Here is a 119,842-nt window from a genome sequence, read left to right on the forward strand (position 1 = left end):
TCGGGTTAATTAATTTTCACTAATTATTTTACATCAAAAGAAACTAAATTACGGAACAACCATTATAAACAGAATAAAAAAGATAAACTGTTTATCATGGGCGACGACGCGACGGTGAGCTGCAATCTGTCAAAAATAATTTTACTCCATTGTATTTTTATTTTGCAATAGGGTTAGGGTATAGCAAAAGTGCAAGACCATTGTAAAATTTCAATCCATATATTTTGTTGTTATAGTGTTGTAAGATTTTACACTTTTGCACTTTTGCAATGAAGCCTGGTACGCTGCTCGCGCTAAATTTTAGCCGAGATAAAATTCCCATACAAGTTATCGATAATTTGTATGGGATAGATTTTAGCTCGGCTAAAATTTTTCGATAATTTGTATGGGAGCTAAAATTTATCTCGAACAGCGTACCAGGCTTGATAAACTAGACCAGTTGCATCGGATCGTGAATACCCCTATTATTTTGTCGTCCGCTACTACGTAGACAACCTTCTTCATGAGAGGACAAAAAATAATGAAAAAACTGCACTTCCAAAAGAAAAAAAAAACACATCTGTCAAATTCGATGTTAGACAATCGTGTTCAGACAAAATCGAAGACACGGTTGTCTAACATTGAATCATAACAGGCCGCCTCCACAGGAGATAATTTTCGTCATGTTGACGTGTCTTAACAAGAAATGTCTTGTGGAGGCTCGCCATTTCTTGTTATGATTCAATGTTAGACAACCGTGTCTTCGATTTTGTCTGAACACGATTGTCTAACATCGAATTTGACAGATGTGTTTTTTTTCTTTTGGAACTGCAGTTTTTTCATTATTTTTTGTCCTCTCATGAAGAAGGTTGTCTCCGTAGCAGCGGACTACAAAATATATTTGTTTGTTTTGCGAATTTTTGCATGTTTTATGTTGAAATGAATTAGATTTCATGAAATGGTATTATACTTTTTGAATTTATTTAATAATTTTGAATTTATTTAACAGGTATTATAATTGATTTTTATAAAAATAAATTGTTTATTTTTTGGAAGGCAAATAAAAAACAGACCAAGCAATGGGTACATGTACAAATTGAAAAAAATTTAAAAAAAAGAAGTATTCATACAAAATGACCATAGGGGTATTCACGATTCGATGCAAATGGTCTTGTATCGTTGTAAAAGTGCAAAAGTGTAACATTTTCTTAAAATAAAACAACCAAATATACAGACTAAAATTTTTTTACACTTTTACACTTTTGCTATACCCCAACACTATTGCAAAAATAAAATACAATGGTGCAAAATTTGTCTATTGTAGTTGTAGTAGTAGAAAACAAAATTTTGCATTTTTACACCTTTTTGTTACACCGGATCGTGAATACCCCTCATATAAAATAAATTTTGTCCGCAAAAAATCATACATCATCCTCTGGAGAACGAAGCATATGAAATGAATTGTCCGAAAAAAATTTGCCCAGCCAAGAAAAAAAAAAATTGTTGTGTTGTAGATGTTAGACATTGAGTTAGAGAAAAATAGGAAAATCCTCAGCCCTCTTGTCTACAAACTGACTGGTTAGGCGATTGAAAAATTACCGTGTAGCTCGGCACAAATGAATAGTTTTGGTGTTTTTGTGAAAATTTTTTTTTTAATCCATCATGGTTCATGGATGTAATAGCCACACCACTACGGAGTTAAAAAAAAAAACATGAGCACGGCACATTTTTGACAGACACCTGCCAAAGTGTATGTACAGTGGTGCCAAACATTTGGACGGATTTCAAAAATCGATGTCGTTTTTTTGCACAAAATCTATATAGATAAACAAAAAAACACACCTTTTATGTCATAGTTTTCAAGAAAAAAATGGAGATTCTGTCTTTCCACATTTTGATGATAAAAGATTTAAGTTCTGTTTGCTTTGTTTATAGCAGATTGGATTTTCTTTTTCGAAGTTTCGTAACAGACTTTTATAAATGATCAAACTCCTAAATTATAAAAGATATTTTATTTTTATATCTTTTATGATTCATAACAGAAAATTCATAACAGAATAACAGAAATAGTTCCAATTGTATTAAGCCAAAAATAATTTACCCTCAAAAATAGGTCAAAAGTCCTAGTTCATATTTCGGAAAAAATTCACCTAATTATTTTTTTTATTCTATCTGAATAATTAAGGGCCAGTTGTACAAATATTTAATCCGTGGTTCAGCAACTTTTATCTTCTGAACTCAGTGGTAAAATTGATTTTTAGCACTGGTTCTAGGTCCATATAGGTTGAAATAGCTAAATCCATCCTTGAACCAGAGTTGATCCACTGCTAATCCGCCGAAATCGGCGAGTTAAATTCCTGATCCGAGGCTGAACCACGTTTGTACAACTGGTCCTAAGCTAACATAAACTGCTTTCAAAAATTACCTAAATCCAAACAACGCGAAGGGAGGGCAGTCTAAAGTTAGACTTTATTTGATAGTATGTTTATTTTATCATTGTTTTTTTTTTAGTTCCGGGCAAGGTCGGACTGATAATTTTATGTGCTAGTCAACTATAGGATTTTTACATATTGGGAAGTTTAAAACATTTTCCACACCTTTTTTCAATTATAAAAAAACTTACTTTAAAGTTTTCACTTATTTTCTTTAATTTAGCTAATTTATTTAAACCAACTTTTTTTTTGGAAGCTAAAATTGACTCGTGAAAAGTGGGCGATCGCTTCAAATTCATTTTTTTTAAAGGAATTCGACATAAATTTTATTAGTGAATTTATTTTTACTCATCTCTAACTTTCTCTGAACACAACCATTTTCCCATTCGATATTATTTTTCCTTCCTCCTGGAACGCACTCTGAAAAATTCATGTGCGCACTGGATGAATCCTGCGTTGAGTTATTTTGACGTTCCAAAAAAAAATTCAATCAATAATTTCAATAAACTCTCTGAATTCACTAAGGAATAACAAATTTTCATTAGAAATGGCGGCGTTGTGCGTAAACTTATTTTAAATTATTTTAAAAGAAAAAAACATTAAAAAATAACATTCAATCGCCCCCAACTAAAATATAAATCAACAACAACTGTGCATGAAAATTGTGTGTGATAATGAATTGAAATTGATTTTGCAAAACGAAAAGAAGAAAAAAAAAAATACTGAGCTGCGAAATGGAAGCGCGTTCTAATAGTATCTATCTCTACTCTTCTCTGCAAATTATTATGTTAATATTCAACAAAAACAAATATATATAAATACAAGTAGAGTTGATTAATATTATTGTTGAATTAAAAGAAAAAAAAAAGAAAAGAAGAAAAATAAATAATAATTGGTTTATCATGTTTTCCCATCAATTAAATTCCGACTCCGAGGAGTTTAATTTCTCAAAGAATGAGAATGTTGCTCGTTGGAAGGGACTATTTAGTCCTGCGTTGAAAAAAGTACGTTTTTGTTTATTTAGCGGGTTTATACTAAAGAAGTTTTTAATATATTGTTTTTTTTTTTTTTTAATGATTTGTCGATTAGGTATTGGAACAAGTACATCCACGATTGCCGGCCAAGGAGGAGGCTTTGTTATTTGTTGAAAAACTTTGTTTGCGTATTTTAATAATGCTGTGTGGAAAGCCATCGCCTCACACCATCCAGGTTCGTTCTCTCATTTGATGTTTAATAATTATTCAGATGTGTATTGCTTTACTTTAGGTTTTTTTTGGCAATGCCGTAATAATACTTAAAAAAAAACCTTATGTTATTTTTTTGATTTTTAAACAAAATTTTGATGTAAATTTAATTTTGTCTCATAATTGTAAAAGATTTATAATATTTCAACTATATTTGTCATCTTTGGCTCCTAACCAAAATCCATAGGCTTTGTTTTAAGTTTTTTTTTTTATGAAATATAAAGTATCCTTTGGGCTTATTTTTTTATTATTTGTTCATGTCTTCTAGTTCGATATAAGATACAAATAGTAGTTGTAGATCTATATATATTATAATGTTTTGTTTTGAAAATTGAAATAATTTTGGTGATTATTTTTAAGGTTGACTTAGAGGTCAACCTTAGTCATAACTCATAACATTTCCACAGAAATACTAACTTGTTATTTCGAGGTAGAAGTAATCTTCATTTTAAGAAAATAAGTCAAAAAAAGAAATACCTTCCTAATAAGTTGAATCTAAAATTTCCCAAAATTGACTTTTTTGGAAATTGCATCTATGGATTAGGGATGTTGCGGATGTGTATTTTTTCACATCCGCGGATGTAGATGCGGATACGGATTTTTGAAAGTTAACATCTGCAGATGCGGATGCGGATGTTTTAGATCTTATATAAAAAAAATTAATATATAATGAATTAAAATAATGATACAGTTGTAAATAATATTTTCATTTTTTGTATTAAATGAGAGAAATTAAAAATAGGTGCATTAGACTTAATAAAAAGTAATACCACAACCTTCTCTGAATCAAGTCGGTTAAACAGAGGCTGGTTAATTAAGTGCGCGCTACTAAATAATTGTTCCCTACTAGGAACACTGCCTTGTGGACTGGGTAGAAATTGTAGTTAAAGTATTCACTGTTCCGAATATTCGCAACATCCCTACTAGGGATGTTGCGGATATGGATTTTTTCACATGCGCGGATGCGGATGCGGATTTTTTAAAGTTAACATCTGCAGATGCGGATGCCGATGATTAAGGTCTTGTATACAAAATTAATATTCATGAATTTTTATTCAGTTATAAATAACAATTATATTATTTGTGTTTAGTGAGAGGTATTAAAAAGAGGTTTATTAGACTTAACCCTTAACCACCTACCCCCTATTTCAGTCACTTAACCACCCACGTGCGGTCCAGGAGACCGCTACAGAATTTTACCTCTATCTCGCAAATTCTGGTATTATATTTTTTTTTTAAATCAATAATATTGTTTATAATACATTTAACCATTATTTTAAAGACTAAAATAACATAAATTAAATTAATGTTATTTTATCAAAAACTTCATATATTGGCGCTTTTAGAGCAAAAAATGACTCTGCTCATACGTTGAGCACTGTTACTGTAGGAGCTTTAAATTTGGAATTCTTCGTATTTATTCTTATAAACTAACATATCAAAGAATTAAATAAAAATAAAAAATGGATAGTAAAAAAAAAAAATTTTCAACAAAATTGCAAGGCACCAACATTCACAATTTTTCGCTGCAATTAGTGCAAATTTTGCTCGGCCACCCCAAGAAATTTTTTTTTTTACATGAAATATTAGTAAACTGTCTTCCGTTTCATTTTGGGATAACAACTGGAACTTGTTTTTGGCATTTTAAGAATTTCTACACTTGATAGGCTCGATAAATCTTCAATTATTTGTAGAAAACGGCGAAAAAAAAGTCACATAACTACCTACCTGCGGTCTCGGAGACCGCTGGAGAAATAATTTTACTAACCTAGGCCAAACGCGTGCACGTGGATCAGAAGGCTCAAGTCCCCAAAAGCCTTCAAGATCATGATATTTAGCTGATTTCATCATAATTTCCATGATTCCAGGCAGCTCAGATGCTAGAGCCCCCTCCAAATTCTGGAACGGCTGTTTGTGTTTGTTTGAGTAATAATAATATTTTGATGTCGAATTACATCACCTTTAAAATTTGCAAAACTTATGAAATCTCAAAAGGCCGTATTTTTTCGTCTTAAGTATCTTTTTACTTACGTAAAAGTGTGTTCAAAGAGGTTGTTCTTGACTGTTCCGATCAGAAAAGTACAGCTGTTTCAGGTTTTTCTGTTCTGAACAGTTAAGAACATGATTTTCTTTTCTTGATTTTGAGTCTAAACATGTTAGAACAGATTCGTGAGAACTGTCAAATGTGTTTGTTGTTGTTTTCTGTTCTGACATTTTTCAAGAAACTGTTCTATCTTGTCTTATTTTGATCTAATTATTTCCTCGTTGAACAAGACTATGTACAGTAAAACCCGCTTAAGAGAAACTTGCAAAGTATCACAGTCCCTTTTTCATTGTTTATCATTGAAATTCATCATTGAAACAAATCATTGGAGTGGTTTTTGACAATCCAGTTATAGCTATCATTGAAAAATTTCTACCAGTGGAGAGTCCTGTCAGTGAAATTAATTACTGCAGGTAGACATTTTAGGTTAGAGTTAATCATTGAAACAAAAACTGACAGATGAGAACAGAAAGGGATTCGAACATCTTCAGTGAAACGATTTGTGTTCCAAATTTGGAAACGAAAATCAGCTGTTCATTGAAGTCAATTTCAATTAGTGCAATGAAAAAAAAAAAGGATTTTAAAAAAAGTTTAAATCAAAATCAATTTATTAATAATATTCTACAACTTATTATGGTCATGTTGATACCCCTCATAACCATTATTGTTTGCTTCACTGTCTCAGGGGCCAGATATAGCTATCATTGAAATTCATCATTGAAACAAGTCGGTGGAGTAGTTTTTGACAAGTCAGTTATAGCTTTCATTAAAAATTTGCATCATTGGAAATCCCTGTCAGTGATATTTACTACTGCAGGTAGGCATTTCAGGTTACAATTCATCACTGGAATAAAAACTGATAGATGAGAACACAAAGAGATTAGAACATCTTCAGTGAAACGATTTTTATTCCAAATATGGAAACGAAAATCAGCTTTTCATTGAAATCAATTTAATGTGTGAAATGATAAAATTGTATTTTATAAAAAGGTTTTAATCAAAATCAATTATTTTTTTAAGTAAAAATATTCTACTACATGTACATATATCTCAATATCCTCATGCTGATACCCCTTATAACGCTTTTTGTTTGGTTCTCTAACTTAAAATTGCAAATGAAAAATTTCGATTATGCATTTAAATGATAGCTATAACTGGCCCCTCAAAATCGGAAATAAAAAAGTTCAATGATGCAATTCAATAATTGCTATAAAAGCTATAACTGCCCCCTAAACGAACCCCGTTTAATGACAAATATTTGGGGATGAGAAAAGTGTTGCAAATAAGTGGGTTTTTCTCTTAAGCGGGTTACTCTTAAGCAGGTTTACTGTACAACAAACTAGATCCACCTATTTCCATGCCTTGAATCCGAGGTCCGTTTGGCTTAATCAGGTGGTGGTTTTGAATAAAAGCATTCAAAAAGTTAAAAAAATCACATATTGACATTTGAAAAAAAAATCTAACAAATGATTTTAATCAAGCATGATATTCCGTATTAGGTGGATCGACCGTCTGTCCTTTACATTTAAATTGGCTAGGAAAATTCCTTTTGTACCTTTTTCAAATAATTTGTATATTTACAATAAGTAGTTTGATTAAAATTGAGCAAGTTATCCAAAAATATTCTTTTACAAAAATTAACAATAAACAATTTAGTTTTAGAGTCAGCAGAATAATTTAAACTTGGAGTTATAACCAAAATACATGCGAGCATAAATTTAAAGATTCACTTAAATTAAAATTAAAAATGTACGAAATTCTCAGTAATTTTAAAAAGCATCTGCAAAATTAAAAATTCGTAATACCAAAAGTCTCTAAAAAAAAGTTCACTCAAAAAGTTCATACCCTAAGTTCGATTGATTAATTCTTGAATATCGATTTCTTTATGTTTAAAATGACTTGCAGCATTACTTCATTTATGTATATATGTACATTATGTAACTTTAATAAAAAAGAGTTTTGTGTTCATTTTTATAATTTTTTTTTCTAAAAAAATAATGTTTTATTTAAAGTTCACTTTTATATAAGAATCTCAAAAGATCCAAGTAATTAAAATTATAAATTTACAGGGGAATTTTACTATAACTTAAAATAATATTTGTATTGCAGGACGTAGAGGAAAAGGTAAAGAAGTCATTTCCCACGCCAATTGATTGCTGGGCATTACACGAAGCTAAGGAAAGTTTGAAGAAAAAAAGGAAATGCGTTCTACCTGTCGACCGCGTGCACGCATTGCTACAAAAGGTAAATTTTATAAGGTTTGATTTCAAAGGCATAGCGCTGTTACATTCAAAATGACATACAAATGTCCTATCAAATCAATTACTTAGGAAACACTTAAAATAAAGCTCAAAGAACAATATTTTAAATAATTACAATATTTATTAATTAATTACATTTACTATTTAATTTTTGAAGGATATTCTGCAATACAAAGTAGATAGTTCGGTAACTCTATTTTTGGTCGCTGTTCTCGAATATATCTCAGCTGATATTTTGAAACTGGCCGGTAACTATGTGCAAAAAATCGAACATCTTGAAATATCTCGTGAAGATATTGAAGTGGCTATGTGTGCCGACAAGGTAAATCTAAAGATAAAAAGCGAAAAAAATGTATATTGATATAAATAACCCGATTTAACAGGTATTAATGGATATGTTCTATCAATCTGATATGAACAACAAAATAATTCCTAGTCCATTGCCACCTGCCCCACGTGCAAGTCTTACATACGAAGAAGTAGTAAAAGAACTTATACATGACGAAAAGCAATATCAGCGTGATCTTCATATGATAATACGTGTGTTTCGAGAAGAATTGATTAAAGTAGTACCAGATACGAGGGAAATAGAGCCAATATTTTCCAATATTCTAGATATATACGAAGTAACAGTGACATTGTTGAGCTCATTGGAAGATGTAATCGAAATGTCTCAAGAGCAAAGTCCTCCATGTGTAGGAAGTTGCTTTGAAGAATTAGCCGAAGCGGAAGAATTCGATGTGTATACAAAGTACGCACAAGAAGTGACTTCAAAGACGTCTAGAGACGCTCTCTCAACTTTACTTTCCAAGCCAGATGTAGTAACATTATTTTTTTATTTTTGCATTTAAACCAAAATAATAATTTCATATGTTTTCCTTGTAGGCAATATCTTTGATGTCTGCTGGTCATGGATTTCGCGAAGCCGTAAAGTATTATTTGCCAAAGTTGCTGTTGGTTCCAATTTGGCATGCTTTCTTATATATGGACTACATAAAATCTTTGATGCAGCTGAGTCCTTCACAAGAGGATAGAGAAAGCTTTGAACAAGTTCAGGGTCTACTGAGGCCCTTGCGCTGTGATCTTGAAAATATTGTTGCTAATTTACCCAAGTAAATTATAATTTGAAAAATAGTAAAAATTTGTAAATTTAATTTTGTTTAATGTCTTTTTAGGGAATCAGTGGTACCGATGCATAGTCGTGCGCGTCGACTACTGGCAATAGAAAAGACCAGAGATTTACAAAATTCTGTTGAACATTGGGATAAAGATGTTGGTCAATGCTGCAACGAGTTTATAAGAGGTTTGTACACAATTATTCTGCTTTCAAAATATATTTATGGGTAGGTGGTTCTCTAAATTGAAATTTGATTCTAAAAAAATGTGGTCGATGTTCACGTTCATAGTCTCCATGTATGTATCTTTTTTACTGATGAAACATTGCAGATGAGAAAAAATTAGAATTTCTTAAACATCTCTAATTTTATGTTTTAGTGAAAATTTGTTTAAAAATGGTTTAAAATTGTGTTTATTGGTCGTCCGCCTAAATGTCGTGTCAAGAGAGAATCCAAAAATCCACCACAGTTTCTATTTGATGTGCATTTTTGGGATCGCAGTGTGATTCGAGTGTTCCCACAAAGGACTGCTCCCATCAAGACAATTCCAACAAATGACTGTAGCGGAAGAATTAATTTCTTAAATTAACGCTAGCGCTCTCAGTTCACTCCTTAGTGAACACCTTATATGAGCTACTCAGATATATTCAGAGCACAGGTCTATAAAGAGACAAATACCTAGCGACACACAATAACATTCAAGAGCTTTCTATAAAGCGTGCATGCTTTGGTTAGACGACTGGAGATCACTGGTATAGTAAAAGACGATCAAATAACAACAACAAGAGTATACCAGTAACTACAAAATTTTTCGGAAAATTTCGAACATTAAAGAAAGACTTGCTAATACGAGCGGCACTACACTCCCAGGCTTTCGGGGCAAAATTAAGTAACGAGGTTAACAAAAATTTAGAATCATGCTTTGGAACGGTAAAGGCATGAACGTTTTGGCTGTTTGGAAATCCGGTGAACTTTTTATGAAAGGAGAAGCCATTAGAAAGGAGAAGCCATTTTTGAAGAGGATAATACCATCTGAGTTCTGGAAAAAGGTGGGAGACATCTTAGCTCACGATTCTTATCTCCAAGCTCATAAGCGGTAAGGATATGCCTCATCAGTGGAGAGAAAGTTATCTTCTCCCAATCTACAAGGAGAAGGGGAATACTCGAAACTACTGATGTACAGTATCGGACAAAACATTTGCAACTCAAAGTGAAATTAAACACATTGTTCAGGTTCGTTGAAATTGTAATCAATGCTATAACAAATGTTCATACATTTCGAAAGCTCATTATTTTAAGAAAATAAAATTAAATAATTTTCAAAATAATAATAAATAAACTTTGCGGAATAGGAAATGTCATTTTGTTAAGTCTATCAGCACGACAATGACCCAAAACATTCAGACAGGCATGTAAAACAGTGACTGCCGATGCAGTGCGGTTTGCCAAAGACAATTTTCAAATTTTGCTTTGTTGAAATACCCTTTCATCCATAAATATTGGTTAATAAGTATGTATAAGTATGTAAGTATGTAAGTATGCGTAGCACGGAATTCACTCCATTGGCTTCTCTTTGTGCTCAGAGACTCTTAATGATGGTGGCAATTTTTTTTTGCCCAGCCTTGTCCGATTGTATAATCGAATAGAGATGATAACCATGTTAACCATTAAATTTCAAGCTTTTATATTTGTGATGGGCCTAGTACGTTAATGAACTAAGGGTCATTTGCTGAAACGAAACTTAAATAACTTAAGTTGAACTCTTATTCTCTACTTTTTCCTCTGCGCATGCTGTCACATAAGGAATTATGTTGAACATAAATCCTTAACTTTATAGGCGATTGTTATAAATCGCAAGATTGGAGTTGACTTCACGATATTATAAAAATAACGCTGATATAATGTATTTATTAATATTTTTATTATTTTCAGAGGACACTCTTAGTAAACTGGGTTCTGGAAAGAGAATAACCGAAAGAAAGGTCTATTTATTCGACGGGCTTATAGTTTTATGTAAATCTATTGCCAAAAAACAGACTGTCTCCACTGGAGCCTCAAACTACGATTTTAGACTTAAAGAAAAATTCTTTATGCGACGGGTTGAAATAATCGATCGAACCGATACTGAAGATTTAAAGTATGCATTCGAAATTTCTCCTAGAGTAGAACCTGCTGTTATTTTAATAGGTAATATTAATCATTAGCTGCGTTTTGGAAATATTTATCTACTGCTTAGTACTTAAAGCTGCTTTGAACTACTTTTTCAATATAGCAAAAGTAGTTCAAAGTAGTTTTAAGTATTAAGCAGTAGATAAATATTTCCAAAGGAACGCAGCTATTATAAACGTTGCAACAAATTATTATAATTACTTATTTATTTTTCTAGCGAAAAATTCTCAACACAAAAGTGATTGGATGGCCGACCTTATAATGGTGAACACAAAATCTATGTTAGATCGTATTTTGGATAGCATATTATTAGACATGGAGAAAAAGCATCCGCTGCGCCTACCCAGTCCTGACATATACAAATTTGCCATTCCTGACAATGTAGATAATATTGTTTTAGAAGAACGTGAAAGTGCTGGAGTTCCGCTTATAAAGGTTAAAAATAAATATTAAAATAATTTTACTTTTTAACTCTACTTCATCTTTCTCTTTGATAACAGGGAGCTACGTTGTGTAAATTAATTGAACGTTTGACGTATCACATTTATGCAGATCCTATGTTTGTTAGGACATTTTTAACAACTTATCGATATTTCTGTTCACCTCAAAGTCTACTTCAACTTTTGATTGAACGTTTTAATATACCAGATCCAAGTTTAGTGTATCATGAGGTACCCGCTAGCGAAAGAGAAAATAATCCTGATTCTGAAAAATTGCACAAAAATTCTCAACGTGAAGATTGGAAACGTTACCGCAAGGAATATGTCCAACCTGTACAGTTTCGGGTGCTGAACGTTCTGCGACATTGGGTGGATCATCATTTTTATGATTTTGAAAAAGATCCAATATTATTGGAGACATTGCTTCATTTCTTGGAAAATGTCAATGGAAAATCTATGAAGAAATGGGTTGATTCAGTGATGAAAATTGTTCAAAGAAAGGTAAGTCGTTGTTTTTATTATTTAAATTAGTGAATTTAATTATTTAAATTGGTAAAAACTTTTTTCCTCTTGCTTTACACATTAATTTTAAATAAACCTTATCTCTAGACGGCTTCTTATTGTTTATTATGGGTTGGTTAACTTAATTGACAAAACAAATAACAACTGACAATGAAAATGCTTTCATGCCATTATGTAGCAGATCATTCGAATGACCGCCTTCACCTGAAAAAAACCTAATCTTTGTTGATGTTTGGTCGGCAACTGGAAGATTTTTTTGATCCAATAATGTAAATTTAGCTTGTTCACTTTGACCAAGATTTCCAAGTGAAAGAGACATGTTTGTTTTTTTTCTATTCCACAGAAGGGGTTTCGAAACTGAAACAAAAGTGTTATAAGCGAATTCTCATTACATTATAGGTATTTGTAGGGTTTTATAAGTTGCAGTTTATGTTCGCCATTCCCAAGCCAGCTCTATCCTGAGCCTAGCTTTCTCATAATGCGCCGTCCATCTGCGTTGTAGTCGAAAACTTTCAGGCCGGGGTATTGTTGTTAAAGCGCTCAACATGACCATACATAATACTTAAAATCTAAGTTAATTATTCTAAGCTAAAATAGATAAAAAGACAAAATTCTTATACTCACACAAATTATTATTTAACAATAAACGTTTTCGGGAATAACAATTACCATCTTCAGATTATATAGCAAAAATTAAAAGTTATTTAAATAATTTTGTCATTAAAATCTAAAAATAGGTTTCTTACGGCCATATTATTCACTAGTTTAAAAATACATCCTGGATGTAAAGAAATTTAAATGTCAAAAATAAATACAAATCCATAATATTCACTACTTAAATCCAATCTTAAATCCACTCTCATCAAATCCAAATACATTTAAACTGCTCTTTGGTGGTCCGTTTAATTTTATAAATCCAGATGTTAAATTCATTTTCACAATGTTCAGTTGTTTTGTCAAGTATTTTGGAAAATAAAAATAAAGATAAATGCAAATTATACAATATTTATTGAATAATCCCCTTTTTTTTGAGTGAATAATATGAACAAAAAATTATATCCTTGGATGTATGAAATTCAGATTTAATTGATTGGATTTAAAATTCAGTTTAATCAAAACTAAATAGAGAGTGAATAATATGGCCGTTAATAATAGTTTTTTAAAGGTTATAAACGAAAAAAATGATAAAGTAAAAGTTTAGTTCATCTTATTTTTAGCCTGGCTTGGTATTTATTGCAATGGTACATCTATTTTACATACGTAACGAGAGAACATCTTTATGCGCTTAGCTTAGCAGAAAAAAAATTGTCTTGGGACCTACCATTCTTCTCACACGGTAGCTAGACAAAATCTATTCATAAAAACAAGTATATTTTTTGACTCATCTGAATAGACTCAAAAGCAAAAATGTTAATAAATGATGAGTTGCATTGGTCAGTTGGACTCAAAATTGTGTCTGTCAATAAATCTGATTGTCTATAACCTATAAGTACGAAAACGGCTCGAAAAAAATCATTAGGCGCGGGAAAAATGGCAAAATAAAAGAAGTCTTTGAATTAGGCCGAAATCAAAGATGCATTGGGAGAAAAATTAACACAAGTTAAAATTTAGTATGCAGTTATTCGCGCAATATCCAAGGGTATAGAAACAACATTTACAATCGAAGTTGCTTAGCCACAACATTGGCCGATAGATGTGCAATGATTTGAACAGCATGACTTGAGTGGACTTGAATTCTAGTGTTCTGACCATCTTGTCTTTACAGATCTTCTTGTCTGGCCACAATGTATACATCATCAATGGTTTTGAATGGTTTCTATTTTATTTTTTACTGTTCCTAAAAGATTTTTTACTTTATTCCTTGTTGTATTTGGAGATAATTTAATAAAATACTTTTTGAATATTTTTCCTAAAAAACAAGTTAATTCGTCAACGAATGAACTACTAATGTATATAAATGGGTTATCTATAGATGGAGTTAATGATGTTAAATTGTTTAAATCTTTTTTAATTTTATGGTCTTTATTAAAGAATTTATCACATTTTTATTATATACATTAACTTCAGCTATCCGATAAATATTTCTAACTTCTTTATTATAATATAATTTTGTTCACTTAATTTATTCTAAGCTACTGAAAAAAATAGTTTTGAATTAAATACATTTAAAATTATCATTTACAGACTCGATACAAAAATAAAATGTATTGAATATTTTTATCGATTGATTGAGGGGGCTATTTGCACCATAGTTCGATCTACTAAAAATAAGGCACAATGGTTGGCGTAGTCTTATATTTCTGCCAATAGACTTAACCGACTTGGAACCGATAGGGATGATATTGACCCATTTATAATTCCAACAATGATTAGAGTTTTTAAGGCTTTCGCGGTTGTTTATACATGACATTATTAGGGTTTTCGGATTAACCGCGTTTTATATACATAAATATAAAGTGAGTTCAATTCAGTACTCACCCCGAACGTTTCGCTTCAAATTACAATGAGCGTGGTCACCGGGAAACTGCCAGCGAGATGTTATATGCGATTTTGGCTACGCAAGTTGTAACGGGGCGTAGGGGGTTCCGTGTTTTGTTGTAGTTGGGAGCAAACCGTACTCACTATATCACTGTTGGTGTGAAGCGGCAATTGGATAGATCGTGACGAGTTTATTAAGGGGTCCCACGTACGAGATAGCTTAAAACTGTCGTCACGGTTGAAATTTTGGTGTCGTTTTATTTCGATCGCTTCACGAACCAGGCGCGGTATATAATGAGCCTCTTTTGCTAGAACCTTAGCTTGATCGAAATGGATCCAGTGGTGTTCATCTGGATGATCCAGTATATGCTCACATATGGCAGACTTTTCCCTTTGTTTTTTGCTAACAGCGCTAATGTGCTCTTTTAGGCGTGTAGCAATACTTCTCTGCGTCTGTCCTACATATGAAGCACCACAGCTGCATGGTACTGCATATACTCCTGGTGTTTCAAGGGGAAATTGATCCTTTGGTGATTTTAGGTAGTTTATCACCTTTTTTGGTGGTAAAAATATGGATTTTACACCATATCTCTTTAAGATTTTTCCCACTCTATCAGTTACACCTTTAACATAAGGCAGGAAAGCTTTTTTGTCGAGTTGGTTCTCTTTCATTTCCTGTGAAGAAATTGGCTTCCACGATCTTTGTTTTTTACTATAGCCATTCGCTTCTAGGACTTTGTCCAACAACAAAAGTTCTGTGCTGAGATGGTCGCTGTCACAAATTCTATGAGCACGTTGAAAAAGTGTGGAAACGACGGAACTCAAATTTGCTGGGTGGTGGTGGGAGTCAGCATGAAGATATCGGTTAGTGTGGGTGCTTTTTCGGTAAACCGTGTGTCCTAAGGAGCCATTTTGGTTGCGCATCACTTTTACGTCCAAAAATGCAATGGAACCTTCTTTTTCTTTTTCCATTGTAAATTTTATCTTTGGATGTAGTGCGTTGAGATGTTCTAAAAAATTCAAAATGGCGGAATTTTTGAGAATGCAGAAAGTATCATCTACATATCTAAGCCAGACTCTTGGTTTTTCTTTCGAACTGTCCAGAGCTTTTTTCTCGAAATTCTCCATCCAAATATCTGCAATCAATGGAGCTAAGGGCAAGCCCATAGCGACGCCATCTTTTTGCAAATAAAATTGTCCGTTGAAGCAGAAATAGCCCGAAGAGAGACAGAAATCCAAAAGAGGCAAATAGTTCTCATTGATGCCGGCGGTTGAGATAAGCTCACGGATGATGACAAGAACTTCCTGCACTGGCACATTCGTAAAAAGTGACTCAACGTCAAAACTAACCATCATTTCATCATTTTCTAATCGCAAACCACTTAAAATTGACACAAAATGTGCGGAATCCTTTATGTGATGTTCAGACCCGCCAACCAAAGGTTTAAAAACGTCAACTAAATGCTTTGATATCAGATAACAAGGTGAATTTATTTGACTCACAATTGGCCGCATTGGATTCCCATTTTTATGTATTTTTGGTAACCCATACAACTTTGGTGGCTGCGTACATGATGGAATTAAGCGTTTAGGTGGTAAAATCGCTTTGTTTTCATTAATTAATTTTGTCACTTTTCTTAAAACACGCGCTGTTGGGTCGTAATTAACAGGTAAATAAATATTTACATCTTCTACCAAAACATTCATTTTTGATAAATAATCGCAACGATTTAATACGACCGTTGCGTTACCTTTATCAGCAGATAGAATGAGTATGTTCTCTTCTCTGCGCAATTCATTCAAAGCTAACATTTCATCTCTACTTACATTGCTTGCCGATGGTATTTTTGTTCGCCTTACCATGACCGCTATGTATGGGTTCTAAGTGAACAAGATTTCATAGTGTGTGATAGAATAACTTCTCTGCAAGTAACTAAAACCCAACAACTATGCACTGAAAAACAACAACAAAAGTTTGACAAACTCTCCAACGCGCAAACCACACAACCAGCAGTCAACACGATCGACCTAACTAAAGCCGTTGTAAATTTATCAAACACTACACTGAGTGCAGCAGCGACAAGCATTCTTAGCAAAGGGTTGAACTTTGCACCCACTCCGCGACGTGTGCCCATCGAAAGTCTGATTGGAAGTGTGGAAGAATGCATTGCTCGCAACAAATTCAACAGCATCGACACTGAAACAATACGACAAGACATAGCGGTCATGGTAAGGCGAACAAAAATACCATCGGCAAGCAATGTAAGTAGAGATGAAATGTTAGCTTTGAATGAATTGCGCAGAGAAGAGAACATACTCATTCTATCTGCTGATAAAGGTAACGCAACGGTCGTATTAAATCGTTGCGATTATTTATCAAAAATGAATGTTTTGGTAGAAGATGTAAATATTTATTTACCTGTTAATTACGACCCAACAGCGCGTGTTTTAAGAAAAGTGACAAAATTAATTAATGAAAACAAAGCGATTTTACCACCTAAACGCTTAATTCCATCATGTACGCAGCCACCAAAGTTGTATGGGTTACCAAAAATACATAAAAATGGGAATCCAATGCGGCCAATTGTGAGTCAAATAAATTCACCTTGTTATCTGATATCAAAGCATTTAGTTGACGTTTTTAAACCTTTGGTTGGCGGGTCTGAACATCACATAAAGGATTCCGCACATTTTGTGTCAATTTTAAGTGGTTTGCGATTAGAAAATGATGAAATGATGGTTAGTTTTGACGTTGAGTCACTTTTTACGAATGTGCCAGTGCAGGAAGTTCTTGTCATCATCCGTGAGCTTATCTCAACCGCCGGCATCAATGAGAACTATTTGCCTCTTTTGGATTTCTGTCTCTCTTCGGGCTATTTCTGCTTCAACGGACAATTTTATTTGCAAAAAGATGGCGTCGCTATGGGCTTGCCCTTAGCTCCATTGATTGCAGATATTTGGATGGAGAATTTCGAGAAAAAAGCTCTGGACAGTTCGAAAGAAAAACCAAGAGTCTGGCTTAGATATGTAGATGATACTTTCTGCATTCTCAAAAATTCCGCCATTTTGAATTTTTTAGAACATCTCAACGCACTACATCCAAAGATAAAATTTACAATGGAAAAAGAAAAAGAAGGTTCCATTGCATTTTTGGACGTAAAAGTGATGCGCAACCAAAATGGCTCCTTAGGACACACGGTTTACCGAAAAAGCACCCACACTAACCGATATCTTCATGCTGACTCCCACCACCACCCAGCAAATTTGAGTTCCGTCGTTTCCACACTTTTTCAACGTGCTCATAGAATTTGTGACAGCGACCATCTCAGCACAGAACTTTTGTTGTTGGACAAAGTCCTAGAAGCGAATGGCTATAGTAAAAAACAAAGATCGTGGAAGCCAATTTCTTCACAGGAAATGAAAGAGAACCAACTCGACAAAAAAGCTTTCCTGCCTTATGTTAAAGGTGTAACTGATAGAGTGGGAAAAATCTTAAAGAGATATGGTGTAAAATCCATATTTTTACCACCAAAAAAGGTGATAAACTACCTAAAATCACCAAAGGATCAATTTCCCCTTGAAACACCAGGAGTATATGCAGTACCATGCAGCTGTGGTGCTTCATATGTAGGACAGACGCAGAGAAGTATTGCTACACGCCTAAAAGAGCACATTAGCGCTGTTAGCAAAAAACAAAGGGAAAAGTCTGCCATATGTGAGCATATACTGGATCATCCAGATGAACACCACTGGATCCATTTCGATCAAGCTAAGGTTCTAGCAAAAGAGGCTCATTATATACCGCGCCTGGTTCGTGAAGCGATCGAAATAAAACGACACCAAAATTTCAACCGTGACGACAGTTTTAAGCTATCTCGTACGTGGGACCCCTTAATAAACTCGTCACGATCTATCCAATTGCCGCTTCACACCAACAGTGATATAGTGAGTACGGTTTGCTCCCAACTACAACAAAACACGGAACCCCCTACGCCCCGTTACAACTTGCGTAGCCAAAATCGCATATAACATCTCGCTGGCAGTTTCCCGGTGACCACGCTCATTGTAATTTGAAGCGAAACGTTCGGGGTGAGTACTGAATTGAACTCACTTTATATTTATGTATATAAAACGCGGTTAATCCGAAAACCCTAATAATGTCAATGATTAGAGTCTTGTATAGAGACATCTTAGTCATTGGACTTCTCAAACCTAATCATTTGAAAAACTATTTTTGTTAAAAACTAATGAAATTTATTATTAAATTTCACAGATATAGATTTAAAATTGTTGTAAATTTGCAAGAACGTAAAAACGCTAACAGAAAAATTGTTAAAAATTTGTAAATTGTATTTGTTAAAAAGTTTAACGAACTAATAAACTTTATAATTATTATTATAACAGCGATTGGCAAGAGTGATCCTCCATTTATTTAGTATTACTGTCTGCATTTAGGGAGGATCCTAGTTAGATGAAAATACAACCTCAATGTTTTTACTGTCCATGGTGACGTTTTGTTTAATACGTCGGTGTTGAATGTCTTTTTTTGAGGACAGCTCAATTACGAGAAACTTGTAAAAAATTCCCTTGTCTAGTGCATGAATTAAAGCACAGAGAAAGGAAACAACTTTTATAGAGCAAAAAGATTTCATTTTTATACATTGTATTGTTTGCGTTACCTTAAATATAAACAACATATAAAACATTTTATTTCTTTTCAGAAGAATGAACAAGAAAAGAGTCAAAAACAAATAACTTTTGCTTATGGCAACAGTCCTCCACCTATTGAACATCATCTTCAAGTACCAGATTCTGAAATAAATTTACTTACACTACATCCATTGGAACTTGCACGCCAACTAACTCTGCTTGAATTTGAATTATATAAAAATGTCAAACCATCAGAGTTAGTCGGATCACCGTGGACTAAGAAAGACAAAGAAGTTAAAAGCCCAAATCTTTTGAAAATAATGAAATACACCACAAATGTAACTCGATGGTTTGAAAAATCAATAATAATGGCTGAAAACTATGAAGAACGAGTAGCAATGGTGGCTCGAGCAATCGAAGTTATGATGGTTATGTTGGAATTAAATAATTTCAATGGAATCTTATCGATTATTGCCGCAATGGGTAGCGCTTCGGTTTACAGACTTAAACTCACATTTCAGGGTCTACCTGCAAGATATGAAAAATTTCTTGAAGAATGTCGTGAGCTTAATGATGATGGACATTTGAAGAAATATCAAGAGAAATTGCGCTCAATAAACCCTCCATGTGTACCATTCTTTGGTAGATACCTCACAAATATATTGCATCTTGAAGAAGGAAATCCAGATTTTTTGCCAAATTCAGAATTAATTAATTTTTCAAAAAGAAGAAAAGTCGCTGAAATAATTGGTGAAATTCAACAATACCAAAATCAACCATATTGCTTGATGGTTGATCCAAAAATAAGGGTAAGAATTTAAAAAAAAAATTGAATTTTTAATTACAAGTTTTCGTTTTTGTTTAAAGAATTTTCTGGAGAATTTAAATCCTTTTAAAGGCATGTCAGACACTGACATATCAAATTACTTGTACCACGAAAGCTTACGGATTGAACCCCGGGGTTGCAAGCAGCCACCCAAGTTTGTAAGTTTTGTCATCTTTTTAAACTTTTTAATATAAAAATTAATTATGCTTACTATTAAATTTAAATAGGCACGAAAGTGGGCGTCAATTACACTGAAGTCTCCAGGAATTAAACCTCGACGACAAACAACCAGCAATATTAATCATAGTAGTAATAGCAATAATAGTCTACCAATTTTATCAAATTTAACCTTCGGGTCTAAGATGCAGAACAATGTGCAATACGATGGAGAGCAGAGTCCACCTAGTGGAATGAAGCCAACCTCATATGCGGCGATGAATGTTCAATCATTTTCAGTTTTTGCGAATGTAAATATACCTGAAAAAAGTAGTGGTTTTTGGAATCAACACTTGAGCAGTCACCACAGTCAATGTAGTGGCAGTGAGTCATTACAATATAATTCAAACTTGGATGCAATGTACAATACAGAATCGGAAACAAATCATAGTCTTGGCGAAGATTTGCTTTCAGCAACAAATACTTCATGTGCAGTCGCCCCGATTTTGCCTAAAAAAGCTACAAATATAAATAATTGTATGATGAGCACAAATGCATGGAGTTCGGATTTGGCAAATCCTACAAAAAGTCCTCTGGCAACCTCGATCGGAGACTTTTTTCAATCACAATTTATGCCAAAGGAAGTTAAAATGGATAGCTATAATCATAGTAGGGACATTTCAATTGGTAGTATATGTGAAAGTCTAGCTTCACCAGCACCTTTGGTTGCTATAAGCCCAAAAACTGATCATCATTCAAAGCAAAAAATTCGATCTCCATTCCAAAATGCACCTATGCATACTCAAAGTTTTATTCCTACAAAGAATTCGAGGTAAGTTTTATTAAACTAAATTAAAATCTAGAAGTGTTATAAAGGTTTGAGAGTTAAGGGAGTTTTACAAAAAAGTAGATATTTGAATGATGGTGCCCAGAAAATTTTAAAGATTTAATCGCCTAAAGCATGTTGTGTAGACAAGTGCCGAAGCCTTCAAAAACATTAAAAAGTAAGAAAAAATCATAGTAGGATGAAACCCATTGGAAAAGGAGGTGAATATGATAAAAATTAAAGGAAAAATAAATTACGGGCGAGCCGAGTTCGGGAAGTGGGTGGGTTGAGTTTTTAATCGTAAAAAAAAAGAGTAATTCGAAATTTTTTTCGCTAACCAATTGATCGAACCAATTGGTTGTTCGAAACTTTATCAAATCGTTGGATAGAAAAAAGTGATATCCATCAGATTCTCACAATGATATGGACAAATATCCCGGTTTAATTTTTTCACAAGGTTAACGAATCCACACTTCCACACTTCACATTAAATTTTAAAACCCTTAAACAGTTTTTGTTTTTGGGACGCACAGTCTCAAGTTCTTTTTATATTGTTGAAGTTGTGATTATGTATATACAGGGTGTCCCAAAAGTAATGGATCAAACGAAATATGCAGATAGGCCAACTTTAGGGCTCTCAGAATTTGGTAACTTGTTCATCCCAAATCCTTACGGTTTTCAATTTAATGCAGTTTTTGTGAATTATCGAAAAATCTCGACTTTGCAACAGTATTTTGCTTCCTCCGGTCATAATTGATTTTTTTTTTTTACAATTCTTTCACTAAAACATTGCCTAATAATAAGAAATAATTATTTAATCAAAATATTTTTTATTTCATACGCCATTTTGCTGCAAATTATGTAACAGTTCCATGTTTTATAAAAACTCAATTTCTTACTTTTATTTGAGAGGAACATCCCGAAAAAAAATTGTATGGTGTGATACTGGTTTATTATTTTAAAAACTTGCCGTGTTATTGCACTTTTCAAAAATGTACAAAAATTTCCAAAGTTCAAATTAGAACGAAAGATATTACAATTTTAATGCAAAAAAACAGGGGATTTCAGAGCAAAATAACAAACAAAAATCGAGGCTTTTATTCAAAAAGAAATAAACAAACAACAGTCGAGGAAATGTGTTCATTTTTCTTTGTTATTTTTCTCTGAAAAGGCCTGTTTTGTTGCATTAAAATTGTAATATCTTTTGTTCTAACTTCAAGTTTGGAAACTTTTATACATTTTTGAAAAGTGCAATAACACGGCAAGTTTTTAAAATAATTAACCTGTGTCACACCATACAAATTTTTTGCAGTGTGTTGCTCTGAAAAAAAATTAAGTAATTGAGTTTTTATGGCGTATGAAATAAAAAAATATTTTGATTAAATAATTATTTATTCTTATTAGCCAATGTTTTAGTGAAAGAATTGTAAAAAACAAAAATCAATTATGACCGGAGGAAGCAAAATACTGTTGCAAAGTCGAGATTTTTCGATAATTCACAAAAACTGCATTAAATTAAAAACCGTAAGGATTTGGGATGAACAAGTTACTAAATTCTGAGAGCCCTAAAGTTGGCCTATCAGCATATTTCGTTTGATCCATTAGTTTTGGGACACCCTGTATAAGCTTACACACAATTCAACTTTAGCATATTAATTCTTTGAATATTGAATCACATGACTGCATTCTAGAAACGAGGACACTTCTATTTGTTTACAAATTTCTTGCTCATTGACGCCAATATTCATCAAAAGATTTAAACCGCCAAGGAAGAAAACACCTAGATATTGTTGTTTTTTATAAGGCATTCTTTAAATTGTCGATAATTTTCCTATTTATAATGTTATTGATCACAGCAATAGTGAAGGTAAATATATATATTCATTATTGAAGCGAGTAGAAAAAGCTGAATTCGCAAGGTGTTCCCAAGATGATCCCAATTTATGTCAATCACACAACTTGGCTTAATACAAAACTCTCAACTTGTGCTGAGAAAAGAACATTAATAATAGAGTTTGACAGACAAGTTATCAGAAAGGATCATCTATGAGAAATTAACCGAAAAAAAATCCCAACAATAGGCATTTTTTAAATATATGTATGTCATATATCAGCAAACGGGCTTTCGTAAAACAAATAGTTATATATAAAATATTAACAAAGCATTTATTTATTTTAATTTATTTTTAACTAGCAGTCCTAAGGAGCCATTACATTTTTCTGAGGCAACTTCATCTCCGTACTCTCTGCAGAGTATGGAGCTTTCCATTCCCATATCTCCTCACGTTAATGTTCCTACAACTCATCTTGGATTTGAATCAGCTGCTCCACCACCTCTTCCACCACGACGGAGGGACAGAGTAGAAAGTTTCAATGAAATGGCTCAAAAACAGCAGGCTCCAGATGCGCCTACAGTAATTTATTCATAACATCTCAAATAGTTTTAAATCTAACAAACTTAATCAAATATTATCAGCTTCCTCCAAGAGATGGTGAACTTAGTCCACCACCTTTACCCCCTAGAGTTATGAGCACATCAGGCACCCTAACAAAACAACAAAACTCAAACGTAGAAATAAGTCAACACAATTTACAGCTTCCAAACACCAGTATTATAATGATGCGAAGAAACTCGGCGATGCAAAATAGAGGTTCCACTTATTCAACCTCAAACTCAGGTGCGGGCAGGAATGAAGACCAAATTTCATCACCCTCAATAAATTTTTCATCTTCGCCAAAAACACCGAAAACATTTGATGGTTATGATTTTTCAGTGATACCTTGCAATAATGAGTCAACAAAAGCTATGCATGGAAAAGCTGCGTCCTCATCCAAGGCAATGTTTTGCTCCGCTGACGCAACGCCCAAACTTCCACCAAAACCTGTGGTCAGCGGGAGTATGTTCCACGCCGGCAAGTGATTTATTGTATATAATGTAGAAAATTATCAACTAAACAAAACAAAATTGGATTCTTACAGATAAAATTACGATGTTTCCCTATCCAAGTATAAACAATGATTAATTGATTGTAAGGCTATGTGATACTAAGCTGCTTTTGTTATAAGAATTTATTTGCCACCTAAAATTAAACCTTTGTAAATAAAATAATATTGTAGATCATAAAATGTAGCATTATTTTTGTTGTTGAATTGTGTTGCAATATGAATTTAAATGTAGTTTCTTTGTAAATATGAGGAATTTATTTCTAAAAGAAGCTGAATGGAATGATAAGAGTGAAGACAAACCTATTCCAGACTTTTCTCTTACGATACTCTTTTAAACATGCATTTATAAATGTCATGCTAATAAAGTACTACGGTAAGTAATATTTTTACTGCGTAAGTGCCTTAAAAAATCTGCATTTTCTCGTTTTCATGAAAGTTAATAAAATATAGTGAGTACATCGGATATTATTTCGGTGAGTGACTTCTGGAAAATTAACAGTAAATAATAATAAAAACATTTTTAAATCAAGAAACAATTGATATGGGGAAAGTATAATTTTAGATGTCAGAAATGCATAAAATGTCAAAAATACTCGAATTTTCCGTCTTTCGCTAAGGACAAGTTGTAAACAAAAACAATTGAACTTCTGTAAGATTAATGGTAGGGCCCCTATCAGAAACTGTAAAAAAAATCGAAAATGGGTAAAAATTTGACGAAGCTAGATTTTTTTCAATGGGTGAAGGTAAAAAAACCCGTTTTTTGCCCCTAACTCCAGATTTTGGGGGTATTAGGGACTTTTTAAATACCGTTAATATACAAAAAAAAACTTTGTTTGCATTTTATAACGGTTATATTTCAAGAACGAAGGCCAATAGAATATTTCTGACTGCGGATTCGAGTTCAGCAACCCAAAAACCTTTAAAAAAGTATATTTTGGTTATTGTGGAAAAAAAGTTTAATTTGGTTGGCTAGTGCTGTTTCTGGGTCAAAGACCACTCCTTAAATTTTAAATATCTCGGGCAGTAAAAGAGATATGGGAAAGATTAAACATTTTTTGGATGAATAAAACCAGTTCTTATATACATAGTTACAATTTTTTCTATAAAGGCAGAACCATAATTGGCGGATGGAGTCGGAAGCTACTGTCAATTGTTGTTGTTTTCTTTGTATTTTCGACAAGTTTTCTTCCGTCGAGTGCGGTTGCGAGCGCTGTTCCCCTCCGTTTTCATCCGACGATCCGACAGTTATAGTTCTGGCTTAAGGAATACAATTTTATACCCCACATAAAAACATAACCTCGAAAACAGCCAAAATGACGTTTTTTAGGCATTTTGTAACGGTAATATCTCAAAAACAGAGGCCAATAAAAATTTTATGACTTCAGATTCGAGTTCAGCACATCAAAAACATATAGAAAAGTATATTTTGGTTCTTGTGGCAAAAAGCTTGTTGACCAGTGTTATTATTACTATTATATCAATAATTATTAAAAGTTCCTTTTTTTTAAATGTTAAAAAAAAACAAAAGTATTTATGTCTATTAATATACCAACGCTAGCCAACTAAAACTCAAATTTGGACATTATTAAACCATCTTAAATGAGACGAATGGCAAACGTGCAATGAATAAAATTTAAACTTATTATTATAACGGCACATCACGCGCGTTACTTACTGAGCAATCTTCATATACCCACCATTAATTAACATAATAGTTCGTGGTTATGAATTTCAGATTCTTCCATGATTAAATGAGTGGCAACTTGTCCTTGCCCATTGGAAGCTCTTAAGTTAGGCATTGCGTTTGATACACAAAATGATTCATTGATTTTATATTTGTGAATGCAAAAGTGCGCTCCCCTTCCAATTAGTACACAAAATGCAAACATAGGCCATGGAATCTCCGTCTCCGATGGTTTCTTCACTCTTTATCATGATAAACCATTGAATATAAAAGCTGTGGAAGCAGACAATATTGTTATCAGTTCATATTCAATAACCGAATCTAGAGCAACCACAAACATAGCAAAAATGGCATTCAAAGTAAGGCATACAACCAAAGAAGATTTAACGGATTAGGATTCTAATAAAAAATAATTTAATTTGATAATTTGCAGTTCGTAGTTTTGTTTGGATTTATCGCTGCCGCTAGTGCTGGAATTCTTGCTCCAGCTGCGCCATTCGCTGCTGTTGCTCAAGTAGATCAATACGATCCACACCCACAATACACCTACGGATATGACGTACAGGATGCCATCACTGGTGATTCCAAGAACCAAGTGGAGAACCGTGATGGAGGTGTTGTCAGTGGACAGTACTCTTTGAATGATGCTGACGGTTACAGACGTATTGTGGATTATACTGCTGACCCAATCAACGGATTCAACGCAGTTGTCCGTCGTGAACCTTTAGCTATTGCTGCTGCACCAGCTTTGCTTAAGGCTGCCCCAGTTGCAGTTGCCGCCCCAGCACCACTTGCATATACTGCTGGCGCCTCATTTGTAAAGACAAGTTATGCATCGCCACTTATTTCCTACGCTTACTAAATGGATAATAAATTTAAATAGTTTGTTGAATGTTGATAAAAAATGTAAATAAATAATTTTGTTAAAATTTGAAAAAAAAAAACAGTAATTATTTACAAAAAAGAAACAGTAACATGACATTATGGGGTCTAAATAACATGCAATAAGATAAATTGGTTCAATATTTGGGGTTATTATCGTTACTGTTGAACATAATCTCAAGTTTTGATTGTTAGACGAACACGTAGCACTCCAAAAAAATTAACAAAAAGTTTCTCATACGCCATACGTTTTTTTTTTTTTATTTTCTACTTTTTCCTCAAATTAATTATGAATCGATAAGTCTTGAACCAAATTTGGTTTGAATTCAGATATGTTTTGAAAGAGATATAAGCTTATTAGGGTGGGTCAACAAAATCGAAATTAGTTTTTTCGATTTTGTACTCCGAAAAACAGAACATTATAAAAATCAAATCAGCGCTTAACAACAGTAACGTATATTTTTTTTTTTACAATTGAGTCGTTATAATTGAAAGTGGTATAGGTAACATTTTCCTTGATTTTCAAAAATATGTCAATTTTTTCAATCAAACGTACATAATTTTAAAAAAGAGGAACCAAAATATCAAAAAGAGGGATTTTTTGACAATTTTTAAAAAGTGGAGGGAAAGTGGATTGGGTGAAAAAAAGAGGAAAAAAAGGCGCAAAGGTAGCCCTGCGCATGACATATTCTTATAAGAAACAGATTGCTCCACAAAAAAGGTCTTGTTAAATTTTTTTCATTAATCTAACCATTCTAAAGTTATTCGAGACCAAAGTTTAAAAAAAATTATAAAAACAATTTTTACTTTTAAAAATTTTCCAATTGACTGAAACTTCATTATTTTCAAATTAACAAGATGTATTCTTGTAGGGGCTTAAACGTTCTACAAAAAATTCCTTGGCATCATATTGATTGCTTTAACCGTTTAGAAGATATTCGTATCCAAATCGCAATGCATTCGGGTCATAAGAAAACTATTGAAATTAGTGGGCATTGGTTTGATGGTGGGCAATCAATTTGATGCCAAGTAATTTTTTGTAGAACGTTTAAGCCCCTACAAGAATACATCTTGTTAATTTGAAAATAATGAAGTTTCATTGAATTGGAAAATTTTTAAAAGTAAAAATTGTTTTTATAATTTTTTTAACTTTGGCCTCGAATATCTTTAGAATGGTTAGATTAATGAAAAAAGCTATCAAGACCTTTTTTGTGGAGCAATCTATTTCTTACAAGAATATATCATGCGCGTTTGATTATCATAATTTTTCAATTTGTTACAAAATTAAGAACAAAAATCGAATTTTTAAAGATTTTCTCGATTTTTGGACCTCAAATATCTACTAATAGTCCAAGATCCCAGGGCCGCCAGACATTACTTATTTTCTCAAGAAAAAAATGTATGGAATTACGTAGTGCTAGGACATACTATTAGTGTATGGATACTGGCTATCTTGTGCCGACGGCCATTTTACCACTAACAGGTGCTAAAGGTACGAAAAAAACGTAGTTACTTTTCTTATTTTCTCAAGGCTGATTTTTATATATGATACTCAGGGAACTAATACATTAATTTTTGTAAGCTGCCAGACCCGTCCGATGGGCCTAACACCTTGCCAGACACGCATTTTAGTATACGGGAAAGTTAGATTTTGTTATATGGAGGTCTGGGAAAAAATTTATAACACATTTTGACTTAAGGACTCGAAAGAGTATCAAGACACGAGTCTAAAAACCACATTTTGAACAATCGCATCTAGAGTCATTTGGCGGCCATTTTGTTTTTTTAATAAAAATTTCAATTTTTCACATAACTCATGTATTTTTGAATCTACAGAAAAAAAATGTATTGCAAACTTGAAGATAATTTAATTTACTACAATATATGTTAAATTACTTTTTTCGATTATACCTTCGGTTTAAGAGTTAGGGTGGTTTTTTTTTGAAACCATATTTTCGTCATATCTCTTTTATTTGAGCTTTTTTGAAAATTAACTTGAAGTAAAAGTTGTAGATCTTTTTATTACCTTCAATTATTACATTAACGGTTTTTCGATTTGACAGTCCGTTTTTGATCTGTAGGAAAAAAACTTCAAAAAGGTTGCAATTTTTTTATATAGGAAAAATATTCTAGTACAGGGTAATTTGCATTAGATGTAACGTGGCGCTGATACACATAGCTAGCATTTGTGCGTGTCTGGCAAGGTGTCAGGCCCATCCGACGGGTCTGGCAGCTTACAAATATTTATTGAATTAGTTCCCTGAGTATCATATATAAAAATGAAGCTTGAGAAAATAAGTAAAGTTAAACTATTTTTTTCAAAGCTTTAAGGTGTCTGGCAAAAAAAATGGCTGTCGGAATGGGTCTGGCAGTGTTAGTTATACGATTTTGTTCTTGTCTGAGTGCAACCTACACGCCTAGGTTGTTGTTACATCTAATGCAAATTACCCTGTACTAGAATATTTTTCCTATATAAAAAAATTGCAACCTTTTTGAAGTTTTTTTCCTACAGATCAAAAACGGACTGTCAAATCGAAAAACCGTTAATGTAATAATTGAAGGTAATAAAAAGATCTACAACTTTTACTTCAAGTTAATTTTCAAAAAAGCTCAAATAAAAGAGATATGACGAAATTATGGTTTCAAAAAAAAACCACCCTAACTCTTAAACCGAAGGTATAATCGAAAAAAGTAATTTAACATATATTGTAGTAAATTAAATTATCTTCAAGTTTGCAATACATTTTTTTTCTGTAGATTCAAAAATACATGAGTTATGTGAAAAATTGAAATTTTTATTAAAAAAACAAAATGGCCGCCAAATGACTCTAGATGCGATTGTTCAAAATGTGGTTTTTAGACTCGTGTCTTGATACTCTTTCGAGTCCTTAAGTCAAAATGTGTTATAAATTTTTTCCCAGACCTCCATATAACAAAATCTAACTTTCCCGTATACTAAAATGCGTGTCTGGCAAGGTGTTAGGCCCATCGGACGGGTCTGGCAGCTTACAAAAATTAATGTATTAGTTCCCTGAGTATCATATATAAAAATCAGCCTTGAGAAAATAAGAAAAGTAACTACGTTTTTTTCGTACCTTTAGCACCTGTTAGTGGTAAAATGGCCGTCGGCACAAGATAGCCAGTATCCATACACTAATAGTATGTCCTAGCACTACGTAATTAAATACATTTTTTTCTTGAGAAAATAAGTAATGTCTGGCGGCCCTGGGATCTTGCTCTATAAAGGTTAGATAATTGAAAAAAGTGTATGAGGCCTTTTTTGTTGAGCGTTCAATTTTCTACAAGAATATGTAAAAAAATTTGCTAAAAAGTCAATTAATAAAAAAATGATTTTTCTTTCGTAGAAGCTTGGTGTAAAAATCTAAAATTGCGAAGCGGGGGACTTTCCCATTAATATAAAGAGCTCATATTTGGTTTATAATTATATTCTAGAGGTGTCTAGCAATCGATTTTTCGGAGTACAAAATCGAAAAAACGAATTTCGATTTTTTTGACCCACCCTAAAGCTTATATCCATTTTGTATAAGATAGTTAAAATTTATTATAAAAATTTTCTCTGATTTACGAAGTGTACGCAAAAAATTGAAGTAATTTTGTCAAAGTTTGAAAAAAAAAACAGTAATTATGTACATATTTACAAAAAAAAATAAAATGCACGACTGGGTCGCACGAATTTGCTCTTAGGGTTGAAGTTGCTAAAATTTTTAGGACTTTTTATTTAGAAATTTAGTAAATGTAATTATTGTAGGTAATTTATCCTATTTTCGTATAAGAAAAAATTAAAAAAAAAAAACATAAAAATCGTTTTCAAAATAATATAACAGCATCTGAAATTGAATTGCCCTTCAAAAAAAGTATGCAACTTCATTTGTTTTATTAAGCACGTTCAAAGAGCTAACATAAAGCTATCGGATAGCTTTTTGTTGTTGTAAACAATGTTAAAAATTAGTAAAGAAACGAACCATTTTCTGTCAAAAAATAATCTGAAGGTATCCGAGAATTTTTGGTATACCTCAGGTATTCGAGTGATCAGCTGATAAATATTTGGCTATTTTTTTATTTTGATTTCTATTCGCGCGACTATACAGCTTGAAAATAAAATAAATTTGCAATAATTAAAGTTAAATCGATTGTGCAATACTCTGCAACAATAAAAAAAGGAATTTGCTCGAAAGAAACAAATTTCTACCTGGATAGCTTTTCGTTCAAAGAGATAATCCAGATACGGGTATCCCAGATAGCCTATCCGATAGGTGTTTGAACGTGCCCATTAAGATGTATTTTTAGAAAAAATTTCGAAATGAAGTTAGAATTAAGTCCTATTTTCTGGAAGATCGTAATCATTATTTTGTCCACTTGCTTCTGACATCATGTTGTACAATGATTCATCGTGGTAGACTGTCATAAAGTGACCTGATGGATTCCTTCAATTCTTCTTTGTTGTTGTATTGTCGAAGTTCCTTGCAGAATTCTCAAAACTGACCAGAGGTTTTCAATTATGTTCATAAACAGTGATCTGGCCAATTGGCGAAAATATTGACTTTAAGCTGTTCAAAACCAGCCACAGTCTTTTTCGGGTAACCAATAGCTCCCCTCCCCAAACCATAAATGAATCTCCTCCAGATTGGCATTCTCTTAAAATCTTTTCTTCTGTTCATAGATCGTGCCTATAACAGGCAAATCCTTCGGAACTTTTTTTGTTGGAAAAAATTGTTTTGCGCCATTGATTTGTCCAATGATTGTGATCCAAATCGAATTTTTGCAGCCAAACCTTGGAGTGGTTCTAACCTTATTTCGTACTTGCATAGCGCAAAATTCAAAAAGCTTGTAAGAAACTGATATAAAAATAATAAGATTTTTGTGTCATTCCAACAATTTTCACGATGGTCATTAATTATAACTGAAAATGCTTCTGGTTCTAACATTTTTTTCGTTCACTATAAATATCTTGTTTGTGCATACATCTTTTCTTTTGCATATTATTCAAGAGTTCGCGTTCTGCCACATTATGTCGCATAAGTACTAAATTGTCTTCATAATATACGATCCAGTCGTGTATTTATTCTTATAACTCGTAGTTTGAACAATAAATGACAATACACAATAATATTATGAGATGACAATTTATTTGGATAACTTTAAATACAATTTATACACATTTTCTTGTCAGTTGAAGCTCGGAGAATAACAAAATATAAAAAAAAAAATTATACCAGTTGAGACTTAGCAGCTACAACTCATGTAAAATTGCATTTGTTGATCTAAAAAATTGAAATAAATATTTTAATTGACTTTCGTTTAAATATTAGAAAGTAAATCCTAGAAGGTATCGCACTGATACCGCACACTTAAGTAAATAAAAGTTAAATTGTCAAATACAAATAATTAATCAGGATTCAATACATTATCAACTAGTCTTTGTGATTCTTCGAAATTGGAGATCGTGATTTTGTGCGAGCACCGTGGCTGCGGCGAGAGTTGGAACTACTTCTTTTTGAATCAATGCTATCGGCCCTGTTTCGGCTATGGCCACGTTTTGGGGAGCACGACGAATCGTAGCGACGTCTTGGCGATCTAGCGATTCCATTGCGACTATCATCGTTATGCCTAACACCATTTTCATGATCGTTTTCTGTAGATCGTCTGCTGCTTCGTGGTTTGCGTTCATCACGGTAATCCTTTTTAGGCGAACGAGATTTGGATTTGCTTCGAGAATGAGAGCGTGAACCTGTATGCGATCTGGTTCGCTGATCCCGCGAATAGCTTCGTGAACGACTCTTGGATCGGCTTCTATAAAAATAAAAAAAAAAACAAAAAAATTTAAAGATTTTTATTTAATGAGCAGCTTTTTAAGTTTAAAAATATTTTAACTTTAGTCAATTTTGATCAGGTTGGATGATCATGCCATCTCATGTTAAAACCACAACTAAAATTAGACACTAGGAGAACATGCGAATTAGACGAAATTTTACAGCACGGGGTCGAACTAGACTTAGCACTTTTTTCTGAACGCATTTGCTATAAATTTTGGGTAGAAACTACCTCCAAATTTAAGAAACAAGTGAAAACATTATCTGGTTCGATAAATATGACTACTCCTGAGCCCAATAAACCTAAAAGATGTAAGAGAAGCTATATAAAAGCTATGTTTTGATACAGATAATTCGGGTAAAAATTCTCCGATTTCGATCAACTCTAAAAAAAAATTGACTGAGAGATTTAATAGCCACCTGGCTGTCCGAGAAGATCCGAATACTCGTATTAGATATTACGTTTTCTCTAAGCCAAAATAGAACTTTCTTTGTCGCCAAAATTTGCGCTTGGAACACGCTGCAATGGCAGCAGAAGAAAAAATTGAGATTCAAATTTTTACCATTTCCTACACCTTCATTGGTTTTTGAACCATCAGTGTAAATGTGTAGAGCTTGATAGATTTAGAAGTACAAAGATCCGAGGAAGCTGGCATGTAATACCATCTCCCAAAAAACACGACCGGCTCAGTTGGTATTGCCATGTTCAAAGGAGAGATTATGAGAACCCCGTCAAAAAGGCAATATCATATAACGTTCCAACACGAAATAAAAGGAAGGGTAGCTAAAAACTCCTGGTACAAGCAAATGCAAAAACACCAATACAAAAACCAGGAGGCTTGCCGCCGATTTCTGTGGTCAACCTGGCGAACCCCACAGACGGATCACTAGTGTAAAGCAGATACGTGGGTTGTTATGATCCCCTCGACATTGAGATCATAACAGCGCCGAGAAAAGGAAGAAGAAGTTTAGAGTTATTGTCTAGACTGCTAGGATCCTCCCATACAGTTTTGAAGGTAACAGAAGCCTGGGAATTATTTTTTAACACTAACTGGGGTGTGGTGTCATCTAAGCGATCTGGAATGAATCCGAAATTATTTAGAATGTTAGTGTGGCCAATATGATTAATGCTCCACTGTAAAGTGGCCTTTAGATGAGTAGCTGAGTTTACTGCTACTTGCTTGCTGTAGATTTCTAGTGCTGTGAGATCTAGTTGTATGCCGAGGGCGTTCAAAGGGGTTAACCTTAGCGCGGCGCTTATACAAAAATATAGCTAAATTTTGGACTTTGATAAGTTTCAGTTTATCGCTATTTCCAGTGTGGTTCACTTACTATCACCCCGTATGTATGTATCGATCTTATGACCGAGGTGTACACTGTACAGGCAGTGTGCAATAGAGTAAGCGTAACATTTTTAAATAACTGGGGTTTGAAGTCTGGAAACTTGTATTTCCTCGTGAATAAGCTTTTTCAAAGCTGATTTGTTGCAGTTATGCAAGGGTCTGTGGGTACTTAAAACCATCTCCCTCTAGGTCTAGTAGAAGTTCATTACCAAGTTGTATAGGAGAGCTGAGGAGTCCTTCTGTTGGCTGCTATGTGAACTTATAATTCTGCTACTAAGAATGCTATGTGTCATGTTCTTAAGCGGGACCTTTATTTTAAGATTATCTACAGCAGAGTGTACTCTTGTGTATAGAGTATATATATAATGCTCCCTAGAGAAAGGGGAGTAGTTTCCACGAGTTTCCCCTTTGTGTAGGCATGTTTTGCCTTAGAGATCAGACAGGGTTCTAATTTTTTATTAGATGAATATATATCATTCTTTTCAGAGTTGGAATATATAGTCTGCGTAAACCAAAATTGTTCTAATTCCATAGGATTTGTTATTTAGAACAACCTGGCTTTCCGCCGAAAGAACATTATTTGCATTCTAAAGTTAAAGTTTTAATTCTCAAACCTAGAGTTTATCAACTTTAATTTTTTTCAACTCCGGAAATTATCAGAAGTTTTCGAGCAAACTTGAGATTTTACGAGTACTTTAAAATGTCTTTTTTTATTTTTGTTTTCGTTTCAAAATTTTGTTAAAATGTCAAAGAGAAAATACTTTTTACCTAAAAAATTGATGACAAATTAGCCATGGATCTACTGTTTTCAAACGTGAAGACGATGGAACTCATGTGTCTTTGTATCGCATATTTTGTGTATATGTATGTATATTTTTTTGAAAAATTTATAATTAATACAAAAGTTATGTGTGTGACAAAAATAGTTCTTTTATGTTTGGTTTTTTTCTCTTTAAAACATACATTTTTGTTTCGAAGTTTCTTTTTGTGATCTTGAGAAGTCTCCTTTTTTTAGTGTAAATTGCTTTGATGTGTATCTCCCGAAATCATATTGGTTTAAAAAAAAACATAGCACCATATTCGAAGTTATGTATCGTGCGTCGTCGGCACAAAGTCAAAACCACGAATCTGCAAAATTGTAGTTTTGAGAAAAACAGATTCGGGGTTTTGGCTTTGGGCTTTGGGAAAAAAATATGACATTTCACAGAAAACTCTCAAGTTTTTTCCCTCAACTTCTACTATTTCCGGAAGTTGAGCAAACCTGAAGTTGACCAACTCAAGAGTTGAAAATCAAAACTTGAAACTGTCAACTTTCAGTGAAGAAAAACAAAATCACAAGTTGAAAATAAAAATCCTCAAGTTGACTTCAACTTTTAGTGAAGAAAATGGGAGCATTCACGAATCTAGTGACTACGTAGTCAACTCGTTCTGATTCGCTGAAAACAACTAAAAAATTATTTAAAATTTCACCTCCGACCTCCGAGTGTAAAAATTTTGACTTCAAAGTTAGTTGAAATTTCTCAGTCAGCTGTTTGATGGAAACAATTCTATTTGAATTTTAATCACAACAAAAACATGACTGTTAAAAAAAGAGCCAAGTTCTCCTATGTTGAAATTATGCTGGCACAAAAAGTATTGAGATGTAAAAGTGTACCAAGTTCTAAAGTTTGGGTTCAAATTCGTATCAATAAAATTTTGATTGTTTTCTTGACAATTTTTTCTTTTAATTACCGATTTTTAAAGTTATTTCAAAAATTGCCAAGTAAACAATCAAAATTTTATTGATACGAATTTAGACCCAAACTTTAGAACTTGGTACACTTTTACATCTCAATACTTTTTGTGCCAGCATAATTTCAACATAGGAGAACTTGGCTCTTTTTTTAACAGTCATGTTTTTGTTGTGATTTCACTACTTTTTGCAAGGTATGGCTGCAGGATTAAAAATCTCTATATTTCAGTGAAAATGGGCGGTTGCCACGGCCCCTGGCTGAAATTCTCAAACTTTCAATTTTTTCCTTTGTATAAACTACCATCTCTACCATTCTACTAAATTTCAAGATTCTACGATAATCAGAAGTGCTCTATAATATTTGATGAAAATTCAGCAAAAAAAGGGCGGATGCCACGCCCCCTCAATTGAAAATCTCAAATTTTAAATTTTTTCCTTTGTATACACCACAAGTCCTATCACCGTGTAAAATTTCAAGTTTCTACGATATTGGGAAGTTCTCCATAATTTTGATGATCTGTCAGTGAGTCAGTGAATCAGTGAGTCAGTTACGAATTTTGCGATTTTTGAAGCCCTATATCTCAGAAACTACTCATCGTAGGAGGCTGAATATTTGTGAGGAGTTTGGTTTTGACCAGCTCAACAAATGGGGGGTCGAAAATGGCCTGAGTTGTTTCCTGTAAATAAGGGTGTAGTGCCAAAGTTGCTAGAGAACTTGGCTGGGCACTACCGTGCCCCTTGATTTTTTGGTGGAATTGATGAAAAAGCATATAAAATACTACATTCGTGAATGCGCCCAATGCCTCTAAACTGACTTGAAATACGTATTTGATTGTATTTATTGATGTATAAGGATTGCACTGAAAAAAAAAATTTCAATTTGACGTATTCAAGTGATCAAAGAGGTAACATTTCTGTATTGATTTTTGGACAAAATGAAATCCATCAAAATGTACTAAAAAAAAAGTAAAGGTAACTTACTGAAAATATTAACCAAAATTTAATTAAAAATAAATATTTTTTTTCGCATTTTATAACTTACCGGCGTCTTCGGCCATAACGGCGACAATCACGAGCATAATGACCTCTGCCTCCACACTCGTAGCATTTATCATCCGGATGGAATGGTCGTCCGCCGCTTTTTGATCCTTTTCTGTCGTTTCTGCCGCCGGCATATCTGCCGGTTGATAACTCAACTCGAGCTCGACGCCCACAAACCGTCCGTCCATCTAATCCTCGGACTGCATCGGCCGCATCACGGGCATCCTCGAATTCGACAAATGCAAAGCCGGGCGGATTTCTAGCAATCCAAACACTCCTCAAAGTGCCATAAGTACTAAATGCATACTCTAATTCATTTTTTCTTGCATTATTTCCCAAATCACCTACATACACCTTTCGATCACTCGGATACCTCGACATTCTTTTCGACTGCAAAATCAATAATGTTATTTTTAGTTTCCACTTTTGTTTATTTATTATTTGTGATGAGAAAATTAATAGAATAAAGAATTCACAATGAAAATATTATTACCATGATTGCGGCTTAATTTAATTTAATGTATACTTTTTAAAATAAATAGAAATACTTTATTTGAAACGCTTTGAATAGTTTATGCAAAAAAAACATGCTTTTCGGCACACCACAAACAACGCGCAAACACCACCAAACCTACTCCTCGGTAGCAAAAAAAAAAAAAAAAAGTGGATCGTGGAATGTGGATGTTCCAAAAATGGCTGATTTTACATGGAAGGGAATTATTTTCCAGAAACAATTTAAGGGTGGGTGTTAATTACATTTAGGTAGAGAGCACACTTTTGATGCGTTTTCTTTTAAAGCCTACCATGCAAACCAAAATTCAGTAGTTTGATTGAAAACAAAACTATAAACAAAAAATAGTATGTAACTGTGTGTGTTTCTTTATTAAACAACGAATTTACCCCTTTGAAACAAACAAATAAACACTTCACTTGCAAACGGGACAAGGAGAGCGATGTATGTATATGTATGCGATGCAAAGTGTCTTTTCTTTGTTCATATTTAGAAATTCACAACAGCATCACTAGAGTTTTAAGGTATAACTGGTGGAACAGAATGATGTAGCTGTGGCTGTGTCTTGTGGCGCTGTCGAAGGTAAAAAGTATGAAATTAGTATATTGGTGCCACAATAGCCCCGTTCCATTGGAGGTGGTAGTTTACTCATGAGTAGATCTAGTACTAGAACTAACACATGATCTTCTACTCGAGGAGATAGGAATGTGTAGTTGTTGTACTAGATTTCTACTCACAAGTAAACTATGTACCACCAACTATGGAACAGGGCTAATACGTAGCTGTGGCTGTGGCAAGAAAATTCGCTGTGGTACAAGTCGAGCCAACTTTTACTTCAAGCTACAAGCGCAATGACTTTTGACGTTTTTAATGTGGTTGCCCAGTTAAAATTATTTTTTTTTTCAAGGCAATTGACATTTTAGTGCGCCACATATTCTGTTCATCTTTTCTACATTTTTAGCGATTTTATTTGACATCTTGTTTTTCTTTGCTGCAAGCGAATTTGCATTCTGTTACAACGACCACTTTTTGCAAAAATTCAAAAAGTGAAAATTTTCAAAATCATTTTATGACAGTTTTTCCGACCAGAAAATTAAAAATAATGATGCAGAAAGCTTATTTTTTGGTTTGAAAAAACAATTTTTACAATTATGTATTTCCAAAAGAAAAAGGCGCTAGAAAGAAATTAAAATGTTTTACTTTTGTAAATTTCCCACTTTTTCACTTTTTAGGTCATTGTATTAAGGCTTGGCCACACCGGAGGGTACGCGGTAGAGGTACAGGTAACGGTACGGGTATTTGTATGGAAAAAATTCCAAACTGACAAATCAACGTTCGGGTGTGGAATTTTTTTAATACAAATATCGTTGCCGCTACCCGTACCGCTACCGCGTACCCTCCGGTGTGGCCAAGCCTTTAAGGCTTCGCCACACCGGAGGGTATGCGGTATAGCGGTAACGATATTTGTACTAAAAAAATTCCACACCTGAACGTTGATGTGTCAGTTTGGAATTTTTTTTCATACAAGTACCCTCACCGCTACCCGTACCGCTACCGCATACCCTGCAATGTGGCCAAGCCTTTAAAGCCTTAAGGCCTAACTACATTGACTCAAAAAGTGAAAAAGTACAAAAGTGAACATTTTCAAACGCATTTTTGTATAATTTTTCGACCTGATAAATTACAACAAATGATGCAGAAAGCTTATTTTTTTATCTAATAAACAATTTGTATACTCTTTTTCACAAAACAATTGCGCTAGCTAGAAAAAAAATATTTTCACTTTTGTACTTTTTGACTCAGAAAGTGCAAAAGTACAAAAATGAAAATTTTCAAACGTATTTTTTATAGTTTTTCCGGGTAGAAAACTAAAAATAATGACGCAGAAAGCTTATTTTTTTGCCTAAAAACAATTTTGTATCCTCTTTTTTACAAAATAATTTCGCTAGCGAGAAAAAAAATCTTTTCACTTTTTTACTTTTGCAAAAAGTGGTGAATGTAGTAAAGGCTTCAAGCCTTAACTACATTGGCTCAAAAAGTGAAAAAGTACAAAAGTGAAAATTTTCAAACGCATTTTTGTATAGTTTTTCGGGCTGGAAAATTAAAACAAATGATGCAGAAAGCTTATTTTATGGTCTAAAAAACGATTTGTAAACTCTTTTTCACAAAACAATTGCGCTAACCTGAACAAAATATTTTCACTTTTGTACTTTTTCAAAAACTGATGTATGTAGTTAAGCCTTAAAGGTATAACTACAACGGCCACTTTTTGCAAAAAATCAAAAAGTGAAAATTTTCAAACTCATTTTGTGACAGTTTTTCTGTCCACAAAATTAAAAATAATGATGCAGAAAGCTTATTTTTTGGTTTAAAAAAAAAACAATTTTTGTAGTTTTTTCCAAAAACAAGTAGCGCTAAAAAGAAATAAAAAAATTTTAATTTTGTAAATTTCTCACTTTTTCACTTATTTTTAGGTCATTGTAGTTATTCTTTAAGCCATAACTACAATGACCTAAAAAGTGAAAAAGTGGGAAATTTACAAAAGTAAAAATTTTTTATTTCTTTTTAGCGCTACTTGTTTTTGGAAAAAACTACAAAAATTGTTTTTTTAAACCAAAAAATAAGCTTTATGTATCATTATTTTTAATTTTGGGGTCGGAAAAACTGTCACAAAATGAGTTCGAAAATTTTCACTTTTTGACTTTTTGCAAAAAGTGGCCGTTGTAGTTAAGGCTTTAACTACATTGGCTCAAAAAGTGAAAAAGTACAAAAGTGAAAAAAAAAACAATTGCGCTAGCCAGAAAAAAAATATTTTCACTTTTGTACTTTTTCAAAAAGTGGTGTATGTAGTTAAGCCTTAAGTTTTATCACGTTTTCATAATAAATTCGATTCTAGATTTAAAATTAAAACAATCTTCAAGAATGTATTAAAAAAATTAAACAAACTTCAAAAATTTTTCAAATGAAAACTGAAATGATAAATTTCTGTGAAACTATGAAGTGTTTTTATTTTTTAAATTTATCATTTCAGTTTTCATATGAAACATTTTTAAAGTTCATTTTAATTTTGTAATTTAATTTTTGAAGTTTGTTTTAATGTTTTTATGAATCCAGAATCGAATTTAAGCCTAGTATGCTGCTGATGCAAAACGAAATTTTCCATACAAAATTTCGTTAACGAAATCTTGAACGAAAAATTTCGTTCTGCTTTTCGTTTTTCAGTATGCAGCTCTAGCAAAAAATTGAACAGTTTTCACTCATTTGTCACTAACTTTTTACCGTCCTTTCAATTTTCTTGACTCCAAGAACAGTGTTGACGGTTTTTTCACATTTTATTCATTTATTTCTTGCTTTAAAAATTATTTTCTGTTGATTTTTCTTGATTTTAAATTAATTTTGAATTTTTTTATTATGACTTTGACAGAATACTCGATGATAAGCATTTTCGTTGTCGACTTTGGAGGCTTGAAAATTTTTCGTTTCGCAGCAGCAGCGTACTAGGCTTTATTATGAAAACGTGATAAAACTTATCACTTCACAGTTTCACAGATCGGGAATTGACCCCCAGGTCACAAACTCACATGTTTAACATTTCGTCGGCTGGATGCTATCTTGTTCTAAAGGCCATTTTTTATGAAATTGAGTTAGGAATGCAGTATTCATAGTTTTGGGATGCTCTTTCGTTGCATTTCATTCTATCTCTTTTAGTTTTCAAGTAACAGAGAACTGGTTTGTTCAATAGGACACTTTTACAACGGTTTATTATTGTCATTTTTGTTCAATAAATTCTTTTTTTTTGTATTACATTAAACAATGGGAATTATATTTCATAATTTCTATTGTGTCCAATTTCCTCAACCCAAAATGACTTCCTCTTTCATTTTATTTATAACTAAATCAAAATAATAGAAACAAAAGTTCTGTTTGATGTTTTAAAAACAAAATTATAAAGGCTCCCAGCATAAAATCAATACGTCAACTACTACACGAAGCCTCAAGAGGCGTGCCTCTTCTCAAAACTAATGAGTGCAAAAGATAAAAAAGATGAAAGAAAAAATTATTCGTCCGGAGAGTCGTGGGTCGAAATTCTGAGACTCTTTTTTGACGTTTCTTTTTCCACTTTTTCAACAATCCGTTTCATTTATTTTTGCTTCTTGGTGCAATACAACAACAACAAATTTTAAATCAAAAGAGAAATGTCAAATTTGAGTCTTTCACTCAAGAGGCATCGTGTAATAGTACGCGCCTCACCCAAGTAACAATTTCATAAGGGTCAATGCAAGCTATTTTTTGACTTGTTTAAAAAGAAGGACAAGTCTTATGCAAATCATTTTGGCGCACATTACCGAATTTCCCCAAGACCTTCCTCCACAGGCAATCCACAAGCTAATAGCTTGTGACGAACAGCGTAAAACGACCTTATGCAGGCCTTTTTACAAAACAAAAACATTTTAGGGAAACTATAGCTTCGCTAAGGAAACTATCATTTGCATTGGATTTTATAAAAAGGCCTTATGGAGGTTGTTATAAGATGTTGAATTTATGAATAAAAAAAAAAAGATTTTATTGATTTTTTTTTCTTTAAATTTTTTCTATTTTGTTTTTTCTTCTTTTTTGGCCATGACAATGCTTTTCCTGTCGTTCTGAAATGGGAAGAATTTTATTTTAATTGAAAAAGAACACATTTTTTTTTTTATTTCACAAATGGCCCCGCCAGGAATCGATCCCACGTACCTCTGCATACCAAGCCAGCACCTTACCAGTAGACCATACTCGAATATTAAAGATGAGTGGCAAAAAGGGACCTAATTGAAACCTCACATAAAAATGCAATGTTTTTTTCTAAACTGTTACAAACATTGCATATCTGCAGGATAAAAGCTTTGCATACTTATTGGTGAAAAACATTGCATACTTACAAGAACCTCTTGGAACAGGTCTTATGAAAGCCTTCTGTCACTTGAAAATAGAAGGCTTCTTTAAAACGGTTCAAACAGGTCTTATGAAGGTCTTCTTTAACTTATATTTACAAGGCTTCTTCTAAACACTTCCAGATAGCCTTAAGGAGACCTCCTTTTTTTCCAAAATGGATGATTTGCGTAAGTAAGCCTTAAACTAAACTTATACAAACTATAGCTTGCCGAATCGAAGAAAATGGACCTTATGCAAGTAAAATTGTTACTTGGGCACAGAATGATTATCACAAGAGAATTCGAAAAAAGAGTCAAGCCTCTTGAGGCTTTGTGTAATAGCTGACTACCAATCAAAACCTTTCTGATATAAGCCAGAACTATAATTGGCGGATGGAGTCGGAAGCTACTGTCGACGGATGAAAACTTTTGGAAAACAACAACAATTGACAGTAGAATCCGACTCCATCCGCCAATTATAGTTCTGGCTATAAACAAAAATTTTCCCTTCAAGCAAACGATTCCGACCTCGGTCCGAATCGCCTCCGAAGTGAGTCCGAGCTCGACAACGAAACGGGCTCCACGGCGTCTCAAATTAGTATGGAAATTATAATCACCGCGGAGCCGATTGCATAATGGCTGTGTTCCTTTGGGCTCAGCAAAGTACTTTTTAGTACTTCCATTCAAAGACATTTTTTCTATAGAAGAAATGGAGTTGAACACAACCAGAAGAACTTAGCAGTAGATACTTAAGGCCAAAGAAACACAGAGCTAATATGTATTGGTGAGGTGAAATTCTCCACTCCGAGAAAACGAAGCCGAGCTCGTAGCCGAGTCGCAGCACAAAAAGAACCAGAAAAGGAATCGAAAAAAGGAATGACGTTTGTCATTTGAAACCATTTGCAACCAACACGATTTATTTTTTTTACACAAACATTATTTTCATCATTTTTTGTTGGCACTGGCCCAGCGACTGGAGTTGGAGTGGTGTTTAATTAAGTTCCATAAATTGTTGAAAAGAATTGTAGCTGTTGAATTTTGATGATGGTTTAGCCTAGTACGCTGCTGAAGCGAAAAGAAATTTTCCATACAAAATTTCGTTAACGAAATCCTGAACGGAAAATTTCGTTTTGCTTTTCGTTTTTCAGTACGCAGCTCTAGCGAAAAATTGGAAAATTTTCACTCATTTGACACTTACTTTTTTCTGTCCTGTGCATTTTTCTTGACTCCAAGAGCAGTGTTGACAGTTTTTTCACTTCTAATTCATTTATTTTCTGTTGATTTTTCTTGATTTTAAATTTTTTTATTTTGACTTTGACAGAATACTCGATGATATTTTTTCGTTAGCATTTTTTTGTCGACTTTGGAGACTTACAAATTTTTCGTTTCGCAGCAACAGCGTACTAGGCTTTAGGTTGCTCGACCAGACAAACAATTATGGTTCTATAAAGCTTTACAGATGCAATTGTTGCTTCTGTAAAGCATTATAGAAGCAAAATTGTTAGTAGGGCGAGAAGAAAATTTTCTACAAAAACACAAAATTATTTATTAGAAAATTGCTAAGCAAGATTTCAGCAATGCATACCTTTATTTTGAGTTAAAATAGGTGTGTTTTTTTGTTTATCTATATAGATTTTGTGCAAAAAAACGACATCGGGATTTTTGAAATCCAAACATTTGGCACCACAGTACATATACTTTGGCAGCTGTCTGTAAAAAATGTTGCTTTTGTTTTTTTTTATTTTAACTCTGAAGTGGGAAGGCCATTACATCCATGTTGGATGCAAACAAAAATTTTCATATGGCCATGGCATCCATGTTGGATTCAAAAAATTTTTTTTTCACAAAAAAACAAAAATTATCTGTAAATTCTTAGCTACATTTTAAGACCATGACCATTAACATTAGTTGCGTCGTTCTTGTGTTATAAGCGTTTGAAGGTAGCCATATTGAATTTTTTTTTGATTTTTTAAAAATCAAATGTGAAAACTTTCTTATTTTTATTTCTAATTTTTCGAAAAAATTTTGGTAATTTTATATACATATCTGTTCAACAATCTTATCAGGATCCATTTAAGACTTTTGTCTGAAAAGTTCATTGCGTATATCTCGAGATATTAACATTTCAATGCAACCAATCAAACAAATTTTTGATTATTTTTTTCTATGAGAGTTTTTTTCAAACCTCGTTTTCTCCGCTTTTTTTTTTTTGTTAATATTTTCAGATATCTCTGTATGAACACAACAATTAAACTACCTTGGCACTACTGTTTTTATCGAGAGAAAGTAAAATATGGATAATTAGGTGTGTTTTTTTGTTTATCTATATAGATTTTGTGCAAAAAAACGACATCGAGATTTTTGAAATCAAAACAATTTACGTGTTAAAAACAACAAAAACTTTATCTGTATAGATTTTTGAAAAATCCAGATAATTATCCAGATTTTACTTTCTCTCGATAAAAAACAGTATTGCCAAGGTAGGTTTATTGTTGTGTTCATACAAAAATATCTGAAAATATTAACAAAAAAAAAAAAGCGGAGAAAACGAGGTTTGAAAAAAACTCTCATAGAAAAAAATAATCAAAAATTTGTTTGACATGGTTCCATTGAAATGTTAATATCTCGAGATATACGCAATGCACTTTTCAGATAAAAGTCTTAAATGGATCCTGATAAGATTGTTCAACAGATATGTATATAAAATTACCAAAGTTTTTTCGAAAAATTAAAAAAAAAATAAAAAAGTTTCCACATTTGATTTTTAAAAAATCGAAAAAAAATTCAATATGGCTACCTTCAAACGCTTATAATACAAAAACGACGCAACTAATGTTAATGGTCATGGTCTTAAAATGTAGCTAAGAATATACAGATAATTTTTGGTTTTTGTGAAAAAAAAAATTTTTTGAATCCAAAATGGATGCCATGGCGATATGAAAATTTTTCTTTGCATCCAACATGGATGTAATGGCCTTCCCACTTCGGAGTTAAAATAAAAAAAAAAACAAAAGCAACATTTTTGACAGACAGCTGCCAAAATATATGTACAGTGTTGCCAAATGTTTGCATGGAATTCAAAAATCCCGATGTCGTTTTTTTGCACAAAATCTATATAGATAAACAAAAAAACACACCTATTATCTGGATTTTTCAAAAATCTATACAGATAAAGTTTTTGTTGTTTTTAACACGTAAATTGTTTTGATTTCAAAAATCTCGATGTCGTTTTTTTGCACAAAATCTATATAAGCTGTGTTTTTTTGTTTATCTATATAGATTTTGTGCAAAAAAACGACATCGAGATTTTTGAAATCCATGCAAACATTTGGCACCACTGTACATATACTTTGGCAGCTGTCTGTCAAAAATGTTGCTTTTGTTTTTTTTTTTATTTAAACTCCGAAGTGGGAAGGCCATTACATCCATGTTGGATGCAAACAAAAATTTTCATATGGCCATGGCATCCATGTTGGATTCAAAAAAATTTTTTTTTCACAAAAAACCAAAAATGATCTGTATATTCTTAGCTACATTTTAAGACCATGACCATTAACATTAGTTGCGTCGTTCTTGTGTTGTAAGCGTTTGAAGGTAGCCATATTGAATTTTTTTTCGATTTTTTAAAAATCAAATGTGAAAACTTTTTTATTTTTATTTCTAATTTTTCGAAAAAACTTTGGTAATTTTATACACATATCTGTTCAACAATCTTATCAGGATCCATTTAAGACTTTTATGTGAAAAGTGCATTGCGTATATCTCGAGATATTAACATTTCAATGCAACCATGTCAAACAAATTTTTGATTATTTTTTTCTATGAGAGTTTTTTTCAAACCTCGTTTTCTCCGCTTTTTTTTTGTTAATATTTTCACATATTTCTATATGAACACAACAATTAAACTACCTTGGCACTACTGTTTTTATCGAGAGAAAGTAAAATCTGGATAATTAGGTGTGTTTTTTATTACCACCGGTCTTAACTGGACAAAAAAAACGCCTCGGGGCTTAACCTAAAAACTTGGCAGCACTGCGTATTAAATGTTCCGAAATCAGCTGACTAGACAAATATACTGTAATGTTTTATTTCGGGTTCACAATAAAACTTATTTAATTTCCACTTATATTTCCGTTCAAATAAGAACACACTTTATTTCAACTCAATTTACTTTTATTATTCGCTCAAACAAACACACTTTTAAATCACTTTATTTACTACTAACAATTCGCAACACTTTATTTCACTTTGTACTGTACTCTTTCACTTTCAAGATTAAACTGTGTCCGGTCGGTGTCTACGCTGCCCTTTTATACCGGAATTTCGAGATTCGAGAATGTCTTCGAAGGTTCTCGTCCTTGCTTCTCGAAACTTCCTTTCCAAGGGGGGGCGCTTCATACTTCCAGTCTAGTTGGATATTTTGGGATGTGTTCAGAGGGTAGGTAGTTTCTTGATTATTAAAGGTCCGTTCACATTTCTACCTTTGCAGTAGTAGGTAGTGTGTTCAGACTTTCATCTTAAAAGTAGTTCAGTAATTCATCGTTACATTGCCCCCCTCTTAGGATTGTTCGTCCCGAACAACTCCATTGCTTCTTTCACCATTATAACGATGTAAACGGTCACAATGAACTACCTTTAGTTTGCCTCTTACCCCTCTTTGTATACGGTAAACCACATCGTTAATTCTGGTCATTACTGTGTAAGGGCCTTCCCAGTTTTGTTGTAGCTTCGGTGATAGTCCCTTTTGTCGGTGGGGATTGTAAAACCACACAAGTTCTCCTTCTTGAAACCCTGTTGCTGTCGCTCGTGCGTCATATCTTGTTTAAATCCTGTCACTAGACGCTTTTATATTTGTCCTTGTCCGTTGGTGAATGTCAGCCAGTGTTCCTTTCAGGTTGTCTACGTACTCATCCATTTCATGTGGCTCGTTTGGAACACTTCCAAATTTTATTTCACTTGGCAGGCGTATTGTTGAGCCAAATAGGACTTCCGATGGTGTATGTCCAGTAGAACTATGTGTTGCACTTCTATAAGCCATCAAGAATAATGGAATATGTCGGTCCCAGTCTCGTTGATTATCATTGACTACTTTTGACAGGTGTTCCTTAAGTGTCCTGTTAAATCGCTCAACCATCCCATCAGATTGTGGATGAAGCGGTGTTGTTCTCGTCTTCTTGATGCCAAGGAGTGAGCAAACCTCTTGAAAGATCTTGGATTCGAAGTTCCTTCCTTGGTCGGAATGAAGTTCCAAGGGTACTCCGAACCTGCTCACCCAATGAAAGACAATCTTATCCACAACTGTTTTGGTTTCCTGGTTTGGGATGGCAAATGCCTCAGGCCACTTGCTGAAGTAGTCCATCACTACAAGGATGTACCGGTTTCCGTTGTTGGTTTCGGGAAAAGGACCTGCTACGTCTATTGCAATTCTCTCAAAAGGTGCACCCACATTGTACTGCTGCATCTTGCTTTGGATTTTTCTAGCTGGTCCTTTGCTAGCGGCACAAGTATCACATTTTCGGCACCACTTTTCAACGTCTTCTCTCATACGTAACCAGTAGAATTGCTGTCGTACCTTTTCCAGCGTCTTGTTGATACCTAAATGGCCTCCAGAAGTTCCCTCGTGCATCTCTCGGAGAACATCATTAACCTTTGACTGAGGTACGACTAGCTGCATTACATAGGATTTACCGTCTGCGGATTCCCACTTACGCCTGAGTAGCCCTTCTTGCACATGAAGTGAGTCCCATTGCGCCCAATATGCTTTGAGAGTGGGGCTTCGGTCGGAGATGTCGGCCCATTCTGGTTTCTCTTGATGTTCCTTATATGCAAGGATGGGTTCGATGTCCGAATCTTCCTGTTGGGCCATCTTGAGTTCTTCGTTACTCCAGCCGCAAATGGGATCAGCTCTCGTTCGTCTAACAGCGACAACTTCCTTTTCTTCTAGTCGCGTGCAATGCTTGCAGTCTTGCTTGCACGGGCGCCGAGATAATGCGTCTGCATTTGAATGCAGTTTTCCTCTTCGATGTTGAATCTGACATTGATACGTCTGAAGTATCTCGATCCATCTTGCTACTTGACCCTCTGGATTTTTGAAGTTCAAAAGCCAATTTAGTGCACCATGATCTGTGCGAAGAAGGAACTTCTGTCCATAGATGTACTTATGGAAGTGCTTTGTTACCAATACAAGAGCAAGAAGTTCCCTCCTGGTCACGCAATAGTTTCTTTCTTGTTTTGACAGTACCTTGCTGAAATAGGCAACGACCTTTTCTTCTCCGTCATGAACTTGCGATAAAACAGCACCAACTCCAACATTACTTGCATCTGCGTCAATGATGAATTGTTTGCCTGGAGTCGGATAGGCCAGCACAGGAGCTTCACATAACCGCAGCTTCAGTTCCTGAAAGCTTTTCTCACACTCACCTGACCATTTAAAGGGGTTACCCTTCTCCGTAAGCTGGTGCAAGCTTTAGGCGATTCTCGCAAAATCCTTCACGAATCGTCGATAGTACGTTGCCAGACCAAGGAAACTCCGAAGTTGATGTTTGTCCTGAGGGGTTGGCCAGTTCTTCACAGTGTCAACTTTTTCAGGATCAGTGTTCACTCCTTGGGATGAGATGATATGCCCCAAATATTTAACCTCGGTCTTGAAAAGTGCACATTTCTTTGGATTCAATTTAAGATGTGCTTCTCGTAGCCTCTGGAATACAGCCTTTAGGTTTTCACAATGGTCATCAAATGTTTTCCCGTAAACTATGACATCATCCAAATAGACTAGGCAAGATTTCCAGGTTAATCCATTTAAAACGCACTCCATTAAGCGCTCAAAAGTAGCTGGGGCATTGCATAGCCCAAACGGCATGACATTACACTGCCACAGACCATTTCCTGTGGAGAAAGCCGTCTTCTCCCGATCTTCTGGATGGATTTCTACCTGCCAGTAGCCACTCTTCAAATCCAAAGTCGAAAACCATTGTGCTCCTTCCATTGCATCTAGAGTATCGCTGATTCTTGGCAGTGGGTAGCTGTCTTTCTTCGTCACATCATTCAGCCTGCGGTAGTCGACACAAAATCGAGTGCTTCCATCCTTCTTTTTGACGAGAACTACCGGTGATGCCCAAGGGCTTTTGGAATTTTCGATCAGCCCGTCTTTCTTCATTGTCGATATCATTTCTTCAACTTCACCTTGTTTGGCCAAGGGGAGACGTCTTGCTGGTTGACGAATCGGCCTAGCGTCTCCTGTATCGATTCGATGCTGCACCAGTTGTGTTCGGCCGTATTGCCCGCTGGGTGAAGAGAAGATATCAGCATATTCATGAAGAAGCCTTCCAGCAACATTAAGCTGATGTTGACTCAAGTTGTCTGATTTGAGAATTTGAGTCTTTAGTTTCTCAGAGTTCATAGTCATCTGTGTGTCCATCTCGTTGATCTTAGTTATTGCGGACACAGATTCACATTGCCCAACAACTTCTCCTTTCTTAAGCTTGATTGGGTACGGTTTGATGTTAAGTATCCGTACAGGTACCATGTTGTTCTTTGGTGCCACAAGAGTCTTCCCGATGATGATGTTTTCGGAACTTTGCTCAACTCCTGGTTCAACCATGAGGTATCGATGGCTTCCAAAGTTCCCCTTTAACTTGGTCCACACAAAAACTTCTGAAGAAGGAGGCAGGCACATGTCTTCTTTGATGACAGTTCTAATTGTTGTCGAGTTGTCAGTGCCATAGACCATTGGAATCTCTACATTTCTGTATTTCAGGACTTGATTACCGATATCCAAAATGATTCCATGCTCCTTCATGAAGTCGATTCCAATGATGCACTCGTCACATATATCTGCCACCAAAAACACATGCGAAAACTCTAGTTCTGCCATACGGATCGTAAGACGAACTTCACCGTACACCCTTGCTGCTTCTCCTGTGGCGGTCTTCAGACGGTAGCTGTTGGTGTTATGTAGCCATGTCATCTTCACCAAGTCTCTTCGTACAATGGAGGCGGTGGCACCGGTGTCAATTGTAGCCACGTGTTGTTTGTTGTTTATGGTCGCCTCCACTGTCAGACTTTTGTTGTCTCGTTTAGTCTGTGAGACTTGAATTGTGGTTCTGGGGCCATCGATACCAGAAACCAGCTTCTGCCCCTCGAAGGTGGTTCTTACTCGTTTCCCGAATGGGAATTCAAGATGAGCATGAGTGTTAGTTGTATCGCTTACCTGTTGTTGGGCAATATTCCTGTTTCCACAGTGTTGGCAAGCAGTTCTTCTTGGTGGCAATCTGCACTGCCGCTGGAGATGTCCGGTCTTGTTACAGTTCCAGCATCGAGCAGCTCCATCTCGCTGGTTTCTTTGGAATGCGAGTTTTTGACAAGAGCATTCCTCCACTGTAACTTCTCTTACCCGATGAACGCCTTGAGAAGCCTGTTCTGCTGCTTCCATAGTGAGTGCAAACGCTAATGCTTCAGGAAGGGAACGTTTTCCAGCTGTTCGAATTGCTCGCTGAAGATTTATATCAGATACAGCACGTACAAAGGCTTCTGTCGCAAACTGATTGATAATGTCGTCTCCTGCTGTCGGATATGCCAGATGAGCTAACCTTTCAATATCTGCTTGGAGTTGTTGCAGAGTTTCTCCTCTTTTCTGGACTCTTGTATTGAGTTGGACGCGGAAGACTTCCTGCATATGGCCATCTCCAAAGCGTTTTTCAATGACCTGGACAAGAGCGTTAAAGTTACCATTCTTTTCTGGTGGTAAAGTTTGTAACAACTCAGCAGCAGGACCTCTAAGAGCAAGGGTCAGCGCTATACATTTGTCTTCGTCATCCCAGCCATTTGTTGTGGCAGCTGCCTCAAACTGTTTCTTGTAGATCGACCAAGAACTTTGTCCATCAAAGGTTGGTGGATGCATTTCCTTCTTCTTTAAATACTCACCAGAACTTTCTCGGGCCTTAATTTTTCGAACCTTGTCCAACTCTTTAGTAATGTCTTGGAATTTCTCTTCGAACTTTGTGTCCATTGCCAACAGCTTTTCTTTGTTTTCTTTAACACGCTCGTCAAGAGCAGTGAACTTCTTCTCGAAATCACCAAGCTTTCCCTCTAAAAGATTTTTCTGTTCTTCTAGAAGATTCTTTTGCTCATCGCGATGTTCTTCTAGATGTTTCTCCATTTTTTCGAGAAGATTCTGTTGTTCACTCTTTTGCTCGGTACGTTGTTTCTCAATTTTTTCGAGAACACTACTCTGTTCTTTTTCTAATTGTTCTCTCTGTTCCTTGCGTTGTGTCTCAATTTGATCTTTCTGTTCTTCAAATTTTGCAAGGAGAACAGCCATCATGGATGACATATCGGAACTCGTACTAACTCGTTCTTCTATCATTTCAACTTCGAATTGAAATGTATCCAAATCTTCGTTTTTCTGGGTTAAATAATCCTGTAGACGAATAATGAGATCATTTTTCGATCCAGCAGTAGGAAGACCTCGCTTAGTTAATTCCGCCTTCAGCTCAGTCAAACTTAACTGATGTAGTGTTTTACCCATTTTAACTTTTCAAAACGCGAGCACTTTTACTTATTTCAAAATGTTTTACACTTTGTTTATTGTTAAAACACACTCGCACTTTTTATTTTATTCGCGAAATTATCTGATTCGCACAAATAAATAAGTTTTATTCCACTTTTCTGACACCAATGTAATGTTTTATTTCGGGTTCACAATAAAACTTATTTAATTTCCACTTATATTTCCGTTCAAATAAGAACACACTTTATTTCAACTCAATTTACTTTTATTATTCGCTCAAACAAACACACTTTTAAATCACTTTATTTACTACTAACAATTCGCAACACTTTATTTCACTTTGTACTGTACTCTTTCACTTTCAAGATTAAAGGCTTGGCCACACCGGAGGGTATGCGGTAGAGGTACGGGTAGCGGTAACGATATTTGTATGAAAAAAATTCCACATCTGAACGTTGATATGTCAGTTTGGAATTTTTTTCATACAAGTACCCTCACCGCTACCCGTACCGCTACCGCATACCCTCCAGTGTGGCCAAGCCTTAAACTGTGTCCGGTCGGTGTCTACGCTGCCCTTTTATACCGGAATTTCGAGATTCGAGAATGTCTTCGAAGGTTCTCGTCCTTGCTTCTCGAAACTTCCTTTCCAAGAGGGGGCGCTTCATACTTCCAGTCTAGTTGGATATTTTGGGATGTGTTCAGAGGGTAGGTAGTTTCTTGATTATTAAAGGTCCGTTCACATTTCTACCTTTGCAGTAGTAGGTAGTGTGTTCAGACTTTCATCTTAAAAGTAGTTCAGTAATTCATCGTTACAATACAGTTGTAAAGGAATTGTCAAACGTCAAACATAAAAATTTACAGAAGAAACAAACTAAAAAAAAAACAAAAGAACAAATTCCGAATTTCAACAATTGATTAGCAACTATTTTATTAGCTGCGTTCCTTTGGAAATATTTATCTACTTTTTAGTACTTAAAGCTGCTTTGAACTACTTTTTCAGTATAGCAAAGTAGTTTTAAGTAATAAAAAGTAGATAAATATTTCCAAAGGAACGCAGCTATTTCCATTCGAAACAAAATTATCAGGGCTATTCTGGAATTGTGATGCTCGACCGAGAGAAGTCTATACCTTTCCATGAAGTCAACACTTAATCACACCTAATCCTCTTGTCGCTGAAAAGGATGCTCTTATTCAGCGTCGATCCAAAAAACAAAACAAATTGGTGGATTCATTTAATCAAAGTAAGTTACATTACATTAGAACTATAGTTGATGGTATGTGTCTATACGATTTAGTATTTGCAGAGTTTAACCAGAACCCAAGGGTAGGGTAGTGAACCCCAACAGAGCCATTTGCCTTATTTTCTGGATATATCATTGAGAACAATAAGTATATCAAGTCCGCCACTTGGCGCAGGAGCTGTTGCTGATGCTGATCCATGGAACTCCTCTCCAGCTAGAGCTGCAAGTCAAGTAAGTCGTATTTTTAGTCTGAACTTTTAAATTCTTTCTAATATTCCTTTCTATTTTAGCTCTTTGTTGAGTTTTATTTATTCACGGTTTGCTATTAAAAGGATTGGAAACGAATATTGAAATCGAATCGTTTCTTCGATAAATAGTAAAGTAGAGTTTGGATCAACAATTACAACCAAAAGATACAATGCATGTAACAGTTTTTTGTTGTTGTTCTAAACGAAAAATTATACTTAAATCAGATTATGGTTGACACAGTAAAAAATAGTTTAATAAAATAATTTTCAAAAGCTTCCACCGATATTTATTAGAATCTAAAGAAAAAATTCAATTCATACATATGTATCGAGCATTTTGAGTGGTTTGTTCTTTTGCATGGCAATCTCTAGATTCTTCTGTCCTGATTGTGCTACTCTCAAGAGAGGTTTAATGGCCAGTTTAACAGCACTTTTTTTGTCAGTTACTTAAAAATGTTGCTTGTACTTGAGGAAATCTCGAACTGTTTTGGAAGAGCGACCACCGACCAGTTGCATTGGCTTTTCAGATGTGGGGTTCCGTCGAAGTCAAAGCCTATATGATCTGGCAGGTTATATGAAAGGGACTGCGTCCTTTGCTGTGTGTTTGTTTATTTATGTTTCAATTAATAATGTGAGTTATACATCTCTTGTGTTATTTATCTATGGATCAGCTCATCTGTCAAACATTTGTTAGCTATATATTATTTTGTTCATTTCATTTCCAATTAAGTAACATCATTTTCGCGATAAAAAGTAAATTATTTAATTAAAAAATACCTATCAACATCCGACAAATATGTTCAACAACATTAGCTGTGTTTTTTTGTTTATCTATATAGATTTTGTGCAAAAAAACGACATCGAGATCGAGATTTTTGAAATCCATGCAAATATTTGGCACCACTGTACATATACTTTGGCAGCTGTCTGTCAAAAATGTTGCTTTTGTTTTTTTTTTTATTTTAACTCTGAAGTGGGAAGGCCATTACATCCATGTTGGATGCAAACAAAAATTTTCATATGGCCATGGCATCCATGTTGGATTCAAAAAAATTGTTTTTTCACAAAAAACCAAAAATTATCTGTATATTCTTAGCTACATTTTAAGACCATGACCATTAACATTAGTTGCGTCGTTCTTGTGTTATAAGCGTTTGAAGGTAGCCATATTGAATTTTTTTTTCGATTTTTTTAAAATCAAATGTGAAAACTTTTTTATTTTTATTTCTAATTTTTCGAAAAAGCTTTGGTAATTTTATATACATATCTGTTCAACAATATTATCAGGATCCATTTAAGACTTTTATCTGAAAAGTGCATTGCGTATATCTCGAGATATTAACATTTCAATGCAACCATGTCAAACACATTTTTGATTATTTTTTTCTATGACAGTTTTTTTCAAACCTCGTTTTCTCCGCTTTTTTTTTTTTTGAATATTTTCAGATATTTCTGTATGAACACAACAATTAAACTACCTTGGCACTACTGTTTTTATCGAGAGAAAGTAAAATCTGGATAATTATCTGGATTTTTCAAAAATCTAAACAGATAAAGTTTTTGTTGTTTTTAACACGTAAATTGTTTCGATTTCAAAAATCTCGATGTCGTTTTTTTGCACAAAATCTATATAGATAAACAAAAAAACACACCTATTGAAGACATTCGGCAGATATTAAAACGAAAAAGTTTTCCAAAATTGTTTCCACAACTTATAACGTGAGTAAAGTTATTTTGTTCTTTTCAACAAAAGAAAATTTTATTTGTAAACATTGTTTTTCTGGGTAACTTTAGCGTCAACAGTAATGAAAAAACGTAAAATCAAAAGAATGCATTAATGCAAGAGAAACACCGTGTGGCAAGGTTATCTCCGTATGCCGAACACCTCCAGCAGCAAAACAAACAAATATATTTTGTCGTCCGCTACTACGGAGACAACCTTCTTCATGAGAGGACAAAAAATAATGAAAAAACTGCAGTTCCAAACGAAAAGAAACACATCTGTCAAATTCGATGTTAGACAATCGTGTTCAGACAAAATCGAAGACACGGTTGTCTAACATTGAATCATAACAAGAAATGGCGAGCCTCCACAAGACATTTCTTGTTAAGACACGTCAACATGACAAAAATTATCTCCTATGGAGGCGGCCTGTTAAGACCCGAGCTACATTTCAAACTCATTTCAATGCTACATATAAACATTCCAATGACTATTTTATTTTCTTCACCGCGAAACGCACCCCAATATTCCATTTAGCTCCTAGCCGCCGCCGCCATCATTTGGCTAACTACAAAATGCTTCATCTCATGTAAAATTAAAATAAGTGTGAAACGTGGCAATGAAAATATATCTAAATCTAGTTTTAAATCCCACAAGTGTAAAAGAGACAACCATACTGATTTAAATTTTGTTTCGTCCCCAAAAAGAAAGAAAAGAAAAAATCGTGTTCCAGTCCGTAGTGGTGTATAGCTGCGTTGTCCATTTTCGAAATCATTTTATCATGGTTAAGTTAGGTTATATCGTATACATCAAATCATAGAATTAATTTCTTTTAAGTTAGTGCTGTAAGGAAAAAAAAATCTAATTTTTTTGGTTTGAAGTGCAACAAATATAATTCCAAGGCTTTATTTGTTAAATATAATATACGGTGAGATTAAAGTTGTTAATAAAAATATTGTATTTTTCTTCTTTTATTTATATAACCCACTTATTACAATATTTTGCACTTGCGATACATATTTTTTTTTCTCTTCTTTCTGTAAAAAAAAATTCAAGCGCCCTTCTTTTTGGTAGAAAAAAAAGAAGAATGCTTTAATTTTCTTAAAGTATTTCTATATTGAATATTTAAAAAAAATGTGATCAGTTTTTTTTTTTTTTCTTTAATTTTTCATCAAAGTTAATTCACCTTATGTATAAGGAGACAAATAACAATCATGTATTATAAATTGAAATGCGTAGGAACTGAAAATATTAAAGTTTAACCCCCATCCAAAACGCAAAACCCATGGAACATGGATACATATGAAAATTTTTGAATTTCTTTCAAGTTGTAGACTGGAAAAAAAATTTAATTCATTTGTGTATTATAGATACAAAATTATAATATGTGAAAAAAGAAAAGGATAAATTGCGTGTTTTTGTTAATTATTTGTTCCCATTAATTCAAGGAATAATTAACAAAAAAAAAAATGTCTTCACTATTTAATCATGCCACGGTATTGCCAGGTGTTAGTAACATGCAATTAAGATATCTTAAAGACGATATTACACATCATGCACGATGTTTGCGAAAAAGTTAGGTATTTCACAAGCGACATGGCAAATGTGTTAGACAAATTTTGTATTTATGGTAAAATGCTTGTTTCTAAGATTTGAGCAATAAATATGGCAAAGTGCAATAGCGTTGCATGAATAATCATATTTATTTGTAAATCCTTTTCGTAGTTATTGCCAGTGCCGGTTTTTTGACAAACTTCGGAAATTAATTTAAAATAACAAGCAAAATAAAGAAATATTCCAAGAACTAGTCTATTCTTGATCTGTATCTTTAGAAATAACACAAATTTCAGCTTTCACATTGATTGTGATTTATTTTTTTTTTTATAAATTATTATAGTATGATCGGTTTTCAAGGCAACTAATAGTTGCTCTTTTTTTGCACACTAATCCTAAAAAGATAATTTCCCATTAAAAATAACAACGATAACTGTATTGTTATTTAAAATGAAATAAAATCTCTTAAAAATGATTTCATGTGCAAAACAATTTAACTAGGCACATATTATTTTATACAAATACTTAATGTAAATAATGTTAAAGGTTATTATGAATTTCACCGGTGTACTTGGTTTCTATATATTTTATATATTTTTTAAAACACGTGTATTTTTTTTGTCCTGATAGGTCAATCATTTAATACTTAATCCTCTCCAATTTAGTAAACATTAGCTTGAAACACTTGCTGAATGAGAATATTATAGGGTTAATATAGGGAAAAACCTTGTTAAATGGTAAAACCTGCAGAAATACATTCCATTCAACCCTCTAATTCCCGGTGAGCAACACTAATTAATTTAATCGAAGATTCTTGTAATTTTTTCTGTTTAACAGAACATGTGCTTACATTTGGTGTTTTCAAGTCACACTCTACCTGAGTGGTGGTTAAGCTAAACTACCTGTTATATTTATTTGGTACCTAAATCAATAGAGTATCCTTTTTAGTTTGTGAAAAGTAATTTTTCCGGTTTGATAAATATAAACATTTATAAAGTTTATTTTCTATTAAATCGGCCATATACTAGAAAATTTATCATACTTTTTAGAATTATTGGTGTTTGTTTTTAGGAATGTATACTTTTAACATTCGGTGATTAAATATCGAATAGCTATATTTTCATATAAATGTATACAAAATTTGCAATGGTTTCTTAAATGAAGGAAAAAAGCATCGCAGGTTCAAAAAAAAAAACCGCTGCGTGACAGCTAATGGTAATATCTATCAGTAGATTATCGCAGCGTCATAGCACTTGTGAGTGATTCCATCTAGCCTAAAAACGCATGTGTACACTGCACAGAGACTAATACAGATCAATATGCGGAAAAAATCCGGTTTCTTTAATCTCAGAACTTGGTTGAAGGAGAATTCCAAATCCAAGTTTCATAGATTTTTCAAAGATGTTTCTTTGATTCCAAATAAAAAATAAAAAAAAAACAAGTGAAAACACTATACTAAATAATTTGATGTTTCTTCCTTTTTTTAGTTTTAAATCGATTAGGATGTATATTTGTTTTTGAAAAACACTCGCAACACTAGTTTGTTTTGTTTTGTTTTTAATTTTGTCTTCTTATAAAATTCTGATTTTACAAAATTCATTAAAAAGAAAAAAAAAAATTTTTTTGTAATAAAATTGTAAGAAAGGAATTTCTAACAATTTCTTCTTACTCTTATAAACGCTCTCCTAACCGCTAAGAAAGACTATGACGAGTGTACTTGCTCAGCAACTTTGTCACTGGGTAAGAAGTAAGAATATTGTAAATTTGCAAGAACGTCACAACACGAAAAATTGTTAAAAAACTGTGAATTGTATTTTTTAAAAAGTTCAACGAACTAATAAACTAAATTATTTATAAAACCCGTTTTATGCCATCAAAAATAAATTTCGTGAAGAATTATAATTTATTTATTTATTGAATACAATGCATTTTGTAACAATTAAAAAATTTATCGCCACTAATACAATTATAGAAAAGGAGTACAGATTCGAGAGTTTAACTACGAGTTTAAGCAAATCTAAAAAAAATATTTTTAATTTAAATGTTAATAAGTTTTTTGAACGTTCTAATGGTGAGCTCTATTCTAGAGATTTGTGTCAGTAAACTCTTTAATTAGATGCTATCTTTCTAATCTAAAACGTTTTCCCATTTTTTTTAACGACTGCAAAAATCCTGATATTTATTACCTCTTTTATGAGGTGAACTGAATCCGAGTTGAATAAGGATTTACATACAAATCGTCGGTTCAAAGGAAAAACTCACTAACTGCTATTGAAATCGTATGTAGTTAGTGAGTTTTTCCTTTGGACCGACGATATGCACATAATCCTTGTAAAATTCAAATAACTATGATTCAACATTCAATTCATTTTTTTCTTTCCGCCCTTATAAACCGGGAAACTGTGAATTTTAAGTTTGTTGTTGATAGCAGGTTTCATATTCAATAATGTTCGTTTCGAATGTTCACCTCTCAGTTGAAGGATAAATTCAGAAGCAAACATCTCTTATAATAATTGTTGATCAAAACATCCACAATTACTACACTGAGACCTGACGTTGGCGAACGTCAGACAGATCAAACATTTTAAAAAATCAACCAGAACCAGGTGTTTTGACGGTTTGTTTGACATGTTCACATTACAAAAAAAAAAAAAAAAAAAAAAACAGCCGTTAACCCCGCTGATAAGCAGTGATTTACTAAAACCTTATTCTTGAATGTTCATTATACATATTCCTAGAAAATGTATATTCTAACAGATTTTAAAACTAAGCATCGCTGTATAGTTGAAAATCAATTTAAAAGCTGTCCCAGCCACCAACAGCACTTTGTATGAAAAAAGTACGTGTCTGAACGTAGACGTTTTCGTCGTCGCGAGCGTTTTTCGTCGTCGATCGTCATGGATTACCGGCGTTCAGATAATAGCGACGCCGCAGTAGCAATTTAAATATTTTAAGTAAACAGTTTTCACTTAAAACACCGGTCGCGAATTCCAAACCAATCCCCAATAATGCTTGGTGTTTAGAGGAAGGTCACTTAATATAAAACAATTTGTTTGATGACGTTATTACGTTCCCATGTGGTATTTTTTTCTTCATCCAATTCCATATGGGTATGAAATACGCACCTTAATAATCTTATGTACAAACTTTATGTGCACACATCAAAGATTAATATTTTCGTACCATACTTATTTTATTTATTTAAATACATCTATACTCGAAACAAGTATTGATGTTAAATCAAAAAAAGATTCAATTGCGTACTTGGCATTAAAAATAAAAAAAAAAATATACCTACTTTATTTTACCTTTCTAATCAACTATGTAACTCAATATTGACTTACCTGGCAATGCTGTTTTAAATGTTAATCAGTTTTGTGAGTATACACATAGGCTGTTTTTTTTTTTCTTTTTTTTTTTTTTGTTCATTATGTATCTACACACGAAAGCATAGAACACTCATCATCACATCACAATCACCACACACATGTATAAAATTTCTTAAATATAATTTCCAGTTTAACAATATTCGTCTCTTTCTTTTCTTCTTTTGTTTTTCTTTTCAGATTTTCTATTGTAAACGTAGACAGCTAGCTAGTTTAGGGTAGTTATCTACAGCATTAAGATAAAAGAGCATAACTGCTTAGTCAATCGCAAGCCTACTAAAAAATAAGCAACCGGCGTTTCTTCATTCTTCATTTTCCAACATCTATATCTAACGACGACGACAACTACGACGACAAAAAAGGAAAGTAATACAATTTATAATTAGAAAGTTACGTATCGACTTTAATTATCATTTGGATATATTATATCTCTTCAAAACCTAACTTTATACACATACAGTAGAAAAGAAAATATAATATATATAAATCATTTAAGAGCATCGTGTCTAAGTAAAATTATATTTTCATAAAAAAAAAAAGAAGAAAAGAAAAAAATCCACACACTAGTTTATACGGAAACCTTCATTTTTAAACTTTATTGAATATCACTCAAGACTCTCTTTCTCTCTTGGAACGGAAAGAAAAATAAAAAAAAGTAATTATAATCACAATTACGTCAATTATTAAAAAAAGCCCGCAAAAAATAATGGAGGAAGATGAGAGAGGTAAATTATTCGTTGGCGGTTTGTCATGGGAAACAACGCAAGAAAATTTGTCGCGGTATTTCTGTCGTTTTGGCGAAATTATCGATTGTGTTGTAATGAAAAACAATGAGAGTGGTCGATCACGTGGATTTGGATTTGTTACATTTGCCGATCCGGCAAATGTCAATCATGTTCTGCAAAGTGGACCTCATTCATTGGATGGTAGGACAATTGATCCGAAACCATGTAATCCAAGGACATTGCAGAAGCCCAAGAAGGGTGGTGGTTATAAGGTGTTTTTGGGTGGATTACCATCAAATGTCACCGAAACTGATTTGAGGACTTTCTTTGGACGGTATGGTAAAGTGACCGAGGTTGTTATTATGTATGACCAAGAGAAGAAAAAGTCTCGTGGATTTGGTTTCTTGTCGTTTGAAGAGGAATCATCAGTGGAGCATGTGACTAATGAACGTTATATCAATCTGAATGGCAAACAGGTATGTAGTTGTTTTTTTTTGTAATATGTAATTTTTGTTATGTGCTTCAGATATTTATTTTTCAAGTTTTTTTTTTTTTTTTCTATTATGGAGAAAGTTTACTTGTAGCATTAGATTGGTATCCAGTTTGGTTTAGTTTTCAGTTTTTGTTTTTTTTTTTTTTTTTTTGCATTGGACAGAGTTTGACCATTTTTGTACAGTTTGTTGGTATGTAGGTACACATGTTATGAAATCTTAATGTTTATAAGGAACACATAAAAAAGGTGTGCTTTTGGGTGTGTTATAAAAAGTTAAACGCAAAAATACCTGTTAAATACATATTTATTTCAACCTAGTACCTACTTAATTGATACTTACTTGGATTACAAAAAAAAAAAAAAAACACCATAACTTAACTCTTCGATGCATCATAAATTTGATTAATATAAATTCTGCTCTAAAATATTAAGGAGCATATTTTTCATAAACATGATTGGCAACCCTGACGTTGAATCGACAAATTGGTTAAAAAGGTAGCTTAGATATAATCCCTCAACAAAGTATTATTTTCCCTTGAACTATAAATTGAAGCGAAAATGTACTTACTCATAACTATTATGAAATATGTTTTATACACAAATCAAATCGTTAAAATGAAGGTAAACAGTCGTGCTTGAAGCTTGACGCCAGACATGTTAAACTAACACATCGTCCAACATAGAAAACACAATTTTACGGCAAAAATGAGCTCCACCGGGGCGAAATGCCAATTTTTTGTTTGGACTAAAGGCTGTAAAAAGCTATATTAAATTAAAAAATATATTATTCATGCAGAATTATGTATGTGTGGCCTCAAAATAAGTCTCAGTTTGCCCTCTTCATTTGAGACAAATCTTTTCCCGTGTGCATTTCTTTTAAGTCAGCGAACAGGTAGTAGTCGCTTGGAGCTAAATTTATAGAGTTGGGTGAGTTTAAAAGCAAGCATACGATTTGTGACACGGAGGATTTTGAAGTGAAACAGAATTTTCCATACGTTGCTGTTTTTTTGGTTCACTGTGAGCAAACTTGACACCCACTTTAGAAAGAGCTTTATCATAGTGAAATACTCTTGCAAGATAAAGCCTACACGTTTCTTTGATATCTTCAGAGTATCAGCTATTTACTGCAATCACTTTCCGATTATCCAAAACTGTTGTTTGCACTTTTTTGATGTTTTCTGGTGTAACCGCCTTTTGGGGCCTTTAAGATCAGGATGCATCTTCAGTGCTTCTTCGCCACGTTTAAATTCTTCATAACAGCTGATAATGGTCCGGAGCTTCAGAGATTTTTCTCCATTAAAAAACAATGTTTTATCAAAACATGGAATTTCATTGTTCAAAAGTTGCGTAACTTAAACACGTGTTACTTGTAAACGAATGCATGCATGAAATTTTGACAGTTTGTGTGTCAAGCGCATTACTTTTCAGCAGACGTGTTATTCGTTAGATTTAAAGCACAAAACATATTCAATTTTCAAAAACAAGTAAACAAGAAATTAAACTAAAATTTATTTCAAGAAGTGTAAAAAGCTTTTTTTTTTATAAAAAAGAGCAGGTAAATGCTTTTGTGAGGCGAAGAGAAACATTAATACCGACTACTAATAACATATTCATTGAAATTTGTTGTTTTTTTTTTGGCACCAAAGCATTCGGCCTATCGTGAGTTCTATTCGTATCAGAATTTGGCTACAAAAAAAAAATCACAAAATCCGATCGTAATGAGACAATTGAGGAGCGTTTTTTTTTTTTTTCAAAACTCAACAAACGGAAAAAATTCAAAAATGAGATATTGGTATCAAAATGTTTGGCATGACCAGGCGCACAAGATGACGATGTAAAAAAATATAAAAGCTAATAGTTTTAATTAAATAAAATATTAAAGAAAATCGTTTTTTCAATACTCAACCAATACAAAATGTATTGAGGTTTTGCAAAACTCAACAAAATACTACGAGGTTTTGCAAAACTAAACAAAACTGCAGATTTTTGCAAAACTCAATCAAGTTTGCCTGTTGTTGGAAAGACTTATCTTGTGTCCGGTACTAGCCCCAAAAGAAAAAATTGCTTGTTGAAACGTCTCTTTGTTGTACCAACTTGTAAAAGGTCAAATGATTGGATCAACATTATTTGTTATCATTTTATTTGAATCTTCTTTTGACCTGTTTGGCTGTATTTCTAACTTTTAGTTTCGCTAAGCCGAAGACCTTTAGGGCTTTCGATTCTGATACAAATAAATCTTAGGGTGTTTTAAAATTTTCAAACTAAGTTTTGTAGCAAGGCGGGGTGGGTAGTTGAGTCTACGAATTATAATCTCAATGTAAACGCCATGAAGTGGAACACTGATGGATCGAGAAATTTTAAATTTGTTCCAAAAACCAAACTTTCCATTTTAATGGAGCAGTTTCCATTTCAAGCGGAAATAAACGCTATACATAAGAGTGTAGACGAAATCTTGAAAAAAAAAAATACAAAAACCTAAACATTAGATAGCCAAGCAACTTCTATACCATCAACTCCAAACTCATATGGAAATGTGTGAGGAATGAAATGAGGAATGAAATGAGGATAAAAACAGCCCAGAAACAAGCGAGATGTGGAACACCAAATTATTGCTTAAAACTCGTTAGTGGCGTGCACTGTAGTATTTGTTCATTTTTAAGAAATCGAGATACCGTTTTGATTCGTATACTCTGTTCATATTGTTTGAAGCACACTTAATTTTCTTTTAGAATAAAGTTGTGTTTTTGCAAAATAAAAAAATATAAATTTATTACATTTATTAAAGGTTGAAATCAAAAAAGCAGAACCCAGAGATGGATCTGGAAACAACAGCAACAACAGCGGCGTTGGAGGTGGATATGGTAAAATGGGCAATGAATGTAATCATTGGGGACCACATCATGCTCCCATCAACATGCTTCAAGGTCAGAATGGTCAAATGGGAGGTCCACCTCTAAACATGCCTATTGGGGCACCCAACATGATGCCAGGCTACCAGGGCTGGGGAACATCTGCCCAGCAGCAGGGTTATGGATACGGTAGTAGCGGTCCAGGATCCTACCAAGGCTGGGGTGCTCCACCAGGCCCTCAAGGACCACCACCCCAATGGAGCAATTATGCAGGACCACAACAAACCCAAGGGTATGGTGGATACGACATGTACAGTTCGACATCCACCGGTGGACCATCTGGTCCTTCGGGTGGCGGCAGTTGGAACTCGTGGAATATGCCACCCAACTCTGCAGGTCCAGCTGCACCAGCTGCTGGTGGTGGTTCAGCAACGGACATGTATTCACGTGCTCAAACGTGGGCTGCTGGTGGTCCATCTTCAACCGGTCCCGTTGGAGGCATCCCCAGAGCTGGACCTGGAAATTCAGCTTCAAAATCTGGCTCCGAATATGACTACGGCGGCTATGGATCATCGGGGTACGATTATGAGTATAGTAACTATGCAAAAGAACAAGGTGCATCAACTTATGGTGCCGGCCCAAGATCAGCCTACGGCAACGATAGTTCATCGCAGCCGCCATACCCCGCTTCACAAGCTGTTTAAGGTAGCATTTTTTGATTGAGCAAATTGTATAAAATTGAACTACAGAGATTTATTCAAATTTTCAATTTATTAATACACATACATTAAATATTTGACACAATTATAAAATTTAGCTAATTATATATATAAAAAAAATACAAACTATTTGCTAAAAATTAAAAAAAAAAAAGAGAACACAAAAAAATAGATTGCAGAAATAATAACTAAATTTATCTTCTGCCCGTCGAACTGTTAAGTAATATTTATTGGTAATTTTAAAGAAAAACAAAATGATAAAAAAAAGTTACGGAAATAGTTTGCACGTACACAATAAATTGTATTACTTTCTTTTGCATTACATAACTAGATGATTTGTTTTATAATACTTGTCATACAAAAAAAAAAACGTCGGCAGAGAAGTGTGTATTCGGTTACAAATATATATTATATACATATACAAAATATATTATAAAAAAGTTAAATTAAAAAACAAAACAACAAAAAAAAACATATTTAAAAAGAGACACTTTACTAAATTAAGAAATAGGTAATATTAACTTCTACTACTACTTAAAATGGGATAAGTTCAAAAATTAACGCAAAAATCACCTGACGTAATTATAAATATTATTAATTCAATATTTCATAGAGAAAAATAAAGTAGAATTAAATAAAGTAAACGTAAAATTAAAGAAAAATAGTAATAAATCGATTAAAACTCTGACTGTTAATTATAAAACAATTTGTTTAACTATGAAAAGAAGAAAAAAAAAAAAAACAAAAAATTCAAATATCATACACCATTGGTAATCATAATTATGATTTAGCTTTTAAAGCCCTTGCTTTAATTAAATTACTACGATGCATAGGTTATTATTAGAGAGTATCCGATAAAAGTTATTTTAAGTAAGGGGAATGTCCAAGTAAAATACGATTTGATGATTTAATTTTATATATTGTTTTCGAACGACGAATATTGTGTATTTTTATTAATTTTAATTTGCCAATTTTTTCATCACTCAGCGCAATTGTTTTCCACTATATATGAATTTCCTTTTATAAATACTAGTACGCCTTTTTTATTTTATTTTTTTTTATATATATTTTGGTTATAACTTAGTTTAAAAATATAAAAAATAAAACAAAAACAAGAAAAAAAAAACAAGAAAAAGAATTAAATGATTTTCTGAATAAACTCTGTTTTGTTATTATAAATAGAAGAATACAAGTAACAACATTAAGAAATTGACTGATTTTACAATACTATGAAATATGAGCTAACGATACTTTCATTTAAAATACTTTAGAGATAATTGTTCTTAGATTAAAAAACAATATTGTGTAAGGCATATGTTCTTTTTGACGAAATTTCAGCAATAATTATACCCAATAAAACTCAAAATAAGTTTTAAGCCAGAAAGGATGTAAATTACTTGTTTCCTTTCTGATACATATTTTTAATGTTTGTTTTTAATTTATAATGAACACAGTGCCTAAGTAATCAAATATCTATTCAAGGACATTGTTACTAATATAAAAAAAAATAAGTGTTAACTCCTTCAGAGATGTGTTGAATTTACTTAATAACATAAAAATAGTAATAAAAAAAATAAAATAAGTGATTAGCTCAGTAAACACCCGGAATAAATTCGTAATTTTTACATGGACATTTATAATTCTAATTCTTTTTAACAAAAAAAAGCAAAAAAAAAAAAACAAAAACAATGTTTGCAACCAGAGACTTACTTTATTTTTTTCTTTTAATGTACGTATTTATAAATATTAATTAATGTTTTAATTCGAACATACAATATATAATGGTTTATTTAATAAACATTTCAGTTTGGTGAGTGTTTGAAATGGATATTTTTCAGATTATTTCTTGTTTAAAGTATATTATAACAATTAGCAGGCATTTGAGTATTTATAATATATTATATAGTTTGTTATAAATCTTCAATCATATAAAAACTTTGAATACAAAAAAAAAAAAGAAAATGTATGCGTTGTATATTTTGTGTTGTATATTTTGAAGTAGTTTTTTTTTTTTATTAATTTTGTTTTGATTTTGATAAACAAATGGTTGGATAAGGGTTCTCTGAAATCTATCTTATTTATCAATAAATGTGTCATTTAAAATTTTACTTTATAATTTCAAGAAAAGCGATCATGAAGGGAGAAATTCAATAGTACTTTGTAGGCAACAAACATTTTTTAAGGCACCTAGGGCATCCAATTTGCACGTTGAAAAACTCCAATACATATAGAGCACGGCAGATTACAAAATTTGCCTACCCTGCAAATATACATACATACATAGTCCCGAAAGGGACTGTCTTTGGACAGAAATATAAGTTCTGTTTAATGAAAGTTGGACGTATATCTGATAAATAAAAACAGTGGTGATAATTGAATTGAACCGTTTTTACTCGTGTTTTGCAGTAAGAGTGAAATCGTGATTGTACGATCATGTTAAACTTGTTCCAAACTTATTTACATTCTTTCGAAATTTTTTTCATTCTGATAAATCTTACAAGATTCCTAATGTAGTGCTTAAAAAGTGTGTAACAGACATATTCATTATATCGACAAAATGTTTCTGGTCATATACACAAAACAGAATAATATGTATCAAGCCTTGGTCCCAATTTATTCAAACTCCATTAAATTTGAAATCACCTTTTAAAATGAAATTTCTTAATTTAACTGGTATTTGATACCTCTCTAATTTTAAATGCAGTTTTAAACACAATAAAGAGTGAATAAATTGGGCCTTAGTGTCACAAATTCAGTGAAATGATACATTAGGGTGCTTTTTTTTACACAAGCGAATATTATTCTTCACATAAAATAAAAAATCCTAGCTTAAATAGGGACAACAATTTTGTTTTTGAGAACGCCCTGCATTGGTTTGATTTGTTTTTCTTATGGATATCTAGGGTTTACCGTTAACTTTTTGAGAACAAAGTGGGGTATTCCAAAATTCTTTGGTCTTTTAGTGTGGTTTGGTCGATTTCTACAAATATCAATCATCAGGCCAAACAAAGATGGGACTACACTAATAAAGAAGAAAACAACATACCGTTACAGATCCATGACCAGGGATCGAATCACGGCACACGATTATACGTTAAAGTTTTAACTATTGCTGTCTCTATTTAATCAGTAGAAAAAGATAGGGACACATACCGACCATACGTTAACGAACGTTTGCCGTAGTTCGATCCCATCGGGGCTCTCCACAAAAATGTTGCCGTCCAGCTGAGGAACAAGAAGATTGGAGTAATACAGCCCTGTAATAGTTTTACCCTTCTCGAGTTATTTGATCAGCAAAATCCTTTTCGCATCACAAAAATCTCTAGCCATAACCTTTCCATCCCCCGCTTGGACTGTTATTTCGTTTCATCGTATAGAAGTGCATCCAAGTCTCGTCCATGGTTGCAAATCGAAGGAGCATCTGTTTCTATACTGCCTTAACGAAGTATCCATCGGTGCGGAAAATTTCCGCTTCTACGAAATAGGATCAAATTTATGAACGAAAAAAGAAAACCCCTAATGTTTGTCAGGGTTTACATTCGGCTATTTTCCAATAACGTTTCTTTGGCATAGGTACAACGGTTTGTAGTACAAGAGCACACTGGTATCGATCTCGGTATACCGTAAGCAAGCAGTACTGCAATACAAATTTGTACTGTTACCCGTCCCTCTACCTTATACATTTCCTGTGTGTTCCTACCTTCAAAGAAGAATAAAGGCTTGACCACACCGGAAGGATATGCGGTAGCGATAAGAGTAGAGGCTTCATCAAAACGGAAAGGTTTGCGGTAGCAGTACCGGTAATTGTATGAAAAAAATTCCATACCTCAACGTTGACGTTCCAGTTTGGATTTTTATTGTGTGGTCAAGCCTTAAGGAAAGGTCATTCCTCAACGATATTTTTGTCGGCCTTAGCACGCTATCCGTTGAAGCGGAAGTTTTCCGATTTTATACAAATTGGAGAATTATTATTTGTGGGAAGCATATCTCGAAGCATGATTCGTATAAAATCGGAGAATTTTCCGCTGCGATGGGTAGCTATAGCAAGATATACACAATACTCAGGGATCGAACTACGGCCGGCATACGTACGATAACGTATGTACGCTTTTAAATACAATCACGCTTTGCCAGAAGCGTCGTCGCGTTACGTTTAGAAATGTTCAAAGCGCGCTTCTGTCAGGTATAAAAAGACAAGGTATGTTCATTAGAGCCGCCATCTTACAAAATGGGGTAGTAAGGTTTTAAGAAAAAAACGCGAATGATTTTCAGGGTACATTCGCTGATTTTTCTAATAACGTTTTTTTTTTGTTGTAAATTATAACCATGGGACTTTATTTCACTGGAAAGCTTTGTCCTTACAGGATTAGAATAAAAAAATATTAGGTGTGTTTTTTATTACCACTGGTCTGAACTGGAGTGGGGCTTAACCTGAAATCTTGGCAGCACTGTATATTGAATGTTCCGAAAACAGCAGACACAACAAAAATTTAGAGTTGTCATATTTTTCGCTTTCGTCATTTTCTTGTATTTTTCATGTATGTTTTACAAAGCGATACAAAAATGTCTTCTTCTTCTCCATTATCGACGATAGTCATGATCTCGGATGGGGTCACAACTCTCCCACTCTACTGCTTCACACTACGGTTCCGCATGTGAGGTTCGCCGGGTTGACCTCAGGAAACGTCGGCAGGCTTCTCGATTTTGAATTGTTCCATGTCTAAGGCCAACTGAATGCAGTTGTCGTTGCATTTGTCTTCTCCATGAGTTCTTAGGCCTGCCTCTTCTTCGCGATTGCGTTGGAACGTCGTATGCGATCGCCTTTTGAACTGGGTTCTCAGGGTTTCTTCTTTGTACATGACAGTACCAGCTTAAACAAAAATGTATGCTAGCAAAACTATTTTAATACATTTTGTCCTTCCAAACGTGAGTTTTCACGTTTTTAAACAAATTCTAAACAATTAATGAAAAAATTAGTTTGGTAGCACAGATTTAAAACTCTTCAAAAAGTTAAGTCCAGAGAAATCTCCGGGCTAAACAACTAAGCCCAAGGGGCTAAGGTGTTGTTGTATTTAACATGTAAATTGCTTAGCCCAGACTGCGTTTTTTTTGTCTAGTTAAGACCGGTTGTAATAAAAAACACACCTATTAGGCATTTGAAAAATCGTCGCATGTAAACCCTGACTTTCATGGAATCGTTACTGGAATAATCATGGAATACAAGTCGCAACTATGAATTCTTTATCTATTTAGTCTGTGGCCAAACATCACTTCTCTTCTGTTGAGTGACAGTTCAATTAATAAACAAATTGAATGCTGGATTAAAAAAATATTTTGTGTTTGTTCTATTAAATATTTTATTTAAACAAAATATTTTAAAACATGTCGATTGAAATTGAATCAGCTGAGTAAGTTTTATTAAAAAATAATGCATTCAAATGTGTTAAGTGAATATTTTCTCCTTCAGTGTTATTCGTTTGATCCAACAATACTTAAAGGAATCAAATCTTTGCAAGACTTTACAAACTCTTCAGGTAAAGTGTTCGTTTCTTTCATTAATCGGATATTTAAAGTGTTTTTTTTTTCAAAATAGGAAGAGACGGCAGTTTCTTTAAACACTGTCGACAGTGTAGATGGATTTATACAAGATATTCAGAATGGACATTGGGACACTGTCCTCAAAGTAATACAATCACTCAAATTGCCTGATAAAAAACTCTTGAATTTGTACGAACAAATCATTCTTGAGTTGATTGAATTACGAGAATTGGGAGCAGCTCGTTCATTGCTTCGTCAAACTGATCCAATGATTATGCTCAAACAACAAGAACCCGAGCGATATATTCATTTAGGTAAGTCTTTGATACAGACACTAGGATTTCCGTGCAAGGGCGTACGCAAGGGGGGCAGAAAAGGGCAGTTACCTTCCCTAGCAAATTTTGACCGATTAAAAACAAAATTACCTTAATAATGATTAAATTATGTATGATATTTAGTAATTTTACTTGCGATAAAGGTTCTATTTGGGTTACAAGATGAGTAGTAAATTGAGCTGTTGTAAAGCGATTTCCGATACGATTAGGAAAACTTATTATGGATTACGGTGTTTGAGATCGTCCTCGGATTTTCTACTACCCAGTTTGAAGAAACATCTCATTAAGTCACTAATCATGCCTTATTTTACTTTTAACTTGAGTGTATACCCAGCTTTAGATAGTGTGTGTAAGGGGAAATAAAATGTTGCCTTAAATGACTGCATTCGGTTTTTCTACTCTATACCGAGATACTCTAGTGTTTCACATTAACGAGAAAGTATCTTTGGGATGAATCTTGATAATTATTTGCTATTGCGTCAATCACCCCTATTACCCATGTCGTAAACGACATCATAATATACGACACGACTCAATCTGCATTCCATTTGTAGTTTTCAACTTTTGTCACTCGTTTTCTGTCGTGAAAAACGTCTTTTTTTTCATTCTGCATTCCGTAAGTCGAAAATAAACGACGACTATGACGAAAAACGACAGTATCTCTCGTTCAAAATTTTGCTCACGACAGAGAATTGGAAGGCTATAAAGCACTATTTTTTGTAAAATTATGTTTTTTATACAATTTATTGTTATTTAATTCATCATACAAATTTTTCATACACTGAAATTCACAAATCGAAATGAGTAGCAGACGCTTGTTGAGCCGATTGAAATTTTTTTTTTAAAGTGGATAAATTCACATGAAAATTGAATCGAATGAGATTTTTGTTAGAATTACTCTACTAAGACGTTGTTCTAAATCCACTGTACTAAAATAGTACTGTGTTATATTCATAAATGTTTTATGTATATTTGATTTGTTAATCAAATAAATATTTTATTATTACTTCTTAATTAATTATCGAGAAAACATTACGTGTTTTAATTCGTCTCTGCTAATAGGTTATGGGCCTATCGCAAAACATTTTTAAAATATATAAATAAGATTTTGGTCTTTAATTTAATAAAATAAAAAATGTATAAGTCCGATAATAGTACTTCGATTGATCGACTTCTTGGTCGTGAAAATTATCCAACATGGAAAATTGCTGCCCTGGCATTTTTAGATTTGGATAATCTTTGGAAAACAACAATTGATTATGAACTCGATGCATCTGGAAACCCCAAAACTGCTGTAGATCCAGATAAGGATCGAAGAGCAAGAAGTAAGTTAACCTTAATGATTGATCCTATGTGCTATGTCCATATACAGGGTGCAAAAACAGCTAAGGAGTTGTGGCAACAGCTAGCAAGTGCATACGAAGATAGTGGATTAACACGTCGAGTAGCTCTTCTGCGTAAGCTGATTACAACGTCACTTGCAAATTGCGGTTCAATGGACATATATATTAAAGAAATAATGACAACAGCTCAAGCTCTGAATGGAATTGGATTTGCAATAAACGAGGAGTGGGTTGGTTCTTTGTTGCTCGCTGGACTTCCAGAAGACTATCGTCCAATGATAATGGCTTTGGAAAATTCAGGCACAAAAATAAATGGTGATATCATCAAAACAAAGCTTCTGCAAGACGTAAGACCAGGCAGTGAAAGCTCAGCTTTTCATACTGATACACGTCCAACGTCGTTTAAAAATCACAAAAAAGGTCCCAAGTGCAGAGCATGTAACAACTTTGGTCATATTGCGAAGAATTGCCGGTTGAAAAGTCAAAGCAAAACAAATCAAAATAAGAGTTTTGATGCGTTCACCTGTGTTTTATCAACAATAGATAATAATCCACGAAGTGATGACGCATGGTACTTTGACTCAGGGGCCACATCACATATGAGTTTCAACGAGAACATGTTTGATTCCATTTCTCAGGATGTTGGAACAGTGGTTGCTGCAAACAAAGGCAAAATGCAAGTCAAAGGGTGCGGAACTGCAACACTAAGACCAGCATGCAATCCGTCAGTTGTTAAAGTCAATGACGTCAAGTTGATTCCTGATTTATCAGTAAATCTTTTGTCTGTCGGTTGCATAGTTAAACAAGGTCACACCGTAGAGTTCAACAGCAAATGTGTAAAAATTGTGAACTCGGAAAAAGAAGTAATTGCAACGGGTACAAATGTTGATGGTTTGTTTAAATTGGACACGAAACCGTTAAAAAATGTTGCACTTGCGTGTAGTTCAAAATGCAGTAAAGAGTTATGGCATCGAAGAATGGGCCATCTGAATAACGAAAGCTTAGATAAACTCTGCAGTGGACTGGCAACTGGAATACATTTTACTAACAGAATTGAAAGAGACTGTAAGGTTTGTGCTATTGGAAAACAAAAACGATTGGCATTCAACAAGTGTGGCAATAGAGCTAATGAGCTGCTTGAATTAGTGCATACTGATATATGTGGGCCGATGGAACACAATTCAATTGGTGGAAGTCGATATTTTATAACATTTATCGACGACAAATCTAGACACATTTTTGTATATTTTTTAAAAACAAAAATGGATTGGGAAGTGTTAACATGCTTCGAAAATTTTCTGACATTCGCCGAAAAGCAAAGTGGTCAAAGGCTCAAAACACTACGTTCTGATAATGGTAAGGAGTTTTTGAACCGAAAATTTCAAGACACACTTCGAAGAAATGGGATTCACCACCAAACCACCAATGTGCACACCCCAGAGCAAAACGGTATGGCCGAACGTAACAATCGCTCTATAGTTGAGAAGGCAAGATGTATGCTCTCCGACTCGAACATGTCAAAAAATTTTGGGCAGAGGCAGTTGCATACTCAGTATACCTTCTGAACCGTTCGCCATCGAAAGGTACTGGCAAAACACCAGTGGAAGCATGGAGTCAGAAAATACCCGATCTATCGCATATCAGAGTGTTTGGAACCACGGCAATGGCACATATTCCGAAAGCTAACCGAAAGAAATGGGATCCCAAAGCTCACGAATGTATAATGGTCGGATATGATGAAAATACCAAAGGCTACCGTCTTTACAATGCAGTTAAGGACTGTGTTTTTAAAAGCCGAGATGTATTACTTATTAATGAAGACTCTGAACCTTCAACATCTTGTGCATCCTCAACAACTAAGAAGTCAATTGTTAGTAAAGTTAAACTCAACTACCAGAATGACATCCAAGACGAAATCCATGTACCTGAGGTTAATAATCAAACTGAAATTGTATTCAATCAAAGCGATGAAGTCAACGATGAGGTCAGCGATGACGAAGTTAGAAATGAACAAGAAGATGAAATGAACGAAGATAGTTTTCAAGATGCAAACACATCACTCGAATCAAATACCTCGGCGCTCCCTGAGCAATCTTACTCTAAACCGCTACAACAGCAGTCGTTGAGGCGCAGCGAAAGGGAGCGCAAACTACCAGGCAAGTATAATGATTTTATCATAGAAAACGATGATTCTTCCTCTTGTTTAACTTCTCAAGGTTCAACTTCCAATGATGATCCAGATATGTTGAGACAAAATTCTCTGGACGAAATGGAACCGTTACAAGGTTTTTCAGGGGTTATAGTACCCGAATCGTACGAGAACTACTTTCAAGATGACCCGGCGACGCCAGAACAAGCATTATCTAGACCTGATGCGAACGAATGGAAGCTGGCTATGGAAGAAGAAATTCAGTCTCTACATGCAAATAATACCTGGACACTTCAAGAGCTACCAAAAAATCGAAAAGCAATTAAATGCAAATGGGTTTTCCGCATCAAACGTAATCACACCGGAGAGGTTGATCGCTACAAGGCCAGGTTAGTCATAAAAGGATACTCGCAGCGAAAGGGGGTAGACTACGAGGACACATACTCACCTGTTGTCCGTCACAGTTCCTTGCGATATCTTTTCGCAACTGCAGCCCGATTAAAACTTAAGGTGGAACAGATGGATGCTGTTTCAGCTTTTCTTCAAGGAAATCTTTCAGAAGAGATTTATATGGAACAGCCTGCATATTACAAAAGTAAAGAAAATCCATCGATGGTATGTTGTTTGAAGAAGGCCTTATATGGACTAAAGCAGTCCAGTAGGGTCTGGAATCAAGAACTGGACAAATCTTTAAAATCTTTTGGATTAGAAAGATCTAAGCACGATCCGTGCATATATGTAAAATCAGAAAAAGAAAATATACTGATCATAGCTGTTTACGTTGATGATTTTTTAATCTTTTCAAATAACAACAATTGGATTGAAGTCATCAAAACTAAACTCCATCAGCAATTCAAGATGAAAGACCTTGGAACTGCAAAACAAATTCTTGGAATGCGTATTACAATGTCTGATTCTTCAATTGCTATAGATCAAGAAAAATATATTGAGAAGGTCCTCCAAAAGTTTGGAATGGAAAAAGCAAAACCAACGATGACACCCATGAATACAAGTGAGAAATTATCTCTTAAAGACTGTTCAAACAAAGAAGAGGATATTGAATTCATGAAGAATGTCCCGTACCAGGAAGCGATTGGTTGTCTTATGTACCTGGCGCAGTGTACACGACCCGACATTTGCTTTACGGTGAATTTGCTTAGCCGATACAACTCCAACCCAGGGCCACGACACTGGAATGCTGTGAAGCATTTATTTCGTTATCTTCGTGGCACATCTTCAATGAAGCTTGAGTTCCAAAGAAAAGGAAATGACATAATTGGTTACACCGATGCTGATTGGGCAGCTAACGTTGATGATCGTAGGTCTACTACTGGATTCGTATTTACTGCTCAAGGAGGAGCTATATCTTGGAGTTCTAAAAAACAGCATACAGTGGCACTATCGTCATGTGAAGCCGAGTATATGGCACTCTCAGCTACTTTACAAGAGGCACTTTGGTGGAACGGACTTGTCACTCAACTTGGTCAAAAGGAACGCCCACTTCAAATCCTTTGTGACAACCAAAGCACGATAGCGATTGCTTCAAATGCAGGGTTCTATCCCAGAACCAAACATATCGATATACGCCATCACTTTATTCAAGATATTCTAAACCAAGATCAAATAAAAGTCGATTACGTAAGCACCAATGAGCAAGTTGCAGATGTGCTTACTAAACCTTTAAACAAAATTAAACATGCAGAATTCAGAACGGCAATGGGAGTGAAATAAGAACCATCGTCTTAAGGAGGAGTGTTAGAATTACTCTACTAAGACGTTGTTCTAAATCCACTGTACTAAAATAGTACTGTGTTATATTCATAAATGTTTTATGTATATTTGATTTGTTAATCAAATAAATATTTTATTATTACTTCTTAATTAATTATCGAGAAAACATTACGTGTTTTAATTCGTCTCTGCTAATAATTTTGAATCCTTATTTTAATAAATATATAAACATTAATTTTTTTAGACCGAAATAAATAAACAATTGTTCCTGAATGTATGGAAATATGTATGTATGTAAATGCAACTGAAGGAGGCGCAAATCTCCACTGGAAGATAAATAAATTAAAACTGAACTTAAACTCAAATTTCAAGCAATTCACTATTTAGAATCATTTAATATACAAGATCATTATCACTAATTTATTGTGCAATAAAACATTTCTGCACTAGACCGTCTCTGTTGTTATTTTTTTAACAATTTCATTAGAGTTTGATAGATACTTATTATGGAATGCCGTTTGAAAAACGACACGACAAAGGAAACGAGAGCTGTCAAAAAACAACACGACATCGGTAATAGGCATGAGTATCATGAATAGTGGAGGTCCTAGGTATCTTAGCGCAGTTTTCAGCTTTGCTCAATCACAAAGAGGATTAAAATTCATTTTACTACGCTTCTCACACCGCATTTCGGAACGCTCATTCTACGTTTCTGCAATTCGACAATGGAATTTACTTCCTAACGAATTGCAAAGCACTATCGCCCCTGCTGCATTTAAGAGAAAACTATTTTTGCTTACTTACTTACTTAGGTTGACCAGCGCCGTAAGACGGCTACAATCCGCTGTGGATTTGGGCCTCAACCAACAAGCTTCGCCAGCCAGCTCTATCCTTAGCTCGCTGCTTCCAGTTTCGCAAGCCAAGTTGATTGTACCTTTGCACCTTTTTAATATTCTTTAAATCAACTCTTTTTTTCTTTGCATAGCCTTTATATACATAATTTTCTTCTTCTTTTCTTTATTGTAATATTTATAAATTTTAGAAATGTATTTAGATGCTCTAAAAGATACTAATCGTAATGCGGCCAATGTCAATTTTTTTACTTGAAATAAATGAAATAAAAATGAAAACGAAAATATAGGGGCAAGTTTAGGATTCATAAAAAATCGAACTCGAAATAACAATTCTTCTTCTTCCTTTTTCTCGGCACTGTTATGATCTCGATGTCGAGGGGATCATAACCTTCCCACGTTACTGCTTCACACTAGTGATCCGCCTGTGGGGTTCGCCGGGTTGACCTCAGAAATCGGCGGCAAGCCTCCCGGTTTTGTATTGTTCCGTTTCTGAGGCCAACTGAATGCTGGTGTTTTTGCATTTGCTTGTACCAGGAGTTTTTAGGCCTACCTTTCTTTTTATTTCGTGTTGGAACGTTATATGATATTGCTTTTTTGACGGTGTTCTCAGGATCTCTCCTTTGAACATGGCAATACCAACTGAGTCGGTCGTGTTCAATTTTTTGGGAGATGGTATTTTTAACATGAAGGCTTCCTCGGATCTTTGTACTTCTAATTCTATCAAGCTTTGTTACTCCTGCTGTCATGCGAAGCATCTTCATCTCAGCTGCCGTTAACTTACTCTCATACTTTTTGTACATTGTCCAACATTGTGAACCGTATGTGAGTGCTGGACGCACAACTGCGGTGTAGAGCCTTCCTTTCAGCTTAGGGGGCATTTTTCGATCACAGAAGATAGCAGAATTTTCCCGCCACTTCATCCACCCTACGCTTACGCGATGATTGATATCGTCATCACAAGTACCTTGGTTATTTATCATAGACCCCAGATATTTAAACTTTTTACACTTGGGAAGCACTACACCATTCAAATAAATGTCAGGAATAGGCCTGTGTGGATCAGAAAATGGGCAGCATAGGTATTCCGTCTTTTTCGCGCTTATGCGGTACCCCCTCGAAATAACAATTAATATGATATAATGTCCCGCAATTCTGTCCGAAGCTGGCTGGCGAAGCTTGTTGGTTAAGGCCCAAATCCACAGCGGATTGTAGCCGCCTTACGGCGCTGGTCACCCTAAGTAAGTAAGTAAGTACATTCTTAGTTCAAAAAATATTTTTTTTCAAAAAAAGGCTCCAAAAATTTTCGAAATAAAAAATATCTAAAAATTCTTTTCTGTAAAAGAAATTAAATACCATACTTAGTTTGAAGATAGATTAAAACTATTTAGAAAGGTGTTTTTGATACAATTATATTATAATTATTCTTTCCTGAATGCTACATAAAACTTAAATATTCTTACAAATTTTAACCATAAGAGCAAGTACCCAGTAGTGTATTTTTTTCAAAACCGAATATAATAATTACATAGTTTTGTTCGGAATGCTGATTTATGGATTATGGTACAATATTTGGAAAGATAAACAATTATCTCCCGAAGATTTCCAAAAAAATCGACTTATGCGATATCCTAAAAGTAGATGATTTCACATTGCCCTTTCTCAACCGTGCACCACCAGCCTGTTTGAAAAAAAAAACTTTAAGCACGTTAAGAAGAGACAAAACGTGGTTAAAATCAAATAGTATAGTTATTGAATAATCTCAAAATCATAGTTTTTTGATATCTGTTTGAATGACTTTAAGGATTCTGTAAATTTATTGAGAACCCAAAAAAAAATATACAAAAATTCAGCTTCAGTTTGTTCTCGAATGGTTTTGCCGCTTCCTGCGTACGCCCTTGTTTCCGTGGACCTCAATTCTCTTCATATTTAGGTTTTTTACTTTTTGTTTGAACACATTTTAGAAAACATGTTGCAAAGGGCATATTTTGATCCAAGAGAGGCTTACTCCGATGGAAGCAGTAAAGAGAAGCGCCGAGCAGTTATTGCCCAAGAGCTAAGTGGCGAAGTGCATGTAGTACCTTCATCACGTTTGTTGGCATTACTCGGGCAAGCACTTAAATGGCAACAACATCAAGGGCTCCTTCCTCCCGGAACAACAATCGATTTGTTCCGTGGCAAAGCGGCAATGAAAGACCAAGAAGAAGAAATGTATCCAACCCAAATGGCAAGGCAAATCAAATTTGGTCAAAAATCTCACGTTGAGTGTGCCCAATTCTCCGTCGATGGTCAATATTTGATCACTGGCAGTGTTGATGGTTTTATTGAGGTTTGGAACTTTACAACTGGAAAAATAAGAAAAGATTTGAAATATCAAGCTCAAGATCAATTCATGATGATGGAACATCCTATTTTGGCACTATCATTCTCCAGAGATTCTGAAATGGTAGCATCTGGCTCACAAGAAGGACAAATCAAAGTGTGGCGCATCACAACTGGTCAATGTTTGCGGAAATTTGAAAAGGCGCACGTTAAAGGAATCACCTGTCTGCAATTTTCACGTGACAACAGTCAAGTATTGAGTGCTTCCTTTGATAATACTATACGATTGCATGGACTCAAGTCAGGGAAGCTTCTGAAAGAGTTTAAAGGCCATCAGTCGTTTGTAAACGAGGTCACATTTACTCCAGATGGTCATAGTCTGTTGAGTGCATCTTCTGATGGTACTGTAAAAATCTGGTCACTCAAAACTACTGAATGTCTCTCAACTTACAAACCTCTTGGAAACGAGTTGGCGGTGAATACTGTTCTTTTGTTGCCGAAAAATCCAGAGCATTTTATTGTTTGCAATAGATCAAATACTGTAGTTATTATGAACATGCAGGGACAAATTGTCAGATCATTTTCTTCGGGTAAGCGTGAAGGTGGTTCGTTCATTTCGGCAACCCTATCGCCAAGAGGAGAATTTATCTATTGTGCTGGAGAAGATAAAGTGCTGTATTGTTTTTCTGTTTCTTCTGGCAAACTTGAAAGGACCCTCAATGTAACTAGAAACAAATTTAATTTAAAATTGCTGGTTTTAATTATTTAATTTTGTTTTAGGTTCACGAAAAAGATGTCATTGGACTAGCTCATCATCCTCATCAAAATTTGCTAGCGACATATGGAGAAGATGGTCTTCTTAAATTATGGAAGCCTTAAGTAAACACAATTCTTAGAGAGTACACAACCAGATTTTAATAAATAACACGAACTAGATTTTGCAAGACAGTTTGCTTAACCCTTGTGAGTTTTAAGATACATAATTCAAAAATAAAAAAAAAACAATCCTTCATTTTGAACATTTAAACACTATTTCGGTATTTGAAATTTGCGAGGTAAGTTTTTTTTTTCAAATTTGTTTATAATTTTTATTTTACAATAACAAATGAGCCGGTATTTTCGCAAAAAATTGTGTTTTCCCTTCAAAGTGTTCAAAAAAAGTGAAAAATTGAAATTTCAAAAAAACCCTCCGAATGAATTTTGATTTCACAGGATCCAGTAACAAGTTATGAGACGTACCGCAATTCTGCTTTTTCCGAGAAAATCCGATAAATTGCTGCCTTTGCCGTATTTTTTTTATATTTTTCATGAGTTTAATGAAGCGTACCTGTCATATATGTATCAATTTTTAATACATTTTAATTTTTTTTTAAATGGCGTCAACAATTTGATTACCTATAATTCAAATTCAAGTATAATTTAAGACAAGGTCTATCTTGAATGAAAAAAGTTATTTTCCATAGTCTTTTTTTAAACTTCGCAAATAACTATATAATTCAATTTCAACGATGTTTTCCTGCAAATGCATTTATATTGCCTGAATATAAATAAAAATTTCCAAAAACTAAATTTTTGGATTAAAAAAATTTTCAAAATCAAATTTTAGAAAACGGGACATTGATTTTTTTTTGTAATTTTGGTTTTTGGTTATAAATTACTTCAACATACCTACTTTATTTTAAAATTTTTATTTCAACAAATTATTCATAAAAAATAATTTTTTTTTAACGACTCTAACGAATTTGAAACCCTTAACCGTGCTCCCAATCCGGGTGTTATAAAAAAAACCGTTTCGTCAGGACAAAGGTTCCCCTAGCCTCGGCCAGAGCAGTGTCCATTATGTCTTTTGAAATATATGTAGATACCAATCTAGCCAGATCCCAAGGTACTATACTAACCTTTTAACTCACTAACACTTTTACTCGCCAGTGGGATGTCCGTTTGGCCCAACGATCACCGCCTGTTCTTTCGCGTATCCCTTGAGGGCTTAGTCAAGAAGTCCTGAATAGAATAATTTCTGATTTCTAAAAGTTCATTTTCAACTTTCACTCATCACACTATCATAACTCTTCCACGTATCTGTTTTCCCTAGTTTTCGCCAAGTTGGCAACAAAAAGCGGCGGCAAGCTTTCCGGTTTCGAATTGATCCATTTCTAAGGCCAACTACAAGTAATTCATTCTGCCTAAATGCGGACGCTCCATTATGTGCAAAGAATCGTTTTTTAGCCAAACAATAAGAGCGTGAAATTCATTAAACAAGGACATTAACATTTATAAATGTACAAAATATTATTTACATAAACCAATGTATACAAAATATTACAAAATATTAAGAAACTATTAGTATTCTAATGCATTTTTAACAGCAGCCAGACATCTGTGTTTATCAGGCAAGTAAAATGGTTCAAAAACATGAGGAAACGGTGTATCCCAACCTGTAACCCTGAACACAGGTGCTTCCAAGTTAAGGAAGCATGCTTGTTGAATGTATGCAGCAATCTCAGCTCCAAAGCCTTGTGTTAATGGAGCTTCATGTGCGACTAGAACTCGTCCAGTTTTTTTAACCGACTAAAAGTAAACATTTTTTGTTAAAATAAAAATTTTAATTCATTGAAGATCGGGAGCTACTAACATTTACAACGGTTTCCTTGTCCCATGGCAATATAGAAACCAAGTCAATTACTTCACAATTGGCACCATAAAGTTTTTTGGCCAAATCCGCAACCTTGAAAAATACAAAACAAATTCATGTTTTAATACAAAAATTAAGGCTATGCATGCCACTTCCTGGCTTTTAAAATACCTCCAGCAAAACATGAACTTGAGTCCCCCAACCAATCAAAGTGACATCACTTCCTTTCCTTAGAACATCAGCTTTGTCCAGAGGTGAAGTATAAGAATCAATCGGAACATCTTCAACTGCTGCCCTATAAAGCGTTTTGGGTTCAAATATAACGCAAGGGTCTTTATCTTTGATGCATGCCAAAAGCAAGCCTTTCGCCTTGGCCGCCCCACGAGGAACAACAACTTTCAGACCAGGAGTATGTGCGAAATAAGCTTCAGGGCTTTGGGAATGATAAAGTGCCCCATGACCTACTGCCCCACAAGGAGCTCGAATGGTAAGTGAACCGCAATTAAACATATTACCCGATCGGTATCTATTTTTAGCTGCTTCATTTACAATTTGATCGAAAGCAGGAAATATGTAATCTGCAAACTGAATTTCAGCAATAGCAGTTGCTCCTGTATTGGCCACACCAATAGCAAAACCAGCAATTCCCTGTTCGCAGAGGGGAGTGTTAAAAACTCGTTCTTTGCCATATTTCTTTTGCAAATTCAAAGAACACCTAAAAACCCCTCCGAAGCCAACATCTTCACCGAAAACAAGAGCTGATTTGTCATTTTCGAGAGCTATTTCCATGGCATTGTTTATAGCCTGAAACATGTTCATCTTCTGAACAGCTACATTCTTATCATTTGTTTTATCCGGATAGTAGGTGAAATGTGAGCGATTTTGCGCGATTGCAGCTTGGAATATTGTTTTTAAATGTGGTCTTCGTAGTACGATTGACATATTGTGGCAAGAGGGAAACTAAAAAAATTGATATATTTTTATGTGACGTGATTATTGATTATTCTTTTTTATCACGAATGTCAATTGTCATTTAATTGATAAGAAAAAGAGCAGAAGAGCTATGGATCTTTCCAATAGTGTTTTTAACCTAAATATTCCAATTTCCAATTGCAGAGATCGTGTGTGTGTTGAATTTTAGTCAGTATTTACCATAAACAAAAAATACCAAGTGTGGAAACTGAGCGATCTAATGACATTTGCCTAGAAGCTGCGAGGTGTGGTGAATGTCGTCAATCTATCGTTGTGTTCGTGTTGGATGTGTGGTGAAAGTCGTGAATCTATAAATGTATGCGTGTTAACGTCATTTACCAACGTGGTGGCTTTCACATATATTCACAGACAACACTGTACACAAAAGGGTTTTGGGGGGTAAGACGTACGAAAGTTTCCAGTCTTGCTATAGTTTGTCGATGGTATTTACATTAAACGATTTTTCCAGTTGCAGAGCGACATGGTATAAAAAGACAACCCTTCAAGCAAGAAAACTGAGTTCAACAAAGAAACTCCTACCTCAGACCGCGAAAATCGGGCTTGCACTCACACACTTGCAACTTTTTGTGTATGAACACAAAGTCGAACGAGAATCGTGGTGAAAAATGAGAAAAGGAAAAGAATGACAAGGCCAACAAGAGCCAAAGCGTCATTTTGTTATTTTTTGTTGAAGTGTTTGGTCGCGTCGTGTCTCGTGTCGTTGTTTGTATAATGTTAGTTTATTAATTATAAACAATTTTATTAAATTATAAACTATATGGAAAACAAAAAAGGTATGTTTTATATATCGCTCAAAGTGTTTGGGTTAAAATGTTGTTTCTTCTTGTGTTGTAGATGTAATCTCTAATGATGAAGAAAAATCTAGAAGGTGAAACATGCGATTGGGTATCTAAAAAAACACCAACAACAGCAGCAGCATCAAATGAAATAAAATGAAAAAAAATGTATTGTATTTTATATTGTATTTATTGTGAAAATTTCGTTTGCCAAAATAAAATAAAAAATAAAACAGTTTCAGTGAAAAAAAAAATAAATCTTGTTCTTTTTTTGGTCGCAAATGCGAAATGTCATCCCTTTCTTATTCCTCTTTCTGGTAGGTTTTCGCTGCTCCGGCTCAGGTCCGCCTTCGGCTCCGTTTTCTCGGAATGGAGATTTTTACCACACCAATACATATGCAATCGACTTCGCGGTGATTATAATTTCCATACTAATTTGAGCCGCCTTCGGACCAGTTTCTGATCCGAAGTCGGACTCAGCTCCGCCTCAGGCGGAGCGGATTCGGACCGAGGTCGGACCTGTTTGCTTGAAGGGAAGGTATGATCATTAGAGCCGCCATCTTACAAAATGGGGTAATAAGGTTTTGACGTTTGGCATTTGGCAAAGTCAAAAGCAACAACAATTTCCAAGACAAATTTGTTTACAACAACAATTTCAATGGGCTGGGCTGTCAAAACCTTAAGTAGCCATAAGTTTTGACAGTTCTCGATACTGAGTTTTTTCTAATGATCATACCTTCTCTTTTTATACCATGGCAGAGCGATATATTCAAAATTAAATTCATGAAATGGCCCTTCAAGCAAAAAAATGGAGCTCAGATAAGACACTCCGACCTAAAAACGCGAAATACGAGGAAAAACGAAGTTGCACTCACACACTTGTAACTTTTTGTGTTCATACACAAAAACCAATCGAGAATCGTGGTCATCGACAAACTATTGACACTTGGAATCACGGCACCTGGTGGATAGCGCCAAAAACTCAAAGTGATATAGATTATTTTTCGATTTGCCGTTCAACGTAGTTTCCATAAGAATTATTATACTTTTTGTTATATTTTAGAAATATGATTTAGAAATAAACACATATTATTATCATTTTACAATCATAAAATTGATCTATATCATTTTCAGGTTGTCGCTCTAAGTGGTAGATGGCGTGGAAAGCTATTTCCCAAGTCACAATACCAAGACCTCAGGCGGAGCTGAGTCCGACTTCGGCTCAGAAACGGGTCCGAAGGCGGCTCAAATTAGTATGGAAATTATAATCACCGCGGAGCCGATTTTATATGGATTGGTTTTTTCACCACTATTTCTCCTTCGACTTTGTGTTCATACACAAAAAGTTGCAAGTGTGTTAGTGCAACCCCGTTTTTCGGTCGGAGTGTCTTTTCTGAACTCCGTTTTCTTACTTGAAGGGTTTCCAGTCTTGGTATAGTTCGTCAATGGGGTATTCATGCTACGCCAACTGTGAACTTGGATAAACCATCGACAAACTATACCAAGACTGGAAACTTTCGTATGTTTCACCCCCCAAAACCCAATTGTTTAAAGTGTTGTATTTGTAATTTTGATATGAAGTCCCTGAATGTATACAAAGCAACAACAAATTTAACTGAAAAATTTAGCCACGCAACACACAGAAACTTGGTAGGTCATTCACCACATCTCACAGCTTGTAGGCAAAATTGATTTGACAGCTCAGCTCCCAGTCTTTTTATAGTTTTTCGATGGCCCGACTGCGTTTTTATCCAATTTAGCCCAGTCGTAATAAAAAAAAACACCTTATCATTTCAAAACCCGTTGAATGTAAACTGGCTTAAAGGGAACAAAATTTACATGATTTCCCTGGAAGTTTTTGTTGGAAATAAAAATATCTCCTCTTCTTTTTCCAAAATTAAAGGTTGACACATATGTGTTGTCACCCTCGTATTTAGAAGCTAAAGAAGAAAAAAAAAAACGATTTCTTTTATCAATTCCGTTTTAAAAATAATGAAATAAAATTTAATATAAATTAAATGTGCAACAGTCAAAATGCCTTCTAAAATAAACGAATTAGAACCTCTTCTGCCGATTACAGATGCCACAAAGTTATCTTTCGAAAATGGTAAATAAATTGAACAAAAATATTCGAATTAGAAGAAAAAAAAAAAAGACATAACAAAACACTTCTCTAATGTACTATAATGTATGTTTATTCAATATGAATAATTAATAGTTGAATGAATAATTTAAATTCGAATACAAAACATACAGTGATCAATTTTGCAATCTTACAAAACAAGTGATTGCACAGGGTCGAAGAGCAATTTAACATGGTTGGCTTGCAAATAGCGTGATAAGATTAAAGAATTAGCGAAAAAGCTTATGTTATATTGAGTTGAACTTGAGGTCTAAATAAAAGTACAAGTTGTTTTTTTTTTTTTATTTTACAAAAGAAAATTGATGAATGATTAGACACTGTATACAGTATTATGTAGTTGAAGTACCTACGTGATAAGTTGGTTTTAGATTTCTTTCTTAACATCACCATTAATGCATAGATATAGACTTACCCACCAAGATTTAAATATATTGCATTTTTATGATTTTTGTTTTTGTTATTTTCATATCGTTTAGTAGTTTAAACAAGTTTGTTAAAAGAAACTTGACCTGTAGAGAAAACAATAGAATAATTGACTATTCCAAAATAAAAGAAACAAAATAAATAGTACCTATCAGTCTTGTTATTGAGGTATAGGTAGAAAAGGGCTACCAAGTGGACGTTATCTACACCGATTTTGCAAAGGCGTTTGATAGGGTGCATCATAAAATTTTATTACAAAAATTAGAGAACATAGGTTTTCATTCCAACATGCTTCAATGGCTGACAGCTTATCTTACAGGACGCAGCCAGATGGTTTCAATTGATTCGATTATCTCTCATTCCCTTTCTGTAACTTCCGGCGTTCCACAAGGGAGTCATTTAGGTCCAATGCTGTTCCTTATTTTTATAAATGACCTTCCTGATGTCCTTACTAACTCAACGTGTCTTATGTTTGCGGACGATTTAAAATTTTTGAGACGTGTAAAAAATTTAACAGACTGTACACTTCTCCAAAATGATGTTATAAATCTTATCAACTGGTGCAATATAAACCAATTAGCCCTAAACATATCCAAATGTCAATGTTTTTCGTTTACTCGTCGTTAGTTACCTATCGTTTACGATTACAATATGCATAATCATGTCCTTGAAAGAGTTTCTATTAAAAAAGACCTTGGAGTAATATTTGATTACAAGCTAAACTTTGTACATCACACAGAATTCATGGTGAACAAAGCCAACTCTATGTTGGGTTTTATTTTTCGTAATTCGTTTGGTCTTAGGGACCCATACACTCTAAAAGCCCTTTATGTTTCGTATGTTAGATGGGTCCTGGAATATTGCTGCGTAGTGTGGAATCCTCATTACAATGTTCATATTACAAGAATAGAAAATGTCCAAAAAAAATTTACAAGATTTGTAGTACACAAACTAGGCTGGAACATTGAAATGCCTTCGTATAACGTTAGATGTCAGCTTATTGGTATACAGACATTAGAAAACCGCCGTAAGATGTTTGCTATAAATTTTGTCAGTGATATTTTATCATATCATATTGATTGTCCTTATTTGTTATCGCTGATAGATCTTTACGCTCCTTCTAGAGAACTAAGAATTCGAACCTTATTCCGCGAAATAGTTCATAGAGTAAATTATGCGTTTAATGAACCTATGACTCGCAGTGTTAGGGAGATTAATAATGTGTCAAATAATATAGATTTTAATTTCCATTTGAGTAGAAACTCATTCAAAAATATGTTAAACTTGTATTTTTTAACTAATTAAATAATTTTAATTTAATGTATTTTTTAGTTCCTTATTGACCGCAATAAATCATAAATAAAAAACAACACAGTAAAATTTAATTTTAAAACGTCAGTTTTTTATTAATTATGGGAATGCATTTCGGTCTAACTTGCAGACCATCTTCAGCGAAATACGCAAATACAATACAAAAGAAAAAGAGAAGTATAACAAATAGCCAGAAAAAAGAAGAAAATAAGAAAAAGGAAAAAGTGAAAATTTAAACAAAATTTTTGACATATTCGGAAATTTAAAATGTAAACAAAATGCAAACAAAAACAAAAAACATTATTTTATAATAGAAAATAAAAAAGACTCGATTGGGCTATTGTCAATGTTCATTAGGTTGTCGGTTATAGAAATATAAGCAGATTCATAAGCATCTAGTTTAGAGGGATATCGAACTGTTTTGATTAATTTAAAATTATTTTCAAGCGGCTTCATATTATGTGGTTTATCATGATTCAAATCGAAAGCGTGGGCTGCGACTGCTTTGTTGACATCTCTCTTATCGATATAACGACGATGTTCTTCGATTCGACATTTCACCGCACGTCTCGTCTGTCCAATGTATTTATATTGACAATCTGGGCAAGTAATTTGGTAAATGCCACTTTTTTCGTTTAATGGTTTTTTATCTTTAGTGGAACCTAATAAATTTCGTAATTTGTTGTTGCTTGTGTGAACAATGCTCATATTGGCTTGTTTAAATGCGTGTTTGAGTCGATTCGTGATGCTTGGTACATAAGACATAGAAACTCGATGTTTGTTTGAATTTTGAGTTTGAGTGAAAAGGGTTGAAATATTTTCTCTTCTCACTTTGTTTGAATACTTTTTTACTAGCGCATCAATGACAGATTTTTTAAATCCATTTGTTTGGGCTAAATGAATATGTTCATATTCGCATTTAAAATCCAAAGTAGAGAGTGGTAAACGACACATTCGATAAATCATGGAATTAAAAGATGCGGTTTTGTTTTGTTGAGTACAGAAAGAGTCGGATGTAATGTACCGATCTGTAGTTGTTGACTTTCTATAAACTGAAAATTGAATCCTTCGTCCGATGCGAGTGATTTTTAAATCCAAAAAAGGCAGAGTATGATCGTTTTTGCTTTCAATTTCATAAGTAAATTTTATGCTTTTATACCGGCTGTTAATTGTGGTTAAAATCTTGTCGACGTCTGATGATTTGACGATTGCAAAAGTATCGTCCACATAACGCCACCAGATCCTTGGAAGTAAGCCTTCATTTTTAAGCTCTCTTTCTAGTTTTGTCATAAAAGCTTCAGCTACTAGTGGAGAGAGACTATTGCCCATGCTACATCCAAATTCATTTGAATAAAATTTATCTCTAAATTGAAAACAATTATATTTCATACAATTTTCAATAGCAAAAATGTATGCATCTATTTGTTCCGATGGTAGGTTGAACTTTTGCTTATGAATCTGCTTATATTTCTATAACCGACAACCTAATGAACATTGACAATAGCCCAATCGAGTCTTTTTTATTTTCTATTATAAAATAATGTTTTTTGTTTATGTTTGCATTTTGTTTACATTTTAAATTTCCGAATATGTCAAAAATTTTGTTTAAATTTTCACTTTTTCCTTTTTCTTATTTTCTTCTTTTTTCTGGCTATTTGTTATACTTCTCTTTTTCTTTTGTATTGTATTTGCGTATTTCGCTGAAGATGGTCTGCAAGTTAGACCGAAATGCATTCCCATAATTAATAAAAAACTGACGTTTTAAAATTAAATTTTACTGTGTTGTTTTTTATTTATGATTTATTGCGGTCAATAAGGAACTAAAAAATACATTAAATTAAAATATCTGACCACAAAGTTTGTTCGTTTCTTTAGTGATTAAATGCTAAAGAAAATTAATTTTTTTATATTAATTAAATAATGTTAATAAATAATTTAATTTTTTTGTGTAGCTTTAATTTTATAATGATTCTATGTATAATTTAAAAATTTCGTTAGTCTATTTGAGATTGTAAACTCTAATTGATATTAAATAAATAAATAAATAAATAAACAAATAAATAAATAAGCTATAAACGAGAATCAGGTAGGTACGTACGTTGCACAAAATAATAGTGTTCATATGAATATTTTTGTATTATAGCAGGTTCAGCTTTTGACTTGGAATAAATAATGTTGATCAAGGAATTCCTTTCTACGTCCTTTTATTTTTACTTGCGATATAGGTACATACTATAGAGCAAGTTTAGGATTCGTAAAAAAATCGAACTCAAGATAACAATCAGACATAACATTACGATGGTTAGGTTAGGTTATATGTGCTGACAGTTGATTTTGTTACGGTCACACTTAGATCAATGTAGATCCCTTGTAACTTCATGAAAAAGTGTTAACCTATGAATGCTGTTTGTCGAGCCATTTGGAGGACTTGACAAAGTTCCTTAGGCTGTTGCTTGAGAGTTCTGATAGTTCTTCTAATTACACGGTGTAACACTCAAAATATACTCGGGCGGACACCTATCAGGTATTGTAGAGCTAGTCGCACTGATTACGAAAAGGTATTTGAAATACCCCTAACACCCCCAAAATCTAGAGTTACGGGCAAAAAACGGTTTTTTGGACCTTCACCCATTGAAAAAATTCTAGCTTCGTCAATTTTGTACCCATTTTCGATTTTTTTACAGTTTCTGATAGAAGATAAATAAACCAGGATTGATAACGGGTTTTTGTAGAGGAGCGCAATACAAACATTTTTTTCTTTGGGAGGGGGGTCTATCTCTCCCCGTTTAGGTGGGAGGGGCATTTTTCTAAAAAAAAATCAAAATAAAAAAACAATTATTAAAAAACAACGGCAACACTTACAGTAATAAATTATCCCATTTCCGAAAGGCAAAATTGTACATTTGATTCTAATTTTAAATCAATATAATATAACCAATAGTTTTTGAAATAATCGATTTCAAAGTTAAAAATAGGCGAAAAAAATTTTTCAAAACTTATTTTATACTATTTTTGTCCAGACTGTGAATTTTAATAAAAAAAAAATACTCGCACAGAAAACTGCCTCAATTGATTCCTAATCGAACAGTGAAAACTATATGTTTCTATGTCTTCTAGTTTTTGAGAAAATTGAAAAATTATTTTATCAGATTTTTCTTTTTTCAAAATATTTTTTGTTTTTATTTGTTTTTATTTTTCAATTTTCTCATAAACTAGAAGACATAGAAACATATAGTTTTCACTGTTCGATTAGGAATCAATTGAGGCAGTTATCTGTTTTCCCACCTAAACGGGGAGAGATAGACCCCCCTCCCAAAGAAAAAAATGTTTGTATTGAGCTCCTCTACAAAAACCCGATATCAAATCCTGGCGCCCAAGTTATCCTACTACGTGCCGAAACAACATTTTTGTTCTATACCTAAAAGTTCGAATTTCTGTATCTGGGCTGAAATCGAAAAAAATTGTTTTCTAAGCCAATTTTGAAGTGATTTTCATAAAAAATACCTCGATTGATTGAGAAATAGATATAGTTTTAGAATATATTTTTTAAATAGCATGTTGTTTTGAAAACATATACTTTAAATTGATGCCGAAGTTGGGCAAATGACGAAAAAAATGTAATTTTTGAACTTTGACAGCTTATAAATTCTAAGTGGCTTAACCGAGTTACATGTTTTATACATTGTTGAAAAGGTATATTTATCTTCTATCAGAAACTGTAAAAAAATCGAAAATGGGTAAAAAATTGACGAAGCTAGAATTTTTTCAATGGGTGAAGGTCCAAAAAACCGTTTTTTGCCCGTAACTCCAGATTTTGGGGGTGTTAGGGGATTTTCAAATACCGTTTCGTAATCAGTGCAACTAGCTCTACAAAACCTGATAGGTCTCCGCCCGCGTATATTTTGAAACCTCATTTTTGTAACACCGTGTTATTCATCAAAGAAGTAGTTTCCTAAAATTTTTTTCCTAGTGCGGCAGAGTGCTGGACAGTGACAGAGGAAGTGAACAGTGTTTTCCTGTTCGTCCTCATTGCCGCAGCCTCTACTTAGATCATCCGTACTAAGCCCCATTTTCTTTTTGTGGTATCCCAGTAGGTTATGTCCCGTTAAGGCGCCTATAAGGGATCTTAAGAAAGGTTTACTAAGTAGTAAGATCTTATTGGATTTTTTCTCGTCGTAATTCGGCCATAGTTTCCTGGTGTGATCGCAGGTATCTAGGAGGTTCCATCTTTCATTAATTTTTCGAAAAATATTGTTGAGTATATTTCGTTTTATTTCACATTGTGGGGTTCTGATGTTATGGTCTATGAGAGAGGGATCAAGTACTGAGCCGTCCCTTGCAAGCTCATCCACTTTTTCGTTGCCGAACACATCACTGTGGCCGGGAACCCAGCAGAGTCTTACATTATGCTGCATACCAAGATTCTAAGCTTTTCGCGATAGCAAGAAATAAGCTTTGACTTAATTAAGATGGCAGAATTCGCTTTTATTGCCGCTTGGTTATCAATGAAAAAGGTGATGTCAGCAGGTGATATCCAGGATCTCGGCTTGGAAGACAATGCTGTAATCGGGGAGCCTGAGGTTTTCTGAGTAGAAGCCTGCACCAACCCCAGTGTTCATTTTCGAGCCATCAGTGAAGATGGCGATAGTCGACTCGTTTGGCATTAAAAGACTTGTTGAAGTCTAAGTAAGGGGTCATATGTTGTTGCCAACGTAGTTAGAAAGGATCGTAGTATGGCTGCTTTGACTAGTACTCCAAATGTTGGTTTGACTGAGTCGTAGGGCACCTAACCTAACATTACGATGATAGAGATAGAGAATGCCAAAAAAGTGGGTCCGGCAAGTCTTACTGTCTGTCTGTTTGTATATACCTTGAACTACAGTCTAAACTAGTAAAGTGATTTTCTTCAAACTTGGTAGTTAGCAGTTTTAGGTGATTCACTAGAATGGAAATTTAATATTTGTTTTTAGGAACAAAACTAACGGTACCTACCATATAACGGACATAAAAAAGTAATTGTTTCTCAAAAACGGCTCTAACGATTTTGATTAAAATTTGTGTGTGTAATGTTATAAAGAAAACTCAACTTTTGAAATAAAAAAAATATTTTTTCCACCGTTATTAACGGTACCTGCCATAGAACCGTTTTTTTTTTTATTTCTAAATATCTCGTATATGACTTACCCGATTTCAACGAAAAATTTTTATGCAAAAGCGTTTTTTTTCAACGGCTCTAACGATTTTCAATTTTTTTTTTTTTTCTAAAAATTCCTTAATATACAAGAAATCAGATGGCATAGGTACTTCGTTTTTGATCAGTCATTAAAAACGGTGTTTCATTTGTTATAAAAACAGATTTTATGTATTTTTTTACATTTACATTATCAAAAATGCTTTTAAAAAATTAAATTAGGTATAATTTTCCCTATTTTTTTTTTTTTTTTTTTTTTCATAAAATAAGAGCTACTTAACATAAGAGCAAGTACGTATTGGGGCTGACAACAAATCTAAAACGTCTAGATTACGCGAACGATATTTTGTCACTATCTTATGAATTTCCATGAAAGAAATTGGATAGAGAAACAAAAACGTTAATCAATTTGGGAAAAACAAAGATGATCGGCGTCGGAACTCAGGAATACTTTCAAATAGTTACCAATATCTTGAGAATATTTTCTTTACCAGAGGGGACACAGAATAAGACATCAACTGCCGAATTGGGAAGACAAAGCCTATGTTTGGGATGTTGATGTTGTCCAATACTTAGAGGAGTACATCTTTCAGTTTAAAGAACAAGGTATGACTGATTCCTGCCGCAAGTTTAGAAGAAGGTCTTTTTGCTTTCATAACTCAAACGTCGAATTCCTCTAAAAATCGAAGTTTTATTGAAAACCTTGCGTTTTCAATTTTTTTTTCATGGATTTCTTACTTCATATGTTCAACTTCTGTAGCTCGAATTTCTTTCTTTTTCCATTTTTTTTAATCAATTGCATCTTATGACAAAAAGTCTCTTTAACTAAAACATTTGCTTTAAATCGGGAAAACCCCGTTTACTTAAATTTTCTTTAAGATGCAGCTTAAAGTGATTATTTTGTAAGCTTGTTTAGTAGGTACCTATGTACGTACATACGGGAAACCCCCTTTTTTATTTTTTATTAATTTGAGTCTACTGTGTATAACTTATGTAAATAATTTTAGAAGTGTGTTTAAGGTAGAGAAATGGCTTGGATTAGGATCTTTTTCTATACAATTATACATAGTTCTTTACGGGTTTAGTAGTTCAAATTCGCAGAAGTTTATAGTTTTCGGTTAAATTTTTTGTGAGCAAATTTATCCATTGTAGGTACGAGGATTATCGCGACATATAATGCCAGCAAGAAAATTAAAGCAGCTCAATTTTGAGTCAAAGCTGAAGATCAACATCGAAGTTGAGAGTGACATCAAAAAGGATATTGTGGCTATGAAACATGGTAAAACTTTAAGTACCCTACGCGTTGTGTAGTTTTATAATTCCCGCTTTCATAATTTTAATTGTTTCTTATTATTGGGCAATGTTTTAGTGAAAAAATAATAAAAAAACAAAAATCAACTAGGGTTGGAGGAAGCAAAATACTGTTGCAAAGTAGGGATTTTTCGAAATTTCAAACACACTGCATTTAGTCGAAAACCGCAAGGATTTGTAATGAACAAGTTACATAATTCTGAGAGCCCTTAAGTTGGCCTATCAGCATATTTCATTTGATCCATTACTTTTGGGATACCCTGTAAAAAAAGTCTTAACAATTTTAGCAATTTAAGTTCTAAGAGCAAGTACGTGCGATCCAGTCGTGTATTTTATTTTATATGTAATTTATCAAAAGTAATTTATTTCTTTTTTATTATTTCATTTCAGACCCAGAAAACAATGCAGAAAGCAGAAAACGATCACATATAACAAATTTAATTGAAACCAACCAAATCACTCTTGAAGAGTGCCGTGCGATCGCCCGATCGGAATATGGGCTCGTTAGTGATGAATTAAGAAAAATTCTATGGCCAATTTTAGTTGAAGTAGATGCTTCAAACACTGAATTGCCACAACAAATCGATGATTTAAAGCTGCATTCAGAATACAATCAAGTTGTTTTGGATGTAAACAGATCTCTCAAACGCTTTCCACCCGGAATTCCATATGAACAAAGAATTGCTCTGCAGGACCAATTAACAGTTCTCATAATGCGTGTGATAAATAAATATCCAGAATTAAGATACTACCAGGGATATCATGATGTAGCAATAACATTTCTTTTAGTTGTTGGTGAAAAGGTATCTTTCGCTGTGATGGAGAAACTCTCAACGAGTCATTTTAAAGAATGTATGCACGAAACAATGGATCCCACACAGAGGCGTTTAATGTTTATCTATCCAATAATCAATAATGAAAATCCAATTTTGTATAATTTCTTGAAAAAATCATCTGTTGGAACTCTATTTGCTTTGCCATGGGTTTTGACTTGGTTTGGACATAGTTTGAAGTCTTATAAATGCGTGGTTAGACTTTATGACTTCTTTCTGGCATCACCAATGTATTTTTCGATATATGTAACAGCAGCAATAGTTTTACATCGTGCCCATGAAATTTTAAAAGAGGATTGTGACATGGCTTCCATACATTGTCTTCTTTCTCAGGTAAATAATATTAATTATTTAAATAATTATTATGTTAATGCTCACGTTTTGGTTTTTGATGATCGAAAACCGTGCTAAGACCCCAAAAAACGATCAGCCAGATTTTTAGATAGTCAAATTTTTAGTACTATTGGATAACGTTAAATAACAGCTCTTAAGAATCTTGTATTTATCTACTATCAATTATTGATAGTTGAAATTAGCCGCAATACGGGTGACCATTTAAAATAAGTCATAATTTAAATTACATTTGAACATGTGTTTTTAAGCAACCATATAAGATTCTTTGTTAATACATTGCCGCTCATCTGAATGGGTTCATTTTTTGTTTCACAAACTTTTAGCCTTCCATCGTGTATATTGCAATGATGGATCTTTGGGATAATAAAAATTGTCTCAAAGCATACCGCTATTCTCACACGCTCTCTAAACCAAATGTATTCATTAAAACAAACATATATTTTGGCTCTTCTGAATAGGCTCAACATTAAAAATATTAACAAACTTTGAGTTGCGTGGGTTAATTGCACTCAAAATTGTGTTTAACCTGAAAAGACGAAAATGTGTCGGGAAAAATCTTAAAACGACGAAGAAATGTTTGTTTTGAGAATATGCAAAAGTACAGAAAAAAAAAACTTGAAAAGTGGAAGTAAATCGGTCACAACAAGGACCATAAGAAATCCATTGATACGAGCGGCTTCTAACTAGAATGATTCCGCATTAAAATCTAATTGAAAATCGGTGTAGAATTTATTCGGAAGAACATTTTCGTTAATTGTTAAAAAATTTGGAACTAAATCACGCTGAGTTTTTAAATGAATATTTTCAAGTTAAATATATTTATTCATCATTTTATGTCGGTGATAAAGTTGGGGTAGATTTGAACAAGTGTGTTAGGCAGTTTTGAACATGATCAGTTAGTATTATTTTAGACATTTTAAGGAAACATAACATAGATTAAACTTTTTATTACTTTATATTTTCAGGAGACCACACTTCTTCAAAAATTAAAATTTCAAGTTTCTCTTCAAATATTTGAATTCTTACTTTATTTGTTCCATATTTTTTTTTCAATAGCTACCAGATGAAACCCCGTTTGAAGAACTTCTTAAAAATGCGTGTATTTTGTACGAAAAGTACCCTCTGAGTAAAATAGAAAAAGACGTTGACATAATGATTCGAAATGAGTAAGTATTTTATTAATTAAAATATTTATATCGTGTCAATTTCTTTTTAATTATGTATTATTAAACAAATTATATTTTATTTTTTTAGGTTGGAAGAACGTCAACGAGATGTTGAAAGAAGTACTGCTGCTCGAAAGAAATTACTTGAAGATCGCAGATACAAGAAAACACTTCCCAATAATATATTACCAACATTTTTGCTTAAAAAATCATTCATAGTTACAACAACATTCTCCATTCTATTCGGAATCTGTGCATATTACTACAAAAATCAGTATTGGTCTTCTAGTGTTAGTTGATTAATATCGAATCTGGGTGCAACGTACATCCCATTGAAACCTGGATTTAAAATTGATTTCAATATTATATGTTAATATTATTTAATAGTTTAAATGAACATTAATTATTATTATTATTATTATTATATTATTATTACTATTACTACTGCTTTGTAAAATAAGTTAATTTAAGATAAAAAAGTAAGACTTTTATTTAATTTAAAGTAAATAGATGCAATTTGTTGAAAACTATAAATAATGTGCATGAGCATGAATGAAAAAATAAAAGCTTTGGTTGGACTTGACATATTAAAAAAGTGTTTTCAATGTTTGAACTGCATAAACAGGGTGTCCTAAAAGTAATGGATCAAACGAAATATGCTGATAGGCTTAAAGGCTCTCAGAATTTGGCAACTTGTTTATCCAAAATCCTTACGGTTTTCGATTAAATGCAGTTTTTGTGAAATTTTGAATATTGAATATTTTGCTTTCTCCGTCCATAATTGATTTTTGTTTTTTACTATTCTTTCACTAAAACATTACCTGATAGTAACAAACAATTAAACGATCAAAATATTTTTTATTTCATTCGCCATTTAGGTGCAACTTAATTAACAGTTCCAAGTTTTATGAAAACTCAATTTCTTACTTTTATTTCAGAACACACCGAAAAAAATTTGTATGGTGTGAAAATGGTTTATTATTTTGAAAACTTGTCCCGATATTGCAGTTTTCAAAAAGGTATACAAGTTTCCGAAGTTGAAGTTAGATCGAAAAATATTGCAATTTGAATTCAACAAAACAGGATTTTTCAGAGCAAACTAACAAACAAAAATAGAGGCTTTTGTTCAAAGAGATATAAATAAACCACAGTTCCAAAAAATGTGCTTATTTTTGTTTGTTTTTTTTTTGCTCTGAAAAACCCTGTTTTGCTGGATTGAAAATTTTTTTTTTATAGACAATCGGCCCTAGCGAGGTAATCCGTCGGAGCGGAAATTCTCCGATTTCATACGAAATATGCTTCGAGGTGTGTTTCCGACAGGTAAAAACTGTCCGATTCGAAAGAAATCGGACAAAATCCGCTCCGACGGATTACCTCGCTTGGACGGTATTTCACGTTATTATAAAAAAGCTGATCAAATTTCACCTTCTTATACTGAAAAATGTAAAGCTCAAATTAGCTTTTTTTTAATGTAAAAAAAGGTATACCAGGACAGTTTCATGAGAAACGTCAGACCAAAAAAAAAAAACAACAACGTGGAACAACAAAATTTTGACGACCATCTGATGTGATGTATCATCTATGAAATAGGGCCCTGATTGCAACCATGCAATAGACGTTTTACGACAGCAGCCGTTTAAAAAACAAAACTATCGGCCCTATTCTGCTATTCGATTCACGTGAAACTCTTAAATAAGAAGCGTTTAAATGGGGGTTGAAATAACATTTAAGCAATTTTTTCTTCCTTAGAATTGTTAAAATAGACGGAAACAACGTTTTGCCTAAGAAAGTTAAGGGTTTTTCAAAGCCAATTTAGATGGCTAAAATTAAACTTAGGCATCTTTTTTTCTTCAGATTTACTAAAACAGATGGAAGCAAAGCTTTGCTTTCGAAAGTTAAAGGATTTTCAAAACCAGTTTGACGTGACAAAGGAAGAAAATCTTTCGATTCACGTGAATCGAATAGCAGAATAGGGCTGGTAATTAATATTGATCCACGTCATACACTCCATGAAGGAGCAGGCCTAGTAACTAACAACTCTCAACCATTCTTCTGTTCGTGAAACAAAGGGACTTACAATTTACTGCCGAATCCGATGCAGAGATGTATTTTCTTATCACAATGATACTCTTGGAGGCTTTGTCAATTCCTCGCAAGAGGAAGTACCTCTTAAAAAAATCTTTTTATTTTTAGGTGGTAAGGGCTTGGAATCCAACCCAGACCTCTGACTTCATATTCATAGCCAGATTAAAATAGAACTGTTAAAAAAAACTAGCTTTTCCAAGATGGCGGCTACTCCCTATATCCGATCATTCCAACAAATTGACAACCGAACACATTCCATGAAAAAAAATGTGTCACGAGAAAAATACGATTTGGTTTACTAATTTGCCTGAGCTAATTTGTTTTTATCGGATTGAATGAAGAAGTGTAATAGACAAATGGAATGGGTTTAAAGAAGAAAACAGAGTGATGAGAAGAAAACGAAACTACTTTCTAATATTTAAGGAACAACTCTTTCGTTAGGAATGCATGTTATTTCGTAGCGATCGAATTTTTTAACAAAATGCCGAACATGGACAAGGACATCCCCAGTGTTTTTCCAAAACTTCCTGATTCACTAGCAAGTTAAATTCTATCCCAATCAATAACTATTATGCAAAGCTTTCAGGTGAAGACACCCAAATAAATTTGAAGATTGTGTTTTTAGTTTTAAAAATAAAAAAAGAATACATTTATTCTTCGTTTTATTCTTATTTGCTATATTTACCAAAGTAATTTGCATTTCATAAAAATTATACGACTATACATAAATATTTACATTTCTGATAACTAATACTATAATTTTTTTATTTTTATATGTATATAAACATAATGTGATTCTCTTTCTTATCCAAAGACTTTCTTAATCGGAATCATTAAACGCTTTCTTTCTTTTCTTGTACAGTGCACTTTTTGGTTTTAACCATTCTTCCTGCAAATAGAAATAAATGACATGTGTGATCATTAAAAAAAACATACGAAACATAGATTCAATGCTGATTTTAATACTAACCTCACTGGAATCTTCATCACTTGTGTACATTGTCTTAATTGGATCTGAAGTCTTTTTCGCATTGCTTCCTGAATTATTAGATTCTTTTTTATTTGTTGGTGGTTTTCTACCCCTACCACTGCCTCCTCGACGTCCAACAGCTGTAGTGTCTTCTTCTGCGGCTAAGGCAAAAAGGTCACTATATTGTTTCTAAAAGAAAAAAAGAAATATTTATTGTTTCCTGTTCTTTTTTTTTGTATAAGAAAATGAATTTTTATTACTTTTGTGCTATCGCTGCTATGACTAAATGCTGTTTGAAGTGCTCTCTGCATTGTATCATGAACATATAGCCCAGTTCCGGTGCCATGGCGACAACTTCTTCGATAGTGTTCCAAATGGCTTAATATCTTTCAATAAAAACAAAGGCCAATTAATAAAAAAACTCAAAAGAAAAAGAGAAAGAAAATATACTTGGTCCGCAGATGGTGAACTTCCCATTGACTGATTTCCCTTCAATCGCTTTCTTTTATTTGGTGAAGAACTTGGATATTTTGAAGTTAAAAGTCCAGCGATTATTTCCGAAAGTTTTTCCTCTCCTCTTTGGCACCAAAATCTAATCAAAAACCAATCAATGAGTTATTTGTATTTATAATTTACTTAATGTTGATATACCTTAGAGCAGATGTTACAAACGGATCCCCTCTTGTTTTAGTTTCTCTGCTCAGGAGCAGTCTTATCAACTCAACATTTGGATCTTCATTTTTCAATAAAAGAAGCATATAACACAGCGCTTCAGGGTGATTCGCTGACTCGAGTTCTGGCAGTATATCCTTTTAAAATAAATATTTTATAAAAAAAAACTGTACCTTGAAGCTATTAACATACCTGTAAACATTTTAATGGTATGTCATGAGCTTGAACTAATTGCCACAAACATAGTTGTTCGAATGTCTCATATGATAGACTATCTCGTATACAATTTATTAATCCGTCGTGCTTGAATAGAGCCAGTTTTCCTTGTGCAATGTAATACATTAAGTCGCGTATATTTTTTGCATCTACACATCTTAATGTTATTTTGATCATTTCGTTATTGTTCACCACATTGGTTTTGAACTCTCGATATATGTCTGGCAAAATCCACAAAAACATTTGTGTATTTTCATTTTCGAGAGCATTCAGATCACGAACTAAACACTTATCGACTTTTTCTTCTAAGGCATCACAAAGAGTTTTATAAACACATGTTTTGAACTGATAACATTGGTTTGCATTTCGACGTGCTTGAACTTTTGTGTAGACTTTTAGAAAATACAAAAGCAAATAGCCCGTTTCAGGAATTCTTTCGTATATGGAAGCAAGCAACGCACTAAATGGTTTTTTAACCTTTTCTTCTGATTCGTATAAGCTACGAAATACAGTAAATATTGGATAGCTTATACTTTTGGATAGACTTTTTTCGTCGGTTTTGCTGTCTGTGAATATGTTTTCAGGTAGGGTGTCTTTAAGGATAGCTTGTACGTTGGATGTTATATACATTTGTTGTTGTTCATCTATAGCAGATACCGTAAGTGTTCGGAATTGATCGATAAATTCTTCGAGAGTGGATGAGTTTCTTTTATTTAAAAACTGATCAAAGGAGTCACTTATGCTGCTTGGCAGTTCTGTTTTTTCTGCAGTTGGTTTTTCCTTTAAGCGTACCTGAATAATTGAGATAGAAAATAATCATGCGTTAAGGCAAATGCAGTAGATGAATACTTACCTTTGAAAGAGGCAAATCATCATCGTCATCGGTTAGATCTTCACACTTAATACTAATAATTTGTTCATCTTCGTCTTCACTGAATGAGGGTTCCACTTCGGATTCATTTTTTTCGATTACATTTTGAATAGGCGCACTTTCTGGTTGTTCGTCCACCAACATATGAGTTCCATATTCACGCATTTCCATTGAGTCGGTTGCAGTACAAATTTTGTTTTCATCCTGATTATAAATGGGTTCGTCTTTTTTAAGACCCGGTTGATTCATTTGAACTGGAAACAACATTGGACCAACTGGAGCACCACCAGCTGCAGGTGTTGTTGGGCACACAAATTCGCGGAAATTTTCACGAATAAGATTTCTCAAATCTCTATCGAGTTTGGATGATTCAAAAAGTGGTTGCAGATTTGGAATAACCTACAAAAATTGTGAAATGATTTAAAGTGGTTGAGTGAATTCGAATATCACATAAATTAAACTGAAAAAGATTTACAAAAAAGCAAATACAAACAAAATTAATTAGTTCTTGTTCTGCTGGTAATTATTAGATGTACTATCATTAAGGTGAATGCTCCAAAACTTTAAAACTCATCTTTGATATCTATTGCGTTTTATTATAGAACCAGAACTCAGAAGTAGAACTCATGATTACTTAAAGTCTTGTATCTATAAACTATAGTATAGTTTTATAAGCCTATACGTCTGAAGCGCCCCCTGGTTCGCCAAAGTGAACCTAATTGGAGAGATTTGTGGAGGAGTGGAGAATTCAGAATATTGATGTAATGGAGGAATGGGTAATATTAGAAGTATTAATACAAAAATCATATGCAGGGGAAAGTGGCTATCTACATATGTACATATTTCTGTATATAGAAAGGGATGGGTAAACACAAATTAAAATCTTAGATTTTGTGCGAGTATAAAAAAACATAGAAATCTATAGCCTAGAACTAAAAATTTATATTTGTTTTTGCAGTTTTTTATTTATTTGTTTTTTTTTTATTTTATTTCTAAAACATAAACAAATAAGATTTTTAGAAGCTTATACACTTAGGAGCAAAAAAACGGAATCAAATAAATAATATTATCTATATTAAAAACAAAAATTGCCATGGATAAAATATTTTTATTCAAAGTCTCATGGTATAAAGCTTTTATTTTGTACTTTGAATTGTTGGTAAAAACATAAAAATGCATACGATAGTGTTACCGCTATCTGTCAATAAATTGCACCTAATTTTTGTTTTAATGTTAAATTTTCCAGATACTCTCTGTTTCAATTTCAGTCTTTTATTCCAACGATAATATTAGCGTTTTCTGTCAATGAATAGCACTTAATTTTTTTTAAATGTTAAATTTTCCAGATAATTTGTGTTTTAATTTCAGTTTTTTTTTTCCTTACATACTTCATTTATGTTGGATGGATAGAACAAACGAACGGATTTTTGAGTTCTTGGCATTGACTTAAAGCTTTTGTTTCAAACTTTTCAATGGTACCATTAACATTAATGTATGTCGATTACTTCACGACCAATTATCGTTTTTACAGAACGCAAAATTTGATTCCATTTTTTTGCTCCTAAGTGTATTAGTTGTGTTTTATTTTCCTTGTGATCCAGATCAGATCATTGTTTTTATTAGGTGTACAACAAAAGCAGGATTTTGTTTTGTTATTGTTTTGCAAATAAATACAATGATCTGATCTGGATCACGAGGAAAATAAAACAGTTTTATGCGTTTTAAGAGAACGAAAAAAAAAAACGGAAAATACTATTTACGGAAGTACGCCGTGGTGCGATGGTTAGTGTTCGGACCATTGAATTATTACAAATAGAAGTGACACCGCAGATTACTCATGCGACTATAAGAGTACCGGAAGATAGATGAACTACAGGTTTGCGCCTCAACTATCATGTATTTTCGAGTTGAGTCTTAACTAATAATTTTTTTGAACCCTCATAAAAAAATTAATAATTATTATTATACATTTCAAAGAGCTTATATTGATATAAGTTTTCGTATTTTGAAAAGTCATATTAGTCTAGAGAACAAGGACGATGCCTTTAACTCCTACTGGCCTAGGTTCGAATACCGGTAAAATTTGAAATTTTTTTTTTTGCGGAGATTTTTTTTTAGAAATTTAATTAATTTTTATTCTAGTAATTAAAAAAAAAAAAAAAACAATCTCAATTTCCCGTCAGATTCGAACCTGGGCAGGTAAACTTACCAGACATTCACCTTATCCTATAGGCTATCTCCACTTTTAGAAATAGGTAAACTTTTATCTATATGTATAAGCGGTTTAGGATTTGATTTTGGGTTGCTGGATTTGCTTTTGGATTGTTGGATTTGCTTTTGGATTGTTGGATTTGCTTTTTTAATTCAACGCACGATACTAGCGCCGACAATTTTACAGCGGAAGTTTCCCTGGGTGTCCACTTCTATTTGTAATTATTCAATGGTTCGGACTCGACGGTAAATTATAGATCATTTTGGTTATACCTCTACTCACAACGTTTGCTGTTGGCTCTCGATCTAATAAAAAGGATATAATAATTCAGGAAACAATGCGAAAAAGACATCAGGCTCCAATTAAAGGAAATAGGTCTAACAACGATTTTGATTCGTATCGTAGATTAGCTAACGGCCAATTTCTTCACAAAGTCCTAGCGTTAATATCGTTAGCGTTAATACAAGTACTGTCAATTATTAAGTACCAAGTACTAGTCAGGACTCGATACCAGCTCGATCCTCAAAATCAGCTAGAACCTGGTTATTCTACCAATCGTTAGTACTCAAATTGGTACCAAGTGATTACTTCACACAATTACTAAGGTGTAGTACTGTCAAATTGGTCAACAGTTTAGTCTGATGCACGATAATGCATGCTAGAGTGGTTTGAGAATATCTTCAAGATTTTAATAAGCCAGCTTTGGTTTCACCACTCAGAAATCCGGACTTGAATTCAACGGAACATGTCTAAGAAATGTTGAAGATATCCACCTCCAACAAGTTTTCATCAACTGCAAACTGCAGTGAAAGAAGAGTTACAACAAAGACTTCAAAACTTAATTCATGGAGTGAACAGACGACTCCAAGTTTTCATATGCGCTAGAGGAGACAACTATCACTTGCTTCCATTTTTTTTTCTTTTCTTCTTAAATAACAAAAATATTTCAATATCAGTTTTCAGACTTTGAATTCTTAAATTTGGTTCATCTCCATTATGGTTAAATTTGGTTGATAATACTATTGCAGTTTAGCATTGCTATACAGTAAACAAACACAAAAAAAAAACACTAAAGAATGAAGCCATTTAAAATAAGATAAAGGCGTATACCTAAATGCAGAAGAAAAAAGGGTGCGTTTTTTTTTAGTAATTCAATTTAATTTTTGAGTCTCACAGGGTTTTGTTGGTAAGAAGTAATTTTTTGCATAATAATATAAAATTAATTAGAGCCCCATGGCGTGATAGATAGTGCAATGGGTTCTGACAGGGTCAGATACGATAGCTTTTTCACACCGGTCAATCTTTTTTATGTCAAAAAGCACTGCAGATAAGCTTATTTATGTACCTTATCAATATATGACCACGTTAAGCGATTTAAATACAAAATATTTGAATATTTATTTAATCTCCATTATATTTAAAGTCTCCATTAAAAATGTCAAATATGGAATGTCCATTTCAAATATGAAAGGTTGCTTATAAAAATAAATGCTTTTGTTTTGCTGGAATCTCAAAAGTTTCTTATTTGTTCTAAATATTTGGCTCTTCGCAAAATAAAATAAAAATCTAAACACTAATATAACAAGAACACTTTTAAATCATTTTTTGATGCCATAAATTACTCACCTGTTTTTCAAGTATTTTCCTCAATGAATTATATACTCCCGTTCTTATTTGCTCTTCACTTTTGGGGAAAAAATTCTTCATAATACGACACAAAAAGTCCAACAACGTACAACTAACAAACGGATGATTTCTTATTGAATGATACATAACTAAAATACCAGGTTCAATATTCATAATATTATCCTTATTGGGATCGAAGAACAGCCAATCGTAGAACAATGATAATTTCGCATTTGCCAAAGCTATTGGATTAGTACACGAAGATATTAACCATCCAATTATTGCCCATCGTGGGATGATATCCGAACAAAGCATATCGTTTGTTGGATGAATAACATTGATTATAAATCGAATAAGATCCGAACGCAGACTGTGGGACTCTGGTGTGGCAAAATATTTATCTTGAAACCAATCTTGATAACGTTTTTGATTTCCAAATTTAACTGATGACGCTAGAAAATGAAGTTTACGCTCGACTTCAGGCGTAAGTCTACACTGGAGATATCTTCTACTTGTTCGAATCTGTAGCAATTGCCAGATACCGTTAAAAGAAAGTAAGAGTGTTTTTGGATTATACAGTATATCACGCCAAAGTTGTTCAAATTCTGGAATTCGAGCGACATTTTGTAACAATCTGTAATTAAAATTAAATGGTGGCATTTAGACTAGTGGATTAATTTAATTATAAAAATTGAATACATACCTTACAAAATCACGTCCAAGTGGTATAATGTCTTGAAATCTATCTCTTATTAACGCTACCACAAAGGTTATTTCTTTATTCCGCAAGTTGGTGAGCAACGGGCTAGTATGATCTTCAATCAGTCGAACATAACTATAAACTACTGTTCCAACTAAAAACGGATAATTTTCTAGCCAAGGACGAAATTCTATAAAGATGTCAAGAAGTCCTTCGATGAGAGAAATATTTTTCGGTGATACATCTCCTCCACCGGCTTGTCTCATACAATTCCATATGGTATTTTCAACATTTAAAACTCTATTCTTAACTAATTCATGTAGCAACCATATTAATTGCCGCCTGCTAACATCAGTCAGTTTTGTGTATTTATCGGCTACCAGCATTGTTAAGTTAGTTAGAACATAGTTCAATCCATCTCTGGTTATAAGAGTTAGATCACGATATATTTTAGGTGCTGCTTGAGGGTCAGTTAATATTATGTATAAAAATCCGATTGATATTTCTTCATGTTGTTTTTCCTTGCAAGCCTGTTGTGACAACAGGTCGTGCATTTCTTTGTCATTCAAGCCATTTATTTGGTACTGTAATGCTTGATAAGCCCGTTCAAAGCGCTAACATAAAACAAAACAAAAAGGTCAAAATTGTTTATACAGGAACAGTACTAGAAAATTTTATTCTCATCAATTCATATTTAGGTTGTTTTTTGCAATTTAAATTTTATTTTTTATGATATGAAAATACATATGGTTAATAAGTTTTAGTGCCGGTTTGTTCACACTTGATTATCTTTTAATCAAGGATTTTTCTATGGTATAATCCTTGATTAAAAGATAATCGACTGTGAACAAACTGGCCTTTAATCCAAAATAATTAGGAATATTTCATAATTCGGGAGTGCTCTTTTAATTCATCTCAAAAGCTTGATCATTATTATTTTTATTTTTAAATTATTGTTTCCAATAAGAGTTATTTAGAATGAATAAAGGATTTTTAACAGAATGTGTTGAATGTTAATAGTTACATGTTTATCATGCTATTAGAACTAACTCTCATTAAAAAAAAAAAACTTAAAAAAGTAATTCTTGGATTCATCAAACCATTCTCTTCATCAAGCTTTCTTTCAGAGAAAAATTATGTGCAAACAAGAGTTATGAGAAGGTGCTCTATAGGCTGCCATTTCTGCCTACGTCACGTATTATAATCTACACAAAACTAACTGCTTCAATAGTAATGTTCACCGTTCTTAAAGAAAATGTCAACGGGCGATTTCTTCATTCATTTCTTCATTCATTTGTGATAATAAGCGAAATATATTTTAATATTCAAAATCAGAAGAAGGCTCTTGTATTTTAACTAAAATAAAAACGATTTTAAACTTCATTATTGGTTTATTCCTTGCAGAATAGGTATGCATAAATCAAAACTAAAACATCAAAATATTTCACATCCGTACCTAACGACTCGATGTTTTACAACGCTTCCAAAAATTAAATTGATTTTTTTTTTCAGCTCTTCTCAAAGAATATTACAAATTCAATTTTTTTCGATTTTTGCTTTATGAGATAAAAACTGTATTATCTTCCCATAAATATGGTAAAATTGTCTTCTTCGAGCTCAATGCAAAGGGGACTTTTGCTAACAAAGTTTTTGATGAAAGAATGGCATTTCCAAATTCAGACTTTTTCGAGTCAATCCCCATTTCTTCAAAATGCGTCTATTTTTTTTTTGTGCCTTTTTTTTATTTTTGTCAATTTATGGTAAATTTTGAATAGTATAATATTGTATAATTATATTTTTATGTTTTCATATTAGGTAATTTGTATTTCCCGTGAAAAATTCAGTTCTCCACAGATTTTTTAACAGACACACCGAAATTATGACTTGCAACAGAAGATGCATTAATTTCAATGTTAAGTTCCGCCGTTACATGCGCGGTTTGTGCGAGGTGCATCGTATGTGCGAAGTGCACGGTCGGGTGTGGTATGCGGGAAGATTGACAGAGAGAGAGACTAACACGCAAACTGACAGACAGAAGACCCACTTGCGATTTGTATATGAATCTTTAATACTCTTATGGCGACCAAATAGCGCCCGCAAAATAGTAAGCTAAGGCGCAAACTAAAAAATCTGTCAAATTTCAAACAGAAATTAATTTCTTATCTCTTTACTTCCATAATTGAACTCGATCTAAGCGCCCGTGCTATACATTCTATTTAAAAAATTCACTTCGGGACCCACTTTGTTTTGCATTCTATATCATCGTAATATCATTTCGTCGAATTTCTTTAAAAAAAATCGATTAAAAATCGGTTTGTTGTTCAATAAATAATATTTTGCACATTGCTTATGAAAACTAAATAGCCTCAAGATCGCTTTCAAATCGATTTTTTTAAGGAATTCGCCACTAAACGGGGCATGTAGTAACTATCTACAGCAGGCATGTCAAACTTGCGGCCCGCGGGCCGCATGCGGCCCACATCGTATATTTATGCGGCCCAAGCTTAATTTAGGTACAACTTGCATTTTCAATTTTTACATTCAATTTTAGTTTAAAAAAAATAAAATTTAAATGTCTCTAATGAACACGAACAAACCGGGGAATCCAATAAAATTGTTTTGAATTTCTCCATTTCAACACGATGTTCACTGCAGAGATTTTAACTTTTTGCTATTTATGTCACAATGGAGAGTTTCCAGCTTATATGAGTTCTTGATGGGTGAAAAGGTAAACAAACATTTTTTGTATTGAAAACAAGCTTTTTTTTTGCTGTATTTAGTATTGGAGTGCAGTTTGACCAATGGGAAAGCAGTGAAAAAGTTCCATACGATTTGTTTCTTCCTAAGTGAATTTTCGGGAATAAGCTCTGAATTTATTTATTTGTACAAAAGATTTAAGTCGACTTCCAAGCAACCAAAAATTCGATTTGCAGTCGACTTGCAGTCGCTACTTTTTTCTTAAATGAACACCAATGCAAATATTTTCGCTACTTTTTCCCGAAAAATCCATCCTTTTTTAATCTCTTTTTGAGACGGGTTTATAAATATAGAATCAGTACGTAATCATTTGCAAATGGAGCTAATCGAAATCCAGTGTGGCTCCGTTTAAAGATATAAATTCGATGAAGCTGGGATGCCTGAATTTTACAAGTATCTAACAAGCAGATTTGAGAACACTCGAAAATTGGCATATGAAATCATTTGTATGTTTGGAAGCACTTATCGATGCGAGCAGCAGTTTTCTCTTATGAATCGAAATGAGTCACCTGTTAAATCCAGAATAACAGATCTACACCTTGGGTCTGTTTTAAAAGTAATAACTTCTAAAAAATTTTCATCACAAGTAGAGAAGATGGTACAGAAAAGAGATGCCAAGTGTCAGGCAGAAAACATTAATATTACTAGGGTAGATGTACCAATACCCGAACAGTTAACGGAAATTCAAAAGTAAAAAAGCTGCAAAAAATTATTTATTGAAGAAAAAAAGTTAAAATATTTTTTTTACGAAAGGTGTAAGAATACTTTATTATAAAAAAATAAAATTTTGTCAATGAGTACAAAAGTTTTCTTATAAAAAAATAAAAACCGAAGGCATGTCGTTTTCACCAGAAGCCGAACACAAGGTGCCTGATTCCGAACACTAATGTGCCTAATTCCGAACACCATAAATTTTAACAATTTTCTTCTATTATTTAGATAAAAACTCTTTTACAATTAATTTAAATAACAAAAATATGGAACTTTCAAGGTAAACAAAAATGTTCCATACATATATACAGGGTGTCCCACAGTCACCGCCCCAAATGAAAACCATGGATTCCTGAGGTCATTTTAAGTCGAAAAACTTAAGAGGTAATTTTCTCGTTTTCGTCCCGTTTTCGAGTTACCACGGTTTTTATGATTTTTGCTCTCTTGTCCTTTAACTGGCCTTATCTCTGCCAAACAGCGTTTGATTTGAAAGATTTTTTTTACAACCAATCAAGAATTTATTACAGTTTAAGTTTGTCTCAAATTTTTTTTTCTGCGGACTACCGTTTCTCCACAATTTTGCATCAAACACAATTTTCTTCGTTTTTTAAGTTGTTTTTTACACTTTCATATCATTTAAGTAAAAAAAAACACGTTAATGAATATTAATTTTTTGTGCTTTTTATTAAAGCCCAGTGTATTTTCATAAAAAAAAATAAGTTTTATTTCATAAAAAAGGCTACTGAAAGTAATTAAAAAAAAAATAAACAAACTGAGTGAATAAAAAAAAAATAATTTTTAAATACAAAATTAATTTAAATGAATTAAAACTTTTACTGAGCTTCATCTATTTGTTCTTTTCTTAACCACAATAGCGCAGAAAAAGTTTTTAATTCATTTAAATTAATTTTTTATTTAAAAATAATTTTTTTTTTTTATTCACTCAGTTTGTTTATTTTTTTTAATTACTTTCAGTAGCCTGTTTTATGAAATAATATTTATATTTTTTATGAAAATAAACTGGGCTTTAATAAAAAGCACAAAAAATTATTACTCATTAACGTGTTTTTTTGACTTAAATGATATGAAAGTGTAAAAAACAACTTAAAAAACGAAGAAAATTGTGTTTGATGCAAAATTGTGGAGAAACGGTAGTCCGCAGAAAAAAAAGTTTTGAGACAAACTTAAACTGTAATAAATTCTTGATTGGTTGTAAAAAAAATCTTTCAAATCAAACGCTGTTTGGCAGAGATAAGGCCAGTTAAAGGACAAGAGAGCAAAAATCATAAAAACCGTGGTAACTCGAAAACGGGACGAAAACGAGAAAATTACCTCTTAAGTTTTTCGACTTAAAATGACCTCAGGAATCCATGGTTTTCATTTGGGGCGGTGACTGTGGGACACCCTGTATTTATAAACCATATAGGAAACGGGCCTATATCATTTGGTTCTGGCTCTTCAATGGGCTCAGTTTTGTCGGTGCTTCCGATACAAATTTAAGAACGGTTTTTTAAAACGAACTTTTTTTTAAGTTATGGCTATGAATACGTAGCGTTAGATGTGCATTCTAATAACTGGTTGGTAGACATATAAAAGAAAGTTACTATGGATGCATTTTGTATGGTCGACCGCGAAGGGATTAATTCCATATCTGCGCAATGCATTTGTACAAAACCAAAAAGGTCTTTATGTTCTAAAACGTGCACAACAGTCCGCAGAAGTTTGCTTTTGTCACCTAGGAATTTTCCAACGTTCGTTGCCTTTTAAACTGGTCCATTCCCACATTGAAGCTCGACAGTGACTTTTGAGCTCCAACATCTGCCGGCTACATGTGTAGCACGATGTGGGTTGTATTCGGAGAAGAAATGAAGTGCATTTTTTTTATGAAATATGAATAATTATTTATTTTGTTTAAATATTTATAAATTTGTATAAATATTTATTAAAAAAATATTAAATAAATAAAATTTAAAGCAGTTGCCTAGTTCCAAACAGTACTGTTCGGAGAAAGGAAAATCATAAAAATTGGCTTCCTATTTCCGAACAGTTTAAAATAAGAATAAGTATATACAATTAAAAAAAAAAATATTAAAATCAATTACTTATTGTCTAAACTAATGCATAAAATTATAAAATTTAGCCTAAACTTTATTTTTATTCAAAAAAACACTATTTATGTGACCACTCAAACTAATTTTTTTACAAAAAAAATACGATAATTTTACGCATCTGATCCTTCCGACAAACTGAAAGCTATTTGAACAAGAAAATATAGATTTCTGAGCGAGATATCGCAAGGAGTGATCGAATATAGTATATAGATTCTAGTTTAACCGGGTTTTTACTTCTAACGGGACAAAACAGTTTGATTTTACATATTTAAGTGAAAAGTGTTCGGCTACTGGAGCTGTTCGGAAATGGGTACATCTACCCTACATATTGTTCTTGTTCTTTTATAAAAATAAATCTGTTTCGTAAAAATTCTAATGATTTCTTTTTTTTTTGCGGCCCATAGAAATTTAGATCCTGCTATTTTGGCCCGTGAATGCCATTGAGTTTGACAAGCCTGGAGTAAGGTAGGGTAGATGTACCAATACCCGAACAGTTAACTAAAATTCAAAAGTAAAAAAGCTGCAAAAAATTATTTATTGAAGAAAAAAAGTTAAAATATTTTTTTTACGAAAGGTGTAAGAATACTTTATTATAAAAAAATAAAATTTTGTCAATGAGTACAAAAGTTTTCTTATAAAAAAATAAAAACCGAAGGCATGTCGTTTTCACCAGAGGCCGAACACAAGGTGCCTGATTCCGAACACTAATGTGCCTAATTCCGAACACCATAAATTTTAACAATTTTCTTCTATTATTTAGATAAAAACTCTTTTACAATTAATTTAAATAACAAAAATATGGAACTTTCAAGGTAAACAAAAATGTTCCATACATATATATTTATAAACCATATAGGAAACGGGCCTATATCATTTGGTTCTGGCTCTTCAATGGGCTCAGTTTTGTCGGTGCTTCCGATACAAATTTAAGAACGGTTTTTTAAAACGAACTTTTTTTTAAGTTTTCACGTAGTTTAATACGTAGCGTTAGATGTGCATTCTAATAACTGGTTGGTAGACATATAAGAGAAAGTTACTATGGATGCATTTTGAATGGTCGACCGCGAAGGGATTAATTCCATATCTGCGCAATGCATTTGTACAAAACCAAAAAGGTCTTTATTTTCTAAAACGTGCACAACAGTCCGCAGAAGTTTGCTTTTGTCACCTAGGAATTTTCCAACGTTCGTTGCCTTTTAAACTGGTCCATTCCCACATTGAAGCTCGACAGTGACTTTTGAGCTCCAACATCTGACGGCTACATGTGTAGCACGATGTGGGTTGTATTCGGAGAAGAAATGAAGTGCATTTTTTTTATGAAATATGAATAATTATTTATTTTGTTTAAATATTTATAAATTTGTATAAATATTTATTAAATAAATAAAATTTAAAGCAGTTGCCTAGTTCCAAACAGTACTGTTCGGAGAAAGGAAAATCATAAAAATTGGCTTCCTATTTCCGAACAGTTAAACATAAGAATAAGTATATACAATTTTAAAAAAAAAATATTAAAATCAATTACTTATTGTCTAAACTAATGCATAAAATTATAAAATTTAGCCTAAACTTTATTTTGATTCAAAAAAACACTATTTCATGTGACCACTCAAACTAATTTTTTTACAAAAAAAATACGATAATTTTACGCATCTGATCCTTCCGACAAACTGAAAGCTATTTGAACAAGAAAATATAGATTTCTGAGCGAGATATCGCAAGGAGTGATCGAATATAGTATATAGATTCTAGTTTAACCGGGTTTTTACTTCGAACGGGACAAAACAGTTTGATTTTACATATTTAAGTGAAAAGTGTACGGCTACTGGAGCTGTTCGGAAATGGGTACATCTACCCTATAATATTTTTACCAAGCACCATAGAAATACATATTTTATATTATACTAATATCGATTAATATTACATTTTTTGGTTTCGATATCAAACATGTTAGGGAACTCTACTCCTAAAATTAGCTGTTCCTACTTTCTTGTTCAACTTGCAAGCGCATAGTTTTACATGGCTCATAACATCTTGCAACCAAATTTTAGAAAGTTTATCAATATTGCAAATACGATATGAAAAAATATAAAAGGTGCTAACGTTTAAAAGCTCTTTAAGAACAATGAACTTTTGATTAACAAAAATAATCTAATTTTTGGGGCTGATTTGGTACTCTCGTGACCAACAGCAATTACTATCCCAAAACTTATCAATTACTTCTTGCCACTAGATTACCTTTTTATTTAAATGTACCTACTTATAATTTCAACACATATATTTTACAATTTAAGATCATTTTTCGATCTCAATTTTACAGAGAAATAAACTTTTCCTAGGAATATATTTTCGGATATTTTAACAAACTGCGAATGAACTCACAAAAATGGAATAATCAAATTTGTATACTAAATAATGGAATTTTAGATAATCAATATAAAACTAGACCGGATCAAAAAAAAAAGGTAAAATAAACTTTTTAACTTGTTGGACAATTAAAAACTAACATGCAACTTTTCAAATTATCCAATTCTATAAAAAAAACTTACTGCATTAAAAACAGAAGAAATAAGCAAAAAAAAAGTTGATACAAGTTTATTTTTAGAAAACATACAAAATCTTATTAAAGCTTACCTCTTCGAATTCATCTCTGAAATCTACGCTAGTGCACATAAACAATTTAGAAGTCAACTTTAGGGGCTCCATTGCCATTATGCTTTCATGATACAGATGGTAGCCAGGGTATTAAAAATATGTTTTGTGATGTTTGTTAACTTTTATGTAATTTCTAAATAAGAATGAATTAAAGGTGGTTTATTTAATTATTCTTTTAAATGGTGCATTTGGATATAGAACGTGTAATATTAATCGCATTCATAGGCAAAATAATATAAAATTATAAGAAACCTGTCAAATCTCATTGAAAAATTTATAAATGAAGAGAAAGAGCATTCCATAAGTATTCCAATGCACTTCCAGAAATTAAATTGGAAATTTTGAATAGGATTCTAGGGAATTTTTTATTTTGATTTGGGAATTTGGGGGATTTTAGGCTGTAGGTCGATTGCGTTCAAAAATATAATTCCGATTTCGAATATAAGACCAATTATGCCGTTGTTTAAAGCAAAGTACACAGCTGTGTTTAAAACAAACAAAGGGATTTTTTTCCGAAAAAAATATTTTCAATTCACCACAGCTGTAAACCAAAATCGAAAAAAATGTATACTCACCACTTTTTTTTTCGCAAAATGCAAAATAATGTGCATCCCATGTTTTTTTACCACTTATTTTTTTTTATCAAACAAATCACAAACTTAGGCCATGTGTGAATTGCGTTAAATTGAGGTTAACAAAACAATTTCAGCTGTCTGGCCATGAAACTCATTTTTAATAAAAAAAAAAAATAACAAAACAGAACCATCTGCAAAAAAAAATTAACTCAAATCTAACCAGGTCCCAGAGCCCAATAAATTTTTAACAGCTGAAAATTTTTTATTCACCTCAAAAATTTAAAATAGTTAACACCATGTAAAATTTTTGACACTATTGAGGTGAATACAAAATTTTCAGCTGCTAAAAATTTATTGGGCTCTGGGACCTGGTTAAATTTTGAGTTAAATTTTTTTTGCAGATGGTTTTGTTTTGTTTTTTTTTTTATTAAAAAGGAGTTTTATGGCAGAAAAGAGGCAGAGAAAAATATTAAACAATAAAGGCTTGGCCACACCGGAGGGTATGCGGCATAGCGGTAACGATATTTGTACTAAAAAAATTCCACACCTGAACGTTGATGTGTCAGTTTGGAATTTTTTTCATACAAGTACCCTCACCGCTACCCGTACCGCTACCGCATACCCTCCAGTGTGGCCAAGCCTTAAGCCCTACAGCTGAAATTTTTTTGTTCACCTCAATAGTGTCAAAAATTTTAAAAGGTGTTAACTATTTAACGCAATTCACACACGACCTAGGTAATTTTCACAACAAAATCTTTTGGGAAAATACGAGTCAGGGAGGTGAATTTCTTATTGCGAGTATACAGTTCTTTTTGATAACAAAAAATATGTGATACAAAAAATGTCTGTGGTGTAACTATAATTTTCTTTCTGTGGCAGTTTACAGGAAAAAAATAGCATAAATAGCATAAAAATCTTTTTTTTTAGAAGAAGAACTATAAGAGCTGAGTAAAATAAAAAAAATAATCGTCAAATCAGTATAACCGACCGTCATTCTTGAAGAGCTCATTAGATTTACCACCATAGTTAGAATATGTTTTTTGGTAACCAAATCCAGTCATACCAAAGAAAAGGCAATGATAGTTTTTGGAATTTGCCCTATTATATCATATTTTTGAAGTTGTTAAATCGATGATCACTGTCAACACTCAAGAAACTTGAAAGAAGGTAAAAGTCACCACAGTACTGTTTTCGAATGGAAATGAAATCTCCCTTTATAAGAATAAAACCAAAAACACAAAAATCGTCAAATGTAAATCCACAAATTACATTGGACGATTAACGATTTCTTGTTGTTGCTGTCCCTACAAGCAAACAGGTCCGACCTCGGTCCGAATCCGCTCCGCCTGAGGAGGAGCTGAGTCCGACTTCGGATCAGAAACTGGTCCGAAGGCGGCTCAAATTGAATGGAAATTATAATCACCGCGAAGTCGATTGCATATGTATTAGTGTGGTGAAAATCTCCATTCCGAGAAAACGGAGCCGAAGTCGGACCCGAGTCGGAGCGGCGAAAACCTACTAGAAAGAGGAACAAAAAAGGGATGACGTTTCGCATTTGCGACCAAAAAAGAACAAGATTTATTTTTTTTTTTCACTGAAACTGTTTTTTTTTATTTAATTTTGGCAAACGAAATTTTCACAATAGGCGTCCCAACTAACATTTCAGCTTCGGTTAAGGTATTACAAAAGCTACATTTCAGCTTCTTTTAAACTTTAGTAAGGTTGTTGGGCATGGAAAAAGGAGAACGTTATACAAGTTTGACCCTCTATAAGGATCTTAAACGAAGCTTTACCGAAGCTCTACCGAAGCTTTGAGATTTGACAGATAGTTTCGGAAGCGCTTGTATAGCTCTTTAATACATGTCTTATCGAAATTTAAAAAAAAAAAACTACAAAAACAGAAAAGAATTCTTTTTTAACTGGTTTTAAATCATGAATTTTATCTTTTGATCTGATATTATATATAACATTCCATTAGTTTTTAGTATATCTATTAATAATAATTTTAAAAGTATATAATTTTTTTACCACACCCAGGAATCGAACTTCGTATCTGCTTGGTGGTAGAGTCCACCACTCTACCCACTCGGCCATCCTAGTATATTCATTAATGAAATCAAAAACTTAATCAGTTCAAATAGCAAAAAAAATGTCCGAGCTAAATTATTCAATGTCAAAACCAAAAAGTGTCCGAGCTAGATTATTTAATATCAAAACCAAAAATCAAATACAAAACTTGGTAATTTCTGTAAAGCTTCTATAAATTCATTAAACAGGCTAATGAGAAAAACAAGTTTTTTTCGTTTAAGTTTCTTTAATAGTATTTAAACAACTTATTAGAAGTTCGTCATTCGTATTCTGGCATACGCCGTGTAAAGACGTGTGAAAGAGATAAACCACATAGTGTCAAATCTAAGCACGTGTTTTTCTTTTAAAACCAAATAATTTATTCATAAATTTGATTTCCTTCTACGCTTTGTAATAACAATTAATTCCTAGCAAATAAGTGACATCAAAATGAGTAGGGGTCGAGACCCCTCAAAACAAAACCGGTATATAGAGCTAGACCATGAAGTCCCTCTTAGCCGGTTCCCCAAAACTAAACGCAAAAAAAAAAGTGATGAAGATTACCCAGAAATGCCTACACATATTACCAACGATGATAATATACCTCGTTTTATTATAATTTCGGGATTAGAAAAAAACGGTGACAACTTTAAGCCTCTCCCCCTATAACCCCTTTCAAATAAATCGCGGTATGGAATTTATATCAAAGGAAATTTTAGAGGTTAAACCCATGCGCTCGGGTGACCTCTTAGTTAAAGTCTCATGTCTTTCCGTGGCAGAACAGTTCCTAAAGACAAAATACATCGACTCAATTCCAGTGAAAATATTATCCCACACGTCCCTCAATTCTGTTCAAGGAAGAATATATTCCAAATTCATTATAAATATATCTGAAGAGGAACTCCTCAGAGAACTCAAAGAACATAAAGTTATCTCAGTTAAAAAAGTACTTAGGAAAGATAAGGACAACTTAATCCCTACAGGCGGTGCGATTTTAACTTTCGACTTAATTCGGCGTCCAACAGACATAAAAATCGGATATTTGAATTGTAAAGTCGAGGAGTACGTAGCGAATCCAATGCGGTGCCTTCATTGTCAAAAGTTAGGACACACAAAAAAATGGTGCACAAATGCACAGATTTGTAAAGAATGTTGCCTACCCCCACCACACGATGAATGTACTAGAGTTTATTGTGTTAACTGTAAGGATGAATCCCACACTTCCTACGATCCTGCCTGCCCCTCTTTTCTGCGACACAAGTCAGTTAATAAAATTAAATCTATGCGGCGTTGTACAGTACGTGAAGCTTGGCAAATTTTTAACGACAATCCCACTTTACACATGATACCTGCACCAACAAAAAACCCTTTCGTAAAACCCTCCATAGCCGTTATAATCAAAAATCAAATTTCGAAACAAAACAACCAACCAGCACAATCTACAAATGAAAATAACTCCATCTCAGCTACTCAAATAAATACTGACCCCTCTATATCTAACACTAACTTAAATTCTAATGTAAATAGTAAAATAAATACAGTAGAAAAGATCGTTCATTCCGACATTAACACAGAAAATTCATCAAAATCTACACAACCCACACCAACACCCTCTATACAACCCTCAAAAAATCCACTTTCTCCTTCAAATAATTCTAACACACAAATAAATATTTCAACCTCTACTAACTCTCAACCTGCATCCCCGGCAACAGCCAGGACCTCAATAACCCCCAACACATCACCCATCTCTTTTCTAGCAAAAACCCTAATAGATAAAAACGATTACTACTGTGAAGATTCAAATATGGACGATGATGACATTTAAAAACAGTAACAAAATTTTTCCAAAACAAGACTCTGCTGGTCTGGGATTGAACCATCGGAGTCCCTCCGGGGACTCCCATGGTCCAACCCCAGGGCAGCGGAGTCACAGAAATATTAATAACACACCAAACTCTAACTACCCCCAATCTTATTATTCATTAAAAGCTCTCCAATGGAATATACAAGGCTATATTAACAATTTCGATGAGCTTAGTATATTAATTAAAGATCAATCGCCATGTGCTATATCTCTTCAGGAGACACATTGTGCTTTTGCATCTTTACCAATTACACATAAATCCTACAAAGGCTACTTCCTTAACTCACCTCAAAACACAACCAGTAAGCAAGGTATTGCAATTCTTATCAAAAATAATATTCCACATAAACAAATCAACATTACTTCTAACATCTTAGCTCTAGCTGTAGAAATTAATCTGGGACTTAAATTTACTCTTGTTAACATATACATCCTACCGAAACAAACATTTACAAGTCATGACCTCGAAAACATAGTCAGTCAAATAAACACACCTATCTTGCTTACCGGCGATGTTAATTCGTGGAATGTTATTTGGGGTTCCCCGACTACTAACCAAAGAGGTTCTATTGTAGAGGATTTTTTATTAAAAACAAATCTTATGCTCTTAAACAACGGTTCTCCTACGCATTTTTCTACCCACGGGACTTTCACTCATATCGACATTACTGCATGCTCACCAACAATCTTTCCTTACTCATCTTGGAATATCCTAGACGATCTCTATAATAGTGATCACTATCCTATTATTTATACACTTAATAAAAACTCCGGCAATGAATCAATTTCTCCACCTTCTCCTAAATTCAAAACGGACTTGGCCGACTGGAACAAATTTCAATCAAGCGTCGAGAGCTGGTTCTTAAACAAGGACCTCTCAACTAATGTCAATAAAGAAGCCGCTTTGTTTCAGAAAGGCATTCGATATGCCGCCAACCACTCAATACCTCAAAGTCATCCAGTAATAACAAAAAAACAAGTCCCATGGTGGAGCCCTACTTTAAAAGCCCTAAGGGAACAGAAAATGAAAACTTGGCAGTTCTTCAAAAAACACCCAACCACAATAAACCTGATTGCTTTTAAAAAAGCTAATGCCCTCTTTCGTAGAGAGATGAAATCGAGCAAAGCCAAATGTTTGAAAGAGTTTACCCTGTCAATCAATCCTAACACTTCTACAACAAAAATCTGGAACAATATCCGATCTCTCACGGGTTGTTTTGTTCCAAAAAACATTAAATGCATAGAAACTCAAACCGGAACCATCTCATCACCCCTCGAAATAAGTAACTTCTTTGCTCAAACTTGGTCTAATCTCTCGGACAACTCAAATTTCTCTGACTCTTTCAACTCACTGAAAAACAGCCTTCTCAATCATTCCCCCATTCATATATCTAACCTCAGCCTACCAGCCAAGCATTTAGAGATACCAATTGAAGGGATGGAACTGGATTGTTGCCTTAAACATTTAAAAGGCAAAACACCCAGCAGAGATCGTATCTCCTACCCCATGCTGAGAAACCTACCCCCATCTATCAAGGTAAGACTCCTTAGATTATACAATAACATCTATGAAACCGGTATTATCCCGCAAAATTGGAAATCAGCCACTGTAATACCAATTCAAAAACCTAACAAAGAAATTAATTTAGTAAATGGCTACCGCCCTATATCGCTCATTTCTTGCACCTCCAAAGTAATGGAAAAAATAATTGCCAAACGACTTTTATGGTACATAGATTCCCAAAATCTTACAAGCTTAAACCAAGTAGCTTTTAAACCTGATAGAGGTTGTGCCGACGCATTACTTCACATCGACCACTATATTTCAAACGCTCTATCTGCCCGGAACCACGTTACACTGTTGTCGTTAGATTTCG

General features: G+C 33.5%; 8 protein-coding genes and 1 long non-coding RNA gene across 12 annotated transcripts; 6 read left to right on the top strand and 3 right to left on the bottom strand.

Annotated features, from left to right (window-relative positions):
• The first annotated feature begins 2,901 nt into the window (after positions 1–2,901).
• Positions 2,902–24,272, top strand: LOC129920181 (protein son of sevenless). 4 transcript variants are annotated; one of them, XM_056001426.1, is made up of 16 exons: positions 2,902–3,415; positions 3,501–3,620; positions 7,809–7,943; positions 8,118–8,282; positions 8,344–8,781; positions 8,846–9,072; positions 9,136–9,263; positions 11,008–11,262; positions 11,462–11,679; positions 11,745–12,185; positions 19,409–20,143; positions 20,202–20,318; positions 20,388–21,148; positions 23,337–23,556; positions 23,619–24,054; positions 24,122–24,272. In XM_056001426.1, exons 1-16 carry the CDS (start codon positions 3,314–3,316, stop codon positions 24,163–24,165), a joined length of 4,542 nt encoding a protein of 1,513 aa, XP_055857401.1. In that variant the 5' UTR covers positions 2,902–3,313; the 3' UTR covers positions 24,166–24,272. The 4 variants fall into 4 exon arrangements, with proteins under 4 accessions (XP_055857401.1, XP_055857393.1, XP_055857410.1 ...); XM_056001418.1 differs by having other exon boundaries at positions 2,903–3,415; positions 19,406–20,143; XM_056001435.1 differs by having other exon boundaries at positions 2,903–3,415; positions 8,344–8,778; positions 19,406–20,143.
• Positions 24,273–25,930: 1,658 nt separating this feature from the next.
• Positions 25,931–26,634, top strand: LOC129910563 (larval cuticle protein A2B-like). The gene is made up of 2 exons (XM_055987992.1): positions 25,931–26,131; positions 26,191–26,634. Exons 1-2 carry the CDS (start codon positions 25,931–25,933, stop codon positions 26,632–26,634), a joined length of 645 nt encoding a protein of 214 aa, XP_055843967.1.
• Positions 26,635–31,784: 5,150 nt separating this feature from the next.
• On the bottom strand, positions 31,785–37,247 carry LOC129906195 (serine/arginine-rich splicing factor 7). The gene is made up of 3 exons (XM_055981870.1): positions 37,095–37,247; positions 36,603–36,991; positions 31,785–32,465 (listed from the first exon to the last, which is right to left on the bottom strand). Exons 1-3 carry the CDS (start codon positions 37,095–37,097, stop codon positions 32,087–32,089), a joined length of 771 nt encoding a protein of 256 aa, XP_055837845.1. The 5' UTR covers positions 37,098–37,247; the 3' UTR covers positions 31,785–32,086.
• An 18,205-nt stretch (positions 37,248–55,452) lies between these two features.
• LOC129920203 (heterogeneous nuclear ribonucleoprotein 27C) lies at positions 55,453–64,637 on the top strand. Its single transcript, XM_056001455.1, has 3 exons — positions 55,453–55,670; positions 59,863–60,883; positions 63,686–64,637. Exons 2-3 carry the CDS (start codon positions 60,389–60,391, stop codon positions 64,451–64,453), a joined length of 1,263 nt encoding a protein of 420 aa, XP_055857430.1. The 5' UTR covers positions 55,453–55,670; positions 59,863–60,388; the 3' UTR covers positions 64,454–64,637.
• Positions 64,638–69,735: 5,098 nt separating this feature from the next.
• Positions 69,736–79,782, top strand: LOC129920250 (WD40 repeat-containing protein SMU1). The gene is made up of 5 exons (XM_056001524.1): positions 69,736–69,876; positions 69,936–70,002; positions 70,062–70,320; positions 78,380–79,458; positions 79,518–79,782. Exons 1-5 carry the CDS (start codon positions 69,851–69,853, stop codon positions 79,614–79,616), a joined length of 1,530 nt encoding a protein of 509 aa, XP_055857499.1. The 5' UTR covers positions 69,736–69,850; the 3' UTR covers positions 79,617–79,782.
• A 1,219-nt stretch (positions 79,783–81,001) lies between these two features.
• LOC129920253 (2-oxoisovalerate dehydrogenase subunit beta, mitochondrial) lies at positions 81,002–82,407 on the bottom strand. Its single transcript, XM_056001538.1, has 3 exons — positions 81,541–82,407; positions 81,370–81,462; positions 81,002–81,305 (listed from the first exon to the last, which is right to left on the bottom strand). The coding sequence occupies exons 1-3, from the start codon at positions 82,309–82,311 to the stop codon at positions 81,078–81,080; spliced, it is 1,092 nt and encodes a 363-aa protein (XP_055857513.1). The 5' UTR covers positions 82,312–82,407; the 3' UTR covers positions 81,002–81,077.
• A 71-nt stretch (positions 82,408–82,478) lies between these two features.
• On the top strand, positions 82,479–83,503 carry LOC129920261 (uncharacterized). The gene is made up of 3 exons (XR_008773215.1): positions 82,479–82,747; positions 82,811–83,135; positions 83,197–83,503. It is a non-coding gene; the product is annotated as an uncharacterized LOC129920261 (long non-coding RNA).
• A 1,526-nt stretch (positions 83,504–85,029) lies between these two features.
• LOC129905129 (TBC1 domain family member 20) lies at positions 85,030–96,471 on the top strand. The gene is made up of 4 exons (XM_055980522.1): positions 85,030–85,245; positions 93,908–94,683; positions 95,761–95,870; positions 95,959–96,471. The coding sequence occupies exons 1-4, from the start codon at positions 85,173–85,175 to the stop codon at positions 96,167–96,169; spliced, it is 1,170 nt and encodes a 389-aa protein (XP_055836497.1). The 5' UTR covers positions 85,030–85,172; the 3' UTR covers positions 96,170–96,471.
• A 2,149-nt stretch (positions 96,472–98,620) lies between these two features.
• Positions 98,621–113,733, bottom strand: LOC129921338 (integrator complex subunit 3 homolog). Its single transcript, XM_056003138.1, has 10 exons — positions 113,436–113,733; positions 105,226–105,836; positions 104,523–105,156; positions 100,667–101,083; positions 99,790–100,605; positions 99,577–99,734; positions 99,376–99,517; positions 99,186–99,311; positions 98,926–99,114; positions 98,621–98,844 (listed from the first exon to the last, which is right to left on the bottom strand). The coding sequence occupies exons 1-10, from the start codon at positions 113,511–113,513 to the stop codon at positions 98,776–98,778; spliced, it is 3,240 nt and encodes a 1,079-aa protein (XP_055859113.1). The 5' UTR covers positions 113,514–113,733; the 3' UTR covers positions 98,621–98,775.
• Between the last annotated feature and the right edge of the window lie 6,109 nt (positions 113,734–119,842).

The sequence above is a fragment of the Episyrphus balteatus genome, chromosome 1 (genome assembly GCF_945859705.1).
Source record: "Episyrphus balteatus chromosome 1, idEpiBalt1.1, whole genome shotgun sequence".
In the NCBI taxonomy this organism is placed as follows: domain Eukaryota; kingdom Metazoa; phylum Arthropoda; class Insecta; order Diptera; family Syrphidae; genus Episyrphus; species Episyrphus balteatus.

Bases quoted from the DNA above. Each gene is read 5' to 3' on its own strand.
- LOC129920181 (XM_056001418.1), top strand. From the start codon at position 3,314: ATGTTTTCCCATCAATTAAATTCCGACTCCGAGGAGTTTAATTTCTCA. The intron at 8,283-8,343 runs GTAAATCTAAAG...CCGATTTAACAG, and splicing joins TGGCTATGTGTGCCGACAAG to GTATTAATGGATATGTTCTA. The intron at 21,149-23,336 runs GTAAGTTTTATT...ATTTTTAACTAG, and splicing joins ATTCCTACAAAGAATTCGAG to CAGTCCTAAGGAGCCATTAC.
- LOC129910563 (XM_055987992.1), top strand. From the start codon at position 25,931: ATGCAAAAGTGCGCTCCCCTTCCAATTAGTACACAAAATGCAAACATA. The intron at 26,132-26,190 runs GTAAGGCATACA...AAAATAATTTAA, and splicing joins TAGCAAAAATGGCATTCAAA to TTTGATAATTTGCAGTTCGT.
- LOC129906195 (XM_055981870.1), bottom strand. The intron at 32,466-36,602 runs GTAAGTTATAAA...TTATTTTTATAG, and splicing joins CGTTATGGCCGAAGACGCCG to AAGCCGATCCAAGAGTCGTT.
- LOC129920203 (XM_056001455.1), top strand. From the start codon at position 60,389: ATGGAGGAAGATGAGAGAGGTAAATTATTCGTTGGCGGTTTGTCATGG. The intron at 60,884-63,685 runs GTATGTAGTTGT...CATTTATTAAAG, and splicing joins TCAATCTGAATGGCAAACAG to GTTGAAATCAAAAAAGCAGA.
- LOC129920250 (XM_056001524.1), top strand. From the start codon at position 69,851: ATGTCGATTGAAATTGAATCAGCTGA. The intron at 70,003-70,061 runs GTAAAGTGTTCG...TTTTCAAAATAG, and splicing joins AGACTTTACAAACTCTTCAG to GAAGAGACGGCAGTTTCTTT. The intron at 70,321-78,379 runs GTAAGTCTTTGA...AACACATTTTAG, and splicing joins CGAGCGATATATTCATTTAG to AAAACATGTTGCAAAGGGCA.
- LOC129920253 (XM_056001538.1), bottom strand. From the start codon at position 82,311: ATGTCAATCGTACTACGAAGACCACATTTAAAAACAATATTCCAAGCT. The intron at 81,463-81,540 runs GTATTTTAAAAG...GTATTTTTCAAG, and splicing joins AAGTTCATGTTTTGCTGGAG to GTTGCGGATTTGGCCAAAAA. The intron at 81,306-81,369 runs GTTAGTAGCTCC...GTTTACTTTTAG, and splicing joins ACAAGGAAACCGTTGTAAAT to TCGGTTAAAAAAACTGGACG.
- LOC129905129 (XM_055980522.1), top strand. From the start codon at position 85,173: ATGCCTTCTAAAATAAACGAATTAGAACCTCTTCTGCCGATTACAGAT. The intron at 94,684-95,760 runs GTAAATAATATT...TTTTTTCAATAG, and splicing joins TACATTGTCTTCTTTCTCAG to CTACCAGATGAAACCCCGTT. The intron at 95,871-95,958 runs GTAAGTATTTTA...TTATTTTTTTAG, and splicing joins GACATAATGATTCGAAATGA to GTTGGAAGAACGTCAACGAG.
- LOC129921338 (XM_056003138.1), bottom strand. From the start codon at position 113,513: ATGGCAATGGAGCCCCTAAAGTTGACTTCTAAATTGTTTATGTGCACT. The intron at 100,606-100,666 runs GTAAGTATTCAT...TCAATTATTCAG, and splicing joins ATGATTTGCCTCTTTCAAAG to GTACGCTTAAAGGAAAAACC. The intron at 99,735-99,789 runs GTATGTTAATAG...TTATTTTAAAAG, and splicing joins TACCATTAAAATGTTTACAG to GATATACTGCCAGAACTCGA.